This window comes from Aquarana catesbeiana, linkage group LG05, assembly GCF_042186555.1.
Source record: "Aquarana catesbeiana isolate 2022-GZ linkage group LG05, ASM4218655v1, whole genome shotgun sequence".
NCBI classification, from domain to species: domain Eukaryota; kingdom Metazoa; phylum Chordata; class Amphibia; order Anura; family Ranidae; genus Aquarana; species Aquarana catesbeiana.
In genome coordinates, this window is record NC_133328.1 from 24,452,079 (window position 1) to 24,596,257 (window position 144,179).

General features: G+C 43.2%; 1 protein-coding gene across 5 annotated transcripts; it reads left to right on the forward strand.

Moving 5' to 3' along the window:
• Positions 1–4,374: 4,374 nt before the first annotated feature.
• On the forward strand, positions 4,375–117,640 carry ETV1 (ETS variant transcription factor 1). 5 transcript variants are annotated; one of them, XM_073629525.1, is made up of 13 exons: positions 4,377–4,682; positions 5,202–5,357; positions 5,901–5,988; positions 8,302–8,349; positions 29,474–29,527; positions 62,153–62,282; positions 67,321–67,509; positions 69,172–69,419; positions 94,243–94,311; positions 94,415–94,483; positions 102,548–102,717; positions 108,954–109,055; positions 110,182–117,640. In XM_073629525.1, the coding sequence occupies exons 2-13, from the start codon at positions 5,313–5,315 to the stop codon at positions 110,401–110,403; spliced, it is 1,434 nt and encodes a 477-aa protein (XP_073485626.1). In that variant the 5' UTR covers positions 4,377–4,682; positions 5,202–5,312; the 3' UTR covers positions 110,404–117,640. The 5 variants fall into 5 exon arrangements, with proteins under 5 accessions (XP_073485629.1, XP_073485626.1, XP_073485628.1 ...); XM_073629528.1 differs by lacking the exon at positions 67,321–67,509 and having other exon boundaries at positions 4,375–4,682; XM_073629527.1 differs by lacking the exons at positions 94,243–94,311; positions 94,415–94,483 and having other exon boundaries at positions 4,378–4,682.
• The last annotated feature ends 26,539 nt before the right edge of the window (positions 117,641–144,179 follow it).

Sequence of the window (144,179 nt, forward strand, 5' to 3'; positions counted from 1 at the left end):
ATTACAGTGATCAGAGCTAAAAATAGCCACTGATCAATGTATAACTGACATTGCTAGGGGGCGATCAAGGTGTTAAATGTTCCCTACGGAGGTGTTTCTAACTGTGGGGGGAGTGTACTGACTGGAGGGGGAGAGAGATCGCTGTTCCTGATCACTAGGAACAGCAGATCTCTCTCTACTCCCCTGACAGAACGGGGATCTGTTTCCCGTTCTGGCTCTCTGAGGAGCGATGGCAGGTGGCCGGGAGACATTGTGGCGGCCGCCGGCCACGTGCAACGGCTCTGGCGACGCACCGTGCCGCGGGCGAGCCTACTAGAGCCATTAAAGGGACCATTAAAGGGATTTGCGCAGCCGAGCCATTCGGCCGCAATATAACTGCAGCGGCTGGTCGGCAAGCGGTTTAAAAAAAAAAAAATACTGACCCTGACCTTGACCCAAACACTAACCCCGGCACTGACCTAGATCAAACCTTTTTTTTTTTTAAATGTATTTTATTTTTTTAATTATTTTTTTTTCTACACACACTTTTTTTTTCTCTCTCTCTCTCTCCGCAAGGACAGAGAAAGATACAATGTATCTCTCTCGTTCATTCACAGAAACAAAAAACACAGGAGCGGGTTTTACAGTGACTGATCACTGTGATAGCCAATCAAAGGCTATCACAGCGATCAGATGACCTAGAATCGGATGTTCCAGGTCACGATTGTTAAAATAGGGGCCGTGGCTCTCGGTGAGACCCCGTTCTCTGTGCTGGGGGCACGCCGATGTTAGTACAGTGATCTCCCCTGTGCTGTGCTATTGTGTTCTGACGTGGGGGGCGCCAGAACACTCCAGTCAGCGCTCTCATTGGCTGAGAGTGCTGATTGGGGGCCGGTTGGCAGAACCTTTTCGGTCATGACCCTTCGACAGAAGCCGGCCATTTGGACCGGCTGCCGTACACATGGGCTGAATGTCGGTCTGGCTTCTATTGAACCGGCCGATGCTGCCTGACATTAAGCCCGTGTGTACTAGTCTTTAGGTGGCCTGTGCTTATTTCTCAAAGTGATGGGTATATTTTATCTTTACATACAAGAGGAAAAAAAAGTCCAAACGACCACATTGCATACCCGGTGGCTGCTTGAGAAATTTTTGGTCCGGTTTAGCCCTTCGCAAAATCCCGGAATAGTGGTGAGCCTCCTCTTTTTTTTTTTTTTTTTTTTGGTAGTTAATCCCCATTTGCAACCAAGAAAAAAAAATATCAAAACGACCACAATTGCAAACCAGTCAAGCATTTTCATTGTACCATTTTGGTCTGGTTTAACCTTTCGCCGAAAAAAATCTGGAATGATGGGAAACCTTCTTATTTTTTTCTTTAAAAAGTGAATTGCCATTTTATATTTGCATCAAAGTAAAAAAAAAAAAAAATCTAGGCTTGCAAACTCAACGCAACGGGCATTCTTGCTGCCCCAAAAGAGAACTTTTGCTCCTTTTAACTCTTCACAAAGAGCCTGGAGCGATGGCGAACCCCCTTCTTTTTTTTCAAAAGTAAACGCCATTTGACATTTGCACCCAAAAAAAAAAAACGGAAGACCACATTGCAAACTGAGCTTGCAATCCTGACTAGCACTCTTGTTGTGCCAAAGGAGAACTTTTTGGTGTAGTTTAACCCTTCGCAAAAAGCCTGGCGCAATAGAGAACCCCCTCCTTTTTTTCCCCCCCGTAGTTAATTGCCATCTGACATTTGCATCCAAGTTAAAAATAAAAAATAAAAACTCCACATTCCAAACTAGACTCGCAAACCCGACGGAAATTTTCGTTGCGCTGAAACCCAATGCAAGGGGATTCTCGCTGCGCAGAAGAGAACTTTTGGTTCTTTTAACCCTTTGCAGAGAGCCTGGCATGATGGTGAACCCTCTTCTTGTTTTTTGGAAGGAATTGCCATTTGACATTTGCACCCATGAAAAAAAAAATGGAAAAAATAGTAATAAAAAAACTGAAAGGCCACATTGCCACCTAGACTTGCAAATCCAACAAGAATTCTAGTTGCAGCGAAAGATAACTTTTTGGTCCAGTTTAACCCTTCATGGAAAGTCTGGCGCATTGGTGAACCCCTCCTTTTTTTTTGGAAGTTGCAGCGAAAGATAACTTTTTGGTCCAGTTTAACCCTTCATGGAAAGTCTGGCGCATTGGTGAACCCCTCCTTTTTTTTTGGAAGTTGCAGCGAAAGATAACTTTTTGGTCCAGTTTAACCCTTCATGGAAAGTCTGGCGCATTGGTGAACCCCTCCTTTTTTTTTGGAAGTTAATCACCATTAGACATTTGCATCCAAGTAAAAAAAATAAAAATAATAAAATTTGAAAGACCACATTGCAATATAGACTTGCAAACACAAGGAGAATTCTTGTTGCGTCGAAAGAACTTTTTTTGGTACGGTTTAACCCTTCATGGAAAGTCTGGCGCAATGGAAAACCCCTCTTGTTTTTTCGGAAGTTAATTGCCATTTGGAATTTGCATCCAAGTAAAAAAAAAAATAATAAAATTTGAAAGACCACATTTCAGACTAAACTTGCAAACCCAATGAGAATTCTCGTTGCGCCGAAAGAGAACTTTTTTGGTCCGGTATAACCCTTCATGGAAAGCCTGGCGCAACGGAAAACCCTTCTTGTTTTTCAGAAGCTATTTGTCATTTGGCATTTGCATCCAAGCAAAAAAAAAAAAAATAATAATAATATAATACAAATTTAAAGACCACATTGCAGACTAAACTTGAAAACCCAATGAGAATTCTAGTTGCGCCAAAAGAGAACTTTTTGGTCCAGTTGAACATTTATGGAAAGCCTGGGGCAATGGAAAACCCCTCTTGTTTTTCAGAAGTTATTTGCCATTTCGCATTTGTATCCAAGCAAAAAAAAAAAAAAAATAATAACAATATAATAAAAATTTAAAGACCACACTGCAGACTAAACTTGCAAACCCAATGAGAATTCTCGTTGAGCCGAAAGAGAACTTTTTTGGTTGGGTTTAACCCTTCGTGGAAAGCCTGGCGCAATGGAAACCCCTCTTGTTTTTCGAAAGTTATTTGCTATTTGGCATTTGCATCCAAGCAAAAAAAAAAAAAAATATAATACAAATTTAAAGACCACATTGCAGACTAAACTTGAAAACCCAATGAGAATTCTCGTTGAGCCGAAAAATAACTTTTTTGGTCCGGTTTAACCCTTCGTGGAAAGCCTGGCGCAACGGAAAACCCCTCTTGTTTTTCAGAAGTTATTTGCCATTTGGCATTTGCATCCAAGCAAAAAAAAAAAAAATCAAAAATAATAATAGTAATATAATAAAAATTTAAAGACCACACTGCAGACTAAACTTGCAAACCCAATGAGAATTCTCGTTGAGCCGAAAGAGAACTTTTTTGGTCCGGTTTAACCCTTCATGGAAAGCCTGGCGCAATGGAAAACCCCTCTTGTTTTTCGGAAGTTATTTGCCATTTGGCATTTGCATCCAAGCAAAAAAAAAAAATAAATAATAATATAATACAAATTTAAAGACCACATTGCAGACTAAACTTGAAAACCCAATGAGAATTCTCGTTGCGCCGAAAGAGAACTTTTTTGGTCCGGTTTAACCCTTCATGGAAAGCCGGGCGCAATGGAAAACCTCTCTTGTTTTTCAGAAGTTATTTGCCATTTGCATCCAAGCAAAAAAAAATAAAAAATAATAATAATAATGTAATAAAAATGTAAAGACCACATTGCAGACTAAACTTGCAAAACCAATGAGAATTCTCGTTGCGCCAAAAGAGAACTTTTTTGGTCTGGTTTAACCTTTCATGGAAAGCCAGGCGCAATGGAAAACCCCTCTTGTTTTTCGGAAGTTATTTGACATTTGCATCCAAGCAAAAAAATAATAATAATAATAATATAATAAAAATGTAAAGACCACATAGCAGACTAAACGTGCAAGCCCAATGAGAATTCTCGTTGCGCCGAAAGAGAACTTTTTTGGTCTGGTTTAACCTTTCATGGAAAGTCTGGTGCATTGGTGAACCCCTCCTTTTTTTTTGGAAGTTAATTGCTATTTGCATCCAAGTAAAAAAAAAAAATATATATATTAATAAAATTGAAGGACCACATTGCAAACTAGACTTTGCAAACCCAACGAGAATTCTCGTTGCGCCGAAAGAGAACTTTTTCTCTGTTTAACCCTTCACAGGATGCCTGGAACGATAATAAAACGCCTTCGGTTTTTTTTTCTTTTTTTTCCTTTCGGAAGTTAATCGTTCTGTAAGAAAAACAAAAAGCGTTTCCGAATGTCACTGAAAGGGTGAAGAAAGGTCAGAGTGACAAATCCCCCCCCTGGGGTGGGGTGGGGAGGGGGGTAAGGGAGGGCAGGAGTAGAGAAAGGCTGGGGCTTGGAGCCATTGTTGTTCTTATCAGAGGAAGAGGGAGAAGCTTGATTGACAGCTGGAAATGTGATCCTGTGAAAGAGACACACAGCAAAGGGGAGGGAGAGAGAGAGAGAGGAGAGGGAGAGAGAGAGATGGATCAGTTTGGATAGGAGGCCCCTGGAGGAGAAGAGGAGGAAAAGCCACACAATCCAGCTCTGTCAATGCAGATTACAGCTTGCACAGGGGGAAGTGCTTGCTAATAATTAATGTTTTTTATTCAATTTGGAGGGAGTACTCTGAAGCTAGTCACAATCAGGTGGGTCTTTTTTTTGCAACTTTTTTTTTTCCCCCAGTAATGTTGCTCTCCCTCTGTTTGATAGTAAGCTTTGATTGCATTGCAATCCCTCTCTCCTTTCCTCTCTCCCCTCTCTCTCTACTCCCGTTAGGTGCATTGCAAGTCTTGTTCATCGCCATTACTAGTTGTTGCACACGTTTGCAAATCACAGATCTCCACTTGCAGCCTGGGGGGGAGGTGTAGATATACAAAACAGCTCAAGACTTCCGCTTCCACTGTTTATATTTGCAAGTTTGTTTATTTTATTTCATTTATTTTTTTTTTATTTTTTTTTTTATTTTTATTTTTTCTCTCTACCCTTCTCCTGAGCTGTTAGCCATCCTCATGCAAATGTAGTTCGGGGGGCACTAGAGGGAATTTTTATGAATGAGATCAGGGGGAAGGTTGATTAGCTATGCAAATGCAAGCCTTTCATTCATGCTTTTTTTTTTTTTTTTTTTTTTTTTTTTTTCTTTCTTTTTTTTTTTTTCCTTCCTAAAGCCATTTTGCTCCCTGGAGGTTGCTGAAAGCCCAGATTCAGAGGAAAAAAACAGACGATAAATGAGCTCGATACCCCTTTTCTGACTTAAGATTTGCGTAAAATCTAAGGGGATGGACGGATTTTACGACCAGCAAGTGCCTTACGTGGTCACCAATGTGAGTCTTGAGAAAAGTTTCTTGATTGTACCTAGAAGGGTCACTGTTGCTCATTAGAAAGAAAGGAAAGTTTTCTATCTGTATTACTGTGCTAACTGCACTTTATTAAAGTGTTTTTTTTTTTTTTATTGGCTTAGGCCCCTTTAATACCTTTTGTAGACTCTCAGCTTGACTACCTCCCTCTGTTTTTATGCTTTTATTTATTTTTTTTTATTATTTTTTTTTTTTTTATTGGTTGAATTAGATGGACTTATGTCTTTTTTCAACCTGATTAACTATGTAACTATCTCGTTTAATTTGTATGTAGTAAATATAAGTTATCTTTGTCGTGCAATTGCTGCTGCACCTAGCTCTACATTACAGCGGGGGTTAATAAGGCTTTTATGAGCTAGGACTGGCTTGCACACTGGATTTTTTTTTCCTTTTGAGGTTATTTATGGGTTTTGTACGTCTGTGGTTCCTACGATGGCAGGGAGAGGTGTGCAGGTCTTGCATGGTTTAGTTGACTTTGTCTCAAAACAGTGATTCTTCTGCTGTTTTTAGAATACGAGTGGGAGAGTTTGCCACGAGAGGACAAGCAACACCAGAAAAAGAAAGTTTTTGAGCAGAGACCTGGCTCATGATTCAGAAGGTGAGAGCTGTGACGCACTCTTTGGAATATATATAATTTTTTTTTTTTTTCCCCAACTATCTGAATCCTCTTCTAAAATAACAACGTAGTAATCTTATTGCCAAGGGTAACCTACGTCGGTAATTAAGACAATGGAGACTTTTTACTGCTGGTGAACCACAAGTCCCAGCAACGTTTTTAGTGAAAACCCTGCTACATCTTGGTAATTTTATAGCCATAGGGTAAACTGTTTATCTACGTTGGTAATTGCTAGGACAGTCAAGTCTTTTGCTGTTGGCGAAGTCCCAGCAACATTTTCAGAGCAAAGCCCACTGTGTCCTGCTAGGTCTTCTACTTGGTCATCTTCCTACCCATTGGTACATGTCAAGGATTGACAGTCTTCCTACCTTAGGGTAAACTGTTCCTCCTATGCCAACGATCCCTAAGTCAATCCAACCTGTCTGCTGCTGGCAAACCACACGTCCCAGCAACATTTTCATAGCAAACCCCACTGTGCCCTGCTAGGTCTACTACTTGGTCATCTTCCTACCATAGGGTACATGTCAAGGATTGATAGGACAATCCAGCTGTTTGCAGCTGGTGAACCACAAGCCAGAGCAAACCCCATCGTTCCCTACTACGTCTACTATTTGCTAGTCTTCCTACCTAAGGGTAACCTGTTCCTTGATGACAACAATCCCCAAGTCAATCTATCCGGTCTGCTGCTGGCAAATCACAAGTCTCAGCAACATTTTGAGAGCAAACCCCATCGTGCCCTGCTATGTCCACTACTTGGTCATCTTCCTACCATTGTTTACACTTTGTCAGGGATTGCTAGGACAATCCAGACTTTTCTTGGTGGTGAACTACAAGTCCAAACAACATTTTCCGAGCAAACCCCATTGTGCCTGCTAGGTCTACTACTTTTGTAGCCTTTCTACCATAGGGTAAACTGTTTCTTTTAAGTCAACCATTCCCAAGTCAATCCAGCCTGTCTACTGCTGGCGAATCACAAGTCCCAGCAACATTTTTAGAGCAAACCCCACTGCTGGTGAACCACAATTCCCAGCAAGATTTTCAGAGAAAACTCCATCGTGCCCTGCTAGTTCTACTACTTGGTAACCTTCCTACCATAAGGGAAACTGTTCATCTATGTCAACAATTGCTAAGTTAATATAGCCTGTCTCCTGCTGACGAACCACAAGTCCCAGCAAAGTTTTTAGTGCAAACCCCACACATGCCCTGCTATATCTACAACTTGTTAATCTTTCAACTGTAGGATAAACTGTTTTATCTACATTATTAATTGCTAGGACAGTCCAGTCTTTTGCTGCTGAAAAACTGTTCATCTATGTCATCAATTGCTAAGTCAATCTAGTCTGTCTTCTGCTGGCGAACCACAAGTCTCAGCAACATTTTCAGAGCAAACTCAATGGTGCCCTACTGGGTCTACTACTTGCCACCATAGTGTAAACTGTTCATCTACATCGCCAATTCCTAAATTAATCTAACCTGTTTGCTACTGGTGAACCATAAGTCCAAGTAACATTTTCAAACCCCATTGCGCCATGCTGGGACTTGAAGTTCTTTCATGTTCCTCAGGTTCCTCGGGTGGTGGGCTGCTCTGATCTTAGTCTCTAGCGCCTAAGCTGAAATAAACTACATAGACTAAAAAGTGTTTTATTTTTGGCACTTTTTAATAATTTTTATAGTATTTGGCATCTACATTTGCCTTCTGGACACTGACTGAGTTGAGGTTGAAATATATGTCTTGGTACCCTAAAAAAGCAAAGTATAAGGTGCAAATCACTGTAGCTTGGTACAAAGGAGTTAACTTAATAAAGGCAAACAGGCTGTTGACTTTGCAAGGAAACTTCCACTTGTCTTACTGAATGGGGTGAAGCTTGGTTGACTTCTATCGTCCAATGATGTACAAGCAAACAGTACTGTCGGTTTTATTTTCAAAACATGTGATTGCTTATTCTATGAAAAGTGAATTTCCATCTCAATGATGGGATTTCCAAATTCCCAAAGTGACCAGCCTATTTGCCTTTAGTCAAGCAGCCCCATAGGGTCACCTGTAGTCCTTCACCAGTTTGGTGTGTTAACCATATGTTGACTTAGACATCCAAGACTTATTATCCTTGCCACAGCACCAACCTCTTCCAAAGCGTTGTACAAGGTGAAGCCACATAGGTGGCTGTAGAATATGTTGTGCTTATAGGAGGGACAGGAGTTGTCTTAAAGGTTGGATCGGGAAAAAAAAAATTGAAGATCTTCTCCTAGAACATACAATGTATCAAAATTTAAATTTATTAAACTTTGTCTTTCTAGAACTCTTTCAAGATCTGAGTCAGTTGCAAGAGACGTGGCTTGCTGAAGGTAAGAGAGGCCAAAATGGTTGGAGAGGGGCGAAAAATAGAAAAATAGAAAAATAGAATTGGGGGGGGGGGGGGGAAGAGAGAAAGAATGAAAGAGAAAGGAGGAGAGAGAGAGAAGTACTGAACTTGCTGTCTTAATGTTCAGCCCAATTAATTGAGCTTTAAAAGAGCCACCTCAAGTGTCGTGCATACATTAGAGGCTGTGATGAGTTTGTCTTTGGGGACTTGGGAGCTGCTCTATCCAGTGTCATCACAAATTACTAGGAGAGGTTGCTTCCAGCACACAATCACATCTGCTTTTGGCCAGAACTGGTGCTGCACGACTTGAGGTTCTTGTCAGCCTGTCTCTCTCTCTCACTCTCTCTCTCTCTCTCTCTCTGCTCTCTGTTCAATTTTTTTTTTTTTTGATTGCAATTGATCAGCTTTATATCAGTGCTCCTCAAGAGACTGCATCACACAAGCAGCGCAGGGCAAGAGGCAGCTGTCTTATTTCCATCAGCACACATGATCCGGTGGCGTTCTACCAGAGTAGCTTTCTGATGGCACAATCTGCTCTCATTGAGTTCACTAGGACGGGATGCTTCAAGAATTGAGTGCAAGTGCCTTCTTCCCACCTTGCTCTCAGCACAGGACCCTAGGTGTGTATGGAATGGTTGGAAAGGGCATCTGATGGCAGCTGGATTTTGTAGAGTTATTTTAATTTTTTTTTTTTTTTAATTGCATGTTTATGTATACATTTTATTTTTTAATAATACTTTTATTGAGACATATTTTATGTATATGAATTACAAGAGTGTAGGATTTTATACGTGCCTGGACAAATTTTATTGTATGTATGACTTTTATATATAATTTAATTTTTTGAAAAATATAAAACCGCAAGTTGAATATACATATGTTTATTTCACTTTGTTTCTTATTGCTGCTTTTGGGTAGGGTTGGCGTAATCCCAAGCACATTTCATTGATGTTTCTGCTCATTTTCTTACTACATGTGTCGGCTACTGATACTTTTTCAGCATTACTCTTGTTTAGGTTTTTTTTTTTTTTTTATTTTTGCAGAGGAAAATGTGCTATGACTTCCATACCATGATGTTGCATACAGTATTACTGTATTCTACTGACAGGTTTCGGTACACTGCTATGTGTAGTATGGAAGAGTTTAGTTGACTTATTTTGTTTATGTGCATACTTTTTTTTTTTTTTTCTAACTCTAAGTTATTCTTTGTTTGACTTTTGGCTCCTACATGGATAGTAAGGGGTGGCTTAATAATGTACTTTACGTACTAGCATGTCTCTAGAATGTGTTATTATGTAAATTGTGATTATTGTGGTGGAAAGTGGACAAGTATTTTATTATTATTATTATTATTATTATTTTTTTTTTTTTGTGTGTGCTTGTAAGACTTGCAATATGGGGCACTTTTGTGGACAGTAACTTTCTCAGTTTGTCTATAAACAATTGTACAGGATGGAGCAGATGCTATGAATTGTTCCCGTCCAGCATCCAATCCTTTCTCCCCATTTAGCTTGTCATCACTTCTTTTATTTTGCATCCATTATTTAATTTATAGCACAAATGAAATCATCCAGCAATTTGGATGCCATGTTTTACAGCGTAGCTTTCTCAACTGAGCAGTATGTGGCAATACTTTTTATTTATTTATTTATTTTATTTATTTATTTTTGATGCTGTAATGTTATTGGGAAAAATAATACTTTTTTTTTTTTTTTTTAAGCAACTGTGAGGATTTGGAAATGTAATGAACAATATATTATGAAGTGGCATGTTGAAATTATTTTTTTTTTTTCTAGTATGATATAAGATTACACTTAGCACGGTTCTTGGTTGAGTTGTCGGCACACGGATGAATCAGAAATCCGGTTTGGAACGCCAGGTGTCAAAGTACCTGTCGAGACAGGTTCTTCTATTAAAAGTGCCAGAAGTTGTAAATATTTGAACGGCTCGGAGGCTAGTGTTTTTATTATTACTTTTGTCTCTCGGTTGGAAATACTACTCCTCTATTGTTTTGGACAGAAACGTTAGGTTGTTTTGGTTAAGTCTTCACGAAAATTTAATTCTTCTGGAGCAGATGCTCTAACTGGATGACAATTTTTTTTTTTTTTTTTTGTCTTAAAAAGGTTAGCCTGTTCCAACTATGACTATGAAGCTGTGGTGTGTTGTGTATTTTAGAGAGTTGTGGTCATTCATTTTTTTTTTTTTTTCTCTTTTCTTTCTCGGACTACTGTACTTCTTCCTTTTTTTTTTTTTTTTTTTTTTTTGGCGTGTTTTAAGAATTTTGGGCCCACTTAAAATATTTTGGGACATTGCAATGTAAAAATGTAAAGAATTCTTACTTTGGCATCCCCATCTTTATTCATTGTTTGGCCAATATCCCTTCAAAGTTCTAAACTCAATGCTTGTGTGCCTAACATCCGTTGCAGATCTTCAGTTGTTTGTTCTTGTTGGGCTGGATTTTCAAACTTTTTGGGCTTACCGCTATCATGTCTGTTTAGTGTTTTTAATGAATCTAGTAGAGCATATGAAGCATATTTTGTATAAGTTGCTCTTTAAGGCACAAATGTATATCTTGTGATACATGGCCATTGCTTTTGTCAGTGTTTTAGGGGTAAGTGTTCAAGTTCCAGTAAAAATTACAATTCTTTAATTTGCAAGATTTAACCATTTTCCAGTGGTTGTAGGAGAAGATTGGCTTGGTGGTCTGTACCGTATGAATTATTATTATTTATTTATTTTTTTTTTTTTAACACGTGACTCTTTGGTGTCATAGTCAACATCCTCTTCAACACTGTAACCTTTGTCACCACCTTTTGGGATTAAAACAATTACAATTGGGTTCTATGGTTATTGAGCCTTTTTTTTAATTTTTTGTAAAACAGAAAAGCATCAGGTCTCTGGCTACTTTAAAATTGTTTGAATAATTCTGGGTTGGGCTAACTACCCCCAAAAACTGAAACAGTTTTTGAGCCTCTGTAAGTTAAGCTCTACATTATACAATTTTCTTATTCAATTTCCTTTAGATTTACCTTCAGCTATGTAGTACAAGGGCCTTGGCTGACTGCATACAAATTGAAAGTGTTAAGGTTTGACCTCGTATTATATGGTTTTGGTAAATCTTGGAAAATTGTACAAGAAAATTAGTATAGTGTTTGGCCAGCCTTAGTATGTTGGTATGCATGTAGTGCAGTATCCCATCAATATTAGCTGATGTGCTGTTCAGTGATTTGTTCTTAACTAGAACAGGCAGACTTTTATTATTTGACTGCATCTCCAATTTTATTTTGTATTTTTCTCCCCATGATAACATTTCCTGTTGACAGATGGGGTATCACTGAAGTTAAGTTACTGAGCATTTTATCTAAGAAACATCTGAATTGCTTGATGCCACCTGGTTCAGTGCTCTGTGTTCCCGTCCCGTTCCCTAAGTTGTGTTCTGTTTATTTTCTGCTTGGTGGAAACACATAATGAGGGTTTGAAAGCAACTGGAAAGTCATTGGCGTATTCAGTAACAGTACAAAGGGCAGTCTTGTGCATTAACAGTAGTAATCAGATTTCATTCATCTTCCCAGCTATTGGTTGCGTTGAGTTTCTGCACCCCCCCCCCCCCCCCGGCTTATGCCGTTATTGAAGAAGCCCCATGGTGGCAGTTTTGCTTGTAAGCCTAGGCAGTGACTAATGGTTGATGCTTATAATGGATAACCTAGCAATATCCTGGTTAGGGGAGGTGGGTTGGTCCAACATGACAGGTGCTTGACCAAGACTTTAAATCGGATGTAGCAGGCTTACATGGCAACTCCACTGCTACCTTTTAGGAAAGGATGAAATTACATTCTCTCAAAACACTTGAAAGTTGTTGGTAAGTTTCTCTGCAAACCACAGTATCTGTGATTTGCAATAACACCGTCTGTTTTAGTTTTAAAAAGAGAAAAGTTTAGTTTTAAGGAGAAAAGCATTAGCAATCCAAATCAAGTTTATTTAATGCAATTATAGTTTCTGTAGCCAGAGGTTAATAAATACAGACATCTTATTTTTTTGTGTTATATTATCCCTCTAGATTTCGCCTGCTGCTAAGACCCCCACCCCTTCTCTCTAAGGTGCTGCTAAGTTTTTGGGTAAAGATTGAAACTTAGGCTGGCTATACATTTCAAGTATCTTGTACAACCGTCCTTTAGATTTTCCAAAACCATATAATATGAGGGTAAACCTAAACAATTTCAATGTGTATGCCATCAGGCAGGCCCTTGCACTGCATAGCATTCTAACAGGAAATTAAATAAGCCATTTGCTAAATTTATGGCCAGCTTAAGGTTGTTGTTGTTGTGGTTTTTTTTTTCTTGTTTTTTTTACTTTGGTTTTTATGGTAGAAAAATCATTTAGGACATTCTTGTAGCTGTTGTGCAATGCAAGCCTCCCGTAAGTAATTCTGTCTGTGTGTTATGAACTATACAGTGCAGGGTCATTTGGTTAATATTATATTTATTTTTTTTATTTGGTTATGCAACCCCTGTTTTTTTTTTTTTTTTTTTTTCATTGTATGTCATTACATTGTATGTAATACTGACATATAATCACACACATAGGTTGGACTTGATGGACTTGTGTCTTTTTTCGACCTCGCCTACTACGTAACTATGTAAAAGTTTAAATGGCAGGGAATTATGGTTCAGGAGGAACTTACTCCTTCTTTGTTCCAGCTGGTCATTTTAATTTTTTTTTTAATGATTTTGTATAGATATGTAAACTTTGCAGGGGTACAGCTTAGGCTAGAGCAAACCCTTGGGGCAGCCACCAAAATACCAATTTGCAACCCCAATGGCAGGGATACAGCTTGGGCTAAAGCAAACCATTTGGGCAGCCACCAAAGTACCAATTTGAGACACATCTCATACTTATGCATGTATTGATACTTTCTAGATTCTTGTCCTAAAGATTGTCAAGGCTAAGGTAAACCTAAAAACCAGGTAGCCTAAAAGAAATTCTGAGCCATTGGAAACATCTGCTGCCATTTAGTCTAAACTGACCAGCTCCTGACCTATAAACTTTATGATCTACCAGAAGAATAGTGTCACGGTATAATGGCAGAACTTGACATTGTGGCTCTGATGTGCCCTATTTGGTGCAATATTTGCCATGATGCAACCAATCCTGGTGAAAGAAATAACGGCAAAAGTTCTTGGGTCTGGTCAAAGTTTTGAAACCTGTTTGTCTCCTGTGCAGTCAGATCATTCGGGATCTGGGCAAGGGTCATTTTGATAAGGAGGGTACAGCTTCTAGAAAGAAACAGATCTTTTAATTGTTTGTTTTTTGTCTGGTTTTTTTTGGTTAGAGATCTGCTCCTCTCCAATTCATCCTTCTTAGGTTGGCCAAGCATAGATCTACTTGTTGGTGCTGGTGGCAGGTGGTGAATGATCTGGTCTTAGCACCTGCTTGGACCTGCCCAATTCACCTAGCATATGAAGTGTTGTTATCTTGCCTATACAGTTAGTCCCCTACATACGAACCTTCAAGTTGCGAACTATCAAAAATACGAACATATGTTTGCATGTCCAGTCGTGTGAGTTTGTTCACTATTATGGTGGTTGTGTACTTTTTTTCACCTTAAACTTTTTCCATAAATTATTTGTGTAAAATGTGTTACAAACCTATTATAGTAATTTATTGGGCCGATTGTGTTGGTTGTTTACCTAGGCTAACTTTGTTGGTTGGACTTAAAAACAAATTGGACTTAAAAATGTGCTCTCGGAATGGAACTTATTCATATGTAGGGGACTTACTGTATAGAAAAGGGAATGCCCAATAAATAGCGGCCTTGATTTTTATTTCCATGATTTCTCTTATATAGATCTTTAGATGGACCTCATTTAGAATACTGTCCAGGTCTGAAGACCTCACTTACAAAAATATATTAATAATAAGACAGAGCGAGTCCAGAAACGTGCAACAAAAATGGTGAAAGGTCTGAGGGATAAAACATATTAGGAGAGATCCGTAGTAAATTCAAGCCAAATTCAACTTGGTGTAGTCTATAAAATGCAAATCTTTATTGGCTACATACTAAAACACACTGGTAACAAGCTAACGCGTTTTGGCTGTAAGAGCCTTCCTCATAGCATAGATATTAGGAGGTGACCTCGGGAACTTAATATGTACAGTCTGGAGGAAAGAAAGGGGAGAGACATGATTGAAACCTTTAAATACATCAAGGATGATGGATAAGGCTCAGGAGGGCAGTATTTTCAATATGAAGCCAAGATCAAGAACTTGGGGACATGACCTCTAACTAGCAGGAGGAAAGTTCAAAACGAATCTTTAGAAAGTATTATTTTACCGAATGGGTAGTGGATGCTCGGAAAGACTTCCAGCAGAAGTAGCGAGTCAGCCAACAGTAAGTGGATTCAAACATGTTTGGCAGGAAAAAGACAAAGTGGTCCATCAAATCTGCCCCATTTTATTTATATATATATATATATATATATATATATATATATATATATATATATATATATATATATACACACACACACACACACACACACACACACACACACACACACACACACACACACACACACACACACACACACACACACACACACACACACACATTATTTGGGATCTGGGCAAGGGTCATTAGATAGAAAGAGAGAGATAGATAGATAGATAGATAGATAGATAGATAGATAGATAGATAGATAGATAGATAGATAGATAGATATGGGGAAGGATTGATGGACCACTTGGTCTTTTTCAGGCCACCATTCATCTATGTTTCTATTAAAGATTTTGCAGAGTAAGTTTTTAAACTTATAAGGTAACACCTAACAATGTCTGGGGTACAACATCCGTAGACTGTAGAAGATTGTCACCTACCATGGACTTTATTTATTTTATAACTACACATTTGTTGGATCGTCTCTTGAAATATCCTTTTTTTTTGGGTGTCTATGTACACATTAGATATTTGTAATGTCCTGTAAGAAGTTGCCTTTACTTTGTATATTGCTCTGTTTTTTATTTCGTTTTTCAATGTTTTTTATTGAAATTTTCACAAAGAATAAAGCATTTTCAAGGAATTGTACCAAGGTTGCAAATGCTCCACAATATATGGATTGCATATGGATAACATCATAATACCCAAGCAGAGAGAAAAATTGCTCTGTTTCATAATCATGTATTTTTTTTTTTTTTTCTTGTTCCTCAAATTATCTCACCAGCTTTACTTTGCAAACAGAAAACAAACCTAGCTGTGTTTTTTTTTTTTTTACGTAGTAAATTCAAGTTGGCATTTTTACGCTTTTCTGCAGGTTCTCAGGAAGGGTGTGATGCTGAAAAGCTGTGTGGTTGAACCACATGGTGGACTGTGTGAGTGTTTTGTGAATGGAGGAGGAACTCTAGCCCTGATTGCTTGTCTCGAGAAACTGTTTAGGAGATCAGCTGTCTCATTCACTGGCAGAAAGAGTGACTCATACATCTTCTGTCTTGTTTGGCTGCGGGTCATTGTTACAGTGGATAGAACTCATTTTAATTAAATCGCTAACCCTTTGTGTTCTGACTGACAGAGGTGTGTTTTGGGTTTCTTAGAATCCCTAGTGTATAAAGAAAAAGCGAAAAAAAAATAAATAAAAAAAATAAAAACATCTTTTGAAAGCACCTTAGACAGTGTCAGCCATTTGCTTGGGGTCTTCACAAATCTTCGCAATCTGCCTTGCTATTTTTCATTCTGTTGATTTAGTAAATGCATGACATCTTGGGGGTGGGCTGGAGCTGGCACGTAAATGTTAATACAGCTCCCATCTCCACCTCCGCAGCCACTAATAATAAAGGAAAAACAGGCTTCCGATTCTGTCTCCAAATAGCTATTAGCAAACATTATATTATTGTATGTGGGTCTTTACAATGAACTGCTAGGCTTGCATGTGAGATGTCTGTTTTCCAAGTGTTGAAAAAAAAAATACTGTTGTGTTTTTTTTTTTTTTTTTTTTTTTTTTTTACTTTGTTTTACGGATTGAGCGATAAAAGAGAGCTTTGATATGACAGTGCAAAGTGCAGTAAGCTATATCAACCAGTCAAAAATGACTTTCTGAGGTCTGGCTACAGCAAACTAAAATTTTATTGGCTGCTAGAAGTTTTTGTACTTCAAAGTATTTCTGTTCCAATCCACTTACTAGCTTAGGACGACATGAGAAAGTTCAGGGAGCAATGTCGAGTGATCAGAAATCCTCCTTTTAAAGTTTGTCGGACGCTTTAAACTGCTGAACGATGACACCGTTTGCAGTGGTTTACTGTGTGTCTTTGCTGTTTACATAACTAAATAAGCCCCTTAAATTGCTGGTGTTGCCTAATAGGTGTTTTGCTTTATATGCATTTAACATGGCCAATGAGTAGGTATCCAGCTTGGGTAGCATCAGAAGGCAGCCATGTTAGGATGATCCTATTGTTGAGAAGTCTGATTCTGCAAATTAAGGCAGAACTATTAACGGTATGGACACCTGAGCAGGCATGTTCATGGTAAGGGGAAAGTGTTGACATCTGAGCAGGCATGTTCATTGTATGGAGAAAGTATGGACACCTGAGCAAGCATGTTCATGTTAAGGAGGAAGTGTGGACACCTGAGCAGGCATGTTCATGGTAAGGAGAAAGTGTGGATACCTGGGCAGGCATGTTCATGGTAAGGAGGAAGTGTGGAGAGATGCCTCTAACACTGGCTTATCTTGGGTGACACCGTAACAGCTCAACATGATTTCCTGACCAGTCTGATAAGTGTTTTTCACTGTGCCGGACAACCAGATGTGCCTACTGCCTATAAAATTAGCCATAACTTTTGTCCTCTGTACAGGGTCAAAATGAGTAATGACAGCAATAAATATCTTATTGACTGAAGTCAAGTGTCAAATGGTTTGGATGAAAAATGTGTCATGACCTCTTTTCACGTGCACAGTTCTTGCACAAATGCCAAGTGTATACATTTTTGGAAAGTAGAGGCAGTGTGTGCCACCACTGACAACAAATGACCCCTGGATACTTGTGCTTCTTTTGAGACCTGGATCCTGGGATTGTCCAGACTTCACCTTTTATGATTGCCCGCCTTTTAAATTAGCTGAATTTTGGGTTTCATCTTTGATGCTTTGAGCGTATGATCACATTTGACACTTGGGGTGTAACAGGAGCCCAAATTGCTGACTATTCAGATCCTAGCAGAAATTTGAGGGCCATTGCCTGCCCCTGCTACCACCGGTATATCTATGGAGTGGGATAAACCTGCACAGATAACCTTGGCAGACCTTTTTTCCTTATGACTAAATGTTGTTTTGGATTATTTCTGACAATACACTGTTGTTTTTCCAAGATATAACTGATGATGGGACATCGCATTAACATGCATTTCTGTTATTTTGAGTAGCTGAGGGTTCTTAAGATTTTTATTTTTTTTTTGTCTGTCATGATAATTAGATTTTGTTTGTTTCTGTTTGTTTCTGTCATCCTACTCCTTTCTTTAAATGTTTTGGGCCAGATCCTGTCAAATCCTAGAAGCCAGTTAGGCAACTGATGGTGCATACGTTTTTGGCGTATTTTCTATTATGAGTGGATGGCTGTGTGATTTAGCTCTTGCCTTCTAACTTTGGGTCCTGGGTTCAGTTCTCTTTCAGAAGATTGAGGAGCTTGTCTTTTTTGTGTAAGTTTCCTTTTGGTTCCTCTGGTTTTCTACAACATGCCAAAAATATACTGGTAGGTCAATCGACATCAAAACAAATTGGTCCAGTTTTGGTTTCGATATATATTGAACTTGATTCAATTTACACGTTTTTGCATTGCCATGAGTACTATAGAATATACTTATATACTGTTTTACTGTTTTTATATACTGTTTTTCTTCTTGTTATTGTCAAGAATATTGTTGTTCCTTGTATTTGTAAGAAAATAATATTTTGGACAATAAAAAATATATTCAACCGTAAACAAATTGGTCCCAAACTTATTTTTTTTTCTCTGCCATTACTGGTCTCCGAACACCATGAGAAAAAGCAAAAGTTTGGTACAAGTCTAAAAACCTGACTGCATGAAAACTGTTATGAAACGAAAAAAAATATAGGATAGAAAAGGCTATTGTTTGGTAACAGAATCCTCCAGCCTTTAGATTAAAAAAAAAAAAACCTTGTGGTTTCCATGATGCTTAGGTCCACACCATCTGGTAGGAGAATCCAGTGAACCCATGTTGATCAACCAAACTAAATATGCAGCCTTTGTAATAGTAAATGGTTTTCATGGGTCTGTTTCTGTACTATATGTATTATTTATTTTGGTAAACCCTTGATATACCTGGGCTGGACAAATCCTAGACGTCAGCATGCCATTTCTGTTGCAAGCCTTGTCAGCTCCTAGACTGGAGCCTGAATCGATCTTCTCATGCCGTGTCTCTATTGTTGCTAAGTTTCCCTGTATTCTCAAGTAATTAAAAAGATAAATAAAAAAGAGAATTTGCTACTTTTACTACTTTGTGTTCTGCTGCATTTTTACTGCTTGCTATTCTTTAGCAACCAAACTGGCAAGGCCCAAGACCCATAAACTCTCACAATCTTTGTAGGACGCTTTGTAGACTTATATCACAGTTATCATCAAATATTTGCTATGCTTACTGTAGACTAGAGAAAAGAAATGGTTTTCCTGGTGCTGAAGTTTTGTATAAAAAAAATTGTGAGTTTGAAGGACTCTATGCAGTGACTGGACCCTTCGTAGTTGGTACATGGATTGGTAGATCTATGATTCTTATTGAAGTTCTTTAGATCTGACCTTTTATAAACAAGAAAGGTTGGGACTTTAAATGAAACACCTCGGGGAGAGAGGCGTCTCCATCCCTTGTTTGGGTAATAGAAAGGGGGAATTGGGACTTTGAATGAGGCACATAAGGAACCGGATGCAGAAGTAAAACATTTATTGACCAATCATGTACATAACATAGTCGAAAAAAATGAGTATTACAGTAAACATGTTAAATTGGTGGAAAGACCGAGACCATTTAGATCTGACCTTGGCTGAAAAAAAAAGTGGAAAGGAAAGTGCAAAAAAAAAAACTAAACTGCTATCCTGAGTAGAATTATAATAAATTTCTTGAACTTGTCGGAAGCATCCTGGACATTAAAACTGGTAAAAGGTGGTTGCCATTGTTGAGGTTGTTACATGAGAGTCTACTCAAGTCATTGAGGGCTTGCAAGGTGTATGGTTGACGCAAAGTCTTGATGCTTTTCTTCTGATTTGTTTGTCGAAGTTATTAAGGTTTATTCGTGAAGGCCATTCAGTGTGCAAAGTGAATTTAAACCTGGACCCCAATGAGATTGCAGTTCACCGTACCCAGTGATAGATACATTCCATATATTAAGGATTGCAGAACTTTGCACCCAGAAGCTTTTTTTTTTACTCTGTATTCACTAAGTTCAGTATGTGATTGAATTTTTTTTTTTTTTTTTGTGTCCTCTGTCAATTTGGGGCAGCCAGGGCTCTCCCATCTGTTGCACTAAGCAAATGCAATAATGAAATACGCTAAGCTTGTGATTGGATACAGATACATTAATCTGTCTGTTAGTGCTTACTATACACGTTGGTTTCTTTCTGGCAGGGAAACATTTATTTGCTCATGTTTGCAAGTGCTATCTCTGCGTGCAATAGCTACAGGTAATCTGATATCCAGTTTTTGGGGGAACTACAAGTCCCTGTATGGCTGTTCAGGCCTGCTGGAACTTGTAGTTCTGCAGTGTTAGCAGGTGCGTAATGCAAATTGCAAAAGGTGCTGATTGGTCAGGCTGCAGTGCGGTAGCGCTTCTGTAGACACCAACGGGTTAATGCAAGGTACATCAGCATTTTTGTTTTTCATTATTGTGATTGATGATAATGTAGCCTAAGTATGATGCTGCATTTACCACTTGGCAGCTTTAACCCTCTTTGCGCTGCCCGTGTGCCTTGTTTCCCTTGCTCAAATTCATCACTCAGATGCTTGTTGGCATTTCCCAAAAATGCCAGTGCAATTTTTTTTTTCTTTTAAGGGGAATTATAGGGAAAATTTTGAGATTAAAATAATACCTAACAGCACCATGAAGTGCTAAATGTTTATTGACTGTCACCCCAGCCATTGATGGCTCAACTTTTTATTTACTGTTTTTATTTATTTTTTTTATTTTTTTTTATCCCTGTTAGTGATAATGTGGAAATTGCACACATTCAAGCATTCTGTGTTATTTTTTATTTTAAGTCATTAGGACCAAACCATGTAGAATTTAAAACAGTTGATAAAAATAAAGTTAAAAGCTTTGGAAAAAAGCCCCGTTTCCATAGCTTTTTTAATTTAATTTTTTTTTTTTATTTAACCATTTATGCTACACGTCTCTCTATTCAGCTGCAAAGATGAATTGAGATATTTCTTGTGTAAACAAAAGGTTTATTTATTTTTAGTTTTTTTATTTTCAACAGTATAGTCACAGAGTTGCTGCAAATTCGGCCAAATTACAAAAAGTTGTTTTATTTGATTAATAATGATTTGTGCCATTTTCTGACAATGTATAGTTGTATGCAGAATTAGGGGCACCCATAGGCCTTGTCCCCTGTCTCTTCGTACTTGAGAACGCTCCCTTTGGAGAAACTTGGCCTCTTCAAAATGTTTCTTGAATTCACCCAACAGTCTATCTTGGTTGACTCTCTTTTTTTTTTTTTTTTCTCGTTCTCCTTTGCACAGTGCTTCCAGTCAAGAAATATTCTTAGGTTGTCTTTGCGTGTGCTGAAAATTTCACATCGAACCACAAACTTTTGATAACTGACCATAATTCAAGCAAATTAGTAGTAATAATGTGTTAAAATTGGCAGACATGTGTAATGTTTATTTCTCGTAGAGGTCATGCTCCTGCTTCAAAAAAGTCATAAAAAGTATGTTATTTGTTTGGGGGCGCACATACTTTTTTGTGTTCATCTTTTAGTGATTGAAATTGTCAATGTCCAGTGACATAAATAATACTATATTATAATTATATTATTAAAATTATAATAATATATTATTATTTTAGAATATATGGAAATATGTGTGTATGTGTGTATATATATGTGTGTGTGTATGTGTATATATATATATATATATATATATATATATATATATATATATATATATACACTATTGTGTATATGTATGTGTACAAATAAAATAAAGAATACATTAGAGAAAGAGAGAGAGAGAAAAAATATATATATAAATAATGTGTTACTAGTAGGAATAAAATTTATAGCAGGAACCTTTTAATTTATTTTTTCTATTCTTTCAACTAGATGATTTTTTTTTTTTTTTTGTGGTTGTGTATGTTTTTTTTTTTTTTTTTTTTTCAACCTGACCAGCTTTGTAACCTTGCAACATAGCAATAACATGATACAGTTTAGGGATAATGAGGAGGGGATTAGTATTACCCCTCTCAACAACTTTTTGTTTATTTAATTCCAACTTTTAATCAAACGTTTCTGAAAAAAAAAAAAATCCCACTTTATTTTTGATCTGCCAAAATAAATATTTAAGATTTGAGTTCTGACCGAACAGGAAACAAGTAGCCTTATGTGACAATTATTGAAATTTCTACAGCACACCTACATTTAGCATGAGAATTAAGAGAAATAAAATAACTTTTTTCATGCGTTTCACTCCCACCGATTTGGCGTACACCTCTGTCTTCTGCGTACAATAGGATCGCATAACGTCTGAAGGACAAACATTTGCTACATCAATACAATAGTTGCACAATAACCCCTTTTCATTTTCCTGGTTTTACTAGCTAAATACACAGAGAGGGTACACAAACACTGAACAATAGGCAGTTTGTGGCTGTTTTACATATGTGTACAGTGCACAATTTCATTGCAGGCCTAGTGCAGATCACTGGTTGCTTGTGTGCTAAGGGCAGCTATGCTTTGCATGTGGTTTTTGGAATTGATTTTAGTCTCGAGGACTAAATACTATGTTTTATATGTATAGTGGAATCCGTGTTGTACTTTCAGACATGCAAGATTGATATATTCAAATCCTACCCTATTATTTTTTTTATTTTTTTTGCAACCTACTGGTAGTGTGTGAGTGTTTGTGTGTATGTAAATAATAAAAAAAAATATATATATATATATATATATATATAATATTAATTATCGGGAGATCCCTTTCAGAACCCTGCCCAAAGCATACCTCCCAATCTTCTGAGAAGGGAAAAAAATTACCCCTCTTAACAGAATAGATTAGGGCCGGCTTTGCACCTGTGTGTTGTGTTTTACCGCAACACTTGGCACCATATGTGGTGTGTTGCAGTGCCATTCAATGCACAAGTACAGTAGGTACTAACATGCTGCACTCCAGCATATGAAATTGCCAAAAAAAGGCACCAGTCATGTTTTCCTCGTTGACTTGTGTTGGCAGCCCAGTCTTTATGAATGTATGGTCTTAATGCAACCCACTGTAATAAAATAGACCATCAAGAAGAAGCTAAGGATATACACCTTGTCTGCACCCACGCTGCAAGTTTTTTGCATGTTTAGGTCTGGGGGGGGGACAAAAAAGATTTACTTACCCGATCCTCCACTCTTCCTCGCTGCTAGACCGGTCCTCACAGCCTCTCCTCCCCTATGCTCCAGCGGTATAAAGGCCTGAAGTGATCAAGACCAAAGCGGTGTCCAACGCTCTACACCGGATGTGTTGATGCCAAGGGACAGTCCGCCACTCGAGTGTGGGGGAGCGCCATTTGCTGGGTGAAGCAGGGGATCTCCCCCTGGACAAAACAAGCAATTAGCCCCCACAGTGCGGGTGCAACACCACTACAAGGGATACCCTTAAATCTACCCAGAGTTTCCAATCCTTTACTTATCACTGTTTTACCATTTAAAACTAACCAGAGCAATAATCTGAAGGTTTGTTGAAGCTTTGTGCAATATAAACAGCTTTTGACTGTTAAATAGTAAATGTATTGATCTCTATATCTGAGGTGGGATGTTTGAGGAGGAATGAGAGATTGAGGGATTTGGTTCCAAATAGTGGAAAGTTCCACCAAGTGAGGGACTGTTGGGAGCTATGCTCAGAGTATAGATACATAGGGGCTAAGTGAGGGACTGACTGAAGCTATGTTCAAAGTCTACATAGATAGGGGCGATTACAATAGAATGACAAGATTTGGTTCCAAATGATATGGTCCTTTTAAGTGAGGGACAGTTGAGAGCTTTGCTCGAAGTGTAGATACATAGGGGCTATTACAATAAGATGGCAGGATTTGGTTCCAAATTATACAGTCTCACCAAGTGGGGGACTGACTGAAGCTATGCTCGATGTACACATACATAGAGGAGGTTCCAATAAAATTGGCAAGATTTGGTTCCAAATGATAAGGTCCTTCTGAATGAGGGACAATTGGGAACTTTGCTTTAAGTATGGATACGTAGGGACTGTTAAAAGAGGATGGTGGGATTTGGTTCCAAATTAAACTGTACTTCCAAGTGAGGAACAGTTGGGAGATTTGCTCGAAGTGTAGATACATAGGGGGCTGTTACAATAAAGCTGGCCATAGAATGAAAATTCGTATGAAAATGCTCTGAACATTCAAATGTCATTTGAAAGATATTGTTTGCTTTAAACATCTGATTTTGGAATGAATGGAATTTACTGAACGAAGACCTCATACACTTGCCACTGTGGTCAAAAACAAACGTTAATTTGACCTCACTAACGATTAGAAAAATTAACAAACTTTTTTTCAAAATCCTTTTCTAAGAATTTTCAATATAAATTCTACCCATCTATGGCCAGCTTAAGATGGCAACATTTTGGTTCCAAATGATGGACAATCCCACTAAGTGAAGTAAGGGAGAGTTGGGAGCTATGCTAGAAATATGGATACATAGAAGCTATTACAATAAGATGGCAGGATTTAGTTCCAAATGATACTCTCTCTCCAAGTGAGGGACCGACTGAAGCTATGCTCAGAGTCTACAATAAAACGTCAGGATTTGGTTTTAAACAATATGGTCCTTCCAAGTTAGAGACAGTTGGGGGTCTTGCTTAAAGTATAGATACATAGGGGCTGTTACAATAAGATGTAAGGGTTTGGTTTCAAATGATACAGTCCTTCTAAGTGAGGAACAGTTGGGCTTTATATGCTTGAATGTGTAGATACGTAGTGATGGCAAGATTTGGTTCCAAATGATACAGTCTCTCCAAGAGATGGACTGACTGAAGTTATGCATAGAGGCAGTTACAATAAAATAGCAGGATTGTTTCCGAATGATATGATCCTTCCAAGCGAGGGACAGTCGGGAGCTATGCTCGAAATATGAATACATAGAGGCTGTTACAATAAGATGTCAGGATTTGGTTCCAAATGATACAGTCCCTACAAGTGTCTCTCCATGTAATGAGCTACATGTGACCCACCTAGATGACATCACTGCATTCCACCCAATGGCCAATTAAGAATATTCCCCAAGTGGATCTCACTACCAGCTGATACTAGACACCAATTTTTATCACCTTAAATGGAGGAAGTGGCAATTTAAAGCCACTTGTTGAAATAAAGTAAGTGGATGTTTTACCAAAGCAGACGACTCATGCCTATCCTTTGAACAACCACATTAGGCACCTCTGCCAATCAAACTACCTAAGGGCCCTTTTTTTGCTGACTTTTTCTAACGCTTAAAGTACAGATACATAGGGGTTGTTATAATACGATGGTAGGATTTGGTTCCAAATTATATGATCCTTCCAAGTGAGGGACAGTTGGGAGCCAAAGTACATAGGGGCTGTTAGCGATAAGGTGGGTAAGCAGTTGGCACTCTTGCTTTGGAGGTCTGAGGTCTTGGGTTTGAATTTCACCAGGGACAACGTATGCATGGAGTATACATGTTTTGCCATGTTTGTGAGGGTTTCCCTCTTGTGCTCTGTTTACTAAACATGGTCCAAAAGCAAACTGGCACTTTAAAGCTGAACTCGGGACAAATTTTTCTTTTTTTCTTCCCATGCAGTGGGGCTGTGCACGCACTGCATGGGTTAACTGCTCATTTTTTTTTCTAGGGCAGAGAAAAGTGGGGATATACTTATCTAATCCTCCAATCCTCCCAACACAAAACCGGTCTGGCACTCCCCACACTCTAGCAGTCTTGAATAGTGGACTGTTCTTGACGTCATCATGACCAGAGCAGGCTCCATAGACTAGAAACAGTTCACTGCTGGACTGTGGTTGAGCGCCGTTTTATCCGGAGAATGAAAGGATTGGGTGAGTTTAAGCTTTCTGCTCACCCCTAAACAAAACGAGCAGTTGACCCGTGCAGTGCGGGCACAGCCCCACTGCATAAGTAAAGAAAATGTTTGCCCGGAGTTGGGCTGCATGCATTAGAATGTCTGACAATTTTATGTTCTTTGTATCTCCTTAGAGGAGATTCCTGTTCTGTCTGACGCTCATCACTTGGACAGGAATTAATGGAGGGATCTCCGTCACGAGGCCAAATATGCTTGTAAAACAACAATGGAGTGGAGTTGTGCTTTAATTGGAATCTACCCAGCCTTTGAGTTACGTATGTGCCAACCTGAGCTTTATAAGGCCACTATTTTTAAGCAAAGGTCAACCTTGATTGATTTATGTACATCGTAAAACAGAGCATTATATGTCAGCACTGTACAAATATAATAAAATCAAAAGTTTATATTTGATAAACACAAATATATAGATGGTTCTGTGTACTTTTTAAAGCCAAACTCCGGTATAAGCAAATAATATCAAAATACATCCGTCATACGTATTCTTCCTTTTTGAATCTCGGTGTGCTTTGTGTATTTCTTCCAGATCTGTGCAATGATCCAATGTGAGACTTTTCCTTCCTGTAATAAAGACCGCTCACTGATGCTCTCTCTTCTTGTGCAGGGTGACTGGTCTTGTCCCCGCCCCCTCTTTTAGTTTTTTGCAGGCAGCCCGTAGTGGGTGGATTTCCTGGGCCCCTCCCACAGCTCTGATCTCTGCCTCCGTACTGAAGCTTCCTCTAATATAGGCCACTCACTGCTGTTCTCTCTTCTTGGGCAGGGTGACTGGTCCTGTCCCCGCCCCCCTCCTTTAGTTTTTCTACAGGCAGCCTGTAGTGGGTGGAGTTGCTGGGCCCCTCCCACAGCTCTGCACAGGCTATGTACAGCACAGTGATGATGTAACTGCTACTTTTACAAGGTAATGTCTGGGTTTGCAAAGGCATTGGTGCACACCAAGGTTCAAGTAAGAACACACATACTGGTTGCATTTAGACCATATTTGCCTATCTGGGACTTCAGCTTTAAAGTACACCTGTCATGAGAGAGAGATAAGTCTCCTTTAACTCTCTTTTAGAGGCACTCAACCAGAAACCTAAAGAGAAATGGTTTTCTTACTTGTGTATTCTCAGTCATATATGCTTTTTACCTGATTACGTTCTGGAATTATATTTTATGTGGCCAATGGAAACTGTCCATATGTACTTCCTTAGACAGGTTGCTATAATCTGACTTCTGTGGTAAGTGGCAACCATTAAAATGTATCCTCATGCCCCGTACACACGATCAGACTTTCCGACAACAAAACCGTGAAATTTTGTCTGAAGGGTGTTTGGCTCCAACTTGTCTTGCATACACACGGTCACATAAATGTTGGCCAACAATTACGAACGTAGTGACGTACAAGACGTACAGCGAGCCGATAAAAAGTAGACATGTGCGCCGTCAATAAATTTGTTTAGTTCCGTTTCGCATTAAAATTAATTCGTAATTCGTGTCCGAAATTCAATTTGCATTCGTACGAAATACGAATTTTTGTTAGGCTCGTAAACTTTTCGTAACAATAATGAATGTTCGTTATGATAAATTTATCATTATGAGGGGCTCCCACCATCCCTGCGCTGTGCTGACTTCCTGGGGTTTTTAACTTTTAGGTTCGTTAACTCAGTGTACTGTATCTATGGATATGGGTTGTCACCTTATCACAGGACTACAGAACACCTCCCCTTGCCTCTTCTCCTGAAAGGGGTTGTAAACCCTTGAGGTTTTTCACCTAAATGCATTCTATGCATTTAGGTGAAAAACCTCCTGTCATGCAGTCCCCTTGTCATGCAGCACCCCCCCCCCCGTCCCGTCCCGTCCCCCAAGCCCCCCTTTTACTTACCTGAACCTGGTCTTTCCAGGTGTCTTGGGTCCTGATTGGATAGCAGCGCAGCCATTGGCTCCCACTTCTGTCAATCAAATCCAATGACGCCTGTAGCGGGGCTGAGTCCTGCTGTCTGTGTCAATAGACGCAGCATGACGGCGCAGCCATTGGCTCCCGCTGCTGTCAATCAAATCCAATGATGCGAGTGCCGGGGGGCAGGGCCGAGTCCAGCATTTGTGTCTGTGGACACAAATGCTGGACTCAGGAGCGCACCCCGCAAGATAACCCCCCCCCCCCCGGGAGAGCGCTTCTCCTAGGGGGATATCTAATGCGGGGAGGAGCCGCGAGAGCCGCCGGGGGACCCCAGAAGAGGATAATCGGGGGCCACTCTGTGCAAAACGAGCTGCACAGTGGAGGTAAGTATGATCTGTTTGTTATTTAAAAAAAATAAAAAATAAAGTCATAAATTACTTTAATAGTGCGATCTGCACTCCATTAGCTTCATTGGAGTGCAGGTGAGACATCGGGGGGTCTTTAAGAGAGAGCCTGTCACCAAAACAATGTATACATAGGGGACTTTTTGACACTTTATTCATGGTCGACTCTAAACCAGTGGCTCCCAACCTCAGTCCTCAAGTACCCCCCCCCCCCCCAACGGGTCATGTTTTCAGGTTTTCTTTTACTTTGCACGGCTGCTTTAAATCAATATCAATGACATGGTACTAATAAGAGGCATTTTATTTAAGGGAAGTTCCCAAAACATGGCCCGTTGGGGGTACTTGAGGAATGAGGTTGAGAACCAATGCTCTAAACTGATGGCCTGTAGGGGTTTTTTAAAACGTTGCCTATGTAGAATACAAGGTACTGAAGTTTTGTCGCAGTGCTCATTTCACAGGCGCACGCAATTTTAAGTCTTGACATGTTTGGTATCTTTTTACTTGGTGCAATCCGGTCTTTAATATTTTACAAAAAAACTGGCTGATTTATCCTTAGTGTATTTCTTCCTGAAATGTTGTGTTTCATAAACTATTGTGAGAATATCGTGTGACACAAAAAATTTGAATTGCCATTTTGTTATTCTCTAGGGTGTCTGCCTTCAGAAAATATTAAATGTTTTGGGGTTTTTACTAATCTTCAGGAGTAAAGTGGTTATATATATATCTATATATATATATATATATTTCTATATATATATATATATCTATATATATATATAGATATATATATATATATAGATATATATATATATAATATAATTTTTTTTGGGGGGTACAAAAAAGAAATTTAGTTGGTTTTGTCAAATTTTGTTGATCTAACACAGTGGTCCCCAAAATGCGGCCCTTTGCTTGCCTTTATCTGACCCTCAGGGCACAATTCCTTCCACTGACATTAACAATAGAGCATAATTCCTCCCACTGACACCAATGATAGGGCACTATTACGCCCGCTGACACCAATGATGGGGCACTATTCTTCCCACTCACACCAATGATGGGGCACTATTCTTCCCACTGACACCAATGATGGGGCACTATTCCTCCCACTGACATTAATGATGGGGAACTATTCTTCACTGACACCAATGATGGGGCATTGTTCACTCCCACTGATGCCAGGAAACTTTCTACTCCTGCTGGCCACAGTCTAGCCTCTCTAAAGTCTGAAGGACTGTAAACTGGCCCTTTTTGAAAGTTTGAAGACCCCCTGCTCTAACAAATCCTCCTTTACGGGGCCGGCTTTCCTCCTTTTAGAATATAGTGGATACTTCACAAGCCTGTATTGGCAAAGAGGGACAAAGTGGGTAATGACTTTGGTTGGTTGATGATCTGATTGCTTGACCACACTGTATGATATTTGTCATGTAGGTGGGTGGGGGGGGGGTGGAGTGTTTTTTTAAATAATTTTTGCCTTCAGAAAACTAATTTTCTCCCTCTTCTTCTTCTTCTCTTGCAGCCCAAGTCCCGGACAACGATGAGCAGTTTGTACCGGACTATCAGGGTGATAACTGTGAGTATTGCACGCTATGACTCCATCTGGTGAAGTGAATACACTTGGTGGTGATTTGTTCTGAGATGAGACCGTTGGATGTGGAGAGCTTCTTCTGTTGCTCACCATAACGTGGCGTTTTACATCTAGATTTTCTTAAGTGTTTTTGTGTATTATTATATCCATTACTAATGGAAGGAGCCAGACATTAATGGAACCTACTGCTGCATTACGGCAATTTGTGTAGCGTGGGAGCTGTGTGTGTATTGCGTATGTTTCTATGATGTGTATATATTTTTTTTTTTACTGGAAACACTTAATACGCTATAGCGTTTTAAAGGGGTGGTTTAAAAAAAAAAAAAAATGACCCTTGCAAAAAATTTAAATTGGGAAAGCGGTATTAAACCAAAAATGTAATATAATACAGCTTACCAATCATATTAGATGTGGTGGCTGCATTAGTTTTCTTTTTTTTTAGGATGAGAACCAATAATGCTGGGGAAAAAGGTGCAACACGGGGTGGGGGGGGTGCCTGGGCAGTAGGGGGAATCTCCTGGCACACCCCCTACGCACGCCTATGTTCAGTAATGATGCTAGGTGTAGTGGCAGCTGTCTAAGGCTAGGTTCACACTGCTGTGCGTGGGATGGGTGTAGAGGTGCGCTCGATATGGAAGGTCATCACACTTGAGGACATGCCCGTTCTCCCTGTAATTTTACAGCACCTAAAAAGCTCTTTTAGTATTCGACTTCTGGTTCAAGGTCATGCCCGACCATACCAACCATCACAGCCCTGATGAAAGGGGGAGGCGAAACGCGTTGGCTCTACTCATCTGTGAACTGCGAATTTTCAATAAACATTTTTTTTTTTTTAACAATAACCTCAAGTGTGCGACCTCCCATATCAAGCACGCCTCTACACCTATCCCAATTTATCTTGCTGAACGCCTTTCCATCGCTAACAGAGGCAGCATCTGAGACCCTTAACAAGGCTCATCCACGTCTTGCCTTCATAGGCCACCTACCCCCCCCCCCCCTCAGTTCCGGGACAAGGTCATCTAGCGCCCAAGGCAAAGGATGCCAAATGGCACCTCCCAAAATGTATGAGCATTATGTGTCAGCAAACCCCCCCCCAACCCCCCCCCCCCCCAAAATGTAAGCGCTAATCTGCACTCTTAACTCCAAGCATAAATTCCCATTTGCAAGCCAAAATTCTCCCCAAACGAAAGCTCCCCCTCCTCCAGCACAACCCCCCCTTGCTGAAATCTCCAACCCAGTGCAAATCCTCTTCTCTTTTCCCCTCCAAGCACCATCCTTTTCTCCCCCCCCCCCCCCTCCTAGCACCAATCCTCCTCTCCCTCTCCCTACTAGCACTATACCTCTTTTCCTCCCCCCCCCCCTAGCACTAATTCTCTTCTCCCTCCCCCTCCTAGCACTAATCCTCTTCTCTCTCCCCCTCCTAGCACTAATCCTCTTCTCCCTCCGCCTCCTAGCACTAATCCTCTTCTCCCTCCCCCTCCTAGCACTAATCCTCTTCTCCCTCCCCCTCCTAGCACTAATCCTCTTCTCCCTCCCTTTCCAAGCACCAATACTCTACTCCCTCCCCCTCCTAGCACTATACCTCTTCTCCCCCCCCCTCCAAGCACCAATCCTCTTGTCACTCTCCCTCCAAGCTCCAATCCTCTTCTCCCTCCCCCTCCTAGCACTATACCTCTTCTCCCTCCACCCTCCTAGCACTAATCCTCTTCTCCCTCCCCCTCCTAATCCTCTTCTCCCTCCCTTTCCAAGCACCAATACTCTTTTCCCTCTCCCTCCAAGCTCCAATCCCCGTCTCCCTCCCCCTCCTAGCACTAATCCTCTTCTCCCTCCCCCTCCTAGCACTAATCCTCTTCTCTCTCCCCCTCACAGCACTAGTCCTCTTCTCCCTCCCCCTCCTAGCACTAGTCCTCTTCTCCCTCCCCCTCCTAGCACTAATCCTCTTCTCCCTCCCCCTTCTAGCACTAATCCTCTTCTCCCTCCCTTTCCAAGCACCAATACTCTTCTCCCTCCCCCTCCTAGCACTATACCTCTTCTCCCTCCCCCTCCAAGCACCAATCCTCTTTTCCCTCTCCCTCCAAGCTCCAATCCTCGTCTCCCTCCCCCTCCTAGCACTATACCTCTTCTCCCTCCACCCTCCTAGCACTAATCCTCTTCTCCCTCCCACTCCTAACACTAGTTCTCTTCTCCCTCCCCCTCCTAGCACCAATCCTCTTCTCCCTCCCCCTCCTAGCACCAATCCTCTTCTCCCTCCCCCTCCTAGCACCAATCCTCTTCCCCCTCCCCCTCCTAGCACTAATCCTCTTCTCCCTCCCCCTCCTAGCACAAATATGCTCAACCTCAGCACATATGTATGTTACTCTGAAGCTGCTGTCCCCAGCTGGTAGTTAGGAACTCACCATGAAGCCCCTCCCCCCCCACCTCACATGATACCACTGCGCCCAGGGCAGTCACCCCTCCTGCCCACTCTTTGTCCCAACTAGACATGTGCAGAATGAAAAAATTAGTTTTGTAATGTTTCGATTCGTTATTAACATTTGTTTACTTAAATTTGTTTCATTCATTTAATTTGTTTTCAGAATTCGTTCTCCTTTTTATTCGTTGATTAAAATTTTTCGGATTCGGATCAAATAGTTTTCTAATTCGAATAGATTTCCAATTTCCAAAGAGAAAAAAACTGAATAGAAAATAAAGGAATATAATAGAAATAATAATCTTTTTTTTTTCTATTCCTTTATTTTCTATTCTAATTTATTCTCTTTGGAAATTGGAAAACTAGTTAAATTCGAAAACGATTCGAAAACTATTGGAATTTTCTTTTTTTTTTTTTGTTATTTAGGATTTGTTTAAATTCCGGTATAATTCTAATTCAGAAATTTGAATTTGTCCAAATTTCTGAATTGGAATAGTAGCGAAATTGAAACGAACCCGAAATTTTAATTTGGAGCGAAATGAACTGCACACGTCTAGTCCTGACCCTGCACACCCCCCATGGAGGACAACACATTCCCCAGATCACCTCCAGGGATTCCAGACTGCATACACGTCCAGCGCTGTCACACACATTGGATATCTACTGTGTATGGGGAACAAACACAAAAGTGCGCTCTGTCCTGACATGCACAGAAACGCACCGCCGTGTAGCAGATACATGGCTGTGCCGTTAATGGTTGTTGGCACTCCCACGCATCTGCAAACCGCAGGGTGCCGCAGACCTTATTTCTCTGCACGGTATACAAGGGGCGGCCATATTTACTCACTCCACATACTGGCCGGGTTTTCTTCCTAGTAACAATGTACTGTCCTCATGTCTTGCTCTCTCACAATGAGAGTTTGCTGGTCTGGTCTGACCAGTTGAAAACAATGGGCTCTGTGACCAAGATTTTATCTCGGCAGTTGTTGAACAAGGAGGCAGAAGTGTCGGCATTGAAGATGCAGATAGTAATTAGGGGGGGAGGGGTTCTGCTAATTACCTAATACAGTCATGGGAATTCGGTATAAGAAGCAGGTCACCATCTTCAGTTATATAAAATCCTTTTCAAATAAACGTTGCAGTAATAACTCCATATGTGTATATATTAGAGAACTGGGCGACAAGAAATCAAAATTCGGTACCACGTCCCATTCATGTAAATGAAGAAAGAAAGGGCAGGCGGGACTTTAAAGGTACCAAAATGTCGAACAAACAATCAATTTGAAAAAAATATATAAATTTTATTTAAACAATTCTTTAAAATCGCAGTGAGCATTTACAAGTCATGTAATATTTCTTTAAACATGTACAACCACTTCTTACTCTACATGTTTCGCTCACAGGAGCTTCTTCAGGAGTTTTTGGAAGTGTCGCATGAAGTATTATATACTATAAAGAAAACAACAATTGTAAATGGGTATGCTTAAAAATTGCTATAAAGTAAAATCACGTGGCATGTCAAAAGTCCCGCCTGCCCTTTTCTTTCTTTATCCATATGTGTATGTTAAATATCTACAGCAGTATTAATCCCTCAGTTTTTAAATTTTAAATTAATTTGATCTTAAAATAAAATTACAGTGACGCTTTCTTAACCCCTTGGTGCCGCACGCAAATATGGCGGCTGGGCCTTAGTGCCGTGCGGCCACATATTTGCGTGAATCAGGGTCACATACCTCCCAACTTTTTGAGATGGGAATGAGAGACACCTACTAGCAAAAGTATGTAGGCATAGGACACGCCCCCTGCCACAGGAGAATTAACAAAAAAAAGAGATTCATTAAAGGGGTTGTAAACCCTTGTGTTTTTTCACCTTAAGACAAGGTGAAAAAATACCTGCCAGTCACCAGCCCCCCAGCCCCCCCCGTTTTACTTACCTGAGCCCCTTCATCTCTTCGGTGAGAACGTGCTCTCCCTCTCTCCACAGGGTCCCAGCTCTTGATTGGATAGATTGGTAGCAGCGCAGCCATTGGTTCCCGCTGCTGTCAATCAAATCCAATGATGTGGGCGCTGGGGGGGCGGAGCCGAGTCCGGCATTCATGTCTGTGGACGCAAATGTTGGATTCGGGAGCGCGCCCGCAAGGTAACCCCCCCCCCCCCCCGGAGAGTGCTTCTCCTAGGGGGTTATCTGATGCGGGGAGGAGCCGCGAGAGCCGCCGGGGGACCCCAGAAGAGGATGTTAGGGGCCAAACAAGCTGCACAGTGGAGGTAAGTATAACATGTTTGTTATTTAACAGCTTCAATACCGGGCACTTATACACCTTCCTGCTCAGACCAATTTTAAGCTTTCAGCGCTGTCGCACTTTGAATGACAATTGCAAGGTCATCCATCACTGTACCCAAACTTTTATCATTTTGTTCCCACAAATAGAGCTTTCTTTTGGTGGTATGTGATCACCTCTGGGATTTTTATTTTCTGCTAAACAAATTTAAAAAAAATCGAAAATTTTGAAAAAAAATGTTTTTTTTTGTTTCAGTTACAAAACGTTGTAAATAAGTTTTTCTCCTTTGCTGACAGACGTGAGTGAGGAAAAGCCGATCACCGGCTCTTCCTGTTTACATCGTGATCAGCTGTGATTGGACACGGCTGATCATGTGGTAAAGAGTCTCCGTCAGAGACTCTTTACCGAGATCGGTGTTGCGGTGTGTCGGACTGACACACGGCAACAACGATCGCTGCAATGCACACCCCCGGGGCTGCGCAGCGGCTTAATATCCTGGTCAGGGTATTGAAACTACTTTGCTGCCATCATTTTGCTATATGGCGGGCGGAAAGTGGTTGTCCTTTACAATTACTTTAAACACACAAGGGTTTTTTTTTTTTTTTTTTTACCACTACTATTCCTTTATATTGGCTTTTGAAATTTACAAATGTGGCAATTTAGAATTTGGATGAAAGGTTTAGCACCGGGAAACCGTTTTTGATAGATAAAAATAGCATTTTATATACATCTATATAGATCAGACCAAAATGAGGGACAAATGAGGAGGAATGAGGGAAAGAGGGACATTGCTCCAAATCAGGGACAGTTGGGAGCTGTGGGGTCAGTACAGCTGTGTGCACTACCGAAACAGTTACCAGTGCTGAACAGGAAGCTCCCAATCGCAATTAGCGATTGGGAGTTTTTAGGTCATGTGACTGCCATAATGGCCAATCACAACTATCGCATGATCTTAAATCCCGCCCCCCTGGCATCCTAAACCTCTTAAAGGGTCGGGAGGCGCCAAGTGGAAAAAGTGGAAAAAGTTTAAATTAACAAGGAAATACAGTGAGATTAAGATTACCTAGAGAAGAGGAGAAAGAAGGGTCTGAGAGTGGGGTGGAGGGGGGGGGGGGGGTTAAGGGTAAAAAAAGGTATGGAAACAAAATTTGTTAATGTATATCCCTGTAGGGAAAATGTTTTTACCTTCTTGTGTATAATACATTTTGATAAAATAAAGAATAAAAAAAAAAGAATTGTTTATAAAAGATAGAAAAAAAGTAATCAACTCAAAGCAATGAAAACTTGACATTAAAGACATTAGAGAAAATACTGTATTAATGTAACGTACCTAATAACTTGAAGTGGTTGTAAAGGCTGAAGGTTTTTACCTTCATGTATTCTATGCATGAAGGTGAAAAACGTTCTGTGTCTAGCAGAGCACCAAGCCCCCCCCCCCCAATACTTACCTGAGCCCTATCTTGATCCAGCAATGTGCACAAGAGTCTTGGCTCTCCCGGGTCTCTTCCTCCTCGTTGGCTGAGCCAGCAGCAGTAGCCATTGGCTCACGCTACTGTCAATCACAGCCAGTGAGCCAATGAGGAGAAAGCAGGGGCAGGGCTGAGCCATGCTCTGTGTGTGAATGGACACATGGAACAGCAGCTCTGGAGCAAGCCGCTTGCTATGGGGGCACTCGGCGGGTGGGAGGGGCCTTGAGTGCCAGTGGGGGACCCGAGAAGAGGAGGATCAGAGCTGCTCTGTGCGAAACCGCTACGCAGAGCAGGTAAGTGTGACCTGTTTATTTAAAAAAGAAAAACCTTTAATGTCACTTTAAAGTCCATAAATCATAGACATCAGCTTCACATTACAGTTTGTCTTCGTCTAGTGACCGATGTGCCCACTACTGAGTTCAATGTCATCCCACTAAAGCACGTGCATGAGAAGCCTCCAGAAACCTGCGAGGCGGGCCCCAAGGTTTCGACTGCCTAATCCAGCACTGCATGCAAGGTTGGCTCCATAGAACGCTGCAAGGAGCCATCCTAAAACAGGAAACCTGGGGCAGCAATCATGGCACCAGCTTAGACTAGAACATAGGGATTAAAAGATAAAGAAGCTTCATACTCAGTAAGTGATAAACTACTTCCTGCCCGCCGTATAGTGAAATGACGAACATGCGGGAGCACTCTCGTTCTGGGAGGACGTAATACGACATCCTCACTTCCTTGGCGCGCAGCACAGAGATTGGTGGTGCTCCGTGTCCTAGGGCACCGCCCATCGCCAATCACGGCAAAGAGCCTATGATGTAGGTTCTTTACTATGTGATCAGCTGTGTCCAATCACAGCTGATCAGTGTAAACCGGAAATGCTGGTTATTGGAATGCCACTAACTGGAGAGCCGGTAAGTGGCATTCCTCAGCCGGGACATTTGCACTGACAATCAGGGCACTGATCATTAGTGTCCTGATTTTCAGTGTGGCCCCAATAGTGCCCACCGGTGCAGCCAGTCAGTGCCCATCAGTAATGCCTGTCAGTGCCCATTAGTGTCTGCCCATCAATCCCACCTATCAGTAATCAGTGTCTGCCTATCAGCGCTGCATATCAGTGCCAGCTATCAGTGACCATCAGTGCTGCATATTAGTGCCTCCTCATCAGTGCCGCCTATCAGTAATCAGTGTCTGCCCATCAGTGCCGTCTATCAGTGCCGCCTATCAGTAATCAGTGTCTGCCCATCAGTGCCGTCTATCAGTGCCGCCTATCAGTGCCCATCAGCGCTGCATATCATTGCCGCCTATCAGTGCCCATCAGTGCTGCATGTTAGTGCCTCCTCATCAGTGCTGCCTCATCAGTGTCCATCAGTGCCGCCCCATCAGCACACTTTCAGTGAAGGAGGAAAAATTACTTATTTACAAAATTTTATAACAGAAACTAAGAAAAACCTTTTTTTTTTTTTTTCAAAATGTTCGGTCTTTTTTCGTTTTTCTTTTTCTTTTTTTTTTTTTTTTTAGCTGGAAATAAAAAACCCCAGTAGTGATTAAATACCACCAAAAGAAAGCTCTATCTGTCTAAATAAAAAGATAAAGATGATGTATGGGTACAGCATTGCAAAAAACGCGCAATTGTCATTCAAAGTGCGACAGCGGTGAAAGCTGAAAATTGGCCGGGGCAGGAAGGGGGTGAAAGTGCCCGTTTTATTGAAGTGGTTAGATCAATGTAGCACCCCTATACTGGAACAGCAGTTTCCTCTAAAGACTTAAGAAAGCTGCTTCAAGCCCACCGAAAGTCTTACAAATGCTTTCCAATAGCTTGCTGCACACAATGCTCTTATGAAAGGTAAAGCCCCCTATGGACAAGGGCCTGATGACTTTGCATGCCAGCTGAAAGTTGAAATGAAGCTTTCAACGGATGGGTAAGAGGGGGAGGATTATAGAAGGGAAGGGACCTAGGATGGGCTTATAAGGTGGGTTAAATGTCACAAGGTCTACAGAACAGCAGTCTCTGAAAAAATGTCGTCACCCACCCCAAGTAATGCAGCAACATAGCACAGCCGCAAGAGCTGCATCGTTGTCCCTGTAACTGGCTTCCATACAAACTGCTCTGAGCAATAAAAAAAAAGTCACTGATCATTAGTCACTAGTGGTTCAGAGACACTTTCTCTTGCCTAAGTAGATTAGACAGTTAATTGTATTATATATTAGCATGCTTCATATTTAGATCAACACATAAACCTTGTCAGACAGGAATTTTGATCTGCGATCGTTACAAGTATGGGACCGTCAGAGTCTGTAGCACAATAACATTTTTTTTTTTTCAAAATCGGACTTTCGCTATGCCAATTTTGCTCAACAATTGAATTTACATTCGGGGAGCTTTCTGATACCCTCTTCATATGTCAACACCATAAAATATAATAATAAACTCCATTAACTACATCGAAAGGTCTTTTTATTCACAGATATTAAAACCACATATAAAAGAGAAATATCCATAAGGTTTCATATATCAACGACTTATGGCTGCAAACAAAAGTCTTTTATTCTGTACAGTTGCACCACGTTCAGATCTTTAAAAAAAAAAAAATGTAAAAATCTGTAATATCTGTATCAGAGGTCCTGCAACAGGACGATATTTCCTCTGCATGCGTGTTAACATTTGTGATGACACTTGTACAGCTCACGTGCATTCTTTTGGAGCTGTTTGCATCCAAGCAACTGTAATATACTAGGCGAAAGGATTGAATGCTATGCCCTGGGGTGGCAATCAAACACCCCAAATATAAACGTGCCACATCCTAAGAAGTTGAAGATTAAATAGTGAGGAAAAATGGACTTTAACGGCACGTATAGAAAAATAGCAACATTTTTTTTAATAGTTCACATAAATTCCAGACGTATACAGTACACATTTATAAAAAAAACAAATAGTTTATACATAGAAAAAGACCCATTGATTGACCCATGGGGAATACCACTTGTATACTTCCTGTGGGGCTATACTGTTTGTATCAGAAAAGCCCACACTGAGATACGGCATTGACTGTTGGGTTTTCAAAGGTCCTTGGTAAGTTAAAATCTTGCTAAAATTTCGAGCAAATTTTAACTTACCAAGGACCTTTGAATACCTAACAGTCAATGCCGTATCTCAGTGTGGGCTTTTTTTATACAAACAGTATAGCCCCACAGGAAGTATACAAGAATTATTCCCCATGGGTCAATCAATGGGTCTTTTTCTATGTATAACCACCTGGCATCCGCGCTATAGCCGAATGACGGCTACAGCGCGGACCTACATTCCCGGGAGGACGTCATATGACGTCCTCCCCTGTGCACGCTCCCTGCGCGCGCCCTGCAGGGCGCGCGCCGGGCGCGTTGTGATCACCGAGTCACTGAGACTCGGCTGATCACCGATCTGTGTAAGGGGTCGGTCCCGGCCCCTTACCATGTGATCAGCTGTCAGCCAATGACAGCTGATCACATGATGTAAACAAAAGATCGGTAATCGTTTTTTTTTTTTACTCACGCTGACAGCGCGAGTAGAAAAAAAAGCCGATCACCGGATCGGATGTGAGGGACATCGGTCCCCAAGTGGAAGAGGCACATCTGCCTCATCAGTACCCAATAAAAGTGCCACCTAATAGTGCCCACAGTGCCACCTAATAGTGCCCACAGTGCCACCTAACAGTGCCCACAGTGCCACCTAACAGTGCCCACAAGTGCCACCTATCAGTGCCCACAAGTGCCACCTATCAATGCCCACCTGTAGTGCCAATCAGTGCCACCTGCCAGTGCTGCCCATCACTGCCACCCATCAGTGCCCATCACTGCCACCCATCAGTGCCCATCACTGCCGCCTATCAGTGCCCATCACTGCCGCCTCATCAGCGTACATCAATGAAGGAGAAAAATTACCCGTTTAAAATTTTTTAAAACAAAATATAAAAAAATAAACTTTTTTTTAAAAAAAAAATCAGTTTTTAAAATTTTTTTAATAAAAAGTAAAAACCGCAGAGGTGATCAAATACCACCAAAAGAAAGCTCTATTTGTGGTGAAAAAATGATAAAAATTTCATTTGGGTACAGTGTTGTATGACCGCGCAATTGTCATTCAAAGTGCGTCAGCGCCGAAAGCTGAAAATTGGTCTGGATAGGAGGGGGGTTTAAGTGCCCGGTAAGCAAGTGGTTAAACAATATGTTTTATTATAAATGTGTACTGTATACGTCTGGAATTTATGTGACCTTTTAAAAAAATGTTGCTATTTTTCTATACGTGCCGTTAAAGTCCATTTTTCCTCACTATTTAATCTTCAAAATATACTAGGCGGCAGAAGCTGCCTGCGTCCTGGAAACTGAAGGACACTAGGCAGCAGAGGCCATATGCGTCCTGGCAACTGAAGGATGCTATGTCCTGAAGCTCCTGCAATCTCCTAACTGAAGGTCACTAGGTGGCACAAGCCACCTCTGTTCTGACAGCTGCAAAATTCTAGGCTGCCTGCTTCCTGGCAACTGAAGAATGCTATGTGACAGAAGCCACCTGCATCCAGACAACTGAGAGAAGCTAGTTGGTATTAGGTACCTGCGTCCTGGCATCTGAAGCACGCTAGTTGGTGAAAGGCACCCCTGTCCTGGCATCTGAAGCACACTAGTTGGTAGAAGCCACCTGTGTCCTGGCAACTGAAGGATACTAGTTGGCAGAAGCCGAACAGCACAAGCTTCCTACATCATGGATACTGAAGGATGTTAGGTAGCCTCCTGTGTCCTGGTAGCTAAAGGACACTACAGGGAGCAAGCCTGACAGCAGAGATGTTAGGTGACAGAGGCCACTTGCATCCTGGCAACTGAAGGACACTAGTTGACAGAAGGATCCTGCGTCCTGGCAACTGAAGGTAACTAAGCAGCAGAACCCGCCTGCATCCTGGAAACTGAAGGATACTAGGTGGCAGAAACTGCTTGGATCCTCACTGCTGAAGGACACTAGGTGGCAAAGATCACCTGTGTCCTGGCAACTGAAGGCCAAATAGCACAAGCCACCTGCATTCTGGCAACTGAAGGCTTTCATGCTGTAACACTGTAAGCATTTAAAAGTTGCTCAAACACTGCGTGTGCACAGCATACAAAACCAGTTTCTGCCAGGAGGATCCCCCAAACCAGTTGTAAGGTTTTCATATGGCCATGTACAATGTACCCTAAGACCTTACATTACTACCTCCTTGAATACCCCTAAGTACTCATTGACCAAAACACTAAAATCCCTTTACAATTCGATACAATGTAATTTATTTATTTCAGCAGATGCCAATTTCTTCAGTGGGATGAGGATAATTCTCAATATTTTTCCAGTTCATTAATCTGCTTCATCCTGATATAGGAGGTGTGTCTACAATATTGTATCAAATCTTAACATTAATAACACACAGGACTTATTTATGCGTTTGAAACACAATGTCCAATCACTCAGACAATAAGCCAATGGCTTTTTCCTATCAGTGGGGAGACCACATGGGACTCAGTGTCCTAAAGTGACACAATGATAAATTATCCCCTGTATGTCCCCTGTGGGCTCCTCCCTTCTATAAAATAGGACTTGTACGGGAATGCCTTAGTATATGAAACAGTGTGGAAATTTCTCTTTTTATGTCATGTTGTTAATTTGAATAAAAATGCTTTTTCATATAGTATACTTCAGTATTTCTCAAATAGAGAGCCTCAGCACCCTGGGGTGCCACCTGGGTCCACCCAGGGTGCTGCCCCAGGTTGTCTTTGATCAGGATCATGAGTTAGGGTGGCATGGGTGGCAACCTTGGGGGAACTGTGTAGTGATGGAGAACTCTTATTTGATAAAGGGACTCTCATTTATAGGAGGGACTCTGACGTAAAAGGGTTATTCAAGAATGATTGGAGGACCTCTGAGTAGATGGGGGGGGGGGGCTTTTAATGTAAAGTTAATTTCAACAAAGCAGTTGGGTGCATTGTCCCAGGCTCAGGTTTCCCATTCAGAAGTAACATTTACGTTTACATTTTAGACTGGAGTGCCTCAAGATTTTGCATACTTTTAAAATGGGCCACAACTGAAAAAGGGCTGAGGAATGATGGGAAACTGGTGGCTCTTTCTAGCAGATTTCCCCCACCAATCACACAGCACAGGGATTGTGGGAACCTCTTATAATGGGCACAGTAGGTGTGTAGACCCAGGAACTCAACACAGGACTGGTGGGAACCCCTCATAAAGGGCACGGCTAGTGTGTAGACCCAGGAACTTGGAACAGGGGTAGTGGGAACCCCTCTTAATGGGCACAGCAGGTGTGCAGACCTGTAAAATTGGCACGGGGATGGTGGGAGCCACTCATAATGGGCACAGCAGATGTGCAGACCCAGAAACTCAGCTTAGAGGTCTCACCAATAGAGTTATTGAGTGATAGAAGAGACTGTCTGATGGTTTAACTCTCCATCATGACCAAACACTGATGTATCATTTTTTGGTGGATTGACCCTTTAACTTTTCTTCCATTATTAGGCTAGGAGAAGAAAGCTTAAAGTGATTGTAAAGTCTCGTTTTTTTTTCCCTATAAAAATAATAAACATAATAAACATGTTATACTTACCTACTCTGTTGCAGTGGATTTGCACAGAGCAGCCCGGATCCTCCTCTTCTCGGGTTCCTCTTCTGTGCTCTTAGCCCCTCCCTCCCGTTCAGTGCCCCCACAGCAAGCAGCTTGCTATGGGGGCACCCGAGCTGAGTCACTGTTCCCTGTGTCTATTCAGACAAGGAGCCCCGACCCAGCCCTGCCCCGCCCCCTCTTTCCTGATTGGCTAGCTGCCTTTGATTGACAGCAGCGGGAGCCAATGGCGCGGCTGCTGTGTCTCAGCCAATCGGGAAGGAGAATCTCGGACAGCTGAGACACTTGTTGACATCGATGGACAGAGAGGGACCTCAGGTAAGTATTAGGGGGGCTGGAGGGGGGGGCTTCTGCACACAGAAGGCTTTTTATCTTAATGCACAGAATGCATTAAGATTAAAAAAAAAAAAACCTTCTGCCTTTACAACCCTTTTAATCTGGTTGTTTTCAGCAATTTCAACTTCTCTTTATCATAATAGAAATATTATTATTATTATTAATGGTGCACCGAAATCGAAAATCCAGGAAACTCAAATGGACAGTTTAAAAAAAAAAAAAAAAAAAAAGTGATTTAATTAATGTGACTGGTGTTTTTGCTTGGCAGTCGATGAGACATGATTTTGCATTGCAGTCAATGTGACCGTGGGATGAGATTTTTGCATTGAAGTCGATGGGATGCGATTTTGCATTGCAGTCAATGGGACACGTTTTTGCATTGAAGTCAATAGGGGGCGTTTATGCCTTGAAGTCATTGGGGAGAAATTTTGCAGTGAATTGAATGGGACGCAGCATGCCATTATTGGCAGTTTTTTTTTTCCCCATTGGCAAAGCGATGATAACCCTATTTTCGGCAGATATTATTAATATTATTATTATTATTATCCTGCATTTTAATTAGACATTAGGTCTGTTTGCTGATGTAAATAAATGTGTATTACCTCTAGCTTTGGCCATAGATAATGCAGGCATATGTTTAGTTTATAGATGTCACACATGGCGGATCACTCTTGCGTCTACGCCGCGCACTGCTAATATTTGTACAGACAGTTACCGTTTGCACATGTTCTCTTATGTACATTCAGAAGTTCCCAATGCACAATTAGAGCAGACATCCATCACCTCCGGGCCCTAATGTGTCTCAATGTAAAGACAAAAAGCTGTTTGTTTAGGTGCTGCTAAGATTGGCAAAGTCTGTGAAAACACATACCCCCTGTGTCACTACCATTCACACATGCAGGGGTTTGAACCTTTGTTTATGGATGTGTCATCGTGGCAAAAACAACAGTTTAGCTCTCATTATGCAATATTAGTACAGGCACATTAGAATGATCAGCCCTTCCTACCCTGTCGTCGGCCACTTGAATGATATAAATGGCAGAACAGATTGTTCTGTACTGTATAAAGCCCACTTTTCAATAGTTTTGCAAATAAAGCCTGTACTGAGAATATGTGCCAGGTCTCCCCATTTAAAAAGTCCCATTTTCTGGCTGTTAGTTTGAGCCAAACGCTTGAGTTCCCTGACTTGGTGGCAATATACAGAAGTTTCTAGTTTTGCACTGATTTTACTGTTCTAGGTCAAAGTACTGAGCCCAAAAATGGCCAAGGAACGACTTTCTGAAAAAATCTGAATTTCTCTCGGTACAGTTTCCATTTAAAGGGCATACTGTGTAACCTGGATGATTCATTTATTTTGTGTGTTGGATATGTATATAAAAGTGATATTTTTTATGTAATCTTTAGCAATATGTATTAATGTTATTAAGTCTTTCCATGTATATAGTATGTAGTACAGTACATGATTTTCTCATACACTATATGGCCAAAGATTGAGGGCACCTGGCCATCACTCCTATATGGGCTTCAATTCCAACCAATGTAGGGAATTCTTAAGGTGTCAGCATGTTGGTGTTTCAAATCAACAAAATATAGCTAAACATTTTAATTTACAATTGCATAAAAAAAACGCCATCATACAAAATAAAAAAATACTTCATTGGAGCGCATTTAGGAGTCTCCATATACAAGTGTGCCATAAACCAACTGTGTGATGGTCTCCTAGATCTGTTGATGTCTATCAACCTGGTTATCTACCAAAGACAAAACCAATATACTCTCTCTATAGAGTATTTTTTTTGTATGTTTTATATGAAATATGTTGCTTTTATAATTGTAAAAAAATGTTTTAAATATATTTTGTTGATTTGGAACATTAACCGTTTGAAATCCCCAAAAGTCCCCTACATTCATTGGTTTGAATTGATACTCAAATGTGATGTGGTGTTGAGATGTATAAATTGTGGGCCTTCTGTTTTTTTTCTTATATGGGCTTTGCTAGATATCCCATTCCAAAAACATGGCCGTTAATGTGGAGTTGTTCTAGTTTATGTCTAGAATAGCCTCCAATCTTCTGGGAACACTTTCCACAAGGTTTCGGAGTGTATCCGTGGGAATTTGTGCTCATTCAGCCAAAAGAACGTTTTGTTAGGTCAGGTACTGATGTTGAATGAGAAGATCTGGCTCACAATTGGCATTTCAAATCCATCGCAAAGATGTTCAGTAGGGTTGAGGTCAGGGCTGACTCTCAGCTTCCTCCACACCAAACTCCTCAAACCAGGTCTTTATGGAGCTGGCTTTATGTACCTGAAGGCAACCACCTGTGCACCTACCTTAGGCCATATGATCTATATGTACATGAAGAATATATAATTGCTCATTACATAATCAAACCCTGCTTAATGGCTGTGCTTTACTGCTCCTTCTCATAATTGCTAGTCTAGGAGTTATCTGACCTAACGAAAACAGTGCACTTGCCATGCCATATCTTATCTCAGCAGCATTTGTCATTGGCCAATCTTTAAATTAAGTATAATAAAAAGAGGACGAATGTAAAAACAAAACTTGCTTCAAAGTGTATGTTGAGCCAAAAATGTTTTTCCTTTAGTTTTGGATAGAATGAGCAGTCCAGAACTCCTGTTGGGTTTTAGAGCTACAGGGACACAGACTATATAAAGTATTTGTTTTTTACTGAACGTCTCGTCTCCAGGAATCAACCACTTGGCTCACACCTATAGTCTTTGTGCTCTTCTTATTGTGAATGGAAGTAGTTGGCCTCTTTAAAGTCTGTTGGGATTTCCTGACTTCTCAGAGTAGAGTGCTGGACTGGTCGGGTGATAGAACGATAGGAGAAATACAATTTTGCAACTGCACATGTGGCATAGGATATCCTCGAGATGAGTACAAATTACAGTTGCCTCCATCATTACCATAAATTACATAGGATGCTTACCCTCCCTCAAACCCGCAACACTTCTGGAATGCTTCCTTAAAAAATATTTTTATTAAGAACCCAAGTGAGGCACTTTTAAACTTCAAAAGGCCGATAGGGACCCCCAGGCATCTATTGGTGCTTAAGGTCTAAATTGTGATGGCCATGAAACGGACAATGGCATTGTTCTCTTTTCTCAGAGGTTAAAAACAAAGTACGTTGGGCTTTACCTAATGGCAAGTTGATGGTAAAACTACAGAGCACTACTATTCCTAAATTTCATAAAATCTGGAAACCATGGGTCTCAAATTTCCTTCCTGGCTTTGACATTCATCCCTTGGATCTCCAATACGTCTCCCCTTATCGGTTGAGTTGTATATGTGTCAGGACCTTCCTTGCAACATACCTGATGTTATCTTTGGCCGTCTGATTTTTTACCATGTGGCTATTGTTGATTACATCTATGAAACATTTGTAAATCCTTTAATAAAAAACATTGAATATAAATATTATTATTTTTATTTTATTTTTACTGGCACTGATGGTAGTTCAAGACTACCCTCAAAGTTTTTTTTTCTGTTCCTAAAAAAAAAAAAACCTACTAGCGCTAAAATGCAAATCCTTGCATGTGCACAAAACGTAACTATAGGGGATGCCTTGAAAGTATGTTTTTCTACAGGAAGCATTGTACCTTTCTGAAAAAAAGAAAGGAGGGCTGTTTACATACCCTGTTTCCCCGAAAATAAGACCTAGCGTGATTGTCGGTGATGGCTGCAATATAAGCCCTACCCCCCAAATAAGCCCTACCCTGTTTCCCCGAAAATATGCCCTACCCTGAAAATAAGACCTACAAGGACTTTAACTAGGGCTTATTTGGGGGGTAGGGCTTATATTGCAGCCATCGCCGACAATCACGCTAGGTCTTATTTTCGGGGAAACAGGGTAGGTAACTTTTAAATAAAGTCCCATTGCGCTCGAGTATAATGGTATCCAGAGGACTACCTGAAATTATTTTTTTTACTTAGCGTTGAGTGACCCGAGTGATATTTTCCATTCCGTTGGAGCAGAATGCTTCCAGAGGCCGAGGCGTATATCATTTCATAATGTGAAAGTGTGTCTGTGTTTTGGCATGGCTTGGCGCTGCGGCTTGTTGGCAGTTTATATACAGAACATGGGAAAATTCGTACCATCTTACCACTTGTCAGAACCCATTAATGCATAGCTTGTACCAGGCGACAGAACGGCGAGCGACATGTGCTAAAAGTTTTCACCGTGGCTGTGACAATGCTGGAACTAAGCTGTACAAAAAATACTTGTAAAAATATATTTAATCCCAAAGAGAAATGTAGTCCTTTTTTTTTCTTAATTTGTTTTTAAACTGTTTAAAACTTTATTTTTATATAAAGTTTGTAATTATAGCTTATTTATCCACAGAAGACTATTATTATGCCTTTGTTATCTAGGGATAAGTGAAATTAAGTTTTTTTTTTTTTTTTTTTTTTTTTTTATTCCCCGGAAATTTGGGCAAAATGACTTAAAGCTGAAGTTTAGCTAAAGAAAAAAAAAAAGAAAAAATCTTTATAGCTTTAGTGACCTAAGTCACTTGTAATGGAGTATGTCCTGAATTGTGCAGGCAGCTGGATCCTGTAAAAATCATTTTTACAGGGATGCCCCGTCCTCTTCCTGCAGCTGAACTTTCAGCACTGGGGGAATTAATAGCTCTGAGTCTTCTGTGAAGCTACAGTGAACAAACTCCTGCCGGGGACCTGCCTTTCCTCCCTCCTTCTCCTCCTCTGTAGGGAAAAGTTGTTTCATAGTGTACAATTCAGGTACCACAATCTCTGAATGAAAGATCCTCTCCCCTGTTCCGAGATTGTGTTACATGCATGTGTACACTATGAAACCACTTTTCTCAATGGAGAAAGAGAGTGGTTCCCTGTCGGGAGTTTGTTCATTGCAATACACAGGGGACTTCACGTGATCAACCAATTCAGTTCAGCAGCAGGAAGAGGACAGGTCATCCCTGTACAGAAGATGTCTACAGGGTCCTGCTTCCTGCACAACGTGATACGTACATCATTACCAGTAAGATTAGGCCACTAAAGCCATAGCAATTTTATTTATTTTTTTCTGTTTAAATTTCAGCTTTAACAAAACTGCATATAATTGATGGATACGGTGAAATTTTAACTGTTTTGGGTGTTTTTTAAGGGTCCAGTTGGCTTTTATACAGCTCCTCAGAGATGCAGAATCTACAGCTAACCTGGACTTGTTGTGTCAGAAACTGGCCTTCATTTGTTTGCTTATATTATCCTTTTTTTTCCCCCCACTGAAATAATTAAAAAAAAAAAAGTAAAAATAAAAATTCAAGTGATGGCACACAAACATTAATCCAATATTAAACTAAATAAACCAATCCCCCTTCCACTTCAAAGAAGAAAAAGGAAAAAAAAAACTTTCCGCTTGGCAGCTTAGTAAGCAAATTTGAGAGTTTTTGGTTTGAAAAATTTCAGAGATATCGCTGGCTTAACCTCAATGCTAGCATGTTGCTTTAATTGGAAAAGTTGACCTTTGTCTTCTGTACAGCAAGGCATGCACACGGTTGTTCTTAGGTTAGCCTTGGTGCAGACGGCCTGCATTTAGGATGTTTTAAGGCTGTAATATGACAAGTTGCCCAGGGGGTCGGGTTGCACTCCTTGCAGCTTTTTTTTTAACCGTAGAGGAAAAATACTGCTTACTTACAGAAAATCAATTAGGTAGTCTAGGGCTTAACACAATATCCTCCCTCTAACATTAGCAGTATCACCTTTGGCCGTAACCAATTTTACAGCTGCAAAGGCGAGCCAAATAGAGACCATCTGTCTTCCTCAGACCTGCCTGTAGAAAGTGCTAAACCTACCCTTTCAAATGTATTTATTGCAAGTGCCCAGAAGGGGACAGTTTTTTTTTTTTTGTAAGCCAAAACCAGACATGACTTATCAATATAGCTGGACTTTTTGACAATGAGGAGGTGTGGGTTACCAAAGTGCTTTAGACCCACTTATGTCACTTATGGATGTTAGAGTGTATTCCCAATTAAAACTTCCCTTCACGTAAGTCCCGAAGACACAACAAGAAGATGAAATTTCTGCAAAGTGAAGGAAAATCCCCTTTTAGAAGGTTGTCACAGAAACAGGTGTCTCCATTGGAAGATTTTGACTTCCCTTTTGTTCCAGTAATCAACCATAAAGATCTGGATTTCCCATGACTTTCAGTCCAGGTGACAGTGGTTACCAGAACAAATATGGAAGGGAAAATACCCCTAGCCCGAAGACACAACAAGAAGATGAAATTTCTGCAAAGTGAAGGAAAATCCCCTTTTAGACAGTTGTCACAGAAACAGGTGTCCCCATTGGAAGATTTTGACTTATCAATCAACCATAAAGATCTGGATTTCCCATTACTTTCAGTCCAGGTGACAGTGGTCACCAGAGCAAATATGGAAGGGAAAATACCCCTAGCCCCCCCTGCATTTTTATTGGTACATAGCAAGATCAGTTTATTTAAAACATTTGTGGTCTCCATTAAATACAACCTGGTGATGGCCAAAACATTTCAGGATGGATGTAGTTGATGAGCACCAAGATTGGCTCAGATCCTGTTCCCTACTAGATTGATACAAGCCTTTAAGGCCATCTTTATTAGGTCAATGCTTCAAGACATGGGGTCCCAAATGGTGTGGGCCCCTCTAAGTAACTGAAAAGATGTCTGGCTGGTCTGCAATGTCTTGGCATTAGGATGAAGTGCAGAAATGTATGTATGTGGGACTGTATTGGTTACAGTATTCCTTGGAGAATACTGTAATATAAGTTGCTGCCTCCTGGACTTTTTTCGCCTACATTCAGTCACAGCTGCCAGGGTTGCTTTACAGCAGTATTTTGTCTGTTCCTTTTGGCCCTATTTTCATCCACGAATACCAACAATGGGACATAATTTGCTCCACTGACACCAGTGGAGGTAAGAATTCCTCCCAATGACAAAAATTATGGCGCTCAATTCCTTCAAATGACACCAACGATGGGGCACAACACCTTCCAATGACACCAACAATGGGACACAATGACCAATGACAGGGTACAATTTCTACCTATGAGCACAACAATGGGGGGCTTTTCCTCCCACTGACACCAAAAGATGGGGAATCGTTCCCACTAGTGTCAGGACCTTTTCTACTCCCAATGGTCACAGTCTGGCCCCCCTTATCTCAGAAGGACAGTAAACTGGCCTTTTGTTTAAAAAGTTTGGTGATCCCTGCTTTACAGGTTTATACTTACAAGTAAGTGGTGTTTTCTTGGTGTTTACTTCATTTTAAAGTGAACCCGTGCATCACCCATGAAATATCCAGTACTTCCAAGTATGAGAAGCATGTAACTTCATCTAGTTGCTCTGAAGCGTTGAGTGACCAATCGCCAGCATGCATGGGGGCGGGACAAGAGTTCAAAATCTTACGTATGAGCCAATGTCACGCTAAAATTTCTCTGAGCAAACCAAGAATGGTGGGGTGGGGGTGGAGGCCAGCATATAGGTGGGGGCAATTGAGTCAACCTTTTGCTTTGACCTTCATGCGCAAAGCACACCTTTTTTCTTTGCTGGCCTTATAAGCAGCATCTTTCCCAACTTTGCAAAAACGATGATTTTAAAATATCAAATCCCAGAAAAGGATAAATTTTATTATGAAGCAAATTATCGCGCCCTTATCGCGTCACCAAACTAGAGAAAGTTGTTTTTTTTCCAGTTTTAATAGCAGTTTAGAAATGTTATCGCTAGATTGGTCACAGACATAATTCACATCTTTCTTCGGGCACAGTAAACAGAAGAAATGGTTTAATGGCTCCATAAAAGGCACTCTATGCTGATAGCTCAGATTAGGCCTTGCAGTAATGGATTTTGTCGTGGGGGAAGGGCACCCGTTTGACAGAGTGAAATGTACTGGAAGGGAATCTGCACGCTTCTCTGATGTATGTCAACTACTCCCAATCTTATGCCATACGCGGGGAAGACAGATTGAGAGCGCCCATGACACAGTCATCCTTACCTAAATGCAAGACCATCTTCTGTGGCTGCTTAAAGGGAGCAGTGCCATAATTGGGAAGGTTAAAGGACAGCTATTGATTTCAGCAGTGCTTTCAATGAATGGGGTGTGTAGGACTCCTTAGGGGGACGGTAACAAGTTCTGTGGTCAGAAGCGCTTGGTACTGCACACATTTTCCAGCTTGTTGGGAAATCTTTCCAGAAGGTTGATGATCATATAGAGAAGGGAGTGAGAGCTTCCTCACGTGAGAACAAGGTGGGTCTAGATGCCTTTAGAAGTTTGAGGACAACTGTGTGCACATATACAGTAAATGGACTTTTTTTTTTGCCAAAATGTAACTGGGCCTTTACAAGCCAGGCCTTTAACATTGCTTATGGAGATCTGGAAATGAGTAGATACCGTAATTTAGGGGCTTAATAGGGTGCCAACTTTATCCAGATTTGACAGATTGCTGGGAAGACTCTGCACAAGCTGGCAAAAGTCATTCCCTTAACCATAGAACTAAGGGAACAAGACTTGCCACATGCACAGATATTGCCTCATTGCATCAGATATTGGCAGTTTGATCTGCAAAATTTGCATGACTTTCTGCCCATTTTCTAAAAGGGATTATTCACACCATGTCCATTGAGATGCATTTTCTGCACACCACTGCACATGTATGGTGGGAACATTTCTTTGTGGAGCTTCTAAATGTAGAGAATAAGATGCTACACGTGTAAATATTATCTTCACGGGGGCCACCATGTTTGCTCATTACATATGCACCCTGAGTTTCCTGCTTTGCATGATTGTGCTTTACCTGTCTCCTGTTCTCTCTCATTCTCTTTTGTGGTCTCTCTTGCGCCCTCTCTTGTTTCCTTGCCCTCCTTCATGCTCTTTCTCGCTGTTGTACTAGTGCTCAATCCTTCGCTCTCTTGTGTTTTTTCTCTTCTGCCCCCCCTTTGCTCCCTTGCCCCCCTTGTGCTGTTTCTATCATGCTCCCTTGCTTGATTTTGCTTGCTGTTGTACTGATGCTCAATCGTTTGCTCACTTGTGCTCTTACGCCCTCTCATACTCACTCCCTCTAGTGCTCTCATGCTTGCTCTCTCATGCCTGCACTCTCTCTCTCATGCTCTGGTGCTCACTCTCTCTCATACTCTTGTGCCCACTGTCCCGTGCTCGCGCTCTCTCTCTCGTGCTCGCGCTCTCTCTCTCGTGCTCGCGCTCTCTCTCTCGTGCTCGCGCTCTCTCTCCCTCGTGCTCGCGCTCTCTCTCTCGTGCTCGCGCTCTCTCTCTCGTGCTCGCGCTCTCTCTCCCTCGTGCTCGCGCTCTCTCTCCCTCGTGCTCGCGCTCTCTCTCTCTCGTGCTCGCGCTCTCTCTCTCGTGCTCGCGCTCTCTCTCTCGTGCTCGCGCTCTCTCTCTCGTGCTCGCGCTCTCTCTCTCCTGCTCACTCTCTCTTTCTCGTGCTCTCACTCATGCTCTCATTTTTGTGCTCTCTCTCGTGCTTGCTTGCTCTCTCTCTCTCTCGTGCTTGCTTGCTCTCTCTCGTGCTTGCTTGCTCTCTCTCTCCCTCGTGCTTGTGCTCTCCCTCTTGTGCTTGTTCTCTCTCTCTCTCTCTCTCTCATGCTTGCTCTAATGCTCGCGTTCTCGCTCGCTCTCGTGTTCTCTTTCACTCGCTCTCATGTTCTCTCACACTTGCTGGCTCGCTCCTGTTTTCTCTCTTGCTCGCTCCTGTTTTCTCTCTTGCTCGCTCTCGTGTTCTTGCTCGCACGTATGTTCTCCCTCACTAGCTCTTGTGTTCTCTCTTGCTCTCGTATTTTCTCTCACTTTCTCTCATGGTCTTTCTCATGTGCTCGCTCTCTCATGCTCTCGCTCTCTCTTGTGCTTGTGCGCTCTCTCGCTCACTCTTGTGTTCTCTCACGCTCGCACTCGTGTTCTCACTCGCTAGCTCTCGTGTTTTCTCTCACTCTCGTGTTTTCTCTCGCTTTCTCTTGTGGTCTCTCATGCTCACGCTCTCTCTTGTGCTCGTGCTCTCTTATGCTTTCGCTCTCTCTTGTGCTTGTGCTCTCTTATGCTTTCGCTCTCTCTTGTGCTCAGGCTCTCTCTCGCTCACTCTCGTGTTCTCTCTCGCCCGCTCTCGTGCTTTCTCTCATTTGCTTTTGTGGTCTCTTTCATGCGCTTACTCTCTCATGCTTGCGCTCTCTCTCGTGCTCTCCCTCTCATGCTCACACTCTCTCTTGTTCTCGTGCTCTCTCTCTCTCTCACTCTCGTGTTCTTTCTCTCTCTCTCTCGCTTGCTCGCTCTTGTTTTCTCTCTCACTGTTTAGCAGGCTTGCTGATTACATTAACTCATATACAGATAGTATAATGCAATGAAAGCTTAAGCAGTATGAACGTCACATCAAAAATTATATTTGGACAAACTTTACAATAGGAACTGTGTTTATAGTAACTGTACAATAGTAAATGGATATATAACATTTCCACATATTAAAACAATTCTATGTGGGCTTTTTTATTCTTCTATTTTATAAAGTTCTATACATATCTTGAAGGAATGGCTGCTAATGTTAAGCTTGTTTAATGGTGCACAGGTTATGCAGCAGTAGAGGAAGAAAAACCAAAGCGAGTCTATAAACTCTGGTCCTAATTACTCCCTTTAAGCGTCCTATAGTCAGGCCTTTTTCCATTTAGTCTCTTTCAGATATTACTGTGTTTTCTTGAATCTGCAGACATTGGAATAATGTAAACATTTTACTATCACTTTATCCTTGCTCAGCATCCTCGATGAAGTGCTATTGGAGCGCGCACTGCTGAGTGTTACACGATAGCAAAAGTCAAGGAGTCCATCCATACACATTAAAGATTTTTTTTTTCTTTCCCTCTTACGGAGTGCAAGTGAAATGTATACAGCACGCAGCAGGCTGGAGCCGTGTTCGGGGAGTTTAATTTAATTAGTGTTGATCATGACTGCAGATGATGGAGATTTGATAAGGAATAATTTAGTACTTAACAGGCTTTTACATGCACCAACTCTATGTGGGAAGGTAAAGCAAATTGCAGAAAATGAGTGCGCTGTTTTTTTGTGCAAATGCCAATAAGCTGGAAGAAAACCTTTTAGCAGATGCACAAGCTTTGGCTAGTACGGAATACTCTGATTTTCCTATAAGGACAGGGCATCCCTTTCTGGCTTTTTTTTTGAAGAAAATCATAGAAAATAAACAGCCTACTCATCATGCCTTTTCTTTGGCCTCAAAAATTCAGTGCTGGCAAAGAAATGAGCATTCGTTAGTGGCTTTTTTCCCGCATCACATTGGGTGACAGCATGGACCATTATGAGCATTATAATTAGAGATGTTTGAAGTTTAACTCAAGCCAAACTTTTTTTTTCTTTTTTTTTTTATATATATTGCATAGATTGGAGAAAGATTTGAATGAATATTGATTTTTATTGCTGTCTAGAAAGGTTTCTTGTCCATTTTCTGTGTTTTTGGAGAAAACAGGAAGTCAAGGACAAACTCTCCTATGGGGACACTGGTGGTAAATACCTGTGGTATCCCTCTAGAACAGTGGTCTCCAAACTGCTTCCCACAGGCCGGATATGGCCCTTTGCTTTCCTTTTTCCGGCCCTCCATCCATTAACGCCAATGACAGGACACTATTCCTTCCACTGACACCAGTGTTTGTGCACTATAACCCCCACTGACACCAACAATAGGGTACTATTCCTCCGCTAAACACCAATGGGGCACCATTCATCCTACTGATATCAACAATTCAACAATGGGCCACCTTTCCTCCCACTAGTATCAACAACGGGGCACCATTCCTCCCATTGATATCAACAATGGGGCACCATTCCTCCCACTGATATCAACAATGGGGCTCCATTCCTCCCATTGATATCAACAATGGGGCTCCATTTCTCCCACTGATATCAACAATGGGGCTCCATTCCTCCCACTGATATCAACAGTTGGGCTCCATTCCTCCCACTGATATCAACAATGGGACACCATTCCTCCCACTGATATTAACATTAGGGCACCATTCATCCCACTGATATCAACAATGTGGCACCATTCCTCCCACTAAAATCAATGGTGGGACATTCTTTACTCCTACTGACACCAGGGCATTTTCTAATCCCACTGGCCACAGCCTGGCCCCCCTAAAGCCTGAAGGAATGTTAATTGGCCCTTTGTTTAGAAAGTTTGGAGACCCCTGCTCTAGAAGCTGAAAATCACTGTAGTAGTGACCTCTACTCCAGTGATCTCCACTAGTTTTTGGTGGAAAGGTAGGGCGGTGACCTCACACTCTCCACAGCATCCAATTACAGAATACAAAGTATTCTCCCAAATTAAGAGGAATTCCCCTATAAGACAGTTGTCCACTAAACAGGTGTCCCCATTGGAAGATTTCCTCTTACAGGCTCTTTCACACAGGCATTGAAATCGTAAGCGGCCTTTATTGGCCATTAACCCACCTATATCCTTAATGAACATTTTGGACGTATTGCAAAGGCATTTAAGACCCATCAGGTGACGCTCCTCAAATGCCCTCTTAGATGTTTATTTTTTTACAAGGCTAACATGAGAAATGATTACTTTCTGACCCTTTTCAAACTTGTCTTAAACACACTGGAAACACATTTACAGTGTGTTTATGGGTTGCATGTGGTGCAGTTCAATAGAAGTGAATAGAGGCGGTTGCTAAGCGTCAATATCTACCGAAATGTTCAAGCAGTATTGTTTTTTTGCCTTGCAACGACTTGAGCTAACCCTGAAGTGTCCTCCACCCGCTCTCCATTTTAATTTTGAGTGGCGTTGCTAGGCAGTTAGGAAGCAGTAAAAACGCCACCCAACCGCCTATTTTTACCGCATGTGTGAAAGAGTCCTACCTCCTTGTTCTGGGGACAACTCAAAAATTTTGAGCTTCCCCACCCTTTCTTTTTCGTATTACAAATAGAGGGGCGAATCTCCCCATTGAGCACAGACAACAATAAAAACTTTGACACAGGGTCTAACCTTTTTCCAAAAAAATCAAAAAAAGGGTTTTCCTGGAGATACCCTCTAAGGAAGAACTACAAGGCGTATATCCTACAGGAAACAAGTATATATTGTCACTGTAGTTAGCTCATCCCAACCTTTCTCCTGTATAATTGTTCAGTGGAACATTGATACAAGCGAGTTCCCATTTTTGTGACCACTGGTTGACCATTTGCTTGATCAATTTTTGGTTAACTATGCACGACTATTGATTTGTGCTGTTTGGGTTCTAAGTTAAATTCCCTACCAGGCATATCTGTATGTATTTCTATATTTGAGCCGTCTTTCTCCAGGTACCCACATTTTCCTTCATAATCCAAGACCATAAAGATAGCCTGGCTGGCTGCCACCCGAATTGGCCTTAAAGTATCTGTATGCTCATAGACTGGTACAAATGGTTCTTTTTCTCATTACATGCTTCTGCAATATAGGAATGTGGGGAAAAAGGCTTAAACTACTACGCTTGTATTGGGCTACTAATTGGGTCTACATAACTTAGATACCAATTGTGTATATACACATACACATACACATATACTGTGTATAAATATATATATATAAAAATGTGTATGTCCCCCCTCTGATGTGGAAGTTCAAGGGGTGGGGGTAGTGGATGTAAGAGAAACTCTAAGCTTAAAAAAAAAAAAGTCCTACACTTCTGCAACATATGATCCATGTGGGAATTCTGACCAGAGGAAATGAAATAATTGAATTGTCCTCTTGTTGTCCACTGGCCAGCCTCAGAAAAAAAAATTGACTGAATGCACATTAGTGACGTGTAATGCTAATTGGTATTGAATGGAGCACATGCAGAGAGTATTCTGCCATTTCAAGTTAATTCATCTCAGATGTCCTATAGCATGAACTCGCCAAGACTTCTGAGGGTGCGAATAAATCATAGGTTTGTGAGACCTGCCCCCGTAGGGAAGATCGGCTAAGGAGAGCTTGTTGCCCCGTTTTTTTACATTTGTTCCATTAGACCTTTTTAATTGTTTTTATATTGACTCTTTCCTGTGTTCTATTTTAGGGTCTTTTCTCTAGTTCTTCCATCTTTTATTCTCTCAGTTATATTTTAAGAATCAGAAATGTATTTTTGGGGGGTTTTGAGTGACACCCAAACCACCTCGTAGGCATGCAAATTCTGGTTACAATTCCAGTGGACTTGTTTTAGTGCGGTGGATGAATTTCCTTGAGGACCATTAAAGTGTTACTAAACCCACAACCGTAAAATCAGTCTGTATATACAGTAAAGCATGCTTGTTATACTCACTGTGGAACTTAGGGGGTTAATCCTCTGCATTGTGTAAGAAGGCTGTTTGATCCTGTCTTCTCTGATCTTGCCCTTCTTCCACTGTCTGCAGAACATGTCCTGATAAGACAGAGTTACTGGAGTCAGGCTGCACATGCTCAGTTTGGTGTGTATTGCTAGAAAGTTTAATTTTTCCTTTCTTGGGAGAGTGTATGTGATCGTCACAGGGCCAATCAGCACTGTCCAGACAGAGGGTCAGGGGTCCTGCATCCTGATAGGTCAGCCAGTGCAGTTTGAAAACTCCTCCTACAAGCTTTAACCAGGCACTCATAGAAGTCACAAGACTGCTACATACTGCTGATGAAAAAAGGTATTCAACAGTGTTTATATTTACTAAAATAATTGCATTTCCATGTATTGTGGGGGACCAGATATAGTGAACGCAGGCTCCTGGGTTTAGTAACACTTTATGTTGGCTGCTTGCACACGTTAATGTTTGATGATGTGGATCTCTTGTGCATGCATTTTGGGTGCAACCCTGTCTATTTCTGATAGGGCACCAATGGACGTTGGCACAAAAAAACCGTGTACCTGATCCATTAACACACCATAACATGTACCTGCGATGTGTTGGCCAAAAATTAATCCGGTATGTTTCTGAGCCCATTGAATCTTGTTAAGGGCAGATAGGAAATGTAGGTATAAATAGGCCCTTCTAGCAATCCTTCAGGATAATTAGCCGTGCACAGCTATCGTGCAAGTGGTCATAGGTCTTTATTTATTACAGGTACTTATATAGCAGTGTCAATTTTACGCAGCGCTTTACATATATATTGCACATGCACATCAGTCCCTGCTCACAAGGAGCTTACAATCTAAGGTCCCCAACTCAGATTCATACAGACACATACTAGGGCCAATTTAGGCTGGGTTCACACTGGATGCTGATGCGGCTCACAGCAGGGGTCCGGTGCATCCTGGTTCTCCGTTTCGGGTCCAATTTCAGCCAAAATTTTGGGCTGAATTCGGACCTAAAAAGGGCGAAAAGGCACACAGAGCTCCTATGCAAATTCGCACCGGAGCCGCATCAGAGATATGTGAACCGGCTCCATAGGGAGCCAGTCGCATTCTCCTGCTATTGTGAATTGAATGAGGAGATCCCGCATCCAATTCGCATTAGTGTGAACCCGGCCTAAGACAGGAGCCAATTAACCTACCAGCATGTCTTTGGAGTGTGAGAGGAAGTTTGGATTTGAACCGACCACCCTAGTGCTGCCCAGTGGGGCACTTTAAAACTTCAAAAAGCCAAATTGGATTCCCAAGCGCTCAGGTCCAAGTTTTGGTGGCCAAGAAACAGACAGTAGCTAAGACGTGTCTTATTGATTCCCTGGTCATCTTAGAGGTTTGAAAACACAGTACATTGGGCTTTAGTGAATGACAAGTTAATACCAAAACTACATTGTACTACTATGCCTCAATTTCATAAAATCTGGGAACCATGGGTCTCAAACTTCATACCAGTTGGCTTTGCTTATATATGTTTTTTTTTTGTTTGCAAATCTTCAGGGGCTTAATCACATCAGACTGCAAAGTTATCAAAAAACGTGACCTGCAAACTAAAGGGTTTATTTTTGCCCGTTCCTCCGATCTTGGCATTCTTGCAATGGTCTCTTCACAACCACTGCACTCTATGGTTCCTTCTCCTAACTCTTGCATTACTACTGGACACATAGGTGACTTGGGATCAGAAGAACCACAGGGTATGACAGGCATACCTCCCAACATTTTGAGATGGGAATGAGGGACACCTACTAGCAAATGTATGTAGGCATGGGACACGCCCCTGTCACACCCCCCTTTAAAGAAGAATTAACCAAGAAAAAGGTTAATTAAATCTATAAGGGCTTTTGTTTACCACTACTATTCCTTTATATTGGCTTTTAAAATTTACAAATGCAGGAATTTAGAAATTGGATGAAAGGTTTAGGGCCGGGAAACACTTTTTGAAAGATAAAAAGTGCATTTTATATACAGCTATATAGATCAGACCAAAATGAGGGACAAATGAGGGGGAAAGAGGGACAGAGGGACATTGCTCCAAATCAGGGACAGTTGGGAGCTAAGGGCAGGGGATGTGGGCATTCTCTATTCTTTCTTTCTTTCTTTCTTTCTTTCTTTCTTTCTTTCTTTCTTTCTTTCTTTCTTTCTTTCTTTCTTTCTTTCTTTCTTTCTTTCTTTCTTTCTTTCTTTCTTTCTTTCTTTTTCTCCGAAGTGTAGAATGTAAAAGATGCTTCAGATGGCAGTAGCTCTTAAACAAGAGTTAAGAAAGGTTAACCAGTGGTTAGGTTGGGTACAAACCCTCTTTAGCAGGTTGTTTTTTTTTTTTTTACTTTTTTTTTCTAAACTTGAATACACTATTGCTTAAAATTACTGTTGCTTGTAACGTTTAATCCAATGCTGAAATATGCATGCTCATACATGAAGGATGAGATTGTAAGCCTTTCTTTCATCTTGCTGTTTGTATGTGCATCTTGTAATAAGAACAGCTAACTGTTGCATTCAAAAGGAAAGCACTACAAGTATTTTACCAGTAATTGAGGAGCAGTCATTTCTGTTTATGTATTACCATGGCTCATGATACAAAATACATCAGCCATATGTGATCTAAATATAGTAGATGTTTATATGCCCAGGACACACCTGGCGCCTAATTCAGAGCAGCGTAAATGCAGTATTTCATTTTAACCACTTACCGACCGGCTCATGCTGATATACGTCGGCAAAGTGGCATGGGTGCGCAAAACGACGTACCCGTACGTCACTCCGTCATCGGCAGCTAGCGGGCGAATCGAAAAAAGGCATTTCCCTGTTCTGCCTAGTAACATGACAAGGATCTACTGCTCCCAGTGATCGGGAACAGTGATATCTGTCATGTTCTAGTGAGCCCATCCCCCCTACAGTTAGAACACACTGAGAGAACACACTTAACCCCTTGATCGCCCCCTAGTGTTTAACCCCTTCCCTGCCAGTGACATTTACACAGTAATCGGTGCATTTTTTTTAGCACTGATCGCTGTATAAATGCCAGTGGTCCCAAAATAGTGTCAAAAGTGACCAATCTGTCCGCCGCAGTCACAATGAAAATCGCAGATCGCCGCCATTACTAATAAAAAAAAATAATAAAAATGCCATAAAACGATCCCCTATTTTGTAGATGCGAAAACTTTTTTTTTTTCTTACCAAAAATATGTAGAAGAATACGTATTGGCCTAAACTAAGGAAGAAATTTGTTTTCTTATATATTTTTGAGGGATATTTATTATAGCAAAAAGTAAAAAATATTGCTTTCTTTTCAAAATTGTCGCTCTTTTTTTGTTTATAGTACAACAAATAAACGCAGAGGTGATCAAATACCACCAAAAGACAGCCGCGCAATTGTCAGTTAAAGCGACGCAGTGCCGTATCGCAAAAAAGGGCCTGGTCAGGAAGATGGTAAATCCTTCCGGGGCGGAAGTGGTTAAAGTCTAAAAACTCAGCTGAAATACATACATTTGGACAGCTTCACCTTTAGAATTTTAAATCTTTTCAGGTTAGTCTTGTAATTCACAGACCCCTTCCACGCTGCCTAGCCAGAATGATGACACCACCATTTCCTATCGCAGTTCTGCAGCTTCCTGTGTCCGCTGCTTGTGCACTGGACTATGAATGATCCTCATCTACCCTAGTTTCATCTTTGAGGTCCTCCTTGTGCTTCCCTCCTCCAGTTCCCAGTGCCTGAAGTCATGCTAGATCAGCCTTCCTCAACCTCTTCAACACAGAGGAACCCTTGAAATAACTTTCCGGTGTCAGGGAACCCCTGCTTATAGGGCGTACACACGGTCGGACTTTGTTTGGACATTCCAACAACAAAATCCATGGATTTTTTCCGACGGATGTTGGCTCAAACTTGTCTTGCATACACACGGTCACACAAAGTTGTCGGAAAATCCGATCGTTCTGAACGCGGTGACGTACAACACGTACGTCGGGACTATAAACGGGGCAGTGGCCAATAGCTTTCATCTCTTTATTTATTCTGAGCATGCGTGGCACTTTGTCCGTCGGATTTGTGTACACACGATCGGAATTTCCGACAACGGATTTTGTTGTCGGAAAATTTTATATCCTGCTCTCCAACTTTGTGTGTCGGAAAATCCGATGGAAAATGTCCGATGGAGCCCACACACGGTCGGAATTTCCGACAACACGCTCCGATCGGACATTTTCCATCGGAAAATCCGACCGTGTGTACGGGGCATAAGAGTTACTATATCTACAACTCATGATACACGAGTGTGATGGTCAGTGGGAAGAATGCTTCTTATGCCCCGTATACACAATTGGACTTTCCGTCAACAGAACCGTGGAATTTTGTTCGAAGGTTGTTGGCTCCAACTTGTCTTGCATACACACAAATGTTGTCCAACAATTACGAACGTAGAGATGTACAAGACGTACGGCGAACCGATAAAAAGGAAGTTCAATAGTCATGTGATATCTCCATTACCAACGCTAGTTTTACAAGACCGAGCGCTTCCGGCTCGTACTTGATTCCGAGCATGCGTGGACTTTTGTGCGACGGACTTGTGCCCACGCGATCGGAAAGTCCGACAACAAAAATTTGTTGGCCGAAAAATTTGAGAACCTGCTAGCCAGCATTTGTTGATGGAAAGTCCGACAACAAATGTCCAATGGAGAGTACACATGGTCAGACTTTCCGCTAACAAGCTCACATCCAACATTTGTTGTCGGAAAATCCGATCGTGTGTACGGGGCATTACGCTTGTGAACATTGGGAAGAATTACCCCCTTCGAGATACATAAAAATATCAATGGTATCAGTGGGAACTTATCTGACAGGCAGAAATTGCTCTATGCTCAAGAAAACCCGAGCAACCTTTGGAGGAACCCTGGCTGAGAAATCCTGTGCTAGATTGATTCAAGATGGACATGACACTATACTGACCCCAGTGGCACCTCATTAGCTCATAATGTGATACATCGCACACAAAGGATTGGCAGAAGATAACCTAAAGACAGATTTCTGATAAATATACTGGACTTATTTATTTATTTATGATGTTTTTACTGTTCTGCTTCGATTTCCATACTGATACCATGAGTGTGCGTTTTCTGCTAATACGCAACCAGGTAACTGTATCTCTGTCTTGTCTTCTAGTGGCTTTCCATGGTGTCCCAGTGAAAATCAAGAAAGAACCGCACAGTCCCTGCTCTGAACTGAACACCACCTGCAGCCAGGAACAGCCTTTCAAGTTCAGCTATGGCGAAAAGTGCCTGTACAATGTCAGGTAGGTAAAGCCTATGTCGTGGCGCCTTGGTAGATGGTTGTAGATTTTCGCAAAGGCAAAATCAGTAATTTGGACATCAGTAAACCTTACTGGTCTGACATCATATTGAAGGGCTGAATGTTTTCACTGATGGTCTGAATGTTTTACGGAGGTTCCATAAGTCGGTTATCAAGGGGGCCTTGTAGCTTTATTTAGTTCATAACTGACTGTCTGGACTCTGGAGTTGCAAACTACCATGAAATGGCATTCATAAATATGTATTATTACTATTATATATCATTGGTGCGTTTCGAGAACTTGACTTCCTGTTTGTTGGATAGAAGAAAAAAAAAAATATATCTGCCCACTCATGCTCTCTGTCTATTGTCAACATCTATCAGCTGCCCTGAATGTGAACTGTGAGGTTAATGTCAGCCATGATTTAGCTGGCTCCACTGATCCACAGACTTCATAGTGGTAATTGTTCCTCCAGCAGCTTTCTCTTATAACAGATCACTTATATTATACTTATTTATGACTTGCTGATGACCACAACCAATTAGTCACTCTTATGAAGGTCCTATGGTTGTGATCCTGACCTGGTCCTGCCTATCACACAAAAAAAAAGAACAAAAAGCTAACTATTTGCACACCTTTTTTTTTATCTTCTACATTTTCATGTTCTCCACTATGTTAAAGGAGAAGTATGGTCAAAGCTCTTTTGACCATACTTCTCCTGTAGGTCACAGGAGTGCACTTAGTTCTGCACTCCTGTGACCCAGATTTAGCCGATAGCGGGCTAAAATCCACTGTCAGTTCACATCATAGAGCCAGTTCAGGCTCTGCAGGGATCCTGACAATAGTGTTGGGATCTGCCCAGATGCCTGACCGGCAGCTGGCTCCGCCTCTCTGTGGTCCTCTGAGAACCTGAGCCAGCCGTTCCCGCCCCCTCCCTCTACAGCCTGGCGCTCCAGTGAGCACTGAAGGGGTAGAGCACAGAGCGCTGATTGACACGCTTGACTAATAGTGCTGCAGCACGCCCTTTTGCCGACTTGCACCGGAGGGGGGGAGGAATCCAAAAAGTGAAAGTTCCATTTTTGGGTGGAACTCCACTTTAAGACGTATGGGCGGAGCTGACATTATGACGTCGCTTCCCGCCTCCTGTGGTATGGAGACAGGTGGGGGGCCATCTTCCCCCTCACTCATCTCCATACCACAGACATGACAGGACCTGATCGCCTCCGCCGCTACCGACGGCTCCGGTAAGCGGCGGAGGGCGCGGGAGAGTGGCGGGAGGGGGGGGTGTGGCACCTATCCCACCGCCGATAATGATGATCTCACGGTGAATCCGCAGCAGAGACCACCATTATCGTAAATACGACCGGCTCCAGAAAAGATGGATACCGAGATATCCATTACCGAGATATCCATCTTCAAAGTGCCGACGTATATGTACAGGAGCCGGTCAGTAAGTGGTTAACTGAACAAGCTGAAGTTAGAAGCTGATTGGCTACCATGCACAGCCGCACCAGATTTTGCACTCTCCAGTTTTAGTAAATCCAGCCCTCTGTCTCTGCTGCTCTTGTGCTGACTTTCTATCTCTCTCACTCATGCCATCCTCCATATCGCTCTCACTCATGCCATCCTCCATATCTCTCTCACTCATGCCATCCTCCATATCTCTCTCACTCATGCCATCCTCCATATCTCTCTCACTCATGCCATCCTCCATATCTCTCTCACTCATGCCATCCTCCATATCTCTCTCACTCATGCCATCCTCCATATCGCTCTCACTCATGCCATCCTCCATATCGCTCTCACTCATGCCATCCTCCATATCGCTCTCACTCATGCCATCCTCCATATCTCTCTCATATGCACCTTTTGTCTTCATGTGCCTGCTCGCTGTTTTCTCTCTTGCATTCTATTTATCTCTCACCAGCTTGCTCTTTCTCCCTCTGTCTACCTGCAAAAAAAAAAAAAACTTGAATTCCTCCCCACTAGATCATTCATTCTATCAGTACTTCTGTGACCTTGTTAGCTGTTTAAGACTGCCGCTACTTAAATTTGAAAAAAAAAAAAAATAGTTTGTGTGTATTGCTGAATTCAGTAATGTTTTCCATGCAAGCTCAGCATATGAATCCACAGTTGCCATCTAAAGACATTAAGACACCTTTGTAATTTACTAGCCTTAAAGTTGCCAGTTTTGTAATTTATTGGGCTCTTTGAGGGCCTCTTGACTTTTCGTTCCTTTAGATGAAAAATAATGCTTTTCAGCAGAGTGTTTTCAAAAAGCTTTTTAACCTTTGCTTTCTTGACTGTAATGCATTTTTGCATACCATGGTTAAGACAGGCTTTTAAAGTGATTTACACTGTGTTGCGTGTCTGCTTGACAACGCATTGTAGGTAAGACACACAGGAGACTCCGGTGACTTTTATTATTTCTTTTGTAGTTTTGTTTTTTTGCAGCGTGGGGCCTTCTGGCCATGAACTTCATCCCAAATGCTCTATTAGTAAAATTTTGATTACTGGCGGCCTTGAATCACCTGTCACCCGATTTTTTTTTTTTTTTTTTTTTTTTTTCTCAAATCATGTAGCTTGTGTCTTTGACCCATCCTTGGTTTATGCAAACCCAATCACTTAAAGCTGAACTCCAGGCAATTTTTTTTTTAATTTTTCCAGTGCAATGAGGCTGAGCCCGCGCTGCGCAGGTTAACTGCTCGTTTTATTCTAGGGGAGAGGACAGTGCAGATCTACTTACCTGATTCACCGATCATCTTTGCACAAGACCAGTCCGGCATCCCCCCGTGCTCCAGCAGTCTTAAAAAATGGATTGTTCCTGCAGTCACCACCCTCCATAGACAGGAACAGTCCATTGCTGGACCATAGGGGAGCGCGGTTTTCTGGAGGATCTCCAGATCAGGTGAGTATAAACCTTGTAGGAAGCAGTAGGGGGTACTACTCAAAGTATTACCAAAAGGCGGACTTTATAGGCCAGGAAACAATATAAACCAATCAAATTTATTAGAAAAATATAGAATACAAACATTGTCTTCAAAAAAGGGTAAAAACCATAACATATATGCATCTGTGTTATTAGTGCAGTGAGCCCTTGTGCGTCTACGCGTCTTTGAACCTTGGCCATGTCCTGAAGAAGCCTAATGGCGAAACGCGTAGATGCACAAGGGCTCACTGCACTAATAACACAGATGCATATATGTTATGGTTTTTAACCTTTTTTGAAGATAATGTTTGTGATCTATATTTTTTTAATAAATTTGATTGTTTATATTGTTTCCTGGCCTTATAAAGTCCACCTTTTGGTAATACTTTGAGTAGTACCCCCTACTGTTTCCTCAATATTTAGGGACGTGGCTATCTAGTGCACTCTCTCCTCTCATTTATAAACCGTTTCCCCAACCATAGAAAAAAAACGAGCATTTGACCCATGCAGTCGGGCTGTGAATAAAAAAAAAAAAAATGTGTCCGCCGTTGGTCTTTAAACTTCAAAAATTTAAAGGGTAACTCCACTTCCGTGGGGAAAAAAAAGTAGTAAAAAAAGAAAAAATAATATAGCATATATAATTGTGACACAAGTCATATTGTAATTGAATGTTATTAAAAATGACCTTTCCTTTTCAATCTGCAGCCACTGTAATTTTCTAAAAATGCAATATGGCTACCTGGAGTTGTTCTGTACACAGAGTGTGTACTGACCACTCCCCAGAAACAGCATTTCCTGCTTGTGTGATTGGCTCATCAATTTTCCCAGAAGTCCTGCACTAAGATACAAGTCAGATTTCAGGCATCCCCTGCAACAAAAATTTCATTTTTGGTGAGACACTTCCAGTAGGAACACGTATAAAGGGATGCAGGCCCAGCAGATTTCCTCATTAGTGCCCTGCAGGTGCACAGCAGATTGATAATTATGAAACCACTCCCACTAGACCCACTCATCACTGAGGCTCAGAGGAACATACAGGGATTACTTCAGTATAACAAAAGGTAGGAATCTGCAACAAAGGTTGTTATAATCCTTGCAATGTACATAGATCACCCAGAGAGGAATGGATTTTTTTTTTATCAACAAAAGTGGAGTTACTCTTTTTAAGGATTTTTTTTTTTTTTTTTTAGAGAGAGCTGGGAAGTGTTAAAACGCCTATCAGTTTATTTTTTTTGCTTTTTTGTGTCCCACTGGGAAGGTTTCCCTTCATTACCTGGTGTCACAACAGAAATAGACAAAAAAGTGGGGTTCCAACTTCAGACCGTTGTCACCAGAAAATTTGCCCCCCATTGGAAGATTTCCCCTCTCCTCTTGCTCATGAAAACTCAAAGATTTTGGATTTCCTTCCACATTCTGTTTCCTTTGTCACCAGGACAAATGGAGAGGGTGAACCTTCCTAGTGGGGAGGTCAGAGGCTCCTCTTCACGTAGAGTTCACCTGTCACATTCATGTCCCCCCTATATTTCAGAAGCCCTTCATCACCACAGATCCTCCCCCATCACAGAATCAGAGTCCCCTCAATCACATCACACTCCCCCTATACATGAGAGCCCACCACCACATCAGAGATGCCTCATCGCCACAGTAACCCTTCTTCCATCTTTGGTCCAGGGAAGCTGGGCCTCATACTCGCGGCACACTGGGAGAACTTGGGAGAACTCAAACACTGCACTAGAATGTTAATGTCATTTCAAAAGCAATTTTCAATACCCTTTTTAAAAGTGCAGCTCTCAATAAAATAATACCTGCTGACCATGTCATAAAGGTCCTTGTCTCCTTTTATGTGCTCCTGGGTTGTCACCTTGTCACCCAGTCTTCCGATGGAAACTTCAAGTGGCCAATTTCAATGCAAATTATGTTCACCTAGTCCATCGTTGTCACCATCAGGAAACCTGCCCTGAGAAACACAATGCAGCCTTTGCTGGAGTGTATGTAGAAAGGTCTCCATGCCATCTAGTTAGGGTTTCTAACTACTTAAACTACTGTGTTCCTTTAAAACTTCCATGCCTCCTATTTTAATTGTTTGATGTGTTTCTGTTTTTATTATTTTAGTGCCTATGATCAGAAACCACAAGTTGGAATGAGGCCCTCTAACCCGCCAACTCCTTCCAGCACACCAGTGTCTCCATTACATCATGCGTCACCCAATACAACTCAGAACCCTAAACCAGACCGTCTCTTCCCCCCGCACCTTCCTCCATCTCAGCCCCTCCCAGACTCCAACTATACCATGGATCACAGGTGAGATCCCTATCCTCCATCCTAATAGTCGCATAAGGACTGTTGGGTGTTAAATGGTATGGACCTTAGAGGGGGGGCTACTAGGGAAGAAAGAGGAGTTTGGGTCCAAAGAAGGCACCATCGGCTATGATTGCCAACTTAAGTTAATTGAAGTATAGATTGATCATACTCATTTACAAAAGGGAACTTCTGAAATATCCAACTATCTGGCTGTTTTTTTTTTTTTCACGTGTGCTTCTTTATCTTGTCATCCTACAGAAACATGGAAATTCTGTTGCTTTTGTTTGTGTTTTGCATTGCAAATACTTCTAATGCAGAGTGAAATATTACTAGCTTTTTAGCAAAGGGTTTGAATCTCCTTGTTTGGAATTGCATCCTAAGTCATTAGCACTACTAAAATAACACCTTTTGGGTATAGATTTGCTGCTAAGCTTCCTTTCCACAAATACATTTATTTGTTTTAGTTGTAGACGTTTAGTGTATATTGCTGAAGCTCCTCTACATTGCTTGCATTATTTCTCCTGAAAATATAGCCATACTGTAAGGGCTCATTCACACAGGCAGCCAGGGGTAGAGTGAAAGGAGGCAGTTAAAGCCATGGTTTTAGTGCCTCCGCACCCCCCCAACCACTTACTTGTACTAGGGCATGCAGATGCTTAGGGCTGTACATATGCCAAGGCTACTATGCATTGCAAAATTAAAAGGCACCCATTCACATGAGCGGTGTCAATCACTACAGATCTCTTTTCAGAGGGATGACAAGGGCTGATGCATGTATGAACGAACCCTTAGAGTTTGTATAACTTGGGCTCCATTCACACTTGCACTAAACATCTTTGGGCTTTATTGGATGTGTTTTTGGAGCGTTTGTAAAGGCATTTTAGGCTTGAGCTTTTTGGTGCATTTTTCAGATGCTCCCATTGAAGTCTATTGGGGCCAAAACATGCGACTTTGTCCTAAAAGAAGCTTGTGTACTTTTTTTGGAGCGATGAGCTGCAAGCTTCAAGCAACACTACACTCAGATGTGAATGGGCACCATTGAATAGAATGGAAATCCTGTTCTTCAGCATTGAAGCGCTTCTGGTGAAGCTTAAAACCGTGCTCTCTTCTCAGGGACTCTGGAATTCTGGGGGGGGCATCTGAGTTCCTGGGTCTCTGTACGTGCTGTGACCATTGAGGGGCCCCCACCATCCTTTCTGGTTGGTTTCTTTCATTATTAGATTGTAGAGAAAGTAACAGAACTGGCTGGGGATGCTCAAAACTCCCATGTAGACAGGAGCAGAGTTGGGAAATAGAGCAGGGGGATCTTACTGTGCAAGACCTACAAGAATCCAAGGATTGACCCATAGGTGGTTAGGGATCTAGAAACATATGGCAGCTATGTCTCATCACTGGAGGTCTTGAGATATAAAAAGTGCCAAGAGTTTACTCAACCTACCAAAATCCATCTACAGCTGAAACTGAAACTTTTGGCTGAACTGACCCTTTAATGTTCTTTGTGAAAGCAGACTAAAATGTGGAAAATTTATGGAGTGAAAATCTTGAAAGTCCAAATTGGAATTGTTAAAAAAAAATTATACCAAACTTTCCAAAGTAGCTTTTTTTTTCCCTCTAACTTTAAAAATGTTTATTTTATTTCTTTATTTTTTTATGACCTTTCAGGTTTCGCAGACAGCTCTCTGAACCATGCAATTCTTTTCCGCCGCTCCCTGCATTGCCGCAAGATGGCAGACCCGTTTACCAACGCCAGATGTCGGAGCCAAGTATCCAGTTCCCTCCTCAAGGATTTAAACAAGAATACCACGACCCGGTGTATGAACATGGCGCTATGGTGGGGAGCGCCCCAAGCCAGACCTTCCCTCCGCCTCTCATGATTAAGCAGGAGCCAAGAGATTTCGCTTATGACTCAGGTACGTACTGCCTGCTGGAATGATTCATCTGTGAAGTCCTTGTTAGGAGTGTTTTATATCTTGTGTTCCAATGACTGCTTTTGATATGTTGTGCTTTTATTGCTAGCATTTTGTAGACGCTCCTAGCTGCAGGATGGTTCTGTCTAGTTTGGTGGCTGTTAAAACTCTGTCCAGTTCACTTTGTTGTTATCCGATACATTGGAAATTACTGTGTGGTCACATAATGTATAGTACTCAATTTGCTGTTTTTGAGTAGATCAATGTGTCTCGTTAACTGGTGTCTAGTCCACTATGGTGCATAATAACCTAGTGTGTAATAGCATTTGGTGCCAAATTTCTTGGTTTTTAGTTGTCTTGGTTGACACACCAACTCGATCCACTAGTATCTGGTAATGACTTGCTGTGATGGTTGGTGTACTGTGTGCTCGGTTCCCTGGTGTCTAGTTTGCAATTATCTAGTGGCATATAGTGACCCATAATATTCCTGGACTCTCCCCCTATTCTCTTTATATACTTTTCTTTGATAATCGTTAGTATGTTGGGGGGAAGAAAACCAGAAGAAAAAGGCTTTAGGTATGTGAATGCCCTCTATCAGCTGGGGTATCTTTGCAACTCTTTGTAGTAGTCTTATAGGGCGTACACACGGTCGGACTTTGTTCGGACATTCCGACAACAAAATCCTAGGATTTTTTCCGACGGATGTTGGCTCAAACTTTTTTTGCATACACACGGTCGCACAAAGTTGTTGGAAAATCCGATCGTTCTGAACGCGGTGACGTAAAACACGTACGTCGGGACTATAAACGGGGCAGTGGCCAATAGCTTTCATCTCTTAATTTATTCTGAGCATGCGTGGCACTTTGTCCGTCAGATTTGTGTACACACGATCGGAATTTCCGACAACGGATTTTGTTGTCGGAAAATTTTATCTCCTGCTCTCCAACTTTGTGTGTCGGAAAATCCGATGGAAAATGTCCGATGGAGCCCACACACGGTCAGATTTTCCGACAACACACTCCGATCGGACATTTTCCATCGGAAAATCCGACCGTGTGTACAGGGCATTAGAGGTGTAGGGAGAATGAGAGTGCCACAGAAATTGTGCAAGTCCAGTATAGTTTTGAACGTCAAGAAGACGCCAACAGGTTTTGGGGAGCTCGATGCTCCCCCTTAATCGGGGCTTGCAAATAAGATGACAAAGGATAAAAACAACTTTTTCAGCATTTAAAATGTCTTGGACAAGTAGCTTCCTTCTCGCCTCTCAAGCTAAACCTTCTTGTCCTCTGAGTTTCGGGTGCTGGGGGTAAACGGAGCCATCCACACTCCAAGCATACGAGGAAAATGAAGAGTCACAGCATACCAATAAAGAGGGCGGTCTGAAGCCCTAAAATTAGGTTGGCTTTCTTTCAGTTGTTTATCAAAGCATCTCTTTGGACTCTTTGACCATTGGTGTGGCACTCTTGCTGCTTCTGGGTTTTAATCTCAAGACCCCACCCTCTCTGGGGGTGTTCTGGTGTAAATGAGCAGCCAATTTATAAAACACAATTTACAGCTTTGAACTGCCCCCTTTTAAAATCTATAATTGCAGACAAAACATATTTTTGGGGAATAGTAGATCCTTTATCTGGCTTGTTTTATGGCCTGTGACTCCCTTGGGTGATTTATCCCTCATTGTGTCTCAGTGGCACCAGGACAAAAAAAAGGAGGGAACCGGGAGTCTTCTCCCCACTACATTGATTTACATTGGTGTCACTCCCTGCACTCCCTGTCCCTGGGACAGGAAATGAGAGAAAAGCTCCCCATTGGGGACATTGATGGCAATAACCCTAGAGAAGTTCTAAGCCTTCTCTGTTCTATCCAGAACTAGAAGATATTTTGGCTAGAGTGTGGACCTATGCTTTGCTCACATAGGGCAAAACAATAGATTCACATTAAAAGGTTAAGGGGAGTTTAAATCAGCTTATATAAAAAAAAAAACTTACCAACTGAAAGGCTGTTTTCAACTGGTGTTTGACAGCTGAAAAATTTTGTACTTGCTGCTCTAAAAGGAAAACAAAAGTATTTTGCAAACTTGTAAGCAACAACCAATACTGTAGCAAAGTGCAGTTATCCTTCCCCTGACCCAAACCAACCCATTCTCCCTCCACAGATGCATACTTACCGCCATTTGAGAGTCACAGTCCCACTGTTTGTTTACATCCGGAGCGCATTAGGGCCCCATAGACCTCTATGGAGCAGTGTCCCAAGGCCGGAGGCAATTGTAGACAGTCCCATAGAAGTTGATGGGGCTGTATTGTGCAGGTGCAGCCAGGACGGTGAAGACTTGCATCCAAGTCACATCCAAGTCAGATCATCATCTTAACTGATCACACTTGTGGCATGCAACTTGTGCTCTGAGGATCTTGAAGGGGAACCCCACGCCACAATTAAAAGGAAAAAAACGTGTGGGGTCCCCCCCCATTCCATACCAGACCCTTTGAGTCTGGTATGGATCTTGAGAGGGAACCCCACGCCATTGATTTGAATGAAAGTCACATCCAAGTCAGATCATCATCTTAACTGATCACATTTGTGGCATGCAACTTGTGCTCTGAGGATCTTGAAGGGGAACCCCACGCCACAATTAAAAAAAAAAAACAGTGTGGGGTCCCCTCCAAAAACCATACCAGACTCAAAGGGCCTGGTATGGAATTGGGGGGGGGGACCCCACCCATTTTTTAAAATGATTTTGGCGTGGGGTTCCACTCAAAGGGTCTGGTATGGTCGGATCCCATTCAGTGAAGTCGCATTGGAAGTCAGACATGAAGTCGTAGGTTAAAGTCGGTTCTGAAGTCGTCCGACTTCGATGTCGGAGCAGTTTGAGCCCGGCCTTAGTATGCATCTGTGGAGGGGGGGACAGTGGATTAGATTAGGTCAGGGGAAAGGGGGGCTTTTTTTGCTTTGCCCTGAATAAGGAAGCCTGGATTGGAGGGAGAGGTGGTACATACTAGATCAACAGGCAGGTGGTGGCAGGGTAGCACCATCAAGTCAACAGAACTGGATGCTCTGAAGAGTGTTGTCGCCCTCCCTTTACTATGCAGGGGGTGATTATCAGAGTATGACATACACCATTTGACAATTTTTTTTGTTTGCATTTTTGTTTCAATGCATTTGTCCAAGTTCTCCATAATAAAAAATGGTGTCTCATCTCTTTGCTGCAGTGCAATGTGTTTTTAAATGTAGAACACGTCCATTTTTTCTGCACTTTGGGAGGCCCATAGAAGTCAATGGCTGTTTTTGATGCTTTGGCAACAGGTATTAAATTAGACTTTAAATTCCCCAACCCCTACTTCTTCCTCCCACCTTCCCTCCTTTTCATTCCTCCTTACCTGCCCAGTGGATCCTGCGCTGTCCTGCAGCAATTCTGTGCTCACATGTCACAGCCTCCGTCCTGTGCCTCCATATTGGTCCTCTTCAGCCTGCTGCTTTTTCAAGGTTCAGGGAGCCCAGCCCTAACTAAACAGAAATGCCCATCCCTTGCCAAAAAACAGCTATTATTATTATTATTATTATTATTATTCGGCCTCATTCAAACGGGGCATACTACGGTGTACGCCTGCACGAGGGGCGCTTTTACCAGCACCAGGATGCACAGGTGTTCTGTGCATCTCCAGGCAGGCAGTCCCCTTGATGTCTATTGGGACACAGCATCTGCACGGACACAGATGCTGCTCCTAATTTGGCATCCTTGTGGGTGTGGAACCCCTGTGCATCTCTGTGTGGGTAAACGTGGCCCTCGCATGGGGTACGCATTGCTACGCTCTATGTACAGTATACGAAGCCTTATTATTGTTGTTTGTTATTTATTATTATTCATCATTACTATATATTTTGGTGGGGGTGGAGGCAGAGACTCCAAGTCATTTTATGATGGGGGGTGGAGGCAGAGACCGCAAGTCATTTTATGGTGGGGGGTGGAGGCAGAGACCGCAAGTCATTTTATGGTGGGGGGTGGAGGCAGAGACCGCAAGTCATTTTATGGTGGGGGGTGGAGGCAGAGACCGCAAGTCATTTTATGGTGGGGGGTGGAGGCAGAGACCGCAAGTCATTTTATGGTGGGGGGTGGAGGCAGAGACCGCAAGTCATTTTATGGTGGGGGGTGGAGGCAGAGACCCCAAGTCATTTTATGGTGGGGGTGGAGGCAGAGACCGCAAGTCATTTTATGGTGGGGGGTGGAGGCAGAGACCCCAAGTCATTTTATGGTGGGGGGTGGAGGCAGAGAACGCAATTCATATTATGGTGGGGGTGGAGGCAGAGAACGCAATTCATATTATGGTGGGGGTGGAGGCAGAGAACGCAATTCATTTTATGGTGGGGGTGGAGGCAGAGACCCCAAGTCATTTTATGGTGGGGGTGGAGGCAGAGAACGCAATTCATATTATGGTGGGGGTGGAGGCAGAGAACGCAATTCATTTTATGGTGGGGGTGGAGGCAGAGACCCCAAGTCATTTTATGGTGGGGGTGGAGGCAGAGACCCCAAGTCATTTTATGGTGGGGGGTGGAGGCAGAGACCGCAAGTCATTTTATGGTGGAGGTGGAGGCAGAGAACGCAATTCATTTTATGGTGGGGGTGGAGGCAGAGACCGCAAGTCATTTTATGGTGGGGGTGGAGGCAGAGAACGCAATTCATTTTATGGTGGGGGTGGAGGCAGAGACCGCAAGTAATTTTATGGTGGGGGTGGAGGCAGAGACCGCAAGTCATTTTATGGTGGGGGGTGGGGGCAGAGATCCCAAGTCATTTTATGGTGGGGGTGGAGGCAGAGACCGCAAGTCATTTTATGGTGGGGGGGTGGAGGCAGACACTGCAAATCATTTTATGGTGGGGGTGGAGGCAGAGACCCCAAGTCATTTTATGGTGGGGGGTTGGAGGCAGAGACCCCAAGTCATTTTATGGTGGGGGGGTGGAGGCAGAGACCCCAAGTCATTTTATGGTGGGGGGGTGGAGGCAGAGACCGCAAATCATTTTATGGTGGGGGGTGGAGGCAGAGACCGCAAATCATTTTATGGTGGGGGGTGGAGGCAGAGACCCCAAGTCATTTTATGGTGGGGGGTGGAGGCAGAGACCCCAAGTCATTTTATGGTGGGGGTGGAGGCAGAGACCCCAAGTCATTTTATGGTGGGGGTGGAGGCAGAGACCCCAAGTCATTTTATGGTGGGGGTGGAGGCAGAGACCGCAAGTCATTTTATGGGGGAGGGATGGAGGCAGAGACCCCAAGTCATTTTATGGTGGGGGGTGGAGGCAGAGACCCCAAGTCATTTTATGGTGGGGGGTGGAGGCAGAGACCGCAAATCATTTTATGGGGGGGGGGATTGAGGCAGAGACCGCAAGTCATTTTATGGGGGGGGGGGGATGGAGGCAGAGACCGCAAGGAATTTTATGGTGGGGGCAGAGGCAGAGACCTCAAGTCATTTTATGGGGGGGGGGGATGGAGGCAGAGACCGCAAGGCATTTTATGGTGGGGGGTGGAGGCAGAGACCCCAAGTCATTTTATGGTGGGGGGTGGAGCCAAGAGACCGCAAGGAATTTTAGGGTGGGGGCAGAGGCAGAGACCGCAAGTCATTTTATGGGGGGGGGGGGGATGGAGGCAGAGACCGCAAGGCATTTTATGGTGGGGGTGGAGGCAGAGACCGCAAGTCATTTTGTAGATTAAAATTCCCTTACCCCCTCCAAAACCTAAGGCTTTCACACTGATGCATTTTTACTGTGCTAAAAACGCAACCCCTTTAAATGCTATGGGACTCTTCACACCACTGCAGGTGCGGTGCGTTTCTGAAAATTCCTGCATGCTGCATCTTTGATGTGATTTTCAAAACCGCACCAAAATCGCAGCTTCCCCATGTAGTTGGATCCATTTTGGAATGAACTCCAACTGCATAGACAGTCGAAAATCCAGGCTATCCTATGGGCACAGTTCACATCAGTGCAGTACAGCGCAGTGCAGAAAAGTATAGCAAGCTGTATTTTTCTGCACCGCAAAAATGCATGCAAACGCACTGCAACACATCACATTGCACATAGAAGCCCAAGGAAAGAAAGAAGAAGGAAGTGACCTCACACGAGAACTGCAGATAGAAAAACGTGCGCCAATTGCATGTGAAATGTGCATCAAATGCATGCATAGGTACAAGGAAAAATGTACAGTTATGCCTTGTACACACGAGCAGACTTCTCATCCGCCTGAACTCCGAAGGACTTTTCAACGGAGTTCCAACGAATCAGACTTGCCTACACACGATCAAACCAAAGTCCGATCATTTCGAACGTGATGACGTACGACCGGACTAGAACAAGGAAATCCATAGCCAGTAGCCAATAGCTGCCCTAGCGTCGGTTTTCGTCCGTCGGACTAGCATACAGACGAACGCATTTTGCGACCGGACTAGAGTCCGTCGGAAAGATTTGAAACATGTTCTAAATCTAAAGTCCGTCTGATTTTGCGACAGCAAAGGTCCAATGAAGCCCACACACGATCGAATTGTCCGACAGATTTGTTCCATCGGACCTTTGCTGTCGAAAAGTCCGGTCGTGTGTATGCGGCATAACTTGCAGTTTCTGGTGTGAAAGGGGCCTAAAATTAATAGAAAATGCATCACAAATGCACCTATACTGCGTTTTCGGTGCGTTTTTTCCCCCCAATATAGTCACATGTCCAAGTTTCACAGGTATATGCTGGGTAATAGGCACTGAGAAAACGCACCACAAACGCATCAGCAATGCGGCAAAAAAACGCAAATGCGTTTTTGCAACCGAGCAGTTTGAAAGCAGCCTTAAGTAAAGAACACATTGAGAAAAAGAAATGCAGGTTGATGCATGACAACGTACCTGCCTAATGCTTCAATAAAAAAAAGCACGTCTACACACGTGCAAAGATCTAAATTGGCCATAAACCTAAAAAAACTTAAAACGCCTCTCTAAAAAAAAAAAAAAAAAAATTGTAAATGTTGCCAGTCGTGTGTTACAATAACGCAACGGGAAGAACACTCCCTGATACAAGATATCCATTTCCAGGCTCCTTCTTGCCACGGGGCTCCATCCAGCCGATGATTATGTTGTGGGTTGGGTCGCCCTCAGAACAAATATGTATCATTAAGATGGAGAGTTACAGTAAGTGCTCCTGTCTAGTGATTTGATTTGAGAATTGCGCCGTCTGGATTTACTCTCGTGCATTAACCGGGGTCACGAGAACGCCGCCTGCACTCCAAAAACCCCGTAATGGACGTCTGTAGATGGCCCTAAACCAATCAGGCCGGTTTTTAGCCTTGACGGATTGTTCTCGGGAGGCCGGCCTTTGTGAGCGCTGACTTGTACATGAATGGGTTTTGTGTGGCTCCCAGCTTCATTCATAAAGCAGGGAGGAGGCCGGGAAAGAGGAATGTCAGCTCAATAAGCCGCAGCAGAGCAGCTCTCAGGTTTCATCAGCTGTTTTTGCTCGCAGGAGGAGGAGGAGGAGGGATGACTAACGTTGGGTTACAGGGCTGCTGCTCTATGTGTGCGTTGAACGCTTGCTTATATGGAAAAATATGAGATTGTTGTGCTTTCCATTCATTAGGAGTAGACGAAAATACAACCGTCGCCTTAAGCTGGCCATACACTAGTAGATTTTCAAATGAACCGTTCCTACAAACAATTCTCAGTACATTCAATGACTTGACAAAATGTCGAGCAAACGTACGTCAAAGTTTTGTTTGCTTGTTTTAACGTTCGATTTTGGAGTGAATGGACTTCAACCTGAACACAATTTACATACCTTGTTAGAAATTCCCTGTCAGGATCTGCCCTCCTTACATCCGGGTCCCTGTCAGTGTCTACCCCCTTACATCCGGGTCACCATCAGGGTCTGACCCCCTTTACATCCGGGTCCCTAGTCAGGGTCTGCCCTTCTTACATCCGGGTCACCATCAGGGTCTGCCCCCCTTACATCCGGGTCCCCGTCAGGGTCTGACCCCCTTACATCCGGGTCCCCGTCAGCGTCTGACCCCCTTACATCCGGGTCCCCGTCAGGGTCTGCCCCCCTTACATCCGGGTCCCCGTCAGGGTCTGCCCCCCTTACATCCGGGTCCCCGTCAGGGTCTGCCCCCCTTACATCCGGGTCCCCGTCAGGGTCTGCCCCCCTTACATCCGGGTCCCCGTCAGGGTCTGCCCCCCTTACATCCGGGTCCCCGTCAGGGTCTGCCCCCCTTACATCCGGGTCCCCGTCAGGGTCTGCCCCCCTTACATCCGGGTCCCCGTCAGGGTCTGCCCCCCTTACATCCGGGTCCCCGTCAGAGTCTGTCCCCCTGCATCCGGGTCCTCGTCAGAGTCTGTCCCCCTGCATCCGGGTCCCTGTCAGGGTCTGCCCCCCTTACATCCGGGTCCTCGTCAGGGTCTGCCCCCTTGCATCCGGGTCCTCGTCAGGGTCTGCCCCCTTGCATCCGGGTCCTCGTCAGGGTCTGCCCTCCTTACATCCGGGTCCCTGTCAGGGTCTGCCCCCCTTACATCCGGGTCCCCGTCAGGGTCTGCCCCCTTGCATCCAGGTCCTCGTCAGGGTCTGCCCTTCTTACATCCGGGTCCCTGTCAGGGTCTGCCCCCCTTACATCCGGGTCCCTGTCAGGGTCTGCCCCCTTGCATCCGGGTCCTCGTCAGGGTCTGCCCTCCTTACATCCGGGTCCCTGTCAGGGTCTGCCCCCCTTACATCCGGGTCCCCGTCAGGGTCTGCCCCCTTGCATCCAGGTCCTCGTCAGGGTCTGCCCTTCTTACATCCGGGTCCCTGTCAGGGTCTGCCCCCCTTACATCCGGGTCCCTGTCAGGGTCTGCCCCCTTGCATCCGGGTCCTCGTCAGGGTCTGCCCTCCTTACATCCGGGTCCTCGTCAGGGTCTGCCCTCCTTACATCCGGGTCCTCGTCAGGGTCTGCCCTCCTTACATCCGGGTCCCTGCCAGGGTCTGCCCCCTTGCATCCGGGTCCCGTCAGGGTCTGCCTCCTTGCATCCGGGTCCCCGTCAAGGTCTGCCTCCTTGCATCCGGGTCCCCGTCAAGGTCTGCCTCCTTGCAACCCGGGTCCCCGTCAGGGTCTGCCTCCTTGCATCCGGGTTCCCGCCAGGGTCTGCCCCCTTGCATCCGGTTCCCCGTCAGCGTCTGCCCCCTTGCATCCGGTTCCCCGTCAGCGTCTGCCTCCTTGCATCCGGGTCCCCGTCAGGGTCTGCCTCCTTGCAACCTGGGTCCCCGTCAGGGTCTGCCTCCTTGCATCCGGGTCCCCATCAGGGTCTGCCCCCATTACATCCGGGTTCCCATCAGGGTCTGCTTCACTTACATCTGGGTTCCCGTCAGGGTCTCCCCCCCCTTACACCTGGGTTCCCGTCTGGGTCTGCCCCCCTTACCATCCAGGTTCCCATCTGGGTCTTCCCCGTTTACCATCTGGGTTACCGTCAGGGTCTGCCCTCCTTATCATCCGAGTCACTGTCAGGGTCTGCCCCCTTACATCTGGGTTCCCATCAGGGTCTCCCCCCCATTACATCCGGGTTCCCATCAGGGTCTACTCCCCTTACATCTGGGTTCCCGTCTGGGTCTACCACCCCTTACCATCCGGGTTCCCATCTGGGTATGCCCCCTTACATCTGGGTCCCCGTCAGGGTCTCCCCCCTTTCATACAGGTCCCCGTCAGGGTCTGCTCCCCTTACATCTGGGTTTCTGTCAGGGTCTCCCCCCCTTACCATCCAGGTTCCCATCTGGGTCTTCCCCGTTACCATCCGTGTCACCGTCAGGGTCTGCCCTCCTTATCATCTGAGTCACTGTCAGTGTCTGCCCCCCTTACATCCGGGTCTCCGTCAGGGTCTGGCCCCTTGCATCCGAGGGCCACATTTGGCCCATGAGCCGCAGTTTGGAGACCCCTGATTTCAAAAATAAAAGGAATATTTTTGAAAGGATTTCTACTGGTGTATGGCCAGCTTTGGGAAAATAAATCATTTATATAGCACTGACAATTTACACAGTGCTTTACATATTGTACGTTTACATCAGTTTCTTCCCCTTAAAGAGCCTACAGTCGAAGTTCCCTACCTGGCATACATACATACATACATACATACATACATACATACATACATACAGTACATATATATTAATACTAAGGCTAATTAACCTACCAGCTTATCATTCGAGTACAGTACAAAGTCAAAAAGCAGAGCCACTTGCCACACATGTGAGAAGCTCTCTGGAATTTAGAAATGGTTTAAAGTATAACTAAACCCAAGAACAAAAATGTAATCTAATGCAGCTTAACAGTTCTTATATGGGATGAAACTGAATATTGATTGGATTGGAATTGCCCTTTATTAGACACATGCTCATAAAAGAGCACCCGTCAAACATGTTTCATTTTTTGTTTCTTCAAGAGTCCTCTCCACAAGGTTTGTAAAAGGCTCTGAAGCCAATGGCGGTGTTGGATACACTGGGAATGGTTGTGCCCAGGTCTGATTTGGGGGGGATAATAGTTTCTCCTTTCCCAAAGGTGTACGTGATCTGACCAAATCACCTGTTTGCATAGACTTGTTTTTTATTTAGTGACAGTGTGTACTTGCTATCATTTTGCAATCATTTTCTTGGCAACCTCCCATCAGTGCTGCTCATTCATTTCAAGTACCTTCGTAATAATGGTTTTTATTTTGTATCTTTAAAATACGAAAACAGGTCCCGAAAGAGAGCCCTCGACTGCTGGGTTCATTTTTAGCTTGTTTATTTCGTTCTTCTTTTAGACCGGTACATGATCATATGAGAAGTTGTTTATGTTCTTTAGATTGCATGTTGTAATCTTAGAGTCCTGCTACTGGTGGTCAACTCTTAATAATTGGTTACAGGGGGAGCAGCTGCTGCTGGTGGTGACCCTAAAGATTGGTCGATCCGCCATTTGATGGGGATCCCAAGAGGCTCGAGTAGGCTGCCATATTGTTGCTTTTGTGGGTGCTCTTACCAGAATGGATGGATTTATATATTGGCAACTTAATGTTCACATATGGTTTGGCCTCAGTCTGGCCTATTAAGATCTTCAATGACCACCGTATAAGTCTAGCAGATTTATTGAAACCTTTTTATGAGCCCTGGTCCCGGGACTGCTTTTATGTCCCTTGCAGTCTTCCCTTGGATGGGAACGATTCCCTGGTTCTTTGCATGGCTGGTTGGATATCCTTATTATATGTGCCATCCTAAATCTCCCAATGAACGCAGATCTATGATCTGGGAAAAGTGTTTAGCGTCAATGACCACCGTATAAGTCTAGAAGATTTATTAAAGCTTTTTATGAGCTCTGGTGTCCCAGGACCCCCTTAATGTCCTGCCATCTTCCCTTGAATGGAAGGGTGTCCCCAGTCCTTTGCATGGCTGGTTAGATATCCTTTTTATACATTAACACTGTCTATGTCACCTGATGAAGTAAATCTATGATCTAGGAAACCCGTTGAGAATCAATGACCATTGTGTTAGTTTAGGCAAAATCATTGATTCCTTTTATGAGCTCTGGCATCCCAGGAACCCCCGTTGTGTCTCCTCCGTTCTTCATTGGGTGGGAGGGAGTCCCTGGTCCTTTTGTATGACTGGTTAGATATCCTTTTGATATATACAGTATATATACACCTCCTATATTTCCTGATGAAGCAGATTTATGATCAGGGAAACGTGTTGAGCATTATGGGAGAGTTTAATATTTGTCACCTAAAAAGTGCTATATATATATATATATATATATATATATATATATATATATATATATAGCTTTATGTGGATCATTAAGACCCTAAAAGAATGTTAAAGTGGACCTTGCACTTGGTTCATGAGCTTATTCTGTGCGAATAAAACCTGTTTGAAAATAAAGACATTCTCCATAGCGCCTCTTCCATCGGCCTTGGTATTTGTGATCGTGTTTCTATCGTGCTTCCTTAATGGACCTATGTCCATGACTCCTCAGACTCTTCCTGTTAAAGATATTGAAGCACCCTATGTCTATGTACTATATGGCCAAATGTTTTTGGATATATGCGAACATGTCTCTAAATGACAAGTTCAGGTGTTTCCAGTAGGGTTGCACCGATACCGTTTTTTTCCCGGAGTGTATAATTACCAATACTTTGTCAGATACTCGCCGATACCGAGTACCAATACCTTTGCGGTGCGACTTGAGCCCCATTCTATGACAAGTCTGAGTTCACACAAAAGTGGTGGTGGAATCCACATGCAATTTGGACAGGAATCACACCACATTCCTGTTCAAATCACATGCGCTTCTTTGCAGTGCGATTTGAGCCTATTCATTTTGTATGGGCTCAATTCATACCGCAAAGGTATTGGTTTTAGGTATCGGAGCATTTGCGTGAGTATGCTTGCAAAAGCTCAGTAATCGCCACCAAAGCAACCCTAGTTTCCAGTAAAGGGGACTGTTAATAGGGTTGCCACCTGTCCGGGATTCACCCGGGACAGTCCAGGTTTTAAATCATGTGTCTGGGTTTCAGGCGGACTGAAACCCGGACACATTATTCAGACCGGGTTGTGGCTCCCCAAGTAACCAAAATAGTCGCACACAAATCTGTTGCTGCCCGGGAGCTGCGAGCCATGTGTCTGGGGGCAGGTTCGGCATCACTGGGGGGGCAGGGCGATGATGTCAGCAAGAGCAATTTGGCCACACCCAATGTTAGCTTCGGCACGCTATACGCAGCGCAGTACTACTCTCCTTTCCTTTGGGCAGAAAGGTGGCAACCCTAATGCCCTGTACACACGGTCGGACATTGATTGGACATTCCGACAACAAAATCCATGGATTTTTTCCGACGGATGTTGGCTCAAACTTGTCTTGGATACACACGGTCACACAAAGTTGTCGGAAAATCCGATCGTTCTGAACGCGGTGATGTAAAACGCGTACGTCGGGACTATAAACGGGTCAGAAGCCAATAGCTTTCATCTCTTAATTTATTCTGAGCATGCGTGGCACTTTGTACGGCGGAATTGTCCACATGTGGTCGGAATTTCCGACAACAGATTTTGTTGTCGGAAAATTTTATATCCTGCTGTCAAACTTTGTGTGTCTGAAATTCCGATAGAAAAAGTCCGATGGAGCCTACACACGGTCGGAGTTTCCGACAACAAGCTCCGATCGCACATATTCCGTCGGAAAGTTCGACCGTGTGTACAGGGCATTACTGTTCATAATACAACATACAAACACAATTTGGTCAAACTGCATGCTTCAAACCTTGTAGCAACAGTTTGTGCATACCTCACAACTTGTTGAGATAGGAATGAGGGACACCTATTAGCAAAAGTATGTAGGCATAGGACACGCCCCTTGTCACGCCCCCTTAAAGGAGAATTATACAAAATAAATTGGTTGGTTAAACCCACAAGTGCTTTTTTTTTACCGCTACTATTCCTTTATATTGGCTTTTGACCTTTACAAATGCAGCAATTTAGAAGTTTAGCTCTGGGAAACACTATTTGAAAGATAAATAGTGCATTTTATATACAACTATATAGATCAGACCAAAATGAGGGACAAATGAGGAGGAAGGAGGGACAGAGGGACATTGCTCCAAATCAGGGACAGTCCCTCGAAATCAGGGACAGTAGGGAGGTATGTGGAAGGTCTTTATTGATTCAGCACGACTGTGCAGTCCTGACCTGCATTATTCTGCACTCCTAACTCTGGTTCTTCCACACCAAACTCATTAAAGAATGCCTTTGGAGTTGGTTTTGTGCACAGGGGCGCAGTCCTGCTGGAACAGAAAAGGGCCAGTCCCCGCCCCCAAGGAGCTGCAGTCTGTTATTACATGAATGCATACACACATACCACAGCCAATTTAGACAGGAGACGATTAACCTACCAGCACTTCTTTGGAAGCGTGGGAGGAAAGTGGAGTACCCGGAGGAAACCCACACAAGTACAGGGAGAACATGCAAACTTTGGGCAGATGGTGTCCTAGCTGGGATTGGTCATCAAGTGAACTTTTACTTATATTAACATGACGTATCCCGGAGGACTTTTAACCCCTCTTTTGCTGGTGAGAGCTGGCCCATTAAGGACATCCTAATGCCAGAGGCTAGAAGGTTGACTCCTGATGTGATCACTGTGATTAGTGGTTACGTGATCATGAGCCTGTCCTACTGGGATCTGTCGGGGACAGTGCAGTCACAGTGATGAGTGAGTGTGCTGCACTACGGAACATTACCCCCTGGCTTTATGCATGTGGTAGCACAGCGTTTAAAGGCCGCCTCCATGCTGCCACATACAGTGGAACCTTGGATTACGAGCATAATCCGTTCCAGGAGAATGCTTGTAATCCAAATAACTTGCATATCAAAGCGAGTTTCCCCATAGAAGTCAATGGAAACGAAGATAATTAGTTCCGCCTTGACTTCTATTACATGCAATACCGCATGTGGCCAGAGGTGGGGGGGGGCACCAGAGAGCCTCGGAAACACTCGGGGACAGCTTGAATGCACTCGGAAAGCCTCTGAAACACTCGGGAACAGAGAATTTCCGAGTATTTCCAAACGGCTCCGAAACGTTTCGAGTGTTCCCAGCGCCCCCGCACCTCTGGCCAAATGCGGTACTGCACCGCCCATTAGCTTGAATTCTGCTCGTTTTGCGAGACAACACTCGCAAACCAAGTCAGAATTTAAAAAAAAAAGTTGCTCGTCTTTCAAAACGCTTGTTAACCGGCCAAGGGAAGGGATTAATGAATACATAGGACCCTGTCCTACAATGGAGCTCTAATGTTTCTCACACAGCAAGGCCAATTTTATAACAACCCAATTAATCTACCGGCAGGACCTACAAGAGGGACCGTGGGAAGAGCTTTACCCTTAGTAGACCTACCTTCAGTTATGGGGCTTGAGGACGTATCAATGGACAAAAAATGCGGTGACATCACCAGCGGGCTGAACGAGAAAAAAAATGACTCCTCTATGGCCAGCCTTAAAGCGTTTGTTACCTCAACATTTTATATTCCTGATATGTGCCTGCTGTACCATGTATTTGTATGACAAGGTATCCTGTTCTCCATGTATTGCTCCCTTTATGTGAAATCCCTTGTGTTCCTGCTAGTCCCCTTGCTTTTCTATTAAAAACTGACCACACTAAGCAGGAGAGCACACCATGGTCAGTTCTCTAGCCGTGCTGAGAACTCAGTCTGCTCTCCAATGATCAGACTTGTCCTGACATGCCCCCCTACATTCACTGGGAAGACCAGTGTGCTGCTGCTTCTCCTCCCCCAGCTCTTTTGCAGCTGAAGACAGAGGGAATGTGATCACTTATAAAAAAGGCAAAAAAGGGATTTATAATGTTTTTTTATATCTATACAAAAATGGTTTGTCTTTCATTTCTATTTTAAACTGTATAGGGTGTTGTCCAAGATAGTAGTTTACAATCACTTTAAAAGAGAAGTATGGGGTTTGAGGTTTTTTTTTTTAATCCTACTTAACTAGGTGGTTGCTGCATCTGTCCCCCGCTGGCTCTAACACTGAGAACCGAGTGATCAAACACTGCCAATTGCTCGGTTCCCAAAGCTCCCTGAGCAGAGAGCTGGTGACTGTCATTCACCGGCTCACTTCTCTGCTGGAGCGCTGGGCTGTGAAGGGGGCGGGAGCGGCCGGCTCAGGTACTCAGTAACTCATTGAAAGGCTGATCCGGGGGTTCCGGTCCAGGCATGTGAGCAGATCCCGACCATATGGTCATGATCTTTCCCGAGGCTGGACTGGCTTGATGACGTGAGCTGACAGCGGGCTTCAGCCTGCTGTGTGCTGAAAACGGGTCCACGGAGTGCAGAATGAGTTGCACTCCTGTAATCTGCAGGAGAAGTACAGCCACACTATCATTTATCATTCATTTTTCTTTCAACACAGCGGGCTGAACGAAAAAAAAAATGAGGAGCTCGGGGGGAGCCGCTGTACTAACTATCCAATGTTAGTACAGACCACACCGGTCAGCATTTGCAGTCATTGGCTGCCAGCGCTGATCGGATGCCGATCAGATGTTGGTTTTCCAGCATGCCCATTTGACAGAAGCTGGCTGTTCAGCCGGCTTTCGTCGGGCAGGCTGGTGTACACACAGGCCGAATGTCTGCTGGTTTCTGCTGAACCCACAGATATTTGGCCCATGTGTACCACGCTTTAGTTGCCTTATGCAGCTGTTTTAGCGAAGGAGCACACACGGCTGGGCAAATGGGCGTACAGGTACGTCCCCTTTAAGACGCGGCATTGTGCTCGCCGCATGCTCTGTGACCGTTCCCGTGGACTCGATGTCCGGCGGTGGCCCGCGATCATGTCACGGAGCCGAAGAACGGGGAGATGCCTTTGGAAACAAGGCATTTCCCCGTTCTGCCTTCTGACATGACAGAGATCACTGCTCCCTGTCATCGGGAGCAATGATCGCTGTCATGTCAGTGGAAGCCCATCCCCCCTACAGTTAGAACACCTCCCCAGGACACACTTAACCCTTTGATCACCCCCTAGTGTTAACCCCTTCCCTGCCAGTGTCATTTACATTTTTATAGCACTGATCGCTGTATAAATGACAATTGTCCCAAAAGGGTGTCAAAAGTGTCCGATGTGTCCACCATAATGTCACAGTCACGATAAAAATCGCAGCTCACCGCCATTACTAATAATAAAAAAAAAATAATAAAAATGCCATAAATCTATCCCCTATTTTGTAGACGCTATAACTTTTGTGCAAACCAATCAATATATGCTTATTGCGATTTTTTTTTTTTTTTTTTTTTTTTTACCAAAAATATGTAGAAGAATGCATATCGGCCTAAACTGAGAAATACATTTGTTTTTTATATATATTTTTGTGGGATATTTATTATAGCAAAAAGTAAAAAATATTGCTTTTTTTTTTAAAATTGTCGGCCTTTTTTTGTTTATAGCGCAAAAAATAAAAACCGCAGAGGTGATCAAATACCACCAAAAGAAAGCTCTATTTGTGGGAAAAAAAATAACGTCAATTTTTGTTTGGGTGCAACGTCACACGACCGTGCAATTGTCAGTTAAAGCGACGCAGTGCCGAATCGCAAAAAGTGCTCTGGTCAGGAAGGGGGTAAATCCTTCCGGGGCTGAAGTGGTTAAAGGAGAATTAACCAAAAAAAAAAGGTTAAATAAACCCACAAGTGCTTTTTTTTACCACTACTATTCCTTTATATTGGCTTATAAAATTTACAAATGCAGCACTTTAGAAATCAGATGAAAGGTTTAGCGCTGGGAAACACTTTTTGAAAGATAAAAAGTGCATATTATATACAACTATATAGATCAGATCAAAATGAGGGACAAATAAGGGGGAAAAAAGGGACAGAGGGACATTGCTTCAAATCAGGGACAGTCCCTCGAAATCAGGGACAGTTGGGAGCTATGGGATTCAGTAAGAGGTGGGGGTTGCAGGTAGTGTTAGGGTCCCCTTCCATCTCCAGGCCCCTTAACAGATGCATGGGCTGCTGTGGCCATTGTTCCTCCACTGCTGGCAGGGTGGTTGAAGTGCTGAACGATGGAGCCTCTGCTCTGCAATGTATTTATTTTGTATCCAATTTAGACATGGAGTGAAGACAGAATTGCATTTGCTTTGTTAAATCCATGTTTTCGTCTTGGGGAAAATACAATTAGTCTTCTGCCGTCTACTAATTGTTTGCTTTGAAGTAACCCTGTTTAACCAGCGCAAACAGCTTTGCGTATTGTATCAACATTTTAGTGCAGTTTGAAGCAGTAAATGCTAAATCTCATTGATGCGTCTGGTTATTAGATCAGTTAGAAATGGGAACAGTGTACAATTTAATTACGCTCCTGTCTTTTTTTTTTTTCCTTTTCTTTTTTTTTTTTTTTTTTTTTCCTTTCCTGGGCAAGTCATTACTTTGATGAACTTCAGAGCAGTGTTTATGACTTCTAATTAACCATGTTACCCATTTGATTAAATAATCACTTTGGAAACGTTGCAGCAATTGGATTAGGGCCTGACCCTCCCTGATAGTCATAAATTATCGGTTAGGCCTTCTGAGAGGCAAGGGGCATTGTGGGTAACCTGCAGGACGGTGCATCTTCACAGCGCTGACTTTATAGAAGCCGTGGTTTCCATATGCTTCACTAATGATGAACAATAAACGTGAAAAACAGCTGTATGTAGTTTGGAATGAATGGCTCTATAATATTAGGCTGTGTCTGTGCTATAAATTGGCAACTTAGGGAGTCACAATTGGCCTAGGGGTACAAAGGGGCGAATTTGGCTCCACTCACTGTCCTAAAAAAGGGGACTAGTCCCCTTTTATTTTTGGGATTTGGGATGTAAGAAAAAACATGCTGATGCCGTCATTTTTAACCACTTGACATCCGCGCTATAGCCGAATGACAGCCACAGCGCGGACCTGAATTTCCGGGAGGCCGTCATGTGACTCCCCTGCGCACGCACCCTGTAGGGCGCGCGCGGAGCGCGCTGTGATCACCGAGTCACTGAGACTCGGGTGATCACCGATCTGAGTAAGGGGCCAGTCCCGGCCCCTTACCATGTGATCAGCTGTCAGCCAATGACAGCTGATCACATGATCAAAACAAAAGCTCTGTGATTGTTTTTTTTTTCTCCTCACGCTGACAGCGCGAGGAGAAAAAAAAGCCGATCACTGGCTTATCTGCAAGGGACATCGGTCCCGAAGAGAAAGAAGCAATTCTGCCTCATATGTGCGGCCAGTGCCAACTGCCATTGCCACCTATCAATGCCCATGAGTGCCACCTATCAATGGCAACAAGTGCCACCTATCAATGCCCACAAGTGCCACCTATCAATGCCCACCAGTGGTGCCAATCAGTGCCACCTAGCAGTGCTGCCTATCAGTGTAACCTATCAGTGCCCATTATTGCCACCCATCAGTGCCCATCACTGCCACCCATCAGTGCCTCTCACTGCCACCTATCTGTGCCCATCAGTGCTGCCTCATCAGCGTACATCAATGAAGGAGAAAAATTACCTTTATTAAAATTTTATAACAAAATATAAAAAAAAAATGTTTTTTTTTTTTTTTTTTTTTAAGAAGTCGGTCTTTTTACATTTTTTTTTAACAAAAAATAAAAACCGCAAAGGTGATTAAATACCACCAAAAGAAAGCTCTATTTGTGGGGAGATTTCTCTTCACTTCCTGTCTCATAGACAAAACAGAACGTGAGAAGAAATCCCTGGTCTTCACCAAGGTTACCAGAAGAACTAGTGTCTATTCCTGTTCTAGGGACAACCAAAAATTTGGGATTTTCCTGTAAGCCCAGCCTGACCTGTACATGCCTCCACCAGGGGGCACTTCATCATGCAGCCTGGGCTCACGGCAGTCCATTACACTGGAAGAATAGCCACATCCACCCCATTATGAGTGTCACCTAGAAGAATGACCACCCCTGATGCCAAAGGGGGGTAGCAACCACATTGGCTAGAAAGCTGTAGAGAAAAGGTGTGTGTGTGTGTGTGTGTGTGTGTGTGTGTGTGTGTGTGTGTGTGTGTATATATATATATATATATATATATATATATATATAGTTAAAGGGAAAAAAATCTGAGGGTGGGGGGAGGTGAGTGGCATGGGTCAAAATGTTTGTTTGTTTTTTTTTCGTTTAATGCTATAGTTGTATTTTGAGACCTTTCAGGAATGTATCCATACAGACCTGTAAAGTATAAGCACTTTAAAATGCTCATAGTGGGGAAGCACCAGGGCTTTTTTTTTCCTTAGAGAATCGGTGCAGGAACCTCCCCCTTCTGAGTCTCTCCTTGTCTCCACCCCCTACCCACCTCTGAGCACCGTCGCTTGGTTCCACCCCCCTACCCACCTCCCAGTACCGCCCATTTTAGAGCATACAGAACCAAGTATCATTTTGTGGTGCTAAATAATTTGTATGGGATTTGTTAAAGTGGAACTTCAGTCAATTTTTCAACTTTCCATCTATTAAATCTTCTGCCCTTGTTGTTGTTTTAACTTTGGATAATAAAATATTTTTTTTCTGCCAGTAAATCCCTTATACAGCCCACTTCCTGTTTCTTGTCTGGTCATTAGCCTAGGATTATGACATCATGCACAGCTCTCTCACTCTCATAAGAGTTTGCCAGGAAGGGAGGGGGGATGAGTCATAAGAGGGACAATGAGAGCTACAGAGTGGGAGGCGTGCCTCCTGTGTGTCTGTGTAAATCCAGGAAGTGAACAGGCAGCAGCTTCAGCTGCCCACAGTTAAAGAGGGAGTCCACCTAAATCCACCAAAAAAAAAAATATTAAAAGCCAGCAGCTACAAATACTGCAGCTGCTGACTTTTAATACACGGCCACTTACCTGTCCCAGGGTCCAGCGATGTCGGCAGCCGACGCCAATGAATCGCTCGACTCTCGGCAGCTGCCGCCGCCATCCTAGGTGAGGGAATCAGGAAGTGAAGCGTTGCGGCTTCACTTACCGTTTCCCTACTGCGCATGCGCGAGTCGCGCTGCGCATCGTAACTGGTCCCCGCTATCTCCTGGGTCCTGTGTGTTTCCCAGGAGACAGCGGGGAGGGACAGGAAGAGGCATAGACTCCCATGGGAGTCTATGCTGGAAGTGGGTGCAAATACCTGTCTTAGACAGGTATCTGCACCCCCCTCCCCCCTGAAAGGTGCCAAATGTGACACCGGAGGGGGGGAGGGTTCCGAAAAGCGGAAGTTCCATTTTTGTGTGGAACTCTGCTTTAAAATGGTCACAGTATATATTAAATAATATGTAAAGTGGTTGGAGGGAAGCTTCAGAACAGCAAAGATGATTTTAATTACAAATTAAGTGAGCAGACTGCAGTTCCTCCTTGAAGATAAGAAAAATAAAATAGACCCTCTGAAGCCAGCAACAATAGACCCCATCCCAGCAACAATAGACCCTGCCCCAGCAGTAACAGATACCCCCCCAGAAATACTAGACCCACACCAGCAACAATAGATCCCCTACACAACATTAGACCCCCCCTCCCAGAAACAATGGACCGGCCCACTAACAATAGATCCACCCCTGCAGTAAGAGACCCCCAGCAACATCAACAGATTTCCCAGTAGCCAACAACAATAGACCCTCCAACAGCCAGCAACAATGAGCCTCTCCCTCAACAATTGACCCCCCTCCCCCCGGCAACAATAGACACCCACACAAAAATACATTTCTGCCAGCATCAATGGACCCTCCAGCATACCCCAGTATCCCTTGCCATTACATTCATTCAGTGCTGAAGGTGTCAAAACTGCGTTCTCCCACATTCATGCAGAAAACAAGCCCTGGGAAGGACACAACGGATACTGTATATCCAAGTAATACAGATAAGATAATCCTTATGATTGTCCATAGACCTCTCTACAAAGCAAATCGTTCAGGTTGAAGCAGGCCATGACCACTTAGTACCCCGTCTTTCCTTTTTAGAATTGTATCAAGGCTAAAAAAAGGCATCTTGCATTTCCCATCTCAAATAGGACTATTGTGAACATGCCAGTGTCCTATTTACCCAGAGTAAACACAGTAATCTTTTTTGAGAGCATTGTTTCCGCTGACCAAGCCAAAATTTGTTCTGCAAGACTTTTGGGAAGGGTGTGGAGGAACAAAAGCATATTTGTATCTGTGTCCTTAGAAAGTGAATGAAGTCTTGTTATTGCCGTGATTATCCCTTTTCCTTTTCCATGTTTTAAAGCCTGTATCTATTTTTCTCCTTGTAACATGTTTGCTGTGCGTTTCCTCAGTTAAATATAATTATTTTTATTTCCCTGTATGTGTGACTTTTTTTGGTTTGCGGTGTGCGCTTAGTACACAGAGTTGGGGCGGGTGATGTTTACAGTCACTATCTGCAAAGAAAAGAACTGGCTGCTGGAATCCCCCTAAATTGCCAGTGACTGCCCATCATGCGCAGTGCAGCTCACCACAGCTTTAGCCTTTAATCAGCCCCACCTATACAATGCCAAAATCAGAGGAATATACTGGATACAGAATTATATAGGAAAGAACATCACGCAAAGTGGCATTATTTTTAAATAAGTGGCTCAATTATATTGAGGTCAGGAGACTGAGATGGCCACTCCAGAACCTTCACTTTATTCTGCTGTAGCCAATGACAGGTTGACTTGGCCTTTTGTTTTGGGTCATTGCCATGTTGGAATGTCCAAGTACGTCCCATGCGCAGCTTCCTGGCTGATGAATGCAAATGTTCCTCCAGTATTTTTGGATAACATATTATATTCATCTTGCCATCAATTTTGACCAAATTTCCTGTGCCTTTGTAGCTCACACATCCTCAAAACATCAGCGATCCACCTCCGTGTTTCACAGTAGGAATGGTGTACCTTTCATTATAGGCCTTGTTGACTCCTCTCCAAATGTAGTGTTTATGGTTGTGGCCAAAAAGCTCAATTTTGGTCTCGTCACTCCAAATTACTTTGTGCCAGAAGGTTTGAGGCTTGTCTCTGTGCTGTTTGGCGTATTGTAAGCGGATACTTTGTGGAATTTGCGTAGTAATGGCTTTCTTCTGGCGACTCGACCATGCAGCCCATCTTTCTTCAAGCGCCTCTTTATTGTGCATCTTGAAACAGCCACACCACATGTTTTCAGAGAGTCCTGTATTTCACCTGAAGTTATTTGTGGGATTTTCTTTGCATCCCAAACAATTTTCCTGGTAGTTGTGGCCCGAAATTTTAGTTGATCTACCTGACCGTGGTTTGGTTTCAACAGAACCCCTCATTTTCCACTTCTTGAGTAGAGTTTGAACACTTCTAATTGGCATTCTCAATTCCTTGGATATCTTTTTATATCCCTTTCCTGTTTTATACAGTTCAACTACCTTTTCCTGCAGATCTTTTGACAATTCTTTTGCTTTCCCCATGACTCAGAATCCAGAAACGTCAGTGTAGCACTGGATGAAAGATGCAAGGGTCTGTCAAGAGTCCAGAAACTCATTGACATTTTATACAAACACACTAATTACAAGCAAACAGATCACAGGTGAGGATGGTTACCTTTTAATAGCCATTCAAACCCCTTTGTGTCAACTTGTGTGCATGTTACCAGGCCAAAATCACCAGGGTATGTAAACTTTTGGTCAGGGTCATTTGGGTAGTTTCTGTTGCCATTTATGAGTTATTTTGATGGGACAGCAAATTTACACTGTTATACAAGCTGTACACTCACTACTTTACATTGTAGCAAAGTGTCATTTCTTCAGTGTTGTCACATGAAAAGATAGAATAAAATATTTACAAAAATGTGAGGGGTGTACTTCCTTTTGAGAGATACTGTGTGTGTGTGTGTGTGTGTGTGTATATATATATATATATATATATATATATATATATATATATATATATAAAACACAGGTTAGTAAGCATAGGAGGGGGGGGGGACAATTTCAAGAGTAGTTAGGGTTAAGCTGGAATTCCACTTTACCCTTCACTTACAGGGATATCCTCCAACTATTAGGGAAAACTTAAATTCTGTAAATCAGGGGGCTCCAAACTTTTTATTATGAAGGTCACATCATACATTTTACAATACAGCTTTGGCTATACTTCTCCTTTTAATGAGCCTCTCCCATCCTCTGGAACTCGCTACCTCCACCTGTCCGTCTATCCCCTACTCTTGCTACCTTCAGGCGATCCCTGAAAACTCATCTCTTCAGGAAAGCCTATCACGTCTCTGACTAATCTCCTACCACTTCCATCAGCTCATTCCCCACAGTTACAACCTTTTGTACCACCTGCCCCACCCCATTAGATTGTAAGCTCTTCTGAGCAGGGCCCTCTTAATCCTCTTGTATTTTATTGAATTATAACTGTATTGTGTCCTTTTTATATTGTAAATCGCTGCGTAAACTGTTGGCGCTATATAAATCCCGTATAATAATAATAATAATGTATTTTTTTTAAAGCTAGCAATATAAGTGCTTGAAGTTAAGCTGGTATTGGCTTTCTGAAAACCCCTGTACAGCAAAGTGTAGGCTGGGGGAAGAAGAAGCAGCACAAGGAGCCAATCAGTCGCACTAACATGCAGTTTTCCGACAGGAAAATAAAGCAGAGAGACAGATTTGAGCTTACCCACTCTGCTACTGGTTCTTTCCCTGTCCAATCACAGGCTGGGGGAGGGACAAGACCTGTAAGTGTTACCTGCAGCAGTGACAAATCAGGTGGTCTCCCCTGCCAGACAGGGATGTCTTGTGTGGTTAGAGCTGTATAAATGTCTGGATGGAAAGAATTTAAAAAAAAAAACTTTTAGCAGGTAAAAGGCTCTGTTTATATATGTCTCATCTGTACATTTAGCCGGTGGCCTGGAGTTCAGCTTTAAATGGTATAAAGGAAAAATCTCATCTTGTCCAGGCGATAAATTCAAACCATAAATATATTTACTTCATTGCTTATCATCTGACACATTGTACAGAATTTTAAAAATATAATTAATCAGTATGCGGTTGTTCAGACAAATGTGAATTATGTTTGCTTAAAAAAAAAAAAAAGTCTAAGTGCTATTTAAAGGAGAGTGTGATTGCCAAAGGAGCTGACCTTTAGCAAGGTTGATTATGCTGAAAGTTTGAGTTCAAGTGACTACGTTAGATAAAATCAGTGTTCTTCACATTCAAGGTTCATTCTGCAGGACCGCGAGCCTGCGTCTCGGAGAATGCTAACCCATGTGCTGACAGGTTGGCCCTGGCTGCCGCACGTGTCCCATTCTGTTACTTTTCTGTCTGCAGCATGTCTCATTGATAACCTGCGTGCTCTGCACCCCAGACGCTCCTCTCATTAGCATTGTCTTGTTTTCCTTGCAGAAGTGCCTAGCTGCCATTCCATTTACATGAGGCAAGAAGCTTTTCTGGCTCATCCCAATGGCACAGAAGGTATTTGATTGTACAGCTGTTCTGTTCTTTTTCAGCACTCGGTGACAATCTACCAATACCTAACTCATTTTTTTTCCCCCCCTTTTTTTTAATTACCTTCCAGGTTGCATGTATGAAAAAGGTCCTCGGCAATTCTATGATGACACCTGTGTGGTCCCTGAAAAATTTGAAGGTTTGTGTTTTACTTAACACCAACATGAAGCCAATTGATGAGCTAAATTTAAATTTTTCAAAATGGTCCCCCCCCAGGAGGTTTTAAAACCGTAAAAACAGCTCTTATTGCTATACTTGCTTCCTCTTTGGCACTGTTGCCTGCAGTAATTCTTCCCACCACTTGATGTCCTCAGTCCTCCTGGTTGAATGACACCGGGAATCATTCAACCCTGATGACTGATAAAGGGTGTCATGGGCCCTGAGGGGGATAGCACCCTGCACCTAGGCTATTGATGCGAGAGCAAATATGGTCATATTAGTAGGACTGCTTCCTTTTTGGCACTGTTGCCTGCAGTAATTCCTTCCCACCAATAGATGTCCTTAGCCCTCCGGGTTGATCAACACCCAGCATCATTCAACCCTGAAGACTGATAAAGGGCGTTGTTGACCCTGAGGGGATAGCACCCTGCACCTAGGCTATTGATGCAAGAGCGAACATGATCATGTTAGCAGAACTGCTTCCTTTTTGGCACTGTTGCCTGCAGTAATTCCTTCCCACCACTAGATGTCCTCAGTCCTCCGGGTTCAATGACACCCAGCATCATTCAACCCTGAAGACTGCTAAAGGGCGTTGTGGGCCCTGAGGGGATAGCACCCTGCACCTAGGCTATTGATGCAAGAGCGATGGTGATCATGTTAGCTGGACTGTTTCCTCTTTGGCACTGTTGCCCGCAGTAATTCCTTTTCACCACTGGATGTCCTCAGTCCTTCAGGTTGAATGACACCCAGCATCATTCAGCCCTGAAGACTGATGAAGGGTGTCATGGACCCTGAGGGGATAGCAACCCGCACAGAGGCTATTGATGCGAGAGCTAATGAGATCATGTCAGCAGGGCTGCCATGAGAAATCGCGGTGCCCCATGCAGCCTACCTGACTGGGACACCTTTCTTATCTCAGCAAACTGGAATGCCCATTTTTGCCTAAATATTATACTGGATTTATATAGCGCCAACAGTTTGAGCAGCGCTTTACAATGTAAAGGGGGGCAGTATAATTACAGTACAGTTCAATACAGATGGAATAGGGCCCTGCTCATGGAGCATACAATCTAAAGGGAGGTAGTACAAAAGGTAATAGCTGCAGGTGATGATCTGATGGAGGTGACTCAAGTACAGTTTGTAGGTGGAGGTGGGGGTGAGCTTCCCTGAACAAATTAGTTTTTAAGGATCACCTAAAGGCAGACAGGGTATGTAGACCGGACCTACTGAGGGAGTTCCAAAGGATGGGAGGGGTTCTGGAAAAGTCCTAGAGGCCAGCATAGGAGGAATTAACAAGGGAGCTAGAGAGCAAGATGTCTTGGGGGGGGGGGGGGGGTTAGCGGAGAGTAGCTGGTGGCAATGTTGTGGATTGCTTGTATGTTGTGATTAGTATTTTGAATTTTAGTTGTTTGCCTAGTGAAAATGTAAATATACACTTGGCAACGAAAAATGTGGGGCTTTTGTCTGATACGACTCTTTATGGGTTGCAAGATCACCCATAAGTGTATTCCAATAGTACGGTACTTACCTCCTCCACCCACTCTCCCCTGTGGAAGACTCATATGTGAGCTTCTTCAGGCCATGCCCAGTGTACTCTCAGGAGGCTGGAGGCGCAAGTCGTATACCGTGGGTATCTCTACTGGGCACTGCAGGTTCCCATTGGAAGTATATAATTTTGGACTGCCCACTCCTAGAGTGTTATGTTTCCATTATCCGATAACTGTCCCCTGCCATGTAACAGGACAGAATGAGCCCCAGTCTGTATGGGAAGGATGTATGGGAATCAAGCCATTTCCTCTTGAATAGAACTCTAATTCAAATTCAAACTGTATTAAAGTACCTCCATGCCATTCCTCTTGCTATTCCGTCTAACAGTACCGGTACATTGAGGATGTTGTGAACTCTTGTAGTGTTGCCTCGCATATCACAGCTCCATCCTTGCATAGCAGCTGTGAAAACTCGGTGTAAAAATCCACTTTACCTTCAGGACTGACTGATTTGCAGTCCCACTCTGTGTTCTATCTTTTGGAATATGTCATTCTCCCTTCACCTATTGACTAAAAATATATGTATATATTTTTGACTGGGATCAGCTCAGTGCTCAGGGGAAAGCAGGAATGGCATGAGTCAGCTTCAGTTCTTTTAAAATAGTCCTTTCCGAAGCAAAAGATGAAGGATACTATTTCCTCTGGGAAAGGAAGTAAAGGCAAATCTCCAGAAGGGACACAGCTGTCAAGGGGTCTAGTTTTTCCTAACCTTTTAAAGATGAATATTTGTATTGCTTGCTGTGTCCTATATGCAGATTTCCTTTTCTTTATTGTCCTCATAACAACATTATTACCATAACCGGAAGTTTGGAGAAATCTCCCCAATGGGGCCACAGCTTTTACTGTTAGAGACTCTGCTGCAAGACCATTCATTTCAACACAAAATATTTCTATTAGAATATATGTGCAAATGTAATGCCTATTATTTACCTATAAAAGCCACCCTTGTGTAGATATCCAAAAGCCCTGAGACTGCTGCTGGGTGCTGCCATCTTAAATGTGATGGAACAATAGTATTCCCCTTCTCTCTTTTCTCTCTTACCCTGGAAGCAGGTTATGTAGGGAGGGTGATGGGAGAGGCGGAGGAGCTGGGCTAGCACGGCATCTAGACACTTCCAGAGAAGAAGAGGGCTATGACTTGCAAGAAGAGAGGAAACTGTGCTAGGGAATTGACATTTCCTGAAGTAGTTCAAAGCATATTGTGAGTTAATAGAAAAAAAAAAATGTATGTTGATGAAAAACGTTGCAAGTAAGCAATTCAAATGCAGTGGTACCTTGGATTACGAGCATAATCCATTCCAGCATGCTTGTAATCCAAAGCACTCATATATCAAATCAAGTTTCCCCATAGGAATCAATGGAAACTCAGATAATTTGTTCTGCGGTGTCTCCGAGCATTTCCGAGCGCCACCGCACCTCTGGCCTAATGCGTTACTGCACATCCCAGCGGCTTGAATCCTGCTCGTCTTGTGAGACAACGCTCGCAAATCGAGTCAGGATTTAAAAAAAAAATAGCTTGTATTGTGAAACGCTTGTAAACCGCGTTACTCGAAATCCAAGGTTTCACTGTACCTAATTTTGCATGTGAACAGGAAGAAAAAGAAAGGAAGAAAAAGAAGTGCTGCACTCCAAAGAAGCAACCCGAGCATAAAGAAGAGTCAAAACTGCTATAGCCCGGCTCTTCGCAGGCTGTGGCCCAATGAATTTTGCCCCACCCACAGGGATTAACCCCCATGAGTAAGCCCTGTGGTTGGGGCGAAACACGTTGGGGCCTGGCCTGGGAGGAGCTCAGGCTGCTTCTTTGTGCTTAGGCTGCTTCTTTATAGTGTAGCTCTTCTTTTTCTTCCTCATGTGTGCACAGAGCCGACAAGAGCTCTTTTCAGCACCAGCACCCACTTTCAATGCAAGTCACGGACTTGCCATGGAGCCATGTTGGGATGATTGCTTTGAGCAGCACCCGCAAGCTTCTAACGAGGTCTATGGTCACTTAATCTCTTATGGTTTATACACATGTTTTTATAATTGGTGACAGGGTCTCTTTAAAAGTGGTATTGCTCCTTCCCAGCTTTACCCAATACCTAAAGATATGTTTTAGCTACGGATAAGCTTTAAAAAAAAAAAAAACAAACTGACTTATACAAGATGACAGGCTATACAAACTGTGTGGTTTTGCTAAAGTGCATGATTTGTAAATGAAGCATTATTAGTGTCTTTTGATGGCCGTTCCTGTGCGTTTCACTTGCAAATTGTTCTAGACAATTCACGTACACCTTCAGATGGATCACTGCTAATACTTAGCTGAGAACACACTAAAGCTGTTTAACAGTATAATTGACTCTCCACCTTTTCCTGTGTTATTAGTCCTTTACAGAGGCTCAGATGTCTTTGGTCCAGATTTTCCAGCATGTTTTTGTTGATCCATTACAGCCCCAGATTTCTATTGGCTCAGAAGCACCACAGTGTTCCACATTAGCCACACTAATAGTTTATAATCCATATACAAGTTTATTCCAATGTTAAATCGGATGGAAGACCATTCAAGGAGTACAACGCGTTTCGTGCCAAACCTTGCCCCCTTCATTAATACTTAACCCCTTCCGGCCGACCATACACATATATGAAGGTGTATGTTTTTCCGTGGGGCCACATACTGTATATACTCGAGTATAGGCTGACCCGAATATAAGCAGAGGCACTTAATTTTACCACCAAAAACTGGGAAAACTTATTGACTCGAGTATAAGCCTAGGGCGGGAAATGTAGCAGCTACTGGTAAATGCCCATCTGTGGCCTCACTGTGCCCACCTGTATCATCAGTGCCCATCTGCAGTCTCACTGTGCCCATCTGCAGCCTCACTGTGCCCATCTGCAGCCTCACTGTGCCCATTTGCAGCCTCACTGTTCTCATCTGCAGCCTCACCTTTTCATTACACACAGCGGGTGTCTCCTGCTGTGTCATGCAACTGCAGTCTGTTCAGCGGCCGTCCACAAAGCTCCGCCTCCTACTCGTCCGTGATAGACGGAACACTGATTCAGTTTCCCAGCATTGTATCAGTGTTCAGTGTTCCGTCTATCAGGGACGAGGAGGAGGCGGGGCTTTGTTACAGCTGCATGACACAGCAGAAGACCCTCACTTGAGTATAAGCCTTGGGGGGCTTTTTCAGCATAAAAAAATGTGCTGAAAAAGTCGGCTTATCCTCGAGTATATACGATATATATGCATATCTCTCTCTACACAAAGAGCCCTGGGTCTCACACTAACGATTGGGACATGGGACTCCCGGTTACGGGTCATCTAATCGCTTTTTAAATTGTATTAGTGTCAGTTAATGTCAATGTGTTTTGGGAAGGATTACAAAATGCAAAATGCACATCATTGTTTCTGGGCCCTACTACGGGTCCAAACACCAAACGTACACATATGTGGTATTGCTGCGATCATCGGGAGGAGAAGAATATATTTTGGGTTGTTCTTTGATGGTAAATGATACAAGAAATATACAGCTAAATAAAAAAAAAAAAAAGTGTTTTTTTACTATTTTGGACCAGTTTTCCTTTGATAATAAAAAAATAATCGGGAGATATCAATTACCATTTACCACCAAAAGAAAGCCCAATTTTTTGTGAAAAAACAAAGTATAATCCACCTGGATACACAAAGTAGTTGTGACGATTTGTACACATGTGCAAAATTGTGCTTAGGCATTAACATTTGTTTTACCCTTAGGTGGGACAGAGTTAGGAATAGGAAACAATGTATGTATGGACTGGTATGAAGGTACAATGTATATGGTTACAGTTCTATACCATATACATTGTACCTTCATTCCAGACCACTTTAATTGTTATCACAAATGAAGATAACTGTGAAAATCCTTTGGTGTGTAGAAGCCACCAGTCCATTGTCCGGAAACCCTGCATAAACATCACTATCAAACTATTGGGTAGTATCACTAATAGGATAAACTCCAGTGTTCCAGTGATACCTATCCATTCCCTCAAGATTCAGACAATAAGTACCTGATGGGTTCTAACCCTAGACAAAAATGGCCAGCACACCAAGAAAAGCAGATCTCAGCTTTTTACTGGGATCTTAGTAGCAAAACATAGCCCGTGCAATAAAAATAAATAAACAAGGTTTCAGAAACAGAGGTATCCTTTCTCAAGGTCTGTCACCTTGAGGAAGGGGACTTCTGGGCTTCCGAAACAGGATCTCAGTAAAAATTTGAGATCCACTTCTCCTAGTGTGCTGACCATTTTTTTGTCTATGGTTCTACATTGTATCTCAGTTGGCCATGCCCCCTAAGGCGTGAAAATTGAAGGTATGGGTAGGCATGAAAGGTGAAGGTGTAAGAAGGATGTTTTTCCAAGGCTTCTAACCCTTCTATACTCCATCCAAAGCAAACCCGCAAAAAAAAATAAATAAATAAATAAATATTGGCTATAGATGCACTTTCAGGCCTCATGTGCTCTGGGCAATTAACGCCGGCGCAGGAGGCTCAGGTGTTTGGGTGCGGACGGAAAGCACAGGAGCATCGCCCAGCCCCGCTGCCAGTAGCCGGTAAAACTCAGAGGCTGAAAGCTGATGGGCATAGACTGTGCATAGCATGCTACCAACATTTAGGGCATATGCCCAGGGATGAATCCCTGGAACCCAGTCCTTTTGGGTGCATACTGCCCTAAATATTAGTAGCACTAGGTGGACTGTTCAGCAGCAGCGGCTTTTAGCCTTTCATCAAGTTTTACAGGCTGCCGGGAGCGGGGCTGGATGGTGCGCCTGTGCTTTCTGCCACATTTAAACACTGGAAGGTCATGGATCGGGGCTAAATTCCCAGTGTACATGGGGCCTAAATTCTGATTCCTACTGTTCCTTTTAACCCCCAGTAACCTGCTGTAACCAATCAGCTCAGATCCCTGGTGGCTAACCTAAGATTGAAGGACCACTGGTGTCTGTAGTGTTGCCCGTGGACCCCTAGATTTGTAGAGGGGCTGCAATAGCAATGATCTCATGTAACATGTCAATGAAGCACATGCAGAATCTGACCATTTCCTCTAGTAGGTCTACACTTTGGTGGTCTTGTAGCATAATAGAAATATTATGTGTGACCCTTTGATGATTTCAGGCCCCCCCCTATAACTTAGGAATTGACTGACTCATATATTACTGTAGGGAAGTGAGCTGTGGTTGCCTGGACTTGGCACGTTCCTCTTGCTAGTGCATCGATTTACAGAGTAAGCCTGGGAATGGTTGAAAGGAAAGTGGGAATTGTTTTGAACTGCCGTTATTATGTGTGCTGCACCACTGAACGTGAAATGAAATTTATGTGTGAAGTGGACGGTTGTCTCATGAGGGACACGGTGCCATGACTGACTGCAAGAGGTGTAAATGATCTGCTAGTTATTGTTCAAACATCATGATGATGATAAAAAAAAAAAAGTTAGTCTTGTCAGTGGTTTAGCATTGTTACTGTCTGTGGATGGGAAGGAATACATCAGAGTACATCTGTTTTTCGAACATGATTTTCTTAAAGAGAACCTGTCACCAACCTAAAAAATAGCAGGTAAAAACACAAAAATATCAAGTATTTGAAATGATTACTTGCAGTGTTTCCCTTTCTATAAATATATTTTTTTAACAAACTTGCAATGTACATTTTAACGTCTTCATGACCACCCAACACTATACTGTAAATGTGGAGGCAAAAGGGGGTGGGCTTTGACGTGTCGCTGGCGGCTGATGTACATGTTTTGAGAGCAGGCTCACTGTGTGCAACCAGCACAAAAACCGAGCTGTCAAAAGCAGTTCTCAGTCTGGACTAAACTTCAGTAGCCGGCAGGACCGGCTTCCAATCATGTGACCACTGTGCCCGAAGGATCACATGACTACTGATTCTTCCGGCCCCCTGGGTATTCAGAACTGTTTGAAGGAACCCTGGGGGGGGGGGGGGGGGGGGGGCAGGAGGGGGTTAAGCTTGCTAGGAAAGTTGACTAGTCCATTCCCTAGCAAAGCCCTCTTCCTCCTTGCATGTCACAACCCTCTCCTCTTCTAGGAGTGTCTAATTACTGTCTATGGAGGCCCAGCGCCTTTGCACCTCCCATCCCTAAATAACCTTTCATGTAGCTGCCAGATAAAGAGCGAAAGGGGAAATACTATAGAGTGTCACTTGAGCGACAGTTCTAAATCTGCTGGGGCTGCTGACCTTGCATCCAAGATGGCAGAGCCCAGAAGCTGTCTTAGGACTCTTGGGTGTCTACACAAGACTTTTACATGAAAAAAAAAACAAGCATAAAATATGTTAAATGCACATATAATCTTATGAGAATATTTTTTGTTCGAATGAGTGGCCTGGCAGCAGGGTCTCTTCAAAGTACATCTGGGCAATCAATGTATGTAGATTTATCTAGCGTTTACTGGAAGCTTGACAGCAGTGTTGCACATCATCTATGTTTTAATGTAAAAACTCTTAACAAGTATACTATTTTTCTGTCTTTCGCAGGTGACATTAAACAGGAGCCAGGTTTGTACCGCGAAGGACCCACTTATCAGAGGAGAGGGTCCCTTCAACTGTGGCAGTTCTTAGTCGCACTTCTAGATGACCCAGCCAATTCCCACTTCATTGCCTGGACAGGCCGAGGCATGGAGTTCAAGCTAATCGAGCCAGAGGAGGTTTGTACATCAACTTATTTTGCTGTGTTTCTGAGTATAAGAGTGCTTTTGCTCATCTTCCATAATGACTGGGAATGATACCTCCTGCCTGAGGTCAATCTTAAGTACCCACATTTCTTTAACAAGTGTGTGGGGGAAGCAGGCTGGAGCAAATACTTCACGTAGGGGCTTATTTAATTCTCGTACAATGATCTGTATTTTATTCCACTGATTCTATGCTTGGCTGTTCATGTCATAAAGCCCTAGGACCGCAAAGACAGGGGTTTTTGGGGTCTCTGTGCCTTATTGCACACAAATTCCAGAATGTATTCTCAACTAGATGTAGAATTATTCTTCATTATGTCTAGTTCCTCAGGTAAGTCGGACGACAGAAAGGACAGTCTTAAGATAGCTCCTCTAATTACCTACATATTCTGTCAGAGGAGACAGGCAACATTCTTAAGACAGTTATTTTAAACACCTCCATATTCTATCAGAGGACACAGAGGACAGTCTCAGAAGACAATTTCAAGACAGCTCCTTTATTCACCTACATATTCTATTACAGGAGAGAGACGATATTCTCAAGGCAGCTCCTCTGGGCACGTCCATTTTCTATCAGAGGACAGTCTCAACACAGCTCCTTGGGACACTTCTAAATTTTCTCAGAGGACAGTCTCAAGACCGTTCCTCAAGGTACCTCCATATTTTATTTTATCAGAGGACATAAAGCATAATCTCAAGACTGCTCCTCAACTCGTATCTGCTCCATATTATATCTGAGGACAGTCATCAAGTCACCTCCATATTTTATCAGAGGATAGTCCCAAGCCATCTGCTCTTGTCGCACCCATATTTTGTCAGGGGAGACAGACCACATTCTCAAGGCAGCTCCTTGGGTACCTCCATATTCTATCAGAGGACACAGAGGGCAGTCTCAAGACAGCTCCTTGAGTGACATATATATTTTTTCAGAGGACAGTCTGAAGACAGCTCCTCAGCTTACCTCCATATTATATCAGAGAACCGTCTCAAGACAGCTCCTTAACTCGTCTCCATATACTATCAGAGTAGACAGATGACAGTCCTTTGGGCACCTCCATATTCTATTAGAGGACACAGAGGACAGTCTCAAGACAGCTCCTCAAGTCCCCTCCATATTTTATCAGAGGACAAAGGATAGTCTCAAAACTGCTCCACAACTCACTTCTATATTATATCAGAGGACAGCCTCAAGACAGCTCATCAAGTCACCTCTATAGTCTATTAAAGGACACAGAGGACAATCTTAAAACAGTTCCTTGAGTCACCAGAGTTTATCTTTGTAACAGATTCATTCACCATTTCATCCTTCCTCTTAATGAAACTGACTTGGACTGACCCATTTGTTTTACCTTTAGTACATTCACAGGATCGTGCATGCTGTCACGTTTACTTCACTCTTTTGCCCCGTACACACGGTCGGACATTGATCGGACATTCCGACATCAAAATCCTAGGATTTTTTCCGACGGATGTTGGCTCAAACTTGTCTTGCATACACACAATCACACAAAGTTGTGGGAAAATCCGATCGTTCTGAACCCGGTGATGTAAAACACGTACGTCGGGACTATAAACGGGGCAGCAGCCAATAGCTTTCATCTCCTTATTTATTCTGAGCATGCGTGGCACTTTGTGCGTCGGATTTGTGTACACACGATTGGAAATTCCGACAACGGATTTTGTTGTCGGAAAATTTTATAGCCTGCTCTCAAACTTTATGTGTCGGAAAATCTGATTAGAAAAGGTCCGATGGAGCCCGCACACGGTCGGAATTTCCGTCAACATGCTCCGATCGCACATTTTCCGTCGGAAAATCCGACCGTGTGTACGGGGCATTTGCCTCCATCTATTATCCTCTTCCCAACAGTATGTTCACAGGATCTTTCTAGGATGCTGTATAATAAAGTGATGTCCAAGTGATGGATAATATTTGCAAAATAATCTTCACTATAAAGTTAAATATAGATGAGTGGTCTTGTAGTCTCCAGATAACGGCCCAAATGTGGTTCTTTTCTTGCACTTATCCAGCCCTTGGGGCACGATTCATCCCACGTATATCAGACACTATTCTGCCCACTGACACCAACAATGGGGCATCATTCTTGCCACTGATATCAACAATGGGGCATAATTCATGCCACTGACATCAACAACGGGGCACTATTTTTCCCCCTAATATCAAGGATTGGACACTGTTTACTTCCACTGATGCCAGAAAAAATTATATTCTGGCCACAGTCCTGCCTGCCTAAAGTCTGAAAGAAAGTAAACTGGCCCTTTGTTTAGAAAGTTTGGAGACCCCTGGTATTGATAATCAAATGGATCGGTCAGTCTCTTTCCTTAGTGACATGACACAATGCACATTTTCAACCCTCCCAATGGTACAGTCAGGGTTCCTTTTTCATATTTATGTTACTTTCAATATTTTACAGCAAATATGCTTATTGGGGATAGAAATGCATAGCCACTCTTATCAATTCCCTTTAGCCAGGCTTGCAAGTTAATTTCCGATTGGCTGTTTGGCCCTATGCATATACTTTTTTTAAATTTTTTTTTTTTTGAAAGTCTGTATTTGCATTGGATTTGAGAAAAGGGTAAGGTTCTGACAGTGGATTGTAACAATGGACAGTGCTGAGAAGGTAAGAGAGGCCTTTGCCTTGCTGCCGCTATAGCAGTTATATTACTTCTATGGGTCTGTCTGGTTCTAGATCTATTTTTCTCCTCTGTATGATTGGGTAGTCTGCACTCGAGCAAAAAGCAAAAAACTGTGTGACACAGACCATCCTGTTAACTTTTTTTTTTTAATTGAATTTCAAATGACGGTTACTTTAAATGAGGAGTTTACCAAAAAAAAAAAGGTCTGTCGCTCAATTGTTCGATTTTACAATGTAGAAAGATTGAACAAAATCTCCAGCCAGGTCAATCACTTGGCTGTCGTTTTTGTAGTTCCTCAAAAAATCTATAGTAAAGGCTTGCAGAACTGGTCCATTTTTGGCAGATTCGATAAGAAAATCAAATTGATCTTTGCATCAGTCACATATACATGCTTAGCCAGATTTATATTGGTGCCCTCAGAAATATTAAAAACAGGCTTTCCTGAAAGGGGAGAACCATTTTTTTGAACACTAGTAAATATTTAAAGGGTCCATCCGCCCCTGTGGCTTGATACCCCAGAACTCTCTCCTGTAGATTTAATTCTGGACCGCCTACTAATTTGATGCGCCCTTGTTGGTTGATAGTGCTGGCGTCAGGTTTGAATTTATGTACTTAGGAAGGAATTAGATAGTGTCGTGAAGACTATGGCCTATTGAGTGAGAAGATGTGGTATATGTGAAGGTAATTGGAACCATTGTACTTTTTTTTTTTTTTTTGGTACATAATCTGGAACGTGTACTGTTCTATGGTGTTTTATTAACACGTTATTAACACATTATAAACGTTATTGGAGATAAAAAAAAAAAAAAAAAAGGTCCATCCACCTAACATGTTGATTTTGTTATAGGAGGAATCTGTTGAACTTCCCTAGCCCTTGGTTCCTTGTATGTCTTGGATGTTTAAACTGTGAGATCTCCAAGCTATTAATACCTGACCTTATTTCTGTCCATCCGGGAGTTTTAGGTCTTTCCTTCCACAGAGATCTCCCCAATGGAGATAGAGGAGAATGTCAGAGAGTTTAACTCTCCAACATTTACCAAACCATGAAATATCAATTTGGGAGAACTGACCCTTTAACTGTTTTCCTGCTACCACCATACGTGTTTACCGCGCGGCAGTATCAGAATGTAAAGTCGCGGCTGCGCTAGTGAAGCTATGGCTTGTTTACATTTTAAAAAGGCAACTTTGGGCTCTCTAACAGATGTTAATGTTAATTGGTGATTTTCTTTGCCAAACTGAACTCGCTTCACTGCCTTGTACTAAGTGGCACAGACGGTCTACCTTTGTTGCATGAGTACGCTCTCTGCACATCTGTATCAGTATATTCTGATCAGTGTAGTTTTCTTTTACAAATAAATAGCAGTTGCAGAAATGATTTTGCATTAGAATGCCTGGCTCTAAAGCAGGGGTCCCCAAACTGTGGCTCAAGGGCCAGATGTGGTCCATTGCTAGCCTTTATCCATATTCCTTCCAATGATATGAGGCACTATTCCTCCCACTGACAGCAACAATGAGGCACTATTTCTTCCACTGATACCAATGATGGGACACTGCTCCTTCTCCTACTAACCACCAACCCTGAGGCCATGTTTATTCTCACTGATGCTGGCCCAGGACATTTCTACCCACACTGGCCACAATCCGGCCCCCCTAAAAGTCTGAAGGACAGTAAACTGGCCCATTGTTTGAAAAGTTTGGAGACCCCTGCTCTAAGGCAATGATTAATGTATCTTAATGAGCCTTTTGCATTAAAGGATAAGGTCATGTTACATGTTTCACCTGTATTTAGGGTGGAACTGCCCCGTCTTGGACGGGACAGGGGTTCTTCTCCCTGTGTCACAGCTGTGTCATTCATTCACAGATTCCTGTAAATAATTTAAACAAGTACCCTCTGACACTGCGTCAGACAGACTTTTAGTTTCAATGGGCTGATGAGTGCCCTGGAATGCACTGACGTCCTCTGACATTCAAACCCAAAGCCCCCACAGAGATATGGGCTGAAAGCCGGAGGACGTGTACGTAGGAGCCCACATTGCACCAGTGATTTACTGATCACGAATACAATGCTTTCCAGGCTCTTGCAGGAAAAAATAATAAATGCAGATTTTTTTCAGTAAAGGTGAACTTAGCCTTTAAGGTTTGGGATTTTGAAAGACAAGGTCATACAGATACCTCACATCTATAGTTGAAGCGAATCTGTGCCAGACTATGCATATTAAATTATTTACATATTCTGGATAAGCAGTAAAATTACAATAAATTAGACCCTCATTTACCTCTGTCTCTATAAGCATTGTGAATAAATTCATTTTCAGATTTCACAGCAAAAGCACTGTGTGTTTTTCTATGAGAACAGAATCTTGGCAGTCTGGCAACAGTCTAATGTGAATAAGCCCCTTTCACATGGGTGGACCGTTTGGGTCCACCTGTCAATTTTTTAGGGGGGCCATCCATTTCCCTCTATGGAGCGGCAGATGTACACGGACATCCAAACCTATCCTCTAAAAACATACGGCTGGGGGATCTATTCCCCATCCATCTAGGGCAGTATTTCTCAACTCCAGTCCTCAAGGCGCCCCAACAGGTCATGTTTTCAGGATTTCCCTCAGATGAAATGGCTGTGGTAATTACTAAGGCAGCGAAACTGATCAAATCACCTGTGCAAAATAATGGTGAGCCTGAAAACATGACCTGTTGGGGTGCCTTGAGGACTGGAGTTGAGAAACACTGGTCTAGGGCAGTGGTTCTCAACTCCTATCCTCAGGACCCACTAACAGGCCAGGTTTGCAAGATAACTGAAATACATCACAGGTGATATCATTTACTGCTCAGTGATTGCAGTATTATAGTCTGCATCTACCCAAGGTAATACTTAAAATCTGGCCTTTTAGTGGGTCCTGAGGACAGGAGCTGAGAGCCACTACTCTACCGGATCGGATGACAGTCGGAAGTAAACTGAATGGTGGTCCCTTTACATCCGACCGCCCATAGAGGAAAGCAGGCTGTGTCTGTGTCCGCTCTGTATCAGCGAAGTGGACACGGACCTGTCATCCGCCTGCTTAGCCAAGAGATCCCCCCGTTGAGCAGGTGGATCTGCTGGCGGAGTCCCCCTGTGTGAAAGAGCCCTAACTAGCAGGTGTTTCTAAAGCAGAAACCCTCAGGCTTTTAGAGCAGTGGTTCTCAACTCCAGTCCTCAGGACCCACCAACAGGCCAGGTTTGCAAGATAGCTGAAATACATCACAGGTGATATCACTTGCTGCTCAGTGATTGCAGTATTCGAGTCTGCAACTCCCCAAGGTAATACTTAAAATCTGGCCTGTTGGTGGGTCCCAAGGACTGGAGTTGAGTTTTAGAGTCTTTGTTATGATCCTTGAGAATGAAATAACTTCACGATGATGATGATGATGACCTCACTGGTTTTTAAGGTTTAATTTGAATAATTCATTAGAACGTTGATAATGGGAGGAGGAACCAAGAAAGGCAAAATACCAGCAGAATAAACTTCAGATTTAAGTAGTTATAACTTTTTTAAATTTTTTTTAATTATTTTTTATAGGTGGCACGACGATGGGGCATCCAAAAAAACAGGCCAGCTATGAACTATGATAAGCTCAGCCGTTCATTGAGATACTACTATGAGAAGGGAATCATGCAGAAGGTGAGACGCTTTGTCTTCGTGAGTTATAATCAATTTTTTTTTGTGTGTATGCATTTTACAGTGTATATAGGTGTTTAAACTCTAGTCAATGGTTCCATCCCCCTGTGTTTGTTTGTTTATTTTTATTTTATTTTATTTTTCTAAACTTTGTTTTTTGTTTGTTTTGTTTTTTTGTTTTGTTTTTTGTTTGCTGGTCCATTGGAGAGGTTGCCCTTTATTTTCTGTCCTGTTGATGCAACAGGAAGTGACAATAAATCTCTACCGTTAAACAGTTGTCACCAGGAACAGGTATCCCCACTGAAATATTTCCCCTTGCCTCCTGTTCTGGTGACGGCTATAACATTTTGGATTTGCCATCACTTTCCGTCCTGGCGACAATGGTCCTAAATTTTTATATGTGACTTAAAACATGCTCAGAGGAGGAAACGGCAGAGAGATCACTCCTTCGGTCTTTTGCTTTTCATTCATTGTTACAGGAGATGGGGGTGGCTGTTGACCAGGCTGTATTTACAAACTAAAGTAGAAATATTAGTCAGCAGCTGTCCAGTAGGGCATTATTTGGCCGGTAAAGCAGTTCATATATTATGTATGTGTAAAAAATAAGTTAAAATTAGGAAAAAAAATGTGTGTCTGTGTATATATAAAGGGAGGGAGACAGAGAGAGACACTTGTGTGTATATATAGATATATACACACATATATCTCAAGTGAAGAGGCTCATATATTGTGCACATATACCTTTATTAATATGATTATTTTATTAATAATTGTATATATTTATAATTACGTATCATATTTTTAATATGTTTTGAGCTATTTTCCTGGAGTTTAGCTTCAAACATTATTAAAATGAGGGAAAAAAATATATAAGCTATAAATTCTAACAATAATACAATTGTGTAGAAGAAGGAAGAAGATCCTGGACTGCCGCACTCCATTTTCTATGGAGTGCGGCAGTCCAGGATCTTCTTCCTTCTTCTACACACTTGTGCAGAGCCACCACCTGAGAGTTTGCAGTAGGGCGGGAGCACCCGTTCAGGTGTGGAGGCTTTTTGAGCGGCATTCCTTTCTCATTAATAATACAATGAACACACTTTTTAATGATATACTTTTTTTTTTTTTCAAGGTTGCCGGAGAAAGATATGTGTACAAATTCGTGTGTGACCCAGAAGCCCTGTTCTCCATGGCCTTCCCAGACAATCAGCGACCGTTATTGAAAACGGACATGGAGAGGCACATCAACGAGGAAGACACGGTACCGCTGTCACACTTTGACGAGAACATCCCCTACATGCAAGACGGCGGTTACTGTAACACTCACCCATACAATGAAGGATACGTTTACTAGCGATAAAGACGGACGATGGAATCTTTTCACTTTTCTTCGCCAGGCCCAAGAAAAGCAAAATATACTTTTTTTTATATATATATATATATATATATACACATATATATATATAAATATATTTAGTAGTTCCTAAATGGGCTTTTCCTGTTGCATATCTCAAATGGTCTGCCATGGACAGAGCACTTTACTTATGGGACTTGGGATAAAACATAAATCGATGTATGTAACAGAGTGATAAAAGAAGATGGAAATATTCATTTATGCTCGGGAAGGGAACTTAAAGCTTACGGTACTACATTACAAGTCATGTCTGTATTTACTTTATTTTGTTTTTTTTTCCTGTTTTTAAATCTCATAATATATTGTACATTATTTCCTTTTTGAAACCCTGGGTACAGTTAACTTGTATTGCTTAAATAGGTGTATGAAGATTGGCCATCGTTCTTTCCATTATTAATGGTACCGGACGTAAATCTATTGTTTTGACAAATTCAGGACTGTAAGTCAAGGCCGCTAAAAAGTTCAGCTTTGTGAAGAGTATTACTTACTGACTTTGCACCCATGTGGCTCTTCGGGCTTTAAGGAATCTCCATTGTATCAAATTGTGAGGTTTCTTTTCTAAACCCCTAAGTGTGTTTTAGAGGGGCAATTTGTAATGCCTCCTACTGCCCCGGAAACCCTAATACTCCCCTTGCCAGCACGTCCTCACTGCTCCTTCCTCTGTCCCAGCCTGGCAACAATACCCAGTGCTTCCAGGTATTGGGGAACATGTGATCTCCTTGGGTGCTCTGGTCTAGCTGGCATTGCCTAAACTCAAGTACTGCCACACTCGCTGGTGGAGTGATGTCACCTCTCCCTCACCGGTCGCCATTAGGAACTTTAGTGCTTGGTGCAGGGCTGGCAAGGTGAGTAACGGGAGGGCGGCAGGGCATTTCAAGAATGTTTTCACTTTGCCCCGAATGGGCAAATTGACCGTGTCTCTTTAAGGAATAACTATCTTGGGTTAAGAACTGTGATTGCGGCTCCCCCTTCTGAAAACGCTACCGCTATGTAATAAAATTGCAAGCATAGATGAAATCTAGATTCTTTATCGGGGGGAGGGTTATATAATTCATCAAAGTCGGATCTCATATTCCCCGACGGTAGACCTGCAGGTCCCTGTCACATGACTGCTCTGCAACCTTCCTCTCTGTAAACTACCAAGGTTGTTTTTGGCCTGGTTGTGCATGGTCTCAGATTTAGGGCCGTTCTAAAAAAATTATGGGGTTTAGCTAGCATGTCTTCTATCTGCAAAGGGCAGAACTTCGGGGAACATAGCAACTAAGTTGTATCCTCTGAGTGAATTCATTAGCTTGCTTGACAGGAATGTACCTTGAACTGATTGAACAATGGAACAAGTCCGCTTTTGTTAATACGGTTTCACAAAGTTGACCTTTTGCCTTACAGTATCAGGATTTTTTTTTTTTTTTTTTTATAAAAGTGGAGTTAGATTCCAAATGTTATAATCCACAAAATATCATCTCCATTTGTAATGTACATTTTTAAAATTAGGTCTTGAAGGAGTTTCTCATTTTCAGAAAAGTGAAAGTCTTCCCACTCTGATGACCATCAATGCCACGAATGTGCCATCATTTTGGTTTTGAATTTTTGAATTTCATATTTCCCAACTGTTGGGTCTGTAGACAAGCGCTGGGGCTTTGTCTATGGATGGTGAACCTTCTGGACAAAAATGGGGCTTTCTCATTTCAGTTGCTTAGAAAAGATTGATAATTTTCATTTCCAAAATTTTGCCAAATGCCACAGATTACAAGGGAGCCAGGTTCTCCATTTAATACATTTCTATGTATTGATGAAAATGTAAAACTCCTTTAAGCTGAATTCCAGGAAATTTAAGTGGTAAAGAAAATGCCATGCAATCTTAAATACAAGTTTTAATATATGTATGAGGTACTACTTGTGTTCAGAAAGAAGTATGCAAATATTTTCTGACCCCTGTATACTATTTTAACTAATTTATAAGAAGAATGCAATACCATTTTAACTAATTTTTGAGTAGAATGCCATTGTCTTTAGTTGACAGCTCCACCAATGTAATACATCTGTGGGGTGTATTTTTGATTGTTCATAGAAGAAAATGGTTGGATTGCCAAGTTGTCCACTCATGCTGTAATTGGGTCACCTGGTTGTTGAAATGGTTAAAAAAAAAACTGTAATTCCTTCAACAGATTTGACTTCCAAGTACTGCCAAAGCTTTATGCTGTTTCTTGGCAGCTCAATTCCTAAATTGGCAAAAGATCCCAACCAGAAATTCTACATTGGTGGAGGTTTCAGCTTAAGTAAAGAGGTTGCTGTTGCAAGGCAAATGTTTGTAGTAAAGTGTTTAACAAATTTATACTTAAGCCTCTTGGTTGAATGGAAGTTGTATCATAATTGGTGTCTCCAAATTTGAGAATTGGTAGAGTAAGGTAGGGGAGTGTACATACTTCCGTGTCCCATATACTCTAATCTACATTAACAGTGTCTTTGAGACCTGTAGCCAGTGCCTTGTTATGCCAGGGTGTTGGAAATGTTGGTCGTAAACTACTCTCCCCTTCCCTAAAATAAATGCAGTTGAATGTAATCAAAGTACAGTCACAGTGATGGTCTTCCTAAGGTCACCACTATTTTGTTTTTTTTGGTCATCCACTTGTCAAGAAGCAGGGTTTCTCAAGCAAGGTTCCCTGGAACCCTAGGGTTCCTCCAGAGGTTGCTAAGGGTTCCTTAGCAATGAGCAATTTCTGCCTCTCAGATAAGTTCCCACTGACATCATTGATATTTTTAGCTATCTGTAAGGGGCAATTCTTAATGCATTCTCCCCACTGACTAATCACACTACTGTATTATGAGTTGTAGATATAGTATTTTTAACTGGTGGGTTCCCTAAGACCATAAAGTTATTTTCAAGGGTTCCTCTGTGTTAAAAAGGTTGAGAAAGGCTGGCTTAAGGCATACCTGTCACCCTAATACAATGCCAGAAAAAATGTTGGTTGAGCTTGTATAGCGCATATTAAAATTAGAGTGGCAATGTTTCTGAGGCTCCACACTTTGAAATGTTGGTACGGCCGACAAAATTATAATTTAAAAACATATGGAGAAAAAAAAAAATGGTACCAGGAAAGCTTTTAAATGATAACTCTACTCATGGGTTTTATTGGATATGGTAGCTTAAGTTTAGTGCAAGCAGATATGGTTTTCCTCTGCATCAATCTCTGCTGTTGCAAAGTACCATGTAGCTTACATCTAGCATTCTCCACAAACTAGTTTGCCTGGGTTTTCAAGAGCTATCACAGACTTAGACCTAGGAGTGTTTAACATTGACTCGCACTAAGCCAGACTTAGAGGACCTGTCGTTTTTAGAATGGTGTGTTGGAAAGTCATGAATTTCCTTGAGTATGGACTATGATATCGACCATGTCCAACATTAGTCTTCAGCCCCTAGCAAAGCTACTAAGGTCTTGTCATTTGTCAGTGTTTTCAGTAATTTCCGATGTTATGTTAAGCATGGGAGGGTCAAGGTTTTTAGAATAAATTCTAATATAGAACGGGGAGACATTGTTCAGCAGGTATTGGATACGGAGGCAACATTTCACCTGCTTTCTAAATGTTCTTGTAGAAGGTGGATAACCAAGGATACCATCAGACAGCCACCAGGATGGAGCCAGGGAAATCCATAGGAATGGATGTTGGATATGTTTGAGTGCATGTGGTGCCAATAGGGACCCAATGAACAAACAGTGTGAATTTTCCAGCGCCTGGTACTTGGGGTGGGGGGTAAAAGTAAAAACTGAGTGTCAAGGGGCCCTGTTGTAACCCCGATGTGAACAGCACTTCACAGTTAACTGAAATGAGAAATGTCCTAATTTCGATACTGAAGACCAGACTTTCAGCTGAATGTCCTTCTTCTTCTCATAACTTTCAACACACTCCATGAGAAACTAGATATTTCAGCAGTGACAGGTCCTCTTTAAGGAACAGTGGTTCTGTTTTTTTTACCTTAACAATTTAAAGTAGAGAACCAGAAATGGATTCTAACCTGCATGCCTGTTCGGATCAGTGACTCGTTACAGTACATCTGTCATGAGAGTAAGATGTGGACTTGGGCACTAATCTCTCTTTCTAATAAAACCAAGAAAAGCTAGTTTCCTGGCTGTCATTCTGATGCCTGGTTTTACTGGGTATGGGTCACCAGCATAGAACAAATTTGCAAATCAAAACTTCTGCCTTTCCCTCTGATATTCATGCTTTGTGATTATGTTTATGACTCAGAAATACTTGAGCTAGGCAACTAGAATTTTCGAAAAGGAGGCACCATATATTTCTCTTTACAGGATAAGTCAAAGCCCACTTTGACCCTTGTGATGTATTATGTAATGCAGTCAGGCTGAATATGCAATATTCTGCTGCTCGTTTTACTTAACACTGTTAAGTGTTAACCTCTATGCTGGCAGCACAGAAAAGTCAGACCACGGCTCTCAAGGACAAAGCAGTGACCCGGCTCTGCAGCTATCCGACACAACTTCTGAACACTGCTCCAATCTACTGTACTCTTATTCCTGAGCAGTTCTGTTAATTAGAACAATTTTCAGGGTTGTGTTCGACCACTGGAGAGCCGGGCCACTGCTTTGTGTGAGAGAAACGTGGTCCTACTTGCTTGTATGCTGCCAGCATAGGGTTTTTTTTTTAACCCATGCTGCAACCCTAAAGATGGTGTTGACTGGCTGATTCTCAACTCCTGTCCTCAGGACTCACTAACAGGCCAGATTTTAAGCATTACCTTGGGGAGATTACTAGATTACTGCAATCAATGAGCAACAAATGATATCAAATGTGATGTATTTCAGTTATCTTGCAAACCTGGCCTGTTAGTGGGTCCTGAGGACAGGAGTTGAGAACCACTGCTATAGAACAATTGCACTTTGCAAAGTGCACATACTATTTGTCTTTAGTAAATACACTCCATTGTGTCCTGACAGCGGGACTCCTCTGCTGTCAAAATACAGTGATCAGTGCTGCAGCCACTGATGTAATGAAAATTTTGCAACAATCCCATTCGACAAAAGTTAGAGTGGGAATGGCCATAGATGGATCAAAATTCACCCAGTCCCTGCTGAACTGGCTGAACTTCGATCCATCTATGGCCAGCTGACTTGCAATCCACTGTGGATTGTTTTGTTAGCAGGCAATCAGGAGGGGATAAGTAGCCCATCGCACAACTATTTGTAGAGGGATTTTGCGCTGAAATTCCTCTTCACAGCACCACAACTGGATCCACTGAATACGGTTTTGGTGTGGCCTGCCAACCACAACATGCCCCAATTTTCACCGCCTGGCAGTTCCCATGTAACAAAGGCCCAATAGTGTTTGGGCATTTCACACATGAACAAGCCCTGTCTCAAATCAAACCCAAGTACATTTGACTCATCCCTACTCTGAATGCATATGACCCTTAGGCTCGGTTCACACTGCCGCGAATTGGCATCCGACTTGTGATACCCCAGATTGCATGACATGTGAAATCCCATGTTCGTCAATGAGAGCTGTCCTAATTAGCACTATGAAGTCGCTCCGACTTTAGAAAAGGTTCCTATACAACTTCAAGGCAACTTCTCTCCGACTTGTGCCCATAGAGTTTAGTGGAAGTCGCCTCCAATTTGGATCCTCATCTATATTGATGTGATATGGATACGACATTACAGGAAGATTAACCAGGCAGTGCATGGCATCTTCCTGTATGCTGTTATCTCTGCATACCTGCACAAGACAAAATCGCTCAGAAGTCACATCAAGCTGCCAGCAAGTCACAAGGAAGTCGCCTCACAAAGTTGCTCCATAAGTTGTGCGACTTTCAGGTTCATGTGAACCGAGCCTTAGGGCTCATGCACACTAGTGTTGCTCTCTGCATTCAGATCACTCTCCAGAGGGCATTTGACACGCAGTGGGAAGGCATTGTATTGCCTACTTTAACCCCTTGATCATGCATCATAATGCACACGGCTTGCGAGCCACTTACAAAACAGGCCCCATTCACTTGATCGCAGTTGGCGGGCACTATGCCAGCTGAAAGCAACAGGGGGTATCATTTCTGGTGGGGAATGTGTACACGCCTGGCCACTTCCTCTACAGCTAAAGGGGGTAGCGGTTGACCGCAGCTCAACCACAGGGTTTTTTTTATGCCCCCCCCAACCTCGCATTTAAATGAGCACTTAAAACCGCAGATTTGTTATTCTATAAGTAGCCTTGCTGCATTACAATATTTATTCACAAGGGGTTCAATTGGTCTTTAATTATGTATGAGCTGAGCACCCTACAACTGGCAAATGTGGTTCCCTCATCCTGATGGCTTATCTGGGGAAAAAAAAATAAAAAAACTATGCAGGTTTTAAATCAACTAAATCCTGACAGGTTCACTTTAAGATCAAGACCCATGTTGTAAGCATTAACGGTCAATTTAGAAGTCCTAGAGGGAGATGACGAGAATTAAAAAAAAAAAAAATAGAATACTGCAAGCTTATTATTTATTCAATAGGAATTAACTGTACTCAGACACATGTTATTATGCTGTTTAGGTACAGCAAGCACTCTTCTGGGGACAAAAGAGAGAAAAAAAAAAATATCCAATACACTAAATAGGTACTTTAGTCATTTTTAGATATGGTACCCATTAATATGCATTTATGCCTTTTACCGCTGTGTTATGTTCACAACATGTATAAATGCTAGAAAAGGAAAAAAAAATGCTTCTGCTGCTGTATTTTCTGTACTATTTTATTCTTTGATGCTCAATTTACTATAAATCCATTATACGCATTGCTGTAAGTACAGGTAGCATTTCAGGACAAAATAGATGACTCCCATCATTTATCGCTGAATAACATAGCTTGGCTGCACTGCAATCGGCTCCTGCGCATCGACAAGACGACCAGCGAGCGCCCGCTTGCTGCGAAAGGCTCGGCCGGATCTTCTTTTTTTTCTAGCGTGGAATGGAAGCCTTGCTTGTTTTGTGGACTGCTAAAGATGCCAGGAGGCTGATCAAACCGACCGGTTACGCCTGCCGCTCGCTTGGGACACTTGCGTTTAGAGCGTGCAATCTGGTTGAGAGAAAATTTCTAAGGATACAATTTCTGATGTTTGTTTTGCTTTATTTTTAAGCAGAAACCTGTACAGAAAGAGTATGTATTGAAAATTTATTGGAACCTTTCGAGCTTGTGTGTGTGCTTTATTTTATTTAATACTGGTATTTATATAACACTGACAACTGACATGCTTTACATACTGTACATTCACTTCACTTCCTGCCCCCAAGGAGTTTACATTTGCGTTAGTTCGTACCCCCCCAAGGAGCTTATATTCACATTTGTCCCCACCCCCAAGGACCCTATCCTAAAATAACTTAAAATCCAAGGACCTTATACATTTGCATTAGTCCCCACCCCCAAGGAGCTTACATTTGCATTAGCACTCACCCCCAAGGGGGTTACACTCACATTAATCCCCACCCCCAAGGACCCTATCTTAAAATAACTTCAAATCCGAGGACCTTATACATTTGCATTAGTCCCCACCCCCAAGGAGCTTAGATTTGCATTAGTCCTCACCCCCAAGGGGGTTACATTCACATTAATCTCCACCCCCAAACATTCACATTAATCTCCACCCCCAAACATTCACATTAATCTCCACCCCCAAACATTCACATTAATCTCCACCCCCAAGCACCCTATCTTAAAATAACTTAAAATTCAAGGACCCTATACATTTGCATTAGTCCCCACTTCAGTTCACATTAGTCCCCACCCCCAAAGACCCAATCTTAAAATAACTTAAAAAAACAAGGACCCTGTCTCACATACATGATATGTCCAATTTAGACAGGTGCCAATTAAATTTGTATTAAACACAAAATGTTATGGGTATGGCAGCTCACCAATCCTTAAATGCAGTTGCTGCATACGTTTTCTTTTTTTAAGCTTTTTTTCCCCCCTTTACGTTCATGTGGTGATCTTGCCGATAAGGCTGTTATTTTTCAGGCCAAGCTGTCCAGCAAAAGTGGCAGTTAAAAGGTTGAGACAAACCATTTACTACTGACAGGTGTGCTTACAATGATCAGCTTGTATTCCTTTATGTAAAACCTTTATCCCAAAAGGAAAAAAGAACTGTTAGACCCCTTTCACACCGAGGGCGTTTTGCAGGTGCTTTAGCGTTAAAAATAGCGCCTGCAATCTGCCCTCAAACAGCTGCTCCATTGTTTCCCGAGGGCTTTCACACCAGAGCGGTGCGCTGGCAGGACGTCAGGAAAAGACCTGTCAGCAGCTTCTTTGGAGCAGTGAAGGAGCGGTGTGTTTACCGCTCCTCCACCGCTGCTCCCCATTGAAACCAATGGGGCAGCGCTGGGATACCGGCGGCAAAACGCCACTATTGCGGTGCATTGTGGGCGGTTTTAACCCTTACTCGGCTGCTAGCGGGGGGTAAAAGCACCCCGCTAGCGGCCGAAATGCGCCGCAAATCCGACGGTAAAACGCCGCTATGGCCCCTTACGACCCCTTTCACACCAAGGCGTTTTAGTGCTAAAAAAAAGCTATTAAAACGGTCATAAAACGCTCCCTATGCATCTCAATGGACCCTTTCACACTGAGGCGTTGCGCTGGCGGGACGTTGAGAAAAGTCCTGCAAGCAGCATCTTTGGAGCAGCTATTGAGCGTTTAAAAAAAGCGCTTCAAAAACGCCCCTCTCTATTGAAATTAATTGAAAACGCTGTAAAAACGCCTGAATAGCGTCTATAATCCGTCCTGAGCTGTAGAAAAGTCACATGATCTCACAAAAAAGGTAAACATGCAAGCAGAAAAGAGAGCATCTACAACAACAGGACTGAAATTGTGGGAAGGTCAGAATGATTAAACAGACCATCAAAGTGCCAAAAAAACAAAATTAAAGTGCCAAAAAATAATTAATCCCAGAAAAATGAAGATTTGAAGTAAAACAAGACACTGCTTGTTACTTTATGGGCCCTTTCACACTGGGGCGGTTTGCAGGCGCTATTGCGGGCTATATAGCGCCTGCAAACCGACCCGAAAGTGCCGCTGCTTTGTCTCCAGTGTGAAAGCCCTCGGGGCTTTCACACTGGAGCGGTGCGCTTGCAGGATGGGAAAAAAAGTCCTGCTAGCAGCATCTTCGGAGTGGTGAAGGAGCGGAGTATATACCGCTCCTTCACCGCTCCTGCCCATTGAAATCAATGGGATGGCGGGGCTATACCGCCGGCAAAGCGCCTCTGCATAGGCGCTTTGCGTTGTTTTGTAACCATTTCTCGGCCGCTAGCGGGGGTAAAACCGCCCCGCTAACGGCCGAATACCGACGGTAAAGGCGCCGCTTACAATAGCGGCGCTTTACCGCCAACGCCGCCCCCGCCCCAGTGTGAAAGGGCCCTACAAGACACTGCTTGTTTTACATGATCTCACAAAGGATAAACATACAAGCAGAAAGATAGCATCAATAACACATGCTTCAATAACGCTTGAAAAACGCTGTTAAAACGCCTGCAGCGTTACGTTAATTTTACCGCTAGCGCCCCTAAAACGTGGTAATAACGCTAAGGCGTTTTAGGGCGTTTTTGAAGCGCCTTGGTGTGAAAGGGGTCTAACACTTTTTAAGTAGTTGCAGTAATGCAGCCGCCACATCTAAGAACTGGCAAGATGTAATATATTACATTTTAGGGCTCTTTCACACGGGGCGGATCAGTGATGATCCGCCCCGTGAACACCCGCTGGCTCAGCGGGGATCGCTCCGCCGATCCCCGCTGAGCAGGAAGATGACAGGTCCATCGCTGTGCACTGTGCAGCGACGGGCCTGTCAGAGCGCCGCTCTCCCCTTTGGGGGATCGGATGATGACGGACCGTAGTGTCCGTCGTCACCCGATTCGATCCGAAAACGGATGGAAAAGTAGGTTTTTCCTCCGTTACAATTTTTCGGATCGGAGCGGGTCGGATGTCAGCGGACATGTCAACGCTGACATGCGACGCTCCATAGGGATACATGTATGTCCGTTTTTCATCCTAAAACGGAAGGATGAAAAACGGACATACGGATCCTCCGTGTGAAAGAGGCCTTAGTTTTTTGGGTTTACTACCACTTTAACCTATCAGCATGGCTTTGGGGGTGTGGGAGCAAAACCAGGGTACCTGGAGGAAATCTACGCAAGCACAGGGAGAACATGCAAGCTCCATGCAGTGTACCAAGACCACCAGTGTTGCAAGGCAGAGATACTGACCACTAAGCCCCTTTGCTTATTTCTGTTAACACCAGGTGATATCTTTTTTTTTTTTGGTTTGCATGGAGTGGGGAAGAATTATAATTCCAGATTTTTATTTCTGCCTGTGACCTTATTTAGGAGATTTTCCCTCACTTCCTGTCCCTGGGACCACCGTACAAAAAAATATGTGGTGTCACCAGGACAGAAAGGCATGGGTGTTAATAACAAATGGTGGCAGAAGTGAAGTTCTATCCCATCTTCAGTCTACTTAAAGCGGTAGTAAACTCAACCAAGTTTTTTTTATTAAACTGGCCCCCTGCAGTGTTATGCCATAATGTGCTAGTATGCACTGCATATGACAGACTTCAAATAGAGCCCTCCTGAGCTGTCACCGCTCCCAGTGCTGTCATCTTTGCCCTGCCTTCCTTCTGGGTTCTCGTTCTCTGGCCCTTTCAATGGCTGGGCTGTGATGACATCACTCTTGCACATGCACACGATAGTCACTATCACAGCGTGGCGCTCTCTGCATTCAGGGCACACTCGCATGCGCAGTGACCTCATCATTTGGAGCCAATGTGAATACCTTTAGAAGATATGCACGGTACCTACAGGTAAGCCTTGTTATAAGCTTGCTTATAAGGAAAACTTAAATGGTAACTCCACTTTCGTGGGGGGGGGGGGGGGGGGGGTAGCAAATAAAGAAAAAATAATGTAGCGTATACACTTGTGACCCAAGTCATATTGTAATTGAATGCTATTAAAAATGACTTTTCCGCTTCAATCTGCAGCCGCTGTAATTTTCTGAAAATGCAATATGGCAACCTGCAGGTGTTCTGTACAAAGAGTGTGTACAGAACATCCCCCAGACACATCATTTCCTGCTCGTGTGATTGGCTCACTGATTTTCCCAGAAGTCTACACTAAGATACAAATCAGATTTTGGGCATCCCCTGCAACACAAATGCCATTTTTGGAGAGATACTCCCAATATTAACACGTCTAAAGGGATGCAAACCCAGCAGCTTTCCTCATTAGTGCCCTGCAGGTGCAGCAGCTGATTGATAATTATGAAACCACTCCCATTAGACTCACTCAGCACAGAGGCACGAGGAACACATAGGGATTTCTTCAGAATAACAAAAAGGTAGGAATCTGCAACAAAGTTTGTTAAAATTTTTGCAATGTACACAGATCACCCAGAGGGGAATGTTTTTTTTCCATCAACAAAATTGGAATTACTCTTAAAAAAAAGTTTACTACCGCTTTAACCACTTGCCGACCACTGCACGCCGATATACATCAGCACAATGGCAGTGGTGGGCAAATGGGTGTACCTGTACATCCCCTTTAATTGGCGGGGCTAGCGGGCGTGCGCACCACGTACAGCGTGACCGTGCCCGCGGGTCCCAGGATCATGTCACGGAGCCGCAGAACGGGGAGATGTCTATGTAAACGAGGCATTTCCCCGTTCTGCCTAGTGACATGACAGAGATCACCGCTCGCTGTCATCGGGAGCAGTGATCGCTGTCATGTCAGTGGTAGCCCATCCCCCCCACAGTTAGAATCACTCCCTAGGACACACTTCACCCCGTCCCTGCCATTGTTATTTACAGAGTAATTAGTGCATTTTTATAGCACTGATCACTGTATAAATGACAATGGTCCCAAAATAGTGTCAAAAGTGTCCGCCATTATGTCGCAGTCACGATAAAAATCGCAGATCGCCGCCATTACTAATAAAAAAAAGTAATAATAAAAATGCCATAAAACTATCCTTTATTTTGTAGACACTATAACTTTTGCGCAAACCAATCAATATACGCTTATTGCGATCTTTTTTTTTACCAAAAATATGTAGAAGAATACATATCGGCCTAAACTGAGGAAAAAAATAGTTTTTTTAATATATTTTTGGGGGATATTTATTATAGCAAAAAGTAAAAAACATTGCTTTTTTTTTCAAAATTGTCACTATTTTTTGTTTATAGCGCAAAAAATAAAAACTGCAGAGGTGATCAAATACCACCAAAAGAAAGCTCTATTTGTGGGAAAAAAAGAATGTCAATTTAATTTTGGTGTAACGTCTCATGACCGCGCAATTGTCAGTTAAAGCGACGCAGTGCGGAATCGCAAAAAGTGCCCTGGTCAGGAAGGAGGTAAAATCTTCCGGGGCTGAAGCGGTTAAAATGTGTTCTAATTTTGCTTGTGTCCTCTGTTGTAGAGATTCCCCCTCACTTACTGTCCCTGTGACACCTCTAAAAGAAAGGGGGTGCAGTTGTCACATGGGTAGGTAGGCCCCGACAGCAGTAAAAACATTGACAGGGTTCTAACCCTCCCTTACTCTACTAAAAATGTGGGGTTTTTTGTCAACATTCCAATTGGGGGAATTTCATAATCGAGGGGAAATCTCTCTAGTAGGGGATGGCAATAAAAAAAAAAACAAAAAAAAACAGATCTAGATAGAGTTGCCACATCATCCCTTTAAACCCGAACACATATTAATTATACAGGTTCTGTGGCTGATTAAGGAGGTAATTAAGCTCACTTGTTGCCTTATCTGGATTTAATTAGCCTCAGAACCTGTGTAATTAATATGTGTTCGGGTTTAAAGGGATGAGGTGGCAACCCCACTATGGGGGCACTTGTGCATTCCCACTCCTGGGTCCCCCCCCCCGCTAGCTTTTAATTGACAGCACTGGGAGCCAATGGCTCCCGGTGCTCCAGTAAAGCCAGTGAGACCCGGAAGTAAGGGGAGAGAAGTGCTGCAGATTTGCACAGTGCTGGATCGAATGAGGGCTCAGGTAAGTATAAGGCCTCTTGCACACAATACTCTTGTTTGAGCATTTATTTCTTCATCCGTTTTCTTTTCTTTCTTCCTTTTTTTTTTTCTTTTTTTTTTTTTTCAATATTTAGGCTTTAAAACCACTTTAAATGGGAAACAGGGCCCCCGAACAAGAGTGGGTTGAGCCCATGTCCCTACCATCCAGTTTGGGACCATTTCTCCACACCAATCCCAAATCCTGACAAGTTCACACCCCAGCTTAAACCCCAGCTTAAAAGCCTTTCTCCAAGCACAATGTGTTTTTTTTTGGGCTTTGGCTAAAGCAGGGAAGGTCTAGATCTAGAGTTGCCACCTTATCCCTTTAAACCCAAACACCTATTAATTACACGGGTTCTGTGGCTGATTAAGGTGGTAATTAAACTCACTTGGTGCCTTATCTGCATTAAATTAGTCTCAGAACCTGTGTAATTACAATGTGTTCGGGTTTAAAGGGATGAGGTGACAACCCTATCCGTGACTGCAAGCAGATGGGCTTGTGGCTGGGCTTATGGACTATCCTGGCTGAACTGGAGGTGAAGGAAGAGAAGACCCAACTGAAGATGAAGCTACGTCCCTCTTCAGGCTATCTGTGACGTATCTGTGTGATTTTTTTAAATCTCACCTCCGGCCTTCCTACTCGTCTTGCACAGTTGTACCGGCTCCTCTCCTGGACTGAAATTGCTTACTCTGATTTCACTGCACACTGTGAGCTTTTCACTATGTGCATTAGAAGCTGCAGCAAGACAGATAGACTCCATCTCATATACTGGCTGGAGGGCGGCCATCATCATCTAGTGCCGGGGTCTCCAAACTTTTTTTTAAAAACAAAATTCCAGTTTACTGTCTTTTAGACTTGGGGGGGGGGGTCAGTGTGTGGCCAGGGGGAATAGAATTTTTTTTTATGGCATCAGTGTCCCATCATTGGTATTAGGGGGAGGAATAGCGCCCCATTGTTGGTGTTAGTGGCAGGAATTATGCCCCATTGTTGGTGTCAGTGGGCAGAATAATGTCTTGTATGAGAGGGATGAATAGTGTCTCAAGGGCTGGACAAAGGCAAGTAAAGGACCACATCTGGCCACAGTTTAGAGACCATTGATCTAGTGCGTTCCTCCCCAGCCTTACTGTCCCTGACCCACCCCTTTTAATCAGTAGCGGCTGATGTTGTTTTTTTTTGGGGGGGGGGGGGACAGCAAACAACCACCCATCCCCCACGCTGTTTGCCAGTCGGTCCGCACTTACCTCATTGTGGCGGGTGGCAGGCAGCGTGGTGCAGCGGCTCGGCCCCTCCTCCTCCCCTCCATGGCGGCTTCCAGCTCCTCCCATCCTCCTCCTAGGCATCCAATAGGATCTCCTGTCCTTTCAGCCAATCAGGTGACCTGTGTCAAAACCCTCTTCCTGATTGGCCGGGAGGAGGATCAGTGTTACAACAGCAAATGTTCATTCACTGTTGTAGCACACCTGGGTGGGATTGGAGCGCACTCTCTGTGACCCGAGCCCACCCTATATTGAAGCCTAATAGAGCCTCTGGCTCTAATCAGCTTAAAAAAACACCCCCTGCATTAGAATCCATAGGGAGGATGTCCTGAAAGGGGCCTGAAGCATGGATAGGGGAGGCGGCGCCCATGCGCCCCTGCTTTCAATCATTGAATTATATTTATTTTAGTCATGGGGGCTCAGCGTCCCAAGTGGGTGTTACCTATGTGGGCTACATGCAAATGCAGCCTGCCTAGGAACACCCACTTCTCCAGACTGACATCCACCTATCAAGGCATTGTGATATTTGCATAACTTCTTCCAGGAGCCAACCCTCTGCATGCATCAGGTCTCCTGAGAGGAGTACTATGGCAGGGTGCTTTGATGTTGTTAGGAAGCTATGTACAGTGCCCTGCCAGCCCCTCCCACCAGCCATGATCTGCCTGCATTGCTTAGAGAAGCACAGAGTGGTGACATCACTGGGGCTAAAATAAGATATGTTATAAAACAGGCATAGGCTCATTTATGACCAACTGATAAACCAATATCTTGCCCCCCAAAAAGCTGATTAAGTTGGAAATAGGGCAGGGCCACAGCTTTATTGAACTTTGCAAAAGTAACAACTTTCCAAATGTACCAAGCAACAATGCCAGTGTTATGTATCTGGTCGGGGGCCGAGGTGCTAAGAGGGCTTCCCTTACGACTGAGTGCAGGGCACCCCTGAAGGTGGTGACATTGAGTGCTATGCCCAAAGAAGCAGTGGTTGCCAGGGGTTGTCAGGCTGAATGATGAGATGTCTGCTGGATGGCGGCTGGACGAGCAGGATGCACTTCTGGGCAGGAGTCCTTCAGATTAACCAGATGAGACTTGGCCGAAGGGAGAGCCAGGAGCAGGGCAGGAGCCAGGCCAGTAGTCATACATCAGCCAGGGGTAAGGCAGCAAGCAAGGTCAGGAGTAAGCCGGGGTCATACACTGGTAATCAGGCAGCAGAAGACTCCAGAAGAGCAAGCCAGAGGTCATACACGGGTACAGCAGACAGGAGCGGAGTCAATGGAACAAGCCGAGTGTCAAAGACAGGAATGGAGACAAGACAGGTCAAAGGCAAGCTGGGCCGATAACAGGAAATCCAATAGTATCAAGAACAGGAAAGCACGGGGGAGCTGAAGATCATCCAGAAACGAATAGCTGATGCTGCTGGCTTTAAATAGGCCACTGGGCAGTCAGGGGCGGCCCGTCCATTAAAGTGGAGTTCCACCCAAAAAAAAAAAAAAATCATTAATGTGCATGAAAAAAAAATAAATAAATTTGGAGAAAAAATGTTTTTTTACTCACCACTTTAATGCCTGTTGCTAGGGGGTCCCTCATGGTCTGCCTCCTTCGGCGCCTGGGCTCCTGACGTCACTTCCCTCAGCGCAGGAAGGGAGATCAACCCCCCTCCCTCTAGGCAATCATCTGGGACATGACACAGGTCCCAGATGATTGCGTGGCCAGTCACGGCGGGCAGCACGGCTCGCGCATGCGCAGTGGGAGGGGGAGACGAGCGGGGCTTCATTCCCCCACATCGCTGGACCCTGGGACAGGTAAGTGTCCGATTATTAAAAGTCAGCAGCTGCAGTATTTGTAGCTGCTGACTTTTATTTTTTATTTTTTTAAGCAGAACTCCGCATTAAGGGTGCACGTGTGCCGCCCCCGCTATCCACACCACCCTCTATATGATTAATATGAATAATAGATATATTCATGCATAGCACGGCTGCCGTGGCCACCCCCTCTTCATGCGCCCGGCCCATTTCAGGACGCTGGGCGCACGAATTACTGCGGCGGGTGTGTTTTTTTTTAAGCACCTGAGTAGAGTCATAGGCTCTAATAGGTTTCAAAATAGGGTGGACTCAGAGCTCAGAGCATTGCTCTGGTGTGTTAGAAAAGCAAATTAATATTTGCTTTTCTAACACTGAATCGCCTTTCCGTCAATCAGGTAGCACAGGTCTGATAGGTCAGATGATCCTATTGGATGCATGGTGGAAGCCACCGTGATCCACACCACAGGAGGAGGAAGAAAGCTGCGAACACGCTGCCCGCCTGCTTCCTAGATAGGGTAAGTGCGGGGCATTGATGTCCGAACTGTCCTCTGGGAGGAAGGGGTTGTCGCCGTCAGCCGGCCGGCCAGGTGACCGTCCGGGGAGGGGGGGCTGTTTGCCACACAGGGAAGGCAACTCTTGTGACAGCTGAGTCTCCTCAGAGCAGTTGGTTGTGCCCCAACGTAGCCTTTTCCTAGAGTTCAGGCTCCACCCAGTCACCCCAGATCTTTGTAGCCAATCCTAATGGAGCTACTTAACTTCCCCTTTTAGGTTCATACCAACAGTGATGCCATGCTTCCAGCAGTCAAGGCTCCCTTTCCCTAAAGGCGGTTCAGGGGGCCTTCACTGGCGTGTTGATGGGGGAGAGGGAATCTGGGAAGGCAAAATATAAGCAGATGATACTTCATCTATATAGTTCATCTGCTGGACTGTTCAGTCTGGTTTTGGACAACAATGCCATGGTTCACAATTGTACCATATAGCAAATCCAGCGACAAAGTTAAGCACACCAATTGCAATCAAATGGACTGAAAGTCGTCTTTTCCTAAGAACTAAACAAAAGCAGCCAATGCTGAGTTATCATTTATACTAGTTCCCTGGCTGCCCTCTTGCTTCAATTGTTTGAGTCTTTTTTGAACACACTCCAAAAACTCCACCTGGTGCCAAAAAAAGTGCACACACATAAAGAGTGATACACAAAACATGTAATGGGTGTACTATGGTCCTCCATAAGAAGGACCTTACCCTGATCCCCCACGGAGTTAGGCTCCAGATAGGGACTGAGGTATTCACTATGGCCCATCTGGCTGAAACCAGACGGACCCCATTCTCTGGAGGGTCTGCCGAAACAGACCCACCCAAGTACTAGGTGGGGCTCCCCGAAAGGAGACCCCATGAGAGAGGGCGAACCAAACCAGAAGGCCACGTCCTCCCCTTCCCAAGACTTTCAGGGCAGGCCCAAGAACCTATACCCTACTAGTCACACAGTGACAAACGTGTACACATCAAACAAAAGAATTAAAAACACAGGGTAATAAATAATAGAAAGTGGGGAGAAGGAAGTGGAGAGAGGAAGTGAAAAGTGACCATTGTGCTATATAAAAACTGGGCCCTTTGGCCAGGAATAAAAAAATCCTCTGGTCCTAGCCAAAAGGCTTGGCCCTAGAGGCAGGTGCTGAAAAAAGTGTGCAAAGTGCAGTGACCTTGGAGCCATAACTTAAAGTGATCCGCATCACCTGTGAGACTACGGCACCCCTGGACTGCCACTCCAGGGGCACATACACCACGGGCTTTCCTTCGATCCCGGACCTCATCCAGGCCAGTGCATATCGGCCCCATACCTAACAGGAAGGCATCAGAACTTAGAGAGCTTAGGGAGAGACCTACCTACAACTGGGGACAAGCCTTGTGCACAAGGCAAGATTCAACCCAGGAGGAAAGGACTCCCCCACCACTTCCACCATTCCCACCTAATTACAAGTACTTAACGCCCCCCCCCCCACTGGCGAGACTCATGACTGATCTTAGCCAGAAGGCCGAGAAGACCCGGCCCTTCAGCCAGACCCAGTGCCTCTCCATCCCCATCAGGAGGTAACCCTTCCGGCTTTCTCTAAAGGAGACCTACTAACGGCCCTCAGTTCATCGAGAGGTCCGGTTTGGAATCTCCCTGATACTAACCGTCCAGATTACCATTACACCAAGTGGATTTGCATAGCCAGCGACACCCCTAATCCACCGTCCTGGATCAGGGACAGTAACACAGCGCCACCACTTGGTAACTGATAAGAACAGATACTACACTTGATCTTGTTTGAGTCACTAAACCAAAACAGGTATCCAGGTGACGACATTTAACCTGCATGCTAGTCTCAGGTCAATAATTCAGAAAGTAAACTTTACAGATAAGCTCATTGTGAGTAAAATGCATCTGCGAGAGAAGATCCGGGGGTCTGCTGTGCGTTGGATCCATCAATAGACACAGATTTCTGCTTTTTAGTCCAGGGTGCTGCTAGCCTCTTCTCTGGCTGTTATTAATTATGGAGTGCGGATGAACCACATGGGAGACGGCACCTGGTTCTAGGTCTGGTGTGTGGGCTAAAGCAAAGCAAAGGATTGGAATTCTTCTGATATGAATTCAGAAAGTACTGAAGCCAAAGAGCCAGCATCATAGCCAATGAACTAGCATTTTCCTAAGAAAATGAGCAAAGCATTTTCCTCATGACATGTTCACCTAAAGTACAAGGGCTGTACACCGAAAGTATTGTGGGCATAACTTTTTTATTTACTTAAAATTTTACAAGTTGGCTAGAGTAACTCTCCCTCTATTGGAACTCTCCTTCTTTATCATTGCAGGTAAATAATGGATTTCAAGCAGAAGCAATGTGTAGTCATTGAGTTCTCGATGAAGGAAGGGTGCAGGCGGTTTGACCTCCACAATAGGCTACAGAATGTTTACAGAAATTACACTAATGACAAGCGCAATGTCTTGTCATTGTGTCATCTCCGTATATGTTCTTTAGCCTTCTGTGGATGTCAGACAGCCTGCACCCCTCCTTCATCAAGAACTCAATGATGGCACAGTACTTCTGCTTGGAATCCATTATTTACCTGCAATGAAAATTAAGATGTAGGTGAATTACTATAGAGGAAAAGTTACTCTACCAACATGTGAAATTTGGATGACCTAAGTAAGTTAAAGCTGAGTTACACCCAAAGTGGAACCTCTGCTTATCTGCTTCCTTCCCCCCTTTGGTGCCACATTTGGCACCTTTCAGGGGGGAGGGGGGAACAGGTACCTGTTTTTGATAGGTACCCTTCCCCACTTCCAGGAGACAGTGCCTCAGTGCCGTCACTTGGAAGTTTGGCCTTCCTCCACCGCTGGGCCAGTTAGAAAGCGCAGCACACTTTGCGCATGTGCAGTAGGGAAGCCAAAAGGCTTCACTGCCGGTTTTCCCTTACGACAAATGGCGGCGGCAGCACCTGACAGCCGATCCGAAAACCGGCTTGGCTTCCAACATCACGGGCTCTCTGGACAGGTAAGTGTCCTAATGTTAGGGTTGCTGGGGGTTCCTTGAGCAATGACCAATTTCTGCCTCTCTGATAAATTCCCACTGACACCCTTGAGTTTTATAGCTATCTGTAAGGAGGTAATCCTTCCCAATGACCACAAGTGTAAGGAGCATTCTTCCCACTGACTGTCTCACTAATGTATCATGAGTTGTAGATATAGGGATTTTTTAGCAAGGGTTCCCTGAGACCTGAAAGTTGTTTCAAGGGTTCCTCTATGTTGAAAAAGTTGAGAAAGTCTAAAGAAGAGCTCCAATCTCCCCCCAAGAAATTTAAAATAAGGACATTTAGGAATCCAGCGATGTTGGCTTCGGGTGAAGATGCCAGCATCTTCAGTTAGGGAAACCAGTAGTGAAGGCTTCAAGCTGTGTGTGTCCCAGAAGGCAGTGGGGGGAAGGAGGAGGGACTGGGGTACCAGGTACCCCCCCCCCCCCCCAAAAAAAAGTGCCAAATGTGGCAGTGGGAGGAGGGGGGTGCAAACAAGTGGAGCTTCCCCCTTTTGGGTGGAGCTCCGTTTTAAAGTGAGAGGATACAGTCATTTTTACCTTGATTTGGGATTCCTGAGAGCGCCTCAAACAATGCATTTCTGGTGCTCTTGAATTTTAATGTGGGTGATGTCTGTTGAATTGACTCTGTATACAAAAAGAGGGGTTTTGGGACTTTGAATGAGGTGGGTAAGTGGGGCTAAAGGATCAGTCATTGTTGAAAAGAATCATTTTATTGTTAAAAAAAAGATGACAACATAATGACAAGCCAAATATCAGGTAACAGTCACATAATGTATATACAAGGACAGATACATTGTGAACAAGGTAACAACCCACATATGATGCAGGGCAATGGTCCTTATTGGATGATAAAAAAAACATACTGAGATGCACATAATCACCAGACTACTAGATAAAACCATACTAACATAAAAGACCTTAATAAAAAAATCTTAATAAAAAAAATAATTGATTATCTTGGTGCTTGTTGTAGGTTCGACGGGTTTCGTGTATCGAACACTCTTCAGGGGCAATTTGCAGCAAAATCTAAAAAATAATATATATGAAGATCCATCAATGAAGTACAGTGTGCATTGTTAAAAGGGAGGGTATACATATGGAGAAAGAGAGAGAATCACTCATCCCCAGTAGATAGTTAAATGCCAATGAATGAAGTGTAAACCACACGAGACCGGTAGCTACAGGCCACCAAATAGGTCAAGTCCGGGAGTAGAGGGAAGAGCCCAAAGAGGGGAGGCCAGGCGTACAGGGAAAACCCCATGAGGTGTGCTGGTGATAAACCACACTGGTGATGTGTAATGGTATGGATTGAATTGACTCTGATGTCTCTAAGATGACATTATACATATATATATATAGGTTCAATTCACAAAAACATTGCCATGTTCTTTAACCAACAACCATGTGCTATTTGCTGTTCTTTTTACAGCAGAAAATGGATTTATCAGTTCCCTAGACAGTACTTTGCAGATCAGCTGAATTTACTGAATTTACTGCATGTCATTTTATCAATTTTCTAAATGTATTTTGATTGTGAAAGTCAATTCACAACCGTATTGTCTATGTAACGTTGAGGAAACTGGTCCATTTATACTACATGACCAATGGATTTGGACCCCCCCCCCAAAAAAATGATTGAGTTCTGGTGTTTGCAATGAGCGTTAAAGAGTAACTCCTCTTTTGTTGAGAAAAAAAAACATTCCCCTCTGGGTGATCTATGTACAGTGCAAGAATTTTAACAAACTTTGTTGCAGATTCCTACCTTTGGTTATTCTGAAGGAATAGCTCTTTGTTTCTCTGTACCCTTGTGGAAAGTGAATTTGAATGGGAGTGACTTTATAATTATCAGTCAGCTGCTGCACATGCAGGGCTTTAATGAAGAAAGTGGCATCCCTTTAGACGCGTTTTCTCTTTAACCGCTTGTGGACCGCCCACCGTAGATATATTGCGGGAAGGAGGCCACTCTGTGCCGATTGGACACAGCGGGAGCCAAGCAGCGGGTCCAGTGGACCAAATGTCTGCCAGGACCCGCTGATCATTTGGGAGACAGGCAGAACGGTGATGTGCCTATGTAAACAATGCAGATCACCGTTCTGTGAGAGGGGAATGTATTGATCCTGTGTTTCTGCTAAGCAGGAACATGGATCTTTAGCTTCCCCCAGTCAAAGCACCTCCCCCAGAATTATCAAGCAATCCCTAGGCACACAGTTAGCCCTTTGCTCGCCCCTGATGTTAACCCCTTCCCTGCCAATGTCATTAGTACAGTGACAGTGCATATGTTTAGCACTAATCAATGTATTAGTGTCACTGGTCCCCAAAAATGGTAAAAGTTGTCAGTTAGGTGTCCAATTTGTCTGCCACAATATCGCAGTCCCACTATAAGTCGTTGATTGCTGCCATTACTAATAAAAAAGATAAAAAATAAATAAAAAATAATAAAAATATCCCATAATTTGTAGACGCTATAACTGCGCAAACCAATCAATATACGCTTATTGGGATTTTTTCTTACCAAAAATATGTAGCAGAATATGTAAGAGAGTGTCTATTACACCCTCATTCACACTGCCCAAAGCCAGCTCTCACATTCCCCCCCCCCCACACACACACACACAGATGGGAGAGGAGAGAGGGCTCAATCTACTCCTCTTCCTTCCGCTCCTACCCCTCTGTGTCTGCCCACACTCCAATCCCCGGCGCTGTGCCTCAGAAAAGGAAAGTGGGGGCCAGAAATTGAAAGTCCAGCAGCCTCAGATACATCTGGATGAGAGGTGGTGACTGCCAAGGGGCGAATGAGCTCACCATCCATCCCTGTCTGTGAATGTCTCTCCCACCTTCTCTCTCCTGCCTTTGAGTGAGTACACTAAAGTAAATCAGGTTTCTCAGAGCATCCCTTACATCAGAGTTCCCCTTTACACCACAAGCCACGGTGCTCCCCCTTACATCAGAGTCCTTTCTGTACATCAGCGTTCTCAGTGTTCCCCCTTAAATAAGGGTTCCCAGAGCATCCCTTACATCAGAGTCCCCAGAATTCTCCCTTACATCAGAGTCTGCAGAGTCCCCCCTTACAGTGTAAAGGAACTCTGCGAGTTCAGATGTAAAGAGGGAACTCTGTGCACTTTTATGTAAAAGGGGGACTCTTGTGATTAACTTCGTATGATTAGTTTATACTATTTTAAAAAAATTGCTGTGTGTCAAAAAGTTTTTGGGTTTGACTTGAAGAAAAGGTGGCAATCCTACCCCCATCCTGTCCAAAAAGAGCACCAACCTTCTTTCATTGACCAGGGATCAGCCAGCATGGTTCCTGGGTATATGTCCACCAGGATATCTTCTCACCAAGAACACTAATGATATATACAGTATAATAAAACTCATGTGAACCAAGCTTCGCTCCTCTCTAGACCTGCCTGTGATAGAGACTGTGGCTGGATACATTGTATTGCGGTTTTGTTTTATAGTATACTTTGTATTAAATGGTTCAAAAAAATCTACATAGTAAAAAGTCCCTTCCACAGCTACAGTAACCTTGTACTCACAGGCTGTGGGACCGCATTAGAGAAAGGGAAGGGAATTCCATCCATGGTTCATCTGCTTTTTCATTTTTATGTGTTTGGGTAATTCTAAATTGGGCAAAGTTTTGTTCTGGGTTTGTCATTTTTTATAGTAAAAAGCATTTATTTTACATAAAAAAGCTACAGTGCCTTAAAAAAGTATTCACACCCCTTGAAATTTTCCACATTTTGTCGTGTTACAACCAAAAAACATAAATGTATTTTATTGGAATTTCATCTGATAGACCAACACAAAGTCGCACATAATTGTGAAGTGGAAGGATAATCATAAATGGTTTTTAACATTTTTTACAAATAAATATGTGAAAAGTGTGAAGTACATTTGTATTCAGCCTCCCTGAGTCAATACTTTGTAGAACCCCCTTTTGCTGCAATTATAAATCTGACCAGCTTCCCTGTCCCTGCTGAAGAAAAGCATCCCCACAACATGATGCTGCCACCACCATGTTTCACGGTGGGGATGGTGTGTTCAGAGTGATGTACAGTGTTAGTTTTCCGCCACACAATTTGCTTATCGGTCAAAAAGTTCAAGTTCTGACCAGAGAACCTTCTTCTACATGTTTGCTGTGTCCCCCACATGGCTCGCAAACTGCAAATGGGATTTCTTATGGCTTTCTTTCAACAATGTCTTTCTTCTTGTCACTCTTCTATAAAGGTCAGATTTGTGGAGAGCACGACTAATAGTTGTCCTGTGGACAGATTCTCCCACCTGAGCTGTGGATCTCTGCAGCTCCTCCAGAGTTACCATGGGCCTCTTGGCTGCTTCTCTGATGAATGCTCTCCTTGCCCGGGCCGGCCAATTTAGGTTGACGGCCAAGTGTTGGTAGGTTTGCAGTTTTGTGTCATGAATCTGCAGTAATGTTTCATGCCCTCACTGTCAGCTTACCTCCCTGGTCCATGTATCAGCTTCAGGGACCGTGCTCCCACACCTGTGTGTTTAAAGTGGAAGTCCATGCTAAAACTAAAATCCCTGCATCTATAGAAACAAACATTCTAACACTAACCTATCTAGCCCTGTAAAGAAAAAAATCAGTATACATACCTTTTCTACAGGCGATCCGACCCGATCCCACTCACGCTGAGCTGTCATCCACGGCTTTGCTGTGTGGGCAGATGCAAAGGACATGTCCAACAATGGAAGCCCCATAGGAAGTCTATGGGTGATGTCACTTTCCAATCATTTCACAGCTGTTGTTGGCCGTGTCTTCTGCCAAGCTTCTGCCACTGGAGAAGGGGTCGGATCGCCTGCAGAAAAGGTATGTATACTCATTTTTTCTTTACAGGGCTAGAGAGGTTAGCGTTAGAATGTTGGAGACTATAGATGCAGGGATTTTAGTTTAAACACGGACTTCCACTTTAAGTAATCTTCTCTCAGCATGGCTCCACCCTAGCCTCTAACAGGAAACACTATTGAACCCTGTGCACTGCAAGCCAGCCTTGCCTGAGCAACAATTGTGTGAAGGCTTCCCTGGGTGATTATTGTGGTGTGCTCTACGTTTGGTTCTGTGTACCGACTTTGGCTTTTTCTCCTGACCATCCCTGTCTGCTTGTTGCCCCGACCTTTGGCTTGTCTTCCGACCATCCCTGTCTGCTGGTTGCTCCGGCCTTTGGCTTGTCCTCCTGACTATTCCTTGTTGCCCTGAACTGCTGCTTCCTCTCCATCCACCAGAGCCAGACATGAGCGTGAGCTGGGAGACCCTGGGGGCCGCGACCTCGAGTCAGCTGCAGCCAAGTCCATCCTTACCATTAGAGGCCCTGGTGAAAACCTCCTGACTCTTAGACTCTGTGCCCTGCGGAATCTTATGCTCTAACTCGCTGTCCAGGACTGTGGCTGCGACCCTGATAATCATCGACCCTCAGCAGCCAGCCATTGGGTCCACAACCTCCATGGTGCGCTCCTAGTCACTTGGTCCCGCAGGTGACCTGACAGTGTGCCATACTCTTTCCATTTTTGGTTGATGGATTGAACAGAGCTCATTGAGATGTTCAAAGCTTGGGATATTTTTTTATAACCTAACCCTGCTTTATACTTCACCACAGCTTTATCCCTGACCTGTCTGGTGTGTTCCTTGGTCCTCATGATGCTGTTTGTTCACTAAGGTTCTCTAACAAACCTCTGAGGGCTTCACAGAACAGCTGTATTTATACTGAGATTAAATTACACATGGGTGGACTCTATTTACTAATTAGGTGACTTCCTAAGGCAATTGGTTACACTAGATTTGTGTTAGGGGTATCAGAGTAAAGGGGGCTGAATACAAATGCACACCACACTTTTCACATATTTATTTGTAAAGAAAAATTAAAAATCATTTATAATTTTCCTTCCACTTCACAATTATGTGCCACTTTGTGTTGGTCTATCACATAAAATCCCAATAAAATACATTTACGTTTTTGGTTGTAACATGACAAAATGTGGAACATTTCAAGGGGTGTGAATACTTTTTCAAGACACTGCAAAAGTTAGATCTATGGGCAAAAGCAGAAATGACAAAATACAGTGTCACTGCATATGGAGTTTAGCTCTAAGACCAATAAAGGCTGTTTTAAATTTTGCCATATCTATGACGGTGATCTCCAAACTGTGACCTGCATGCTCTATGCAGCCTCTTGCTTACCTTGTGGCACCATTTTCCCCACTTATATGAGGCACTATTCCTCCCACTGACACCAATGGTGATTCACTAATACTAATGACACCCGGACCTATGGACTATGGGATGTTTAGTGTGCACAGAGCAGTATACACGACCGCAACTAATAATGTGCACTGCTCGTTCCAAACAAATGGAAGTGATGGAGAATGTAAGAGGCAGGAGCTCATGTAGGATAGGCAGAAAAACGCAGTAAGAAACGATTTCGTGAAAAATAGACTACAGGGCCATCAAGTAGTGGAAGTGTATGGGATGTTTGGCTATAATTTAGTGTCTTTTTAACCACTTGCCGACCAGCTGCCGTCACTATACTGAGGCGGGTCGGCTCTTTTACACAAATCGCCGTAACTGTACGTTGGCTCCTTTAAGATCCATAGCAGTCGCGCACGTGCCCGCTGCACGGCGGCGGACCCTGATGCACGTGGCCAGCGGCCACGATGTTCACCGGCCATCCGCGATCGTGGGAAAGAGAGCCAGAACAGAGACCCCAAATGCGAGAAGGACACGCCGTTTTTACGCATGGAAAAACATACGAGAAATGCGGGAAAATGCATGTTAAAGCGGTTGTATACCATTATTTTTAACTTTTACCTTCAGGTAAGCCTATAATAAGGCTTACCTGTAGGTAAAAAAAATATCTCCTAAACTTGTAAGGTTTAGGAGATATTCCCCTCTCAATGAGCCGCTGACTGCAGCGGCGCATGCGCACAGGGGATTCTCGGCTGACAGCCCGGCAAACTCCGGAGCTTGCCGGGCAGAAGTCTCCCGCGCGCATGATGGAGCCGCGATACCCAGGAGACACGGTGAGGGGAGATGTCAGCTCTCTCGGCGTGGACCAGGTGAGATGCCGGCACCTCGTTATAAGGTAAGTATCTCATAATAAGCTAGTATGCGGTGCATACTAGCTTATTATGCCTTTTCCCTTGCAGGTGTAGAAAAAAAAAAAAAAAAGACAGCGGGTATACAACCGCTTTAATAAACCACGTAAAACCGGATTTTGCAGCTTCATGAGCTACTTTGCTGCTTTTGTCGTATGTAGGGGAGCTCATTGCAATCAATGTGCGTCACATGAAAAACTCACAATAAAAAAAAAAAAAAAAACACACATTTCAAAAAAAAAAAATCTAGGCCTAAAGAATAGAGAAGTAAAAGGAAGACAACGAGTGACATCCATCGAATATCGGAGGGTCCAGCCCTGACCTTCCACATACGTTCTGCAGCTGGAAAGTGTCGCTGGGATTCCACAACTTTCTCCTAAAACAGACTTTGCTTCCCTCTGCTGGCTTCAGATTTTCTCCAACATCCACCAAGTTCTTTTTTTTTTTTTTTTTTCCTGGGTTGTTTTTCTTCAAAATCAGAACTCCCTCCATGTATTTCAAGGACTTCATCGATCTACTTTGTTTATGGGGAGAAAAAAAAAAAAAAAACAGTTGATGTGGAGATTTTAAAGTGATTGTAAAGGATCATTTGTTTTTTTTTTGTTTTTTTTTTAACCGCTTCAGCCCCGGAAGATTTTACCCCCTTCCTGACTAGAGCACTTTTTGTGACACGGCACCGCGTCATTTTAACTGACAATTGCGCGGTCGTGCGGCGCTGCACCCAAACAAAATTGATGTCCTCCTTTTCCCACAAATAGAGCTTTCTTTTGGTGGTATCTGATCGCCTCTGCGGTTTTTATTTTTTGCGCTATAAGCAAAAAAAGAGCGACAATTTAAAAAAAAAACAACGCAATATTTTTTTGTTTTTTGCTATAATAAATAACCCCCAAAAATATATAAACTTTTTTTTTTCCTCAGTTTAGGCCGATATGTATTCTTCTACATATTTTTGGTAAAAAAAACGCAGTAAGCGTATATTTATTGGTTTGCGCAAAAGTTATACCGTCTACAAAATAGGGAATAGGTTTATGGCATTTTTATTATGATTTTTTTTTATTAGTAATGGCGGTGATCAGCGATTTTTATCGGGACTGCGACATTATGGAGGACACATCGGACAATTTTGACACCATCGGACATTTTTGGGACCATTGGCATTTATACAGCGATCAGTGCTATAAAAATGCATTGATTACTGTAAAAATGTCACTGGCAGGGAAGGGGTTAACACTAGGGGGCGATCAAGGGGTTACTGTGTTCCCTAGTGTGTGTTCTAACTGAAGGGGGAGGGGACTGTCTAGGGGAGATGACAGATCGCTGTTTATACTCTGTATGAACAGACGATCTGTCTGTTCTCCCCTCAGAGAACCGGGATCTGTGTGTTTACACACACAGACCCCGGTTCTTGGTGTGTCAGCAGCGATCGCAGGAGCCCGGTGGTGATCGTGACCGCCAGGCACTCGCACGGGCTCCGGGGGAGAGCAACGGGCGCGTTCCCCCCTGCGGCGCACCCCCCTGCCCTCTAGTGGCCACAGGGAGAGGTGACGTAACATAATGTCGTTTCGCACAGCCGTGCCATTCTGCCGCAGTACAACTGCGGCGGCTGGTCGGCAAGTGGTTAAATAACAAACATTTCATACTTACCTGCACTGTGCAACTTGTTTTGCACAGAGCGGCCCCGATCCTCGTCTTCTGGGGCCCCCCGGCGGCTCTCGTGGCTCCTCCCCGCATCAGATAACCCCCTAGGAGAAGCGCTCTCCCAGGGGGGGGTTACCTTGAGGGCACGCTCCCGAGTCCAGCATTTGCGTCCATAGACATGAATGCTGGGTTTGGCCCCGCCCCCCGGGTCATTTGGATTTGATTGACAGCAGCGGGAGCCAATGGCTGCGCTGCTATCAATCTATCCAATCAAGAGCCGGGACCCCATGGAGAGAGGGAGAGATAAAGGGGCTCAGGTAAGTAAAACAGGGGGGTCGTGACCATACCTCCCAACTTTTTGAGATGGGAATGAGGGACACCTATCAGCAAAAGCATGCAGGCATAGGACACACCCCTTGCCACGCCCCTTAAAGGAGAATTGTACAAAAAAAACAGATGAAAGGTTTAGAAATCAGATGAAATGTTTAGTGCTGGAAAACAGTTTTTGATAGATAAAAAGTGCATTTTATTATACATCTATACAGGCCCGGATTTACTCCCTTTGCCGCCCCAGGGCCGGGTCCTTCAATGCCGCCACACACACACACACCACGTCCTTTATCGATGACTTCTACAATAGATCAATTAAAAACATATCTCCATACACGAGAACACTGAAAATAACTGGCTTTAATTGTAGACTAAAAATACTTCAGGGTAAGCGCGCGAGGGGTAAGGATTTTTCGCAGGCAAATTTTCAAGGCAATGGCTGGTGTTAGTGCTTCAATCATCCCCGGCACCATGGTTGTTATGGTGTCAGGATAATTGAAACACATTATTTCTATCATTACATTGTAATATAAACTGAAATAGTTCAACTCACCATAATGCAGAATCATTGGGAGCCCTGAGCGTGTCACTTGCCACCATCTCTTGTCACTGCCAGATGGGGATGTCACTTGCCACTATGCCTGCCACCAGATGGGGATGTCACTTGCCACTATGCCTGCCACCAGATGGGGATGTCACTTGCCACTATGCCTGCCACCAGATGGAGATGTCACTTGCCACTATGCCTGCCACCAGATGGGGATGTCACTTGCCACTATGCCTGCCACCAGATGGGGATGTCACTTGCCACTATGCCTGCCACCAGATGGGGATGTCACTTGCCACCATGCCTGCCACCAGATGGGGATGTCACTTGCCACTATGCCTGCCACCAGATGGGGATGTCACTTGCCACTATGCCTGCCACCAGATGGGGATGTCACTTGCCACTATGCCTGCCACCAGATGGGGATATCACTTGCCACCATGCCTGCCACCAGATGGGGATGTCACTTGCCACCATGCCTGCCACCAGATGGGGATGTCACTTGCCACCATGCCTGCCACCAGATGGGGATGTCACTTGCCACCAGATTGGGATGTCCCTTGCCATGCTGCCTGCCATCAGAAGGAAGAGGGTGGAACAGCGGTGCGGGCAATGAGAGATGTCATCTCTCTCCCCCGCCGCCGCACCGCTGACATTGCTAGCTACCCTCGATTTTTTTAAAAATGGCGCCGGGCGCCGCAATCACGCTACTGCGCATGCGCCGCCCGGCCGAGCGCTTACGAGCTTTCCCGAGCCCGGCCGGCTTCGGAATGGCGCATGCGCAGTTGTGTGGTCGGCTCGCGGGCCATCTTTTCTATGGGCTAACAGACTTTAATGGGCAGCACGAAAGGGGGAGCGGCCGCGAAGTCGCTGCAGGAGCGGCGCCGCCCCTACACCACTGCCGCCCCGAGGCCTGGCCTCGGTGGCCTTGTGGCAAATCCGGCCCTGCATCTATATGGATCAGAGCAAAATGAGGGACAAATGAGGAGGAATGAGGGACAGAGGGACATTGCTCCAAATCAGAGACAGTTTGGAGCTATGCCGGTGACTGCCAGAAGTTTTTTCACCTTAATGCATAGGATACACGAGGGTTTACAACCCCTTAAAAACAAGTCCCTTCTTTTTTATTTGGAATTTGGACTCCTTCCCATAACATGCCAGCGATTCGAAAACCCAAAAACAAAAATGTTATGCATTGCAGCATCGCAATTCTTAGATATTGTGGCTGCATTTGTTTTCTTTTTTTTTGCTCTGGTTCACATACACTCACCGGCCACTCTATTAGGTACACCTTACTAGTATTGGGTTGGACCCCCTTTTGCCTTCATTCTTCATGGCATAGATACAACAAGGTGTTGGAAACATTCCTCAGAGATTTTGGTCCATAGTGACATGATAACATCACGCAGTTACTGCAGATTTGTCGGCTGCACATCCATGATGCCAATCTCCTTTTCCACCACATCCCAAAGGTGCTCTATTGGATGAGATGTGGTGAGTGTGGAGGCCATTGGAGTACAGGGACCTCATTGTCCAGTGGTGAGATGATCTGATCTTTGTGACATGGAGCATTATCCTGCTGGAAGGAACCATCAGAAGATGGGGACACTGTAGTCATAGAGGGATGGACATGGTCAGCAACAATACTCAGGTAGGCCGTGGGGTTTAACCACTTCAGCCCCGTAAGGTTCCAACCCTCCTGACCAGGCCATTTTTTACGATACTACACTGCGCTATTTTAACTGACAATTGCGCGGTCGTGCGACTCTGTACCCAAATAAAATGGATGTTCTTTTTTTTCCCCACATACTTTCTTTTGGTGGTATTTGATCACCTCTGTGTTTTTATTTTTTTTTTTAGCCATAAACAAAAAAAGACCGACAATTTTGAAAAAAAAAAAACACAATATTTTTTACTTTTTGCTATAAAACATATCCAATAAAAAAAGTAAAAAATCGAATTTCTTTATAAATTTAGACCAGTATGTAATCTGCTAAATATTTTTTTTTTTTAAATCCCAATAAGCATATATTGATTGGTTTTTGCACAAAAGTTACAGCATCTACAAATGATTGTATGTTTTTATTATTATTATTATTTATTTTATTTTTTTTTACTAGTAATGGCGGCAGTGAATTATAGCGGGACTGCGATATTTCGGCAGACAAATCAGACATCTAATGCTGTGTACACACAGGCGGACTTTCGATGGACTGAATCACGTCGGACTTTTCGACGGACTTCCGTCGAATTGGACTTGCCTACACACGATCACACCAAAGTCTGACGGATTTGACCGTGATGAAGTACGACTGGACTAGAATAAGGCAGTTCATAGCCAGTAGCCAATAGCTGCCCTAGCGTCGGTTTTAGTCTGTCGGACTAGCATGCAAACGAACTGATTTTTCAACCGGACTCGAGTCCACTGGAAAGATTTGAAACATAAATAAATCTACCGCGTTTTTGTCGTGATTTGCGTTTTGCGTTTTTTTTTTTACACGGTATATAGCTGGTTGCTAAGCAACCACAGTGTAAAGAAAAACTGTAAAAAAAAAAAAACGCAAATTGCAAAACGCGGCAAAAACGCATGTTCAAAAACGCAGCAAAAACGCATGTTCAAAAACGCGGGAAAGCAAAAGCACTTCAGAAATGCTCAAAAGCAACATGCATAGATGTGAATCAAGCCTAAAAACGTGGTACTTGCGTTTTGAATGCGGGTCCATTGAATTCCATTACATGCAAAATGCTGCATTTTGCATGAAAAAAAGTCCACGACCCTTTCCAAAAACGCAGAGGCACAAAAATGCATTGATGTGAACGTGTTCCATAGGAACCCATGTTAAAAAATTTCCCTGCATTTCTGCAAAATGCATCAAAAAACGCATTATTGTGAATCCAGCCTAAGGCTGGATTCACACCTGTGGCATTTTTAGTGCTTTTTGCATTTTGCAGATTTGTACTACAGAACGCGTTCCATAGGAAACCATGGTAAATGGACTGCAGTGCAAATCTGCAAAATGCAAAAAGCACTAAAAATGCATTTGTGTGAATCCAGCCTAAGTGAGGAGAGCCTGTGTATATACATTTTTTTTTTTTGGGGGGGGGGGGTTTCTATACACTTCAAGCTGTAATGCAGTAATGTCAGTACATGACAGGTGCTCTTCTTTATTGGTGGGGTTGGGAAGAGCTGAGCAGGAGAAATATCAGCTCCTGAATTACAGAGCGTCTCCCTGAAGAGACGTCGATCTCCTCCTAGGATCCGCTCGGCTGGTGAAGGCGCGGTTCGGCAGCGTGACCTCAAGTCTATATTTATCCTTTTTTTTTTTTATCAATGAAGAGCCTCTGCTGCTCCTATTAGGTTCTGTTTCCACGTGTTCCCTGTGTTTACTGCGCCACCGAGGGAAGTGGAATGTTAACACGAGGGACAGGTGCGGGCGCTATTTTTGGGAGTGAGCGCCGGTTGGCATCACATTAATACATAGATAGCCGGGGGGGCCTGCGTCCGTCTAATGATGGATATGGCACGGCGGTAACCTCACACCTCCCCCGGAATGAGGGGAACGGAAGTATCTGTGGAAGTGACAAGGTGATCTCTACATTCTCCCGGATTACATCTCCTTCCAGGCCACTACGGGCGCGTTAAGTGAAACGCCAGGAGGAGAGATCTTAAAGGGGCTCTTCAGTTTTACATTTTAGGCTCCGTGTACACTGGATGTTAAAATAACGTTATAAAAATGCCAGTAGCTTTGCAGTGAGTCTTTCAATGTCTTTGCAATAGCGTCTATCAGCGTTTTTTTAGCGTTTTTCTGCATTAGTGTTTTTTTTTTTTTTTTTTCGATTGCTATTACAAGAGAACCGACCTCTGGCTCTAAAAAATGGTAATGTGAAGAGAACGGCTGCACACCAACTTAGCAAAAGTCCATTAATTGGGCAATTTCATAAAAGTGCCTGACACATGCCACAAGTACATCAGCGGGTACAGAGGTTGACACATTTCACACAACTACATTGTGCTTGCTTATAACTTGTGGTTATAAGCAAGCACAATGTAGTTGTGCGAAATGCGTCAACCTCTGTGCTGGCTGATGTACTTGTGGCGTGTGTCAGGCACTTTTATGGACTTTCGCTATGTTGGTGTGCAGCCGTTCTCTTCACATTAGCTTATTCACGGTAGGCGAGCCAAGGCGTGCACCCGCATGAGGAGTCCCACCCACCTAACCGCACCTGGATCTACCTGGAGCGGCGTTTTTCCCTGCTTTCCTCTAAAAAATGGTACCAGGATGATGCCAGCTCCACGGATTTATGGTAATGGAGGTTTCCTGAATTACCGTATATACTCGAGTATAAGTCGAGTTTTTCAGCACATTTTTTTGTGCTGAAAGTGCCCCCCTCGACTTATACTGGAGTGAAGCACTTTTCTGCAGCA

Coding starts and splice junctions, on each gene's coding strand:
- ETV1 (XM_073629525.1), top strand. CDS start 5,313: ATGGACGGATTTTACGACCAGCAAGTGCCTTACGTGGTCACCAAT. Junction 5,358..5,900: donor TGCCTTACGTGGTCACCAAT/GTGAGTCTTGAG, acceptor TGCTGTTTTTAG/AATACGAGTGGGAGAGTTTG. Junction 94,312..94,414: donor TCATCCCAATGGCACAGAAG/GTATTTGATTGT, acceptor ATTACCTTCCAG/GTTGCATGTATGAAAAAGGT.